The following is a 127,032-nucleotide window of genomic DNA, read 5'->3' on the forward strand; positions in this document are numbered from 1 at the left end:
GCTAGCTAAATCTCCCAATTGTATGACAGTTAAAAGATCTATATAAACTGTAATGCATCTTAGTTCTCCTCGAAGACATTTAACGGTTTTTCATATAATGTCGCACTATAAAGGATGTGGGTGAAAACGTTGGCTGGTTTTGTCTAAGCTGCAACCATTAAAATTAATATATTACGGGAATCAAATTTTTCAATATAAAAATGGAAAAAAAAACAATACTTTTTTTAATGTGAAATTAACACAGACGTTCACAAAAAATGAATAACATATAACCCTCCTACATATAAAATGAAAAACCTATGTTCACATTAGTTCAAAAGTAGAAGTATACCTGTTCCGTCAAGTTTGGCAAAATATTTCCAGAAATTGTTATTTCAGGTAGCGAATTCCGTCGCCGAAAAGCGTAACAAAAACCAGATTTCAGAATTGCAAGGGAAACACGCAAAATTTCTAAAGTTGCCTCCATTTAACAACATAGAATTCTAAACTAATATGAAATATTAACTATCTAAATCTATCACTGTTTCGTTCGTCCATATAGATAATTCATACAATATTTAAAAAAAAAAATAAAAGTGTTAAGAAGAAATGGATAAAATCGCAAAAAGAAACTTAATTAACTACCAAAAAAGAGTGAAAAATGTATTTGCACACCACATAAACAGGTAACTATCGCTGATACAGATCAGGGAAAACAATTGCTGTCCGACGAACCGGACCATTTGAAATTATACTAGACCATTCTTGGTCCTGCGATGGTGAACTTCTTGTAAAATCTAATAAAATAAACAGTACTGTCATTTTAGCAGATACAGGCGAAGTGGCACACCAGATTAATTTAGTAGTTGCTTAATTTAAGGAATTAGATAGTCTTTTGAATAATCAGTTAGCCTGTAGTTGCAAGTATCTAAAGGAAAAGTATTGACCAAAATCTGATTGTCTTGAAAATCTACTGAATATGCACTTACATTTGTAAAAATGTGTCTAAATTTAGGCGACAGTAGTTTACCAATGTTAAAATTCCATAAATCGATTAGCTAGAGACAAATCGATTAGCTAGAGATAAATCGATTAGACAGAGAAAAATCGATTAGCTAGAGACAAATCGATTAGCTAGAGATAAATCGATTAGCTAGAGACAAATCAAGGTAGCAAACAGAAACAACTGAGGTAAACGTATCAACAGGAGCGACCGGATGTGTCGACAAGGTAAGCGTCTCCTGCTATGCATCCATCACCCGCCATGCGCATCCACAAACAGTTAAAATATCGAAATCGGGATTGGTACACAATCGGTAAAATAACAGATAAAGACTACTACACTGGTATCTGAAAATCTAAGACCTCCCAAACATGTCGCTAGATATTTGATGCACAGACACATCGTACCGGTCAAACGATTTGTGACGGTGCCGTAAGCTTATGTAGAGTCGATTTCAGTCGTACTTCGTGACATAACACTGTTTGAGCAGTGTCTGTGTTAGGAGCACAACCCTGTTAATGAAGTCCGTAAAGTGTGATCATGCATGAGATATGTAAACGCCATACGATGGAGGGTATGTTTGTAGACGAACCGCGCGTCTGGTGTACAAAGTTTTTAACCTGATATCTATGATGAGTGTATTTACTGCTGAAAATCGGAAGTTGCACTGGAAAGTTGAAATCGTCACGTTTGTCATAGATTCCAGTTTTAGTCGTCCATCTGATTCAATATCGAGGAAAGGATCAAGATATGACGCAGACTTTTTACTTTCGGTTGTATCCTTAATCTCAAGTTCACTAAAATATATCAGATGTAAGCACTCGTTAAAATGTGGGTTATTTGTAACACAATTTGGACAGAAACAATATTTTTTTACATACAGAAAAATGTGTACTTTATGTTGTTATACAATCTTTTTTTGACAATCGCACATGTAACCGTAGAACAAATTGTCGTATGATGAAGTGACCATTGGCAATTATTAAAATGGCTATTACTTCAATTAAGCTGATGCATATATCTTGCGGACAATTATAGATGACCATAACATTTGTACAGAACAATGAATAAAAAAGTTTTAAAAGACTAGCAAAGAAGAAGAAATAATACCCTTCCCCATACTCTTCGGATGCATGAGTAGTAGAAACAGTGCATTGCTATCAGAGTTCGGTACGACCAGAAACACCAGTTCGACCACTGTGAACATTTGAACACTTGGACAATCTACAAAACACTACAATAAAACTAAACACTGAGCAACACGAACCGTGTCAAAATTTAGGAGACATCTCAGGTGCTCCGGAATGGTAGACAGATCCTGATACACATGACTTTGTGGTATCCTTCGTATTGTTTAGGACAAGTACGAATTCTATGATGTCTCATTCGCGGATGTTACAATCGGGGAAAGAAGACGGGATTGTGGCTACGGTAATTGAAACATATTCATGGTCATCTGTGAGGCAGATATTCCAATACGATCAACCAAATTATGATTGCGTCCGTAAAGCGTTCGAAATGATGATTTCTACTTTACCACATTGGAATCCTTGCTTCAATAGCTTCGCTGGAATGGTTACAGGAAACTATCGGCAATCTTGAACGATTTGGATTGATGTTATTATTGAGAAAGGAATGTTACTTGGAGCACTAATCATTGAAAACACACTCTAAAATCTATAAGATCTGTTAAAACAATTACTGGTGGAAACTAATAAGATAGCATATTTTCGCAAAATAAAGAGTTTAATTAAAAAAAAAAAACGGAAGAAAAAACCAGAAAAATTTTACGGACGCCAGGATGAGTTGGTTGACCGTTATGTAATAAATGTCAGATAACCATATGTATGTTCATATTATCGTAACCGCAATCCCATGATCTTTTCCTAGATTGTAATATTGTGATCCCAATAATGTTATGTTTTGTTTTGTTTTTACTTTAATTGAGCTAATTGTGATGTCAATGTGTATTCTTGGACGAAATATGCCAGGTGGTATTATAAAGATCCTTTTGTAAAAGCTCACACGACAGAGGGATTTTAAACAGCAAGTCATGTTGGCTAAGGTAAGCCGAGTGAAATATACAAGACCATTACATTTTTAAGGATAGATTTATTTGGTACCAGAATTATTTGCACGACGACCAGACACATGCACTTAAGATGGCAGACAAAGGTCTATTATTTATACATCAAGGTTTGTTGCTACTACTATGGACATTGATTTAGAAACTGGGATAAAAATACTGATCCTTGGTATCTCAAAATTGTGAATATGTTTGCAAAAATTTTACATGGCCTCTCATTCTTGAATAATGTAATGAAAGAGAGAACAAATAGACAAGACAAATTATCCTGTATGAAAATAAATTAAGCTACTATAAACAATGAATTCAACATCAAATGTCTCACTTGCTAAATGATTTAACTGTACAATATCTTGATAATCTTATATTCTTTGAGATAAAGGTCTTACTACATGTTTCAAAAGTACTAAACAGTGATCAATGTCCAAGGCAAAGAGGTCAAGGTTGGGTGTCCCCAGCAGGGTGGAGATTTACAAATTGTTATTCCATCAACCAATTAGTAATCACTGATTCTGAATAGTAATAAACCTCAGCATAAAAATTTGAACATTAATCATTGAACCCTGAAAATGAGGTCAATGTCAGATGACCTATATCAAAGGTTGCCTATGATTGCTTACATCCACTTCATTTGAACTTTGGTGGGTAGTTGTCTCATTGGCAATCATACCACATCTCCTTTTTTTTATATGTATATCTTTAAGTAGTGATCCTTGAAACCAAACATATTCTTTATGTGCCTGTCCCAAAGTCAGAAGCCTGTAGTTCAGTAGTTTTCGTTGGTTCATGTCGGTTATATTTGTTTTTCGTAAATTGTTATGTTATAATTTTGGCCGTTAGTTTTCTCAATTGAATTGATTCATGTTTTTTTATGTGGGGGCCTTTTATAGCAGACTATATGGTATGGGTTTTTCTCATTGTTGAAGGACATACGGTTGCCTATAATTGATTACATCCACATCATTTGAACTCTGGTGGATAGTTGTCTCATTGGCAATCATACCTCATCTCCTAATTTTTATATACAATTGACTTCTTTTATTTACTAGCCTAGAAAATTACCAAAATATGAAAGCTAAATGTTGATCACTTGACATTAAAACGAGATAAAGGTCAGCACTCCCTGTCAAATGACATGTTCATCCTCAGTAATTCTTTAAAGAATATTAAGTTGATAGATTGTTCATAGTACTTTGAAATTTGGCCTAACAATCAAAAACTAAACATTCAAATTAATAATTCAGATGGTTAGGAAAATAAGGTCAGGGACATGAAATATGCAAGATGGAGCCTTTAGACCATAAGATATGTATATTACTATATCCTACACATTAAGCTTACTATCAATAACATCATGCAATTGTTCCTGTCATACTAAAATATCTATAGCTCGTATTCTGTGACTTGTTGTAGGTAAGCAAAAAAATAACAACCAATAAATGTGTGTCTCAATTCATTTATTTCTTTTCCTTTCAAAAAAAAAAGCAGTTGCAAAAATCTTTTTTTGCAAACCACCATAACAATTCAATATTTATTTTACAGTATATACATTATATATTACATATATTACAAGCTATTTACACACTATGGAAAGCTAACATTGTACTTCTTAAAAATAAATTACTAAAATCCTTCCATCTGAAGGGTTATGCATTGAAACTGAAATAAAAAATCATGTAAAATCATGCAAGCAATTCTGTCTATGCATTATAAATGTGAATTTCATAATCTGATGAGAAAGAAAATACAATGGTTTTATTTGCATTTATAACAATTCAAGATGAGCAATACAGAAATTGTAAGAAATACAATTTAAGTGACCTTTAATATGTTCTATTCAGCAAACTTCAAAATCAAGTAAGTTGATTACATTACAGTATAAGGTCAGAGTGGTATAAAGGCAGAGTAGTATAGTAGTATTAGGTCAGAGTAGTATCAGAGCAGAGTAAGAACAAAATTTATCAGAAATGCAACCCTAACAAGACTTTAATCAGTGCCTATCAGAAACAAATATTGATAACTTATTATAATATAGAGATAATCAAGGGAAAAAGAAAAACATTATTGCCTGTAGAAAATTTTAAGCAACATTAATCCTAAAATTTCAATTAGGGCTTGAACATCAAATATTTACTGCCTGCATTTAGTGGGGACAATATATATGAAAAATACTTATCCATTACCGAACCCAGACAGACCACATGAACAATAAAAACTTGTCAGAAATCTAATTAAAAGCCATTTATTACACACATAATAGGTACATTTGGAATTCATAAACAATGCACCAATATCCATTTAGAGTAGTAAGACCAGAGGTATTGAGTTTTCAAAAAATCCACATTTTTGCTCTATTTCAAGTGTCAATACAATATCTATATATAATGAACTCTCTGCATCTTAAGAATATGGAAGTCCTTTAATGAAGAAATTGACACCAAACAGACTTGATTTTTTATAAAAATACTTCTAAATGAGAAATGACTGGAGAATTATGTCAATTAAAATAATTTTTATTGATTGAAGAGTGTTTTTTTTTATCTGTTTATATAGCAAAAAATGTTAAAGTAGCTTAAGAAGTAATTTAAATGGGGTTGAATAGAGTCATAAGTTTGAAAATTTTCTTTTAACTGCCCATGTGATGTTTTCAAAGAATTCATCATATATGTATTTTAACAGGTACATCTAACTGAAACCCTCTTGTTTTTGTAACAATCATATAATATATTCTTAGTTGAATAATTTTTAAAACTAAAGTGGTTGTTACCTTTTAGTTCCTCAAATGAATATAATTGATTGTTGGTTGCTTAACGTTCAGCGGCAACAAAAATAAAATGCTCCGCTGGGGCGCAGCTTGATACGACCGCAGAGGTCGAACGCTGAACAGTTGGGGCAAGTATGGACACAACATTCAAGCTTGATACAGCACTGAATTTGGATTGTAATTAAATATTTGACACCGCATAGGTTTCTGACACAGAATGAAAGTGGTCTAAGAACTTAAAAAAATTTAATTTACCTATTCAAACCATATCATTATTATTTGCTTTTATATATAAATCAGAAATAACCAATTTAAAATGGTAAATTTTAAAGAAAAAAAAGGGAAAAAAAATCCCCCCCCCCCCCCCCCCCCCAAATTTTTTGAACCCCCTTATGATTCATCACCCCCAAACTTTTGGCCCCTTTTTGGCCCTAAATTCCTAAACGTTTAGGGCAATTACCCCCAAACTCAAACCCAGCTTTCCCTTTGTGATATGGAACCTTGCAGTACAATTTCATAAAGATCCATACACTTACACACAAGTTATTGTCCTGAAACTAGAAAAATGCTTTTTTTTTTTCCCTTTTATGGCCCCTTATTACTAAAATTTTGAGGGAATTACCCCCAAAATCAATCCCAGCCTTCCCTTTGTGGTATGGTACCTTGCAGTACAATTTCAGAGAGATCCATACACTTGAACACAAGTTATTGTCTGGAAACTAGAAAAATGCTTATTTTTGGCCCCTTTTTGGCCCCTAACTCCTAAACTTTTTGGGCAATTACCCCCAAACTCAATTCCAGCTTTCCCTGTGTGATATGGAACCTTGTAGTACAATTTCATAAAGATCCATACACTTACACACAAGTTATTGTCATGAAACTAGAAAAATGCTCGTTTCTTGCCCCTTTTGGCCCCTAATTCCTAAAATCTTGAGGCAATTACCCCCAAAATCAATCCCAGCATTCCCTTTGTGATATGAAACCTTGTGATACAATTTCAGAGAGATCCATAGACTTACACACAAGTTATTGTCATGAAACTAGAAAAATGCTTGTTTTTTGTCCCTTTTTGGCCCCTAATTCCTAAAATTTGGAGGCAATTACCCCCAAAATCAATCCCAGCATTCCCTTTGTGATATGGAACCTTGTGGTACAATGTCAGAGAGATCCATACACTTACACACAAGTTATGTCTGGAAGTTACAAAAATGCTTATTTTTGGCCCCTAATTCCTTAACTGTTGGTACCATAACCCCCAAAATCAATCCCCACCTTCCTTTTGTGGTATTGAACCTTATGGTAAAATTTCATTAAGATCCATTCACTTTAACTAAAGTTAGAGTGCGAAAACTAATGTGTCTTCGGACGACGACGACGACGACAACGACAACGACGCCAACGTCATACCAATATACGACCACAAAAATTTTTTTGCGGTCGTATAAAAAGCAGTAAACTATTACATTGGATAATTGATTTAACTTTTAATCTATTAATATTATATATACATCAAAGATACGAGACTAAGCTGATCCTGAGTACTCAGACTAAGGTTAAAAAATTTATGAAATTACTGCAAAGTGATATAAATAAAAGCTGCTTTATAAATTTTGTTTTTTAAACTAAAATAGTCCTTGGATTTATTAAAAAAAAGTATCAATTTCTATATTTCTATATGTAAAATTATGGTCTTAAATAAAAGCTCTTATGATATATGAATAAATTATAAAATTCGTGCATGAGTAACTTTGTTCCATATCAGCTTAATCTACTTTACAGTAGATTACGAGTACAACCTTTGAACTTTACCTGAATATGCCCAACATGGGTTGGTTTTCATCAACAATCATTTTTGCTTACCAATATATTGCATTTTTTGCATTCTTTAGATATATTTACTTTGCCTGTTATTTTGATGAAATTTAGTACAAATTAAAAGTCATGAATATCTTTTTTAAGATTCAACATTAAGGTTTTATTTTGAATGCTTGTAGTTTAAAATGAAACATATCAAAATGTATTTATATTATCTCACTGTCAAATATGAAATTTAATTCTCGTTATTGATATTTATTCTTTGTACTGGTTTCCTGTTTGTGGATCTAAACTATTTTAGATGACACAACAGAAAGGATGGCAACATGGTATCTTAATGTAGTAGGATATGAGACATGATGCTATATCGTCATTTACTCTGTAAGGCTTTTTCTAAGTAACCTGACTCATCAGCTATGTCCATTAATCTCTGGAATTCTCTATATAATGTTTTTAGTTCCGAATGCATTACAGCTGGAATTCTAGTAACGTTAGTATCACCTGGTGGTTCAAATAACTTTGATAATAAGTCTTGTAACATTTCAACTTTCTTGTCTGAAATTACAAAATATTTCAATATGAAATAGACTTAATTTACTTTTACTTTATAAATAAATACAATTGAACATCATATGAATGAGCTAATTCAGAACTGACATTACATTATAACGGTTGACTTCTTAAAATTCACAACTCTTTTCTTCTTAAAAGTCACTACATTAAATCTAACTTTTTATACGTTCTAAAACTATTTACTTTTTGCTCTTAGAATTCCAATTCAGAAAAACTGGACAAAGCTTATAGATTCATCCTGTCCCTCATTGAGTAAATATATGGCAAAGACTAAGACTTGCTATGGGAAACCCCATAAAGAATTTCTATAAAAATATTAAAAATATGCACAGTGCTATAGGTATTGTGCATTTTCATTTAAATGAATTAGCTGTTTAAGGAGGAGTTACTGATATTGAGTGAGAGAACAGAAAAAATAAAGAAACAAACATCATTTTTATATATTAGAGTTTTAAAAAGAAAAGCACTTTATATCAGATATGTCTTTAAGTTCTAAAAACAATTTAGTGAAATATTCTGACCTTTCAAAGGACACGTACCACCAATTTCTTGTCCAAGAAATGAGCACCATTTTTCTCTGATTTCCTCGGCAGCACTTTGGTCATCAGTGTAGCCAGACTGGAGTAAACATGGCAGGCATGGTACAATGTAGTTATTCATAATCCCCATCGTCTCAGTGATGTCTTCAAGACTCTCAAACTGATGGGTAAGCATGTCATTCATATGCTGCCAAAATACAACAGAGAAATTAAAAGAAAATGGACTTATATTTGCTTTTGAATCATTTCATATAAAAAATATATTATAGTCCAATATTTAATGGAAAATTGTTGGAAAGATCTGAAGATGTTTTTACACAGAAATCTTACAATGACAAAACAAATCTTTTAAGTCAAAAAAAATTCAGTATAATTCTATCTTACTGGTCAGATATTTTGTGTAAAAGTGCTACTGTAATTTTACTTGCAGATTTATCAAAGTTATATAATCCACCTAACAATAGCATATTATGACTGATGCCAACTAAAACATATCTTTGCTCCATAAAACTGACAATGACCACTAGTATTTTCATAGGGTAAATTATATTCCATTAATGTAAAACCCCTTCATCCTTTCACATTCCATTCAATTTGCTTTTAAATCAATAACATTCTCCCTGCTTTTCAGTGATGTAATTTTTTTCCTGCTCAATGCAAAACAACTAATAACAACATTTTTTGTAAAGAACATCAGGACTGCCAAATTTCATGAAAATGATCACAAAGCTTTGATGATGATGATGATGGATGGTTGCTTAACGTCCAGCGGAAAATTTATATGCACATACTGGACGAGGACATGTTAATGTAATATGAATATTAACCCTGCCTTGTACTTGACTGACTTGCTGAGTTTGATTTTTATCGTGCTAGTTCACAAGGTAACAGTCCGCAGGAAGACATGTCACCTTACCCAGACACATTATTCTGACTCAGAGCAGACCATTCTTTGCTCTTACTCCTTAATGCTGCGTGCTTAGCAGAGAAGCAGCAAATACCAATTTTAAAGTCTCTGGTTTGACCTGGCTGTGGTTCAAACCCACAACCTCTTGCACTTGAGGCGAACACACTACCACAAGACCAACGGGGTGGCCACAAAGCTTTGAAGTATATTCTATAAACTAAAATGAAAGAGTTAGAAGGGTCAAAATAAAACTTTCTGCTTCATCAAAATTTAAATGGAAGAAAAAAATATTAAGAATTAAAACACTGAAAATTTCGTTAACACTACTAGAGTTAGTTATGTTTTTAAATATTTCTTTAAGTCAACGTTCATTGAGAAAAGTAACATCACAAATAAAGATGAATATTGGAGTGCATACAATGACTGATTTTTTTACTGCTTAGGTTTAGTAGAAAATAAAAGTCTATTAATATTCATGGAGAACAAATTTAAAAATACTGTGGATTCATTTATATTCGTGGGATATCAATTTTCACGGATTTCAAGGATATACGTGGACCATGAATTTAAATGTTGAATGAAGTATAAACTTTTTATAGGCTTGTATGCGGACTTTGACAAAACCATGAAATCGAATATCCACAAATGTTTTTTACAAATTTTCCTCAATTCATGAAAATTGGTAGCCCAATGAATCCACAACATATATAACTTGTCATTGAACAGTTGGGATGGGACACAAATAAGAAACAGCTGACACTGCAATAAATAGATTTAGAGAGGGTAGGAAACTTCAGCTTTTTGTAGCACCAACATAATAAGGATTTTGTTTGAAAAAATCTACAATGTGCAGAGAGCAAGGCATTCTTCAAATCAACCAAATAGTGTAAATGCCTAGGGTTTTCTTTATTACAACATAAATATAACAACTAGAATAAAAGAGAATATCCCATTTACAGTAACACACCTTGGAATTGTCACTTCTTACAAATATTAAAAAATACTGCAAACAATTTTTGTGTTTTATATAATATTTTTAATGTTGTTTTGTGTATATTCTTTTCATTCACCTAATGCTAAAAGCATCTTTTACAAAGAAATGTTAACTGGCTGTTTAAAAAAAAGCACATAATATATGTTAAACTTACCAATAAACACTGTCTTCTATAAAATCCTAATAAACTAACAGATAAACATCCAGCATCTACTGTGACTTGATTTTTAAGTGCTGTATTAAGAGTATATGTATGAACCAAATAAGGAAGAGCTTTATCATATCTGAAAAACAGTCACACATTTAATAAAAAAAAAAAGCATTCTGAGAGTCTGAGGACCATATCTTTGCAAAAAATCATCCGACCTAAAAAATTCAAATTTGATCTGTACATTGTCATGGTTAAACCATATATACTAAAAGGCAAATAAATGTCTTTAAGCATTACAAAAAAAGTGCGGAAAACTGTCTATTTGAGTGAATTTTCCAGGGATAAGGACCATAACTCTGCAAAAAAAAAGACATCTGATCCGAACAAAATTCGAATTTGATCTGTAACTTATAATGGTTAAACTATATACCAAATATCAAATCAATATCTTCAAGCATGACGAAAAAAATTTGAAAACTGATTACTTGCGTGAATTTTCTAAGTTCAAGGGCAATAACTCAGCACAAATCATCAGACTAGAACAAAATTCAAACTTGATCTGTAACTTGTCATGATAAAACTATATACCATATATCAAATCAATATCTTCAAGGATGAAGAAAAAAAGGGCGGAAAACTTATTTACCAGACAGACAGACGGACAAATGCAAACCTAAAATCTTCTTCAGCTTTGCTGGTAGAGGACTAAAAAAACAACAAGCGATGTGAAATAAGAGAGCAATATTAATTAAACAACAAATGAAATACAATAAAATGCTCCGCAGGGCGCAGCTTGATACGACCGCAGAGGTCGAACCCTGAACAGTTGGGGCAAGTATGGACACAACATTCAAGCTTGATACAGCTTTGCATTTGGATTGTGATTAAATATTTGACACAGCATAGGTTTCTAACACAGAATGAATGTGGTCTAAGAACTTAAAAATTTTAAATTGGACATTCACCTATTATGGTCCAATATCCAAAATCTAAATACATGGTTAGATTCAGCATATCAAAGAACCCCAAGAATTCAATTTTTGATGAAATCAAACAAAGTTTAATTTTGGACCCTTTTGACCTCAATGTGGACAAAGTTGATAACGGGGCCCAAAAATCAAAAATCTAAATACATGGTTAGATTCAGCATATCAAAGAACCCCATATATTCAATTTTTGTTGAAATCAAACAAAGTTTAATTTTGGACCCCGATTTGGACCAACTTGAAAACTGGGCCCATAATCAAAAATCTAAATACATGTTTAGATTCAGCATATCAAAGAACCCTAAGAATTCAATTTTTGTTAAAATCAAACTAAGTTTAATTTTGGACCCTTTGGACCTTAATGTAGACCAATTTGAAAATGGAACCAAAAATTAAGAATCTAAATACACGGTTAGATTCGGCATATCAAAGAACCCCAATAATTCAATTTTTGATGAAATCAAACAGAGTTTAATTTTGGACCCTTTCGACCTCAATGTGGACCAATTTAAAAACGGGGCCCAAAATCCAAAAACTAAATACACGGTTAGATTCAGCATATTAAAGAACCCCAAGAATTCAAGAATAAAACCCCATTGAAATTGGTCAAGAAATAAGCAATTTATACGAAGTATCTTCTTTTGCACAATACTGTGCAATTAAATATTTCTTGCTATTGCGCAATACTGTACAATTGACAATTTCTTGCTATTGCGCAATATTGTGCTATTGGATATTTCTTGCTATTGCGCAATACTGTGCAATTGAAGATTTCTTGCTATTGTGCAATACTGTGCAATTGAAGATTTCTTGTTGTTGTGCAATACTGTGCAATTGAAAATTTCTTGCTATTGCACAATACTTATTATATAATAATTTACACTTCCTGTTTGGTGTGTATCTCCTACCATATCATTATTATTTGCTTTTAAATATAAATCAGAAATAACCAACTTAAAATGGAAAATTTTAAAAGAAAAAAAAAGGAAAAAAAGAAAAAAAAGGAAAAAAAAAAAATCCCCCCCCCCCCAATTTTTTGAACCCCCTTATGATTCATCACCCCCAAACTCAATCCCAGCCTTCCCTTTGTGGTATGGTACCTTGCAGTACAATTTCAGAGAGATCCATACACTTGTCCTTTTCATTGTCTGGAAACTAGAAAAATGCTTATTTTTGGCCCCTTTTTGGCCCCCAATTCCTTAACGTTTCGGCAATTACCCCCAAACTCAATTCCAGCTTTCCCTTTGTGATATGGAACCTTGTAGTACAATTTCAGAAAGATCCATACACTTACACACAAGTTATTGTCATGAAACTAGAAAAATGCTTGTTTTTTGCCCCTTTTTTTGCCCCTAATTCCTAAAATTTTGAGGCAATTACCCCCAAAATCAATCCCAGCATTCCTTTTGTAATATGGAACCTTGTGGTACAATGTCAGAGAGATCCATACACTAACACACAAGTTATATCTGGAAGTTACAAAAATGCTTATTTTTGGCCCCTTTTTGGCCCCTAATTCCTTTACTGTTGGTACCATAACCCCCAAAATCAATCCCAACCTTCCTTTTGTGGTATTGAACCTTGTGGTAAAATTTCATAGAGATCCATTCACTTAAACTAAAGTTAGAGTGCGAAAACCAATGTGTCTTCGGACGACGCCGACGACGTCATACCAATATACGACCACAAAAATTTTTTGGCGGTCGTATAAAAATGAACATTAATAGTAAATCTGACATTATAATTTTTAAACACATGGCAATCTTTTATACTGATTCCTTTTCATTATCTCATAATATATTAAGGATGTTCGCTACTCTGTTTCAAAATAACAAGCTTTTTAAAAGAATGTTAAAAATTGATAGTATATAAATAAAGGAACTAAAAAAGCAGAAAAAAATGAAGGGTCCGTGTGCTTGTTTTCGAGATATTAGCCATTGAAAATTTGGCGGGAAATAACTCTCTCTAGACTTTTCATACATTTAACATTGGCACCCTTTTTCTTTAAAAAAATTATGAAAAAATAACAAGGATTTTATAGCATTTTCAAATATGGCTATTTAAACTATATGTAATAAAATTATGAAAAGAAAAATAGGTGTTAGCGGGAAAATTTTTTATTGGAACTAACATGGATAAAACTACAGGATTCCGAATATCTGACAAAAAGTCAAAAACAAGAGTAGCGAACATCCTTAACTTGACTTGGTTGTGCATGGCATAAAATAATACTTATCCGAGAGATGTTCCTTGTAAGAAACAGTCAAATTCAAACTGATTTATAATAATCTATTTAATTTCCAATACAAATATATTACAAACAGTAACTGAACACTGGATAGCATTAACTCCCTGAGAACTTGGTATTCAACTCCCTCACCAGTTACATAGTTATGTAAACAACTGATCAAGTCAAATTTAGAAGTAATAATAATAATAATTTCTAAATTTCTGCAACCATAAGATTTGTTTAAACTAGATGAGTTCAGACGAAACAAATGCAAAAGCAAGTTTTAAGGGTCATTACCACTTAAAAAATATATCAGCTGGAACAAATTGTAATTACATTCTATAAATTACCATTTAACACAATTTACATCAAGTGAAAAGATAAAACAACTGCTGGATTTCAGGAGGTTAAAATGTTGTACATGGGTACAAATATATAAAGGTATTAAAATATGTGTTTCCCTTAATCCCATCTCTTCATACGTTGAAAGGAAATGACAATGTGTAATTTTTGCTTGCATTTATTATTGTAATTTTTGAAGAACGGACAAAAAATGCGAGATAAATTATTGTGATTTCTTATCATTGCAATATTCACACAATTGCATTACTCGCAAAAATAAAAACCTTGCAATAATTTCTGAATTTACAGTATCTGATTTGTGATTTTGACAACAAGGTAAAAAGGTGATCATATATTATAATAGCTTGTAAATATATGAAGAAATTTTTACAGTATTACACCATAGGTCAACTTAAGATCACTTGAAAAACAGTTAGAAATAGATAAATAGCAGACATTAATACTCACTTTTCATCGTTATATAATAATAATCCTTTAACAAAGAAATAAACTATTTTTCTAAACTGGTGAAATCTGTCATGCCACTGAAATAATACAATAAAATCAACCATCAAAAATCATGTAAAACAAATTCTAAGATCTTTCTTCATGAACACTAAACATACCTGGCTAGAAGAATTGTTATTGCACTCTTTTAAATCCATTTTCTGTTCTTCGAGATTTGTATAAGTTCTGAAGTTTATAGCTGTATTTATAGCTAATGAATGAATAAGATATGTTGGGAATATGTCAATGCCACAGCATGCAAACAATACTTTCAATTAAATTGTTTAGCTGTATGTGTTTTTATAGTCTGGGAATTAGTAAGAATACCATAAATATTCCTACTTATCAATAATAATTGATATATGCCAATGTAAATAATTGATATATGCCAATGTAAACAATTGATATATGCCAATGAAATGGTTGCCAATTACAATATCAGATACATTGTGACACTCAGAGACGTCTTTAACCCAGTCTTTGGAATGTTTATTGTGCTCAATAGGAATGAACAATAACAACAAAAGTATTGTTGTTTTTGCTTTACAATATCCATTGCATATTATATCTTGTTGTCCATTCTTACTTTCAAACTATAATTAATTGCACAATCTTTTCAAAGGGATGATTTTCCATACAATGCATTATTTTGATAAAAGAGGGAAAAAAAGCATTTACTTTGTACCTGCAGTTCACTGCTAGTTTAGGATATTGTAAACCAACTTATTTTCACAAGTGATTTTTTTCGTGACTTTCCAAATACTAACCATAATCATAAGATCATCTTTTTCTAAACCTTTCTGTCTTTGTTTAAGTTCTGCAGTAGCTGAAAGTAATAATCTTTTACATCTGAAAAGGGAAAGTAACTGTTGAAAATATTTTAACACCATAATAAAATTTAAATTTACAATAAAGACAATGTTACTGCTGCTCTGTAATAACTATGTCACATCACCAGCTATCAATCCTTCGTAAAAGGTAACAAAATATTATGATGAAATTCTATGTGAAACAAAATACACAAAAAACTTATTCTTTAAAAATATTGTTTATTGCAGTTTCATTAAAAGAACAGCTGAAATTGTTCTTCATGTTAAATCAAACTTACTTATCTTACACTTATGCACAGAAGTCCCCTATAGTCTTGTGGAATACACAATTCTAAAATACTATACTATAGATTAGTACCAATTACCATTAGAAATTCAGAGATTTTCTTAAAACATTGTCTAGCAGTAACAGGAAATATTGAATATGGTATCATATTAAGCGTTACTGAAGTCTGGTTCAGCACAATAGATTTGACTTAAATGCTTCTTATAAGCAACAAAAATCAGGTTACTAGTGTAGCAATTTTTGTATGATATTTTTTGATACAAAGACCAGTTACCGTCACTTATGAATATAGCCATTAATGTCATATATTGCTATTTGTAGCAAGAAGAGAAGATTATCTGTTAAACTAACAAAACAGCTATTAATTTGAAATATCTTCTTTCTTTTCTAAATCTGAACTTATAACAAATGTGTGTTGCTAGAAATCAATAAGTTACACTGTATTGAAGAGGTGCATAGAGCTTAATTTAAAATTTATAAACCTTAAATTCTTTTGAAAGAACTGTGTATTCTGAATCAAGCTTAGATATTGCTTTGTCTGAAATCAGAAAATTTTCCAAAATCAATAGGTGAACTTTTTTTTCAAGCAGTCACTGAACCTTGAAAATGAGTTCAATGACAATGGACATATGACAGACGGAAATTTTGTAACAAAAGGTATCTGCATATGGGGCATGAAACATCCAGGTCTTCTACCTTCTGAAATATAAAGCTTTATACAAATATTTTACACTACTTCTGCCTGATAGTAATCCCTATGTCTCACATACTATGTCTTTCGTTGCAGGCGAGACAAAAATGGCAGGTGACAATAACTGGTACTGACAGTAACTGGTCCTTGACCAGTAGCATCAAATTAATTTATAAGATAAGATATGGGGAAAATAAAAATGCCATTTTCTCAAACTTACTTATCATTTTGTGTTAAAAGTGTACAAAGGGAAAACTGTTCCAGCATAAATTTGTGTATCACGTCCCTCGGGGCATGGCATGCTTTAAGATATATCACAGGATGCAATAATCGTTGATCATCTTTTGGTAACAATTTATGTAACTGTTTTACTATTTGATCTAGTCTTTGCAATTCACTTTCTATCACCTGTAAAATTAACAGAAGTTTTCAATAAAAAATAAATATGTGTGGTATGGTATAATGTTTCTCTAAATGCTCATGCACTTAAACCAATTCTAACTAGTTGTACAAATTTTATAAATCACATGTTCATTGAATTGCGCCATATATTTTAAGCCAAATCTACTCTGTATATTCTGAATATTGATACTAGTGAGTTTTTCATTAAATCATTAGAGAAACAGATACTACCACTTTACCCCATTCATTATGCTATACACCCATTCTTGATAGTGGAAATTTTCAAGCCATAAATGAATACAGACTTTTATTTGGAAGCAACATTACTGCAGGTATTTGCCATAATTCAAATACAGTTATGTGTATGCATGTGGTCACATCTACAGTAAATCTTTCACCACCTATAAATATAGCTTAACAAATTCTTGATATGCAATTTTTTGCATCTCTGCTTGGAACAGGATTGTCAACATAAGCTTACATTTTTAATTGTGTTTTATTAATTCACCATTTGGTGGAAAAATAAATGAAAAATATGGTGCAACTAAATTAGATCAATTGAAAAGAAATGCTTGTAACCTCAATATGATTTACTACTGAAAACAATAGCTTATTCCTTCACTACCAGAATTTTCTTGATATACTCAAAGATAAAACAGATCAGTGTTATCCCCATGATTTTTTTTGGTAGTGCTGTGGTAAGCACACAATATCAGACTGATTCTATTCTATTTCACACAGGGATATGTAAAATTCATGAAAATACCCCCCTGGGCCGCAATTAAAAATATCTTTGTTTCCCCTTACCCTACCCACCATTTTGGAAGTGGGTAGGTAGGTAGGGTTTTTTTTTTTTTTTTTTAGAGAAAATCCCTGAAATATATCTAACACACAGGAAAACACAGAAAAACAACAAATTGAACTTTATTGATACTAAAACAACATCCTGTTTAACGTAATATGCATGACTAGAAGACCTTACAATTTCAGACTAGAAAATGTTTGTAAATATCAATGTCTTTGTGACTTAGAGTAGACCACATATAAATTGAGACACGGTTCTATATTTTTCTTATAGTTTTATTAATTCAATTGAAAATATAAAACCCCAACGAGACTGCTACCTAGTAACATTCCATGCAAAAAATATGTACACTTGTTTTTCATTTAAGGAAATACTAGAAGCCACAAACCGTGATCCAAGCGAGTATGACTACGCCTATTAAGGCTTATTCTAGAAAACTATGAATTTATTTTTAACAATAAACTTTACCATGAAACCTTGGGCGTGTCTATGTGCAGATCAGTATTCGCTGAGTTAGCAGACCTTACAATGTTTGTTAATTCTTGAACATTTTACAACGCTTTCAACACAGAGAAACAAAATGATAATGATAGTTGAAGTTCACCTACGAATTTTCCTGTAATGAAACAATATTCTTGGACACTGTCATAATTATACAAAGGAGAAAGATTCTTTAACGAAGGCATAGTATGATACAAGACATTAAAACCAATATCAAACCAACTGAAACATATCAATAACAGCACAGACACTGCTCACACCCGAAAAGTGTTTTCATTGAAAGGATTTATCAAGGGTGAAGTATTGAGGTATCTCAGAAACACAAGCAGCAAAACTGATCTTAAAAAACAGTAAGAAGCTCAAACGAGGATATCAAATATCTGAAATCAACGATTTTTTTTATCAAACACAAATTACAGAAAGGGAAAACTTGCTAACACATCGCCCAGCGAAATGGGAGCAACCACTAGTAATGTTAACAAAATTCAACCCATCTATACAGAAACTAAAAATATAATAAACACTGGCATCTTATTTCACAAAACCCTGAATGTGTGACCATATTTAATCATCAGCCGAGCCCATTATAGCTTATAAAAGACATAAGAACTTACAAGAACTTTTATCAAAGCATTAGCTGGTATAGTCATCTCGACTTTTCACAACACAATATGATACTGAGCTCGAAAAAAATCAACTACTATTTTATCCAAAGACAACTAGTGTATGGTCCAATATCACATACGAAATGAAACAAAATAGCACGCCAATATACAACTTATTGAGTCAACCACTGATAAAGGCGAACTCAGGGATTTACCACAAACACGGCAGAAACACCAGGCCTAACATTTAAGCTCAAGGGTGAGCTCGGATGCGCAATCGTAACTACTCGGCCATTCTCGCTACGCATTTTGTTATTGGAGGCGTAGCTAGAATGGAAGAGTAGTTAAGATTGCTCGGATGCATTTATTTAAAACATTATTCCATTCCAATTTCAGTATCCTTGCATACGTTGTTTACCCTTTGCTGCAAACACACGGGCGACAATGATTTTGCGGAATGTTGAAAATACGGACCATTCAAGGAAACGAAATTAAAAAAACGAACTTTTGAGCAAAACGCAAAAAAAAAAACAACAACGTGATTTTTGAAAAAAATTATTTCAGTCGGCGGATTTTTAGAGGGTCGGTCGGGTAAGGGGAAACAAACTTAATTTTAATTTTGGCCCTGTGGGAATGGATGGTAAAATGCAATTATATTGATATTGAGTGGGAAGTTATTGCTGATGTGAGAATTTAACCCTTGCATAAAAGTTTAGGATTTGGAATAACAAAAATAACAACACTAAAAATAAACCAACCATTACTGGATATTTAAAGGGAGACAATCAGAATTTCTCCCTTGGTCATTGAAGGCCTTGAACAGACTATTTCTTCTTCTGACACAAAAAGAGTAAATTAATAAGATTCATAACATACTAGGAATAGGTTATATCAAACTTACAATTGTAAGAATAGCTGGACCATCAAACTGAATCGGTTCTTGACCTAAGGCTGTGTTTGCAGCCTGGTATGTTTCTGCGGCTGATAAAAAAGCATGAGTAACAGCTAACGTCACTTCCTGGTTAAAATTTTTATTGCTAGGAACCTGTGTCTGTGTGGCCACTGAACTTGTACTGGGACCTGAAAGGAATAAAAAAAAAATCATTTTCATTCTTAAATGTTAACAAAATGCACAAAATGTTTGTTTCAAAAGATATTTGGCCAATTCAACCAACAAAATCTTATTTAAACAATATACTTATCTTTTCTTTGACATAATTTTCTGGTCTTCCCCGACATCTATATATTCTATTACAATTAGAATCCCCTGTTTAGGGACTTCTTAACCTGTTTTTGTACAACTGTGGTTTTATTTTCTGAAGACACTTACCTACTTTGTTTACCTGATTACAAAACAATTCCAGAGCTTTTCTTTTTTGTTCCCATTAACTGTTCTGGATTCTAATCAGATTTTGTTTCTCCTGCTTTTGTTCCATTAGCATCTCCAGCTTGAAGAGCTATACCTAGTTTGTTCCTGACAATCAATGTTCCCCATATGTTATCATAAACTGTGTTCATTGTTCCAACAGCATCTCTGTCTGCTCCCTTAACTAGTTATAGTGTAATAAGCATCCCAAACATCCACAGCTTTTCTAGCCTGGCCCCTATACTTACCAGGTTTTGTTTCTCTGGTTAAAGAACAATTAGCACCTACCACAACCAAAACTGATCTGACAGGCCCCAGATATCTACCAGATTGTTTCCCTAGTTGAAGTACATCCAGCACCCACCACATCAAGAGGTCCCCGATACCTACCAGGTTTTTGTTTCCCCAGTTCTAGTAAAATCACTATCACCAGGGCCCAGAGCTTATCTAGCCTGTCCCTGATACCAACCAGGTTTTGTTTCCCCAGTTATAGTATCCCCATCACCATCACCAGCGCCCAGAGCTTATCTAGCCTGTCCCTGATACCTACCAGGTTTTGTTTCCCCAGTTATAGTATCCCCATCACCAGGGCCCAGAGCTTATCTAGCCTGTCCCTGATACCTACCAGGTTTTGTTTCAACAGGTATAGTACAATGACCATCACCAGTCCGTAGGGCTTATCTAGCCTGTCCCTGATACCAACCAGGTTTTGTTTCCCCAGTTATAGTATCCCCATCACCATCACCAGCGCCCAGAGCTTATCTAGCCTGTCCCTGATACCTACCAGGTTTTGTTTCCCCAGTTATAGTATCCCCATCACCAGGGCCCAGAGCTTATCTAGCCTGTCCCTGATACCTACCAGGTTTTGTTTCAACAGGTATAGTACAATGACCATCACCAGTCCGTAGGGCTTTTCTAGGCTGTCCCTGATACCTACCAGGTTTAGTTTCTCCAGTTATAGTACAATCACCATCACCAGCACCTAGAGCTTTTCTGGCCTGTTCTTTGTCCCAGTCGTCTATTTCCTGGTCAAACTTATTATTGTCCTCTAATACCTGTTCCTTTAAGTCATCAGGTAGAACATCATTATCACAGCTTTCTTCTGTACAAATATTAACAATATGAGCATTAACCGTTTGGTTAGGTCTGTGTTGTATAGTCTTATAACTTTCAGGTACAAAATAAGTTGTATAACAGCTTTTTATGGTCATCCTCATTTAAACTTTTGTAGTTTTGATATTCAGGTATAAGTTTTTTTAAGACATGATGATTCTTTTTTAAACTATATAACAGCATTAATAAAATACTTTTAAAACATTAGTTTCAATGAAATATCCTGATTTCCCAGTAATATTAAAATCAATAATTTTACTCCTCTGACGTCGTACCACATTGGGAGTTGTCATGATATTGTCAAAATGAATTGAGAATGTGTAGATAAAGATTTAGTTCCCTCACATTTTTTTCTTCATTTCCATTAAAAAGTACATGTTCAATGTAATAAAAAGAATCATAAATCAAAGAATTTAAATATGGAAAAATATTCAATTTGTGACCAAACAAAAATGATAATTACCTCATGCATTATGGGCATTCTTAAATTAATGTGTTGTACGGGTCACTGATAATTGCTTATATCTACACCAATTGAAATTTGGTGGATAGTCGTCTCATTGACAATCATACCACATCTCTTTATTTTTACATTGGTTCTTAAAACACATCAATTTTTATTTTTTTTATCCTTATTTCATTTTAAAGCTTTATTATCATTTTATATATGCTCTCTGTAAGAATTTGCCATGTTTATAACCTGTCAACAGGTAACATATAATGTCTTACTAATTATATATAAATTTACTACATATAAGTATCCTACCTTCTGCCTCTAATTTTGATTTATCCACATACATTAAACAATAAGCACTAGCATTATGAAATCCACCCACACTTTCTTTTACTAAATCTTCCCATGATGCATCAGTCACTGATATGTCATTAAATTTTAACCATTTAGTTAATGACCAAATATATGCCCAATAATGTCCCGAAGCAGCCTGTCCTTCATGCACAAGTACAGCGTGTAGATGATAAGGACACTGAAAAATAAAATGTACAGTCTAATAAAGTAGAGCTAAAATTGCTGATGTAATTCATGGACAAGTACAGCATGTAATGATCATGACGATGAAAAAAAAAATAAACAGCTGCGCCATGAGCGCATGATATGCCCGTCGTCTTGTGTGTGAATTTTTATGCAATAATCATAAATAGTTTCTGACCTACGGCGCGACATGCAAACCCCCCCCCCTTTTTTACAAAAAACTCAATATCTCTAGAATAAAATTTTGAATCAAAACCAAAAAGTATGCAGATCTTTAGATTAATATAACTAAAAAGTGTGTAAAATTTTAAGTAATAATCATAAATCGTTTTTGAGATACGTCTCGACATGTGAAAACCCCCCTTTTAAAAAAAAAAAAAATCAATATCTCTAAAATAAAATTTTGAATCAAAACCAAAAAGCATACAGATCTTTAGATTAGTATAACTAAGAAGTATGTAAAATTTTAAGCAATAATCATAAATCGATTTTGAGATACGGCGCGACATGTGAAAAACCCCTCCCCCTTATTTTACAAAATACTCAATAACTCAAAAATAAAATTTTGAATCATCACCAAAAAGTATACAGATCTTAAGATTAATATAACTAAGAAGTGTGTAAAGTTTTAAGCAATAATCATAAATTGTTTTTGAGATACGGCGCGACATGTGAAAAAAAACACACACCTGTTTTAGTTACTTGGTCCTGTAACTCAAAAAGTTTTAATCTTATTTTCACCAAAAAAGTATACAGATAGTTTGACCATCATAAGAAACAACTATGTTAAGTTTCATGAAATTTGGATAAGTCATTCTCAAGTTACGGTGTGACATGTTTACGCCGGACGGACAGACGACATTTGTATACTATTATGTCACCGTCGTATTTATGTGTATAATTAAATGTTGATTTGTCATTCATCAGTTCATTTATTTCATTCATTCCATTTTCTGTTTCATCATACTCATTATGACGTTTGACTGAGACTGACGACATTTCTAATACACGTCACTGCACAATTTCATATACACGTCACTACACACCTGAACGATTTAAATAGAATAAAATATAGTTGCACGCACGCGGGAAAATAAATGTACGCCTTATATATATAGATATTTAGTATTTCATTAACTGAATAACTGCCTTTCTGTGTGGATGCTTAAATGCTAAAGCAATATTTGCAGGTTAGTTAATTTTGTTATTTGAAAAGTTTTATTTACAGTTTCTCGATAGAATTTCATTCATTAAAAGTTATATGGAAATATTATGATAGTTTTATCATAAAAATCTACAATAAGATACTATACGGCTTTTCCGTACTTTTTACATAGTTTTATAGTAAGTTCAAAATTACTGAATTGCAGCTATAAATTGTCTTATTTGCAGTATTAATTCATGGCGTAATTTTGAAGTGTTTTGTTGAATTCATTTGTCCGTCAGTTCTTGTCTCTATTTAGTTTGTGGTTTTATATTTAGGTTATGAATGAATGTAATTGTTTTCCGAATTTGTTGAAAGATTTGTATATGTTGAAATAAATATGTATTTGCAGTTAATAAACGTGGTATCAAAGTCACTGTCTGATATTAGCCATCACGATAATTTGGTGTATGTCCGGTTGACTGTGACAAATGGAGCCTTCAGAGAGAGAGATGACCTAGTTTTGGTGCCACGGTTTTTATTAGTTTAGAGTTGTCGGAGAATCTGTCCGTACTTGAATTTATTTGGATAACAGTTCATCTAGATATCTACTCGGCGGCACGATAATCCAAAAGTATACAGCGCTGTTGAGGTATATAGTGAAAAAGTTGTAAACAATTCCCGGAGTTGGATTGAAAACATGTAAAGGCATATTGGTAATGAATGTTTAGAAAATATTCATATTTTGCGCAAACCAACGAAGTGTATTAATTTGGTGAATGTTTAATTTTACACCGATAACAAAAGGAAATAGATTCATTCATTTATTTATTGTGTTGTGTCGATAACGTTCCAGTTGAGTAGCTACATAGTACATATTTTCGTTGTGTGTTTATAATCATCACAGATGTCAATTTCATTACACATTCCGCGGTGGATTCGACTGGTTTTGATATCAACGAAGTAAACAATAGTGTATTTTATGAAATTGGAATTGATATTTAGATAGTTTAGTTTAAAAATAACAATCATAATAGTTAACATTAATTACTAGAAATATTTGATTACAAGTATTATATATTCTTTATCTTGTTGAGTATTACATATATATATTTTTAAGATGTCATAGTTTATCTTATTACTTATATTTTTCAGTTTGCATTTTTGTGTGCATTGTTGCATGAACACCTGGTCCTTGCACTATCAGATTTCACATGCACGTTAGATCATTTGACGGTAAGTTGACATTTTCATCATCATCATTTTCATTATTTGTCTTGTCTATCATATGTGTCTGTTTACGTTTTGTATTGTGTTCCGTTTTATACATTGAGTATTCTGCTTTGATTATGGCTGATGGAAACACATCTGTTACCGAAGCCGAGGGTAACATTAAAGGTCATGAACCTAATATGACAGAGACTGATATTGCAAAAATGATAGCGTTTTTGTCTAAACATGGTAAATATAAAGTGCTTACTAATGAGGAGTATGACTTAATATCTTATGGTAAACCGTTGATTAAGAAAGAAGGAAGCATACCGACAGGGTATACTACTAGTACTCCGAAGCCACCTACTGATAAGCTTCTGTCTAGACCACCACCCCCTCCCCCTTTCAGAAAATACTATCACGATTTTTCAGGTCTAAATGATCAGGTGAAACCGAAAGTTAGTTTTAATTTGGGAAATCACACCCATGACGTTACTGGTAATACACCAACGTACCAAAGACCACGGTTACCGATTTTCTCTGGGGATGCAAAGAGTGAAGCTTCATTTGACGTGTGGAAATTTGAAGTTAAATGTTTGCTCCGAGAAAACTTGTACCCTGAGTTAATCATAGTACAGTGTATGAGAAATTCTTTGAAAAATCAAGCCCGTAATACCCTGCTTACTCTTCCCGAGTCTGCTACTCCACATAATATTCTAGAAAAATTAGAAGGTATTTACGGAAATGTCTATTCAAATGAGACACTTTTACAGTCATTTTATACTGAGAAGCAGGAAGAGGGTCAATCAGTGGCCGATTACGGTATGAAATTAGAGGGTATATTACAGAAAGCATATGACAAAGGTAAATTAACTTCAGAAGTTAGAGATGATATGTTGAGAACAAAGTTTTGGTCAGGTATCAGGGATTCTGCATTGAAAAATGCTACTAGATACAAATATGACACTATCAAGAACTTTGATGAATTAAGAAAAGAGGTAAGAGCAATTGAACTAGAGCTTCAAATTTCGGTTGCTTCTAAGCCTACAGCTACTGTCACACATCAACCAGTTACTGCTGCATCAGATATGAATGTACTTATACAGAAATTAGATGCATTTAATAAAAGGCTAGATAATTTCGAAGGTGAGTTGAAGAAAGTTAAAGATTCTCAAGGTGATGATCAACAGAATAGACAAAACAATAAACCACAAGGTTCAGGTAATTATTGGAATAATAGAGGTACACAGAGAGGTAGATATAATAATAATTATAGAGGTAATGGAAGGGGCCGTAATAATTATAGAGGAGGTAACAGAGGACAGTCAGGAACAGATAACAAATTTCAGAATCAAAATCAGAATTTAAACTTCGGCTAGTCTCTGTCGCAGGGCAGACTAGAAAGTAAGTATAGCCCTATTTTTAAATCAGACTTAAGTAAGACTAAATCTTTGTTGGATAGAATGGTAGGTATTGAGAATCATTCAATTATACAGGTTAATTCGATGAAATGTAAAGCTTTGATAGATAGTGGTTCGATGATTTCAACAGTTTCTGATCATGTTTTGAAGTTGATGAAACCTGTCCCCGTAGTTAAAGATTTGGATGAATTTGAGTTATCAGTCAGTGTTGCTGGTGGTTCGAAACTGCCGTATATTGGTTATGTTGAGGTCGAGGTCCAGATACCTTTTCTTCAAGGCGAGTCTTTCTATGTTCCTATGTTGGTTGTACCTAGGTCTGATTATACAGATAAAGTTCCGGTTATAGTTGGTACAAACATTTTACGGTTAGGTATGGAGTTAGTACACTGTCTTGATGATGATATTTCGATACCAAAACAGTGGGATGTTGCCTTTTCGTCTATACAGGATAACAGTTCAGGAGTGGTGCGTTCTTCCAATAAACGCCCGTTTAAACTGTTTCCTTCATCAGTAATGACCATATCTGGAATAGTGAAGCTAAAAAGTGACGCAAATACTGAAACTTTAGTAACCGAGAACCGCTCTTTTTTGAGTGAGTTGTCAGATCAGGTGGTTGTCTGTCCCAGAGTAGTATCAGTCAAAGGTAGCGGTAAACAGAGGGTACCTGTTAGGATTTGTAATATAACAGCAAAGCCTGTTGTTATCAAACCTAAAACAGTCCTTTGTGAGTTAAGTGGAGTTACTGTTGTACGTGATGGTTTTGATGAACATACATTGTCAGATAGTGAGACAATGAATGGAGGTAAGGAGAGTCTTGAAGAACTTGGTATTAACGTCAGCGAGGACTTGCCTGACAGTACAAAAGTACAATTAAAAGGTTTGTTAACTAAGTGGAAGTCGATCTTTTCTACAGGACCAACGGATCTAGGGTTCACTACATTAGTGGAACATGAGATTAAATTAACAGACAACATTCCTTTTAAGGAACCATATCGACGCATACCACTGTCATTGTACGAAGAGGTCCGTGAACATTTGAAGGAAATGTTGGAAGCAGGGGCCATAAGAGAATCTTCTAGTCCCTACTCTTCCAATGTTGTACTTGTGAGGAAACCAGATGGAAGTCTTCGATTCTGTCTTGATTTTAGGAAATTGAACAAAAAGACTATTCGTGATGCCCAAAGTCTTCCACGCATAGATGAGACACTAGATTGTCTGACCGGAAGTAAGTATTTTAGTAAAATTGACCTTAGGTCGGCCTATTGGCAGTGTAACCTTAAAGAGTCTGATCGTTATAAGACTGCATTTAGTCTCGGTCCTCTAGGTTTTTATGAGTGTAACAGGCTAGCTTTTGGGTTAACCAATGCTTGTGCAACATTTCAGCGTCTCATGGAGAGATGCATGGGTGAGTTACACCTGAGAGAATGCCTAATATATCTGGATGATATAATGATTTTTTCTAAGACAGCTGAAGAGCATATGAAAAGACTAGAGTCTGTATTCAGTAGATTAAAGAAGCATGGCCTAAAACTAAAAGGAAGTAAGTGCGAGTTCTTTAGGAGAGAAATTAAATACCTAGGATTTATTGTCTCTGAAAAGGGAATTAAAACAGACCAAGAAAAGGTAAAAGCGGTACGAAACTGGCCAGAAATAAAGAATGTCAGAGGTCTCAGACGATTTTTAGGATTCACATCCTATTACAGGAAGTTCGTACTAGATTATGCTAAAATAGTAAGACCACTAAATGATCTTCTGGTAGGACACCAAACAAACAAGAAACAGAAATCTAAGAAGAAGAATAAACCCAAGCCAACGAAGTGGAAATGGGGCGATGAACAGCAAGCTGCCAGAGAAAAGCTGATAGAGGTATTGACTAGTCCACCTATTCTGGCTTTTGCCGATTATAGTCTACCATTCATTTTGAATATAGACGCCAGTGGTGATGGATTAGGCGCCATACTTTATCAATGCCAGAATGGTATCGAAAGGGTAATAGCATATGCTAGTAGAGCGCTACGTGCTGCGGAGAAGTTGTATCCGGCCCATAAACGAGAGTTTCTCACTTTGAAATGGGCGGTTACTGATAAATTTCGAGACTATCTTTATGGAAATAAGTTTGAAGTCCGCACGGATAATAATCCGCTTACTTATGTCTTGGGTAAAGCCAAATTAGACGCTACATCACAGAGATGGATAGCAGAGTTAGCAGATTATGATTTTAGTTTGGTATATAGGAGTGGTAAGTCGAACGTTGACGCCGACAGTTTGTCAAGGATTGATTATGACCATCAGGAATTATTTAGCGATGCTGTTAAAGCTATATGCGAGGCTATTTTAGTTTCGTCCAGCTGTCCACCCGCTGAGAGCATTTGTATGTCTCAAACTCTAGAAGGTATAGTCGATAAGGATGACCCCAAGCTAGATACCTTTTCAGACATTTCTTGGATTGTAGAGCAGAAGAAAGACGAAGATATAGCGAGGGCACTTGAATTAAAAAGAGCAGGACATAAACCTACGAAGAGAGAAATTGGTAAGCAACCTTTAGGTACACGCAAGTTACTTTACGACTGGGATAAATTAGTAATTAAAAAAGAAGTCCTCTATAGGGTAAGTAAACTTAACAATGAGACTATATATCAGCTTATTTTACCAGCTGCTTACAGGGATATTGCTTTGAGAGGTTTACATGACGATGCTGGTCACCAAGGCAGAGATCGTACTCTATATCTTGTCAATTCCAGATTTTATTGGCCTGGAATGAATAAGGACGTAGAAGGTAAGGTGGCGACTTGTCCCAACTGCATACTAAGGAAAACAAAGAGTAGTAGATTTGCTGAACTAGTAAGTATAGAGACAAGTCAACCATTGGAGATGATTTGTATAGATTTTCTCTGTTTAGAACAATCAAAGGGAGGTTATGAAAATATACTCGTGATAACTGATCATTTTACAAGGTATGCCCAGGCAATTCCTACACGGAATCAGACAGCCCAGACTACGGCTAGATGCCTTTGGGAGTTCTTCATTCAACATTATTCCTTTCCCGCACGTATACATAGCGACCAAGGCAGAAACTTTGAGTCCAGAGTCATTAGTGAGCTATGTAAAATTGCCGGTATAAAGAAATCAAGGACAACCCCAGCTCACCCAAGTGGAAACGGTCAGTGCGAAAGGTTTAACTCCACACTTTTAAGCATGCTTGGAACCTTGAACGACGAACAAAAGTCAGATTGGAAGAGTTACGTCCCGCCTTTAGTACATGCCTATAATGCTACAAAGCACGAGAGTACGGGATACAGCCCTCATTTTTTAATGTTTGGGTGGCATCCTCGTCTCCCGATCGACGCTTTCCTAGGCGTTGATAGAGACGTATCTCAAGGTAAGAGTCATGAATCGTATGCTAGTCAGTTAGAAAAGAGATTGCAGTATGCTTACAAGACAGCGGCAAAAGTTGCAGAGAAAGCTAGCAGGAGACATAAAACCAGGTATGATTTAAAGGTGAGAAATTCAGTTTTGAAGAAGGGAGATAGAGTTCTTCTCAAGAACATACATATAAAAGGTAGACAAAAGCTAGCAAACCGTTGGAATAGAGAGCCTTTCATTGTAGTATCTCAACCTGATACAAATATCCCCGTTTATGTGATAAAACCTGAGTATGGAAAAAGTAAGTCGAAGACTAAGACAGTGCATAGGAATCTACTGTTACCCATTTATTCTTTGCCAACCGAAGAGTTGGTACATCATAGTAAGAAAGAAAGAAATAGTAAGTGCACAAGTGAATCCAATAGAGTCGACGATGAGTCACAGATTGTAGATTCTGTAAAAGATACGGAATGTACAGGAAGTATTCATGAGTATTCAGATGAGTCCGATTCTGATTATGCTTTAATGCCTTTTGTACAACCAGGTCAGTACAAGGCCATACAAAGTAATTCTCTAAATCCCTCGGCTGAAGAGTTTAGTCCATTGAGTCCAATAGCTTCGGGATCCCAAAGGAATCAAACTCATGACTCAGATATTCAAAATTTGAGTAATGGAACAGGTAATGCAAGTTCTACATATGGAACACATACGGGTCTCTCGAGTCGACATATTGATGAGACACTTAATACTAGTAGTAGATTAACGCATGAGCAATCCTCATTTATTACTCCGAATTCAGATATTTCCAACGAGGTAAGTAGCGTTCCAGAAAGTACACATGTACCTGTGGAACAGTTCAATGAACCGGTTTTACGTCGCACATCTAGACAGTCTAGGAAGCCAGATCGCTATGGTGATTATTTGTATTTTTAGGGAAATTCAAAGTACTTATTTTTGTTTATTTTTGTTTTTACATTTCCTTGTATATTGCTGTTTTCTTTGAAATTTTTTGCTCGATAATCTTGGTTTGCACAGAGAGGCGGTGGCCACCTGAGCATATTGAGAGGTCGATCGGAAAGTTTGATATTTTAACAGTGTTAGTACATAGTATTGTTTTACATTCCAGGTATGTATAGTAGTTCTTACATTTTTGCGTCAAGTCGTGGTAGTAGCATGAGTCAGGTAGATTGTAAGCAGGTTAACATTATTCCTGGTGGTACTTATGATAGGTTGTGTAGTCTGGCTGAAAAGCGACTTCATAATATCGTTCATCCTAAGATAGTATATTTTGTTGCCGGGATTCCAGATATATGTTCTTTGGTGCGTATCAAGAACGAAAAATATGAAGAATCATATCTTTATTTAGAGAAGGATCATGTTGCACTTATACAAGAAGCTATGTCAGATGTTGAGAAACGTATGAAAAATATAGGATGTAAAGTTGTTTTCGCAACTATAACAACAATGAGTTTCCAGAAATGGAACACTCACAGGAAATTCATTGGTAAAACTGTCCGCCTGAAATATGAGTCTGATTACGAGAGAATGCAGGAACAATTAAATATAATTTTACACTCAGTGAATACATATATTGTACAGAAGAACTTAGAAAATGGTGTTGTAACCCCTTTCTTACACGCTTTTGTTCATAAGAGGTGTAAAAGTAAAATTCGTTATATCTATTCAATGTTAGTTGATGGAGTACATCCTACTCAGGCATTGAGATCCTCATGGGCACGTCATATGGAAGCCACGATGGATAAAAATGAGCGGAATTTATAAATATTTTGTATAGGGTATTTGCCGATATACATTCTGCGATAATTCAGGGATGAATTTTTTTTTTTTTGGTGGGGGAATATGTCACCGTCGTATTTATGTGTATAATTAAATGTTGATTTGTCATTCATCAGTTCATTTATTTCATTCATTCCATTTTCTGTTTCATCATACTCATTATGATGTTTGACTGAGACTGACGACATTTCTAATACACGTCACTGCACAATTTCATATACACGTCACTACACACCTGAACGATTTAAATAGAATAAAATATAGTTGCACGCACACGGGAAAATAAATGTACGCCTTATATATATAGATATTTAGTATTTCATTAACTGAATAACTGCCTTTCTGTGTGGATGCTTAAATGCTAAAGCAATATTTGCAGGTTAGTTAATTTTGTTATTTGAAAAGTTTTATTTACAGTTTCTCGATAGAATTTCATTCATTAAAAGTTATATGGAAATATTATGATAGTTTTATCATAAAAATCTACAATAAGATACTATACGGCTTTTCCGTACTTTTTACATAGTTTTATAGTAAGTTCAAAATTACTGAATTGCAGCTATAAATTGTCTTATTTGCAGTATTAATTCATGGCGTAATTTTGAAGTGTTTTGTTGAATTCATTTGTCCGTCAGTTCTTGTCTCTATTTAGTTTGTGGTTTTATATTTAGGTTATGAATGAATGTAATTGTTTTCCGAATTTGTTGAAAGATTTGTATATGTTGAAATAAATATGTATTTGCAGTTAATAAACGTGGTATCAAAGTCACTGTCTGATATTAGCCATCACGATAATTTGGTGTATGTCCGGTTCACTGTGACAATAATATGTCCCGTCAAAATTTTGACGGGTGTATAAAAACTATCTAAATTGGCAGATCAAAAATTGATACAGAAATAATGTAATATAAAGAAGAAGTTGTACATGGGGTTGTGCAAAACGTCTGTAGCTATGGATAATGTAAACGAGGAATTGCATAAGCGAATGTGCAAAGTAAACCCCCACTGGTATTGGACATTCACAAAAAATACCAGCTAGTACTATAAAAATTCAGTCTCATCAAACAGGAAATGACTGCCCAGCTAGTAGATCTAAAAATGGCTAACACTGTACAACTCAACAAGTTCATGATCAAAAGTCAAATCATTCAAATTCTTTAATAAAGAAGCTGAGATATATATATAGAAATGGAAATTATGTACAGTCAAATTGATACCTGGTATGAGTCCATATGAGAAATAATGTATGAATTTTAACTGACTTTTATATCCTAAATAAGATATAAAAAAATTCATGGAGGGATAAATGGACAGATGAACCCATCAGTGTTCCAGCTTGAATCTCAGGGCAGAAGGGTGCTAGTTGACCCAAAGGGCACTTTAGCGCTATCATTCAGATTTTTAGGGCACTTGTGTATCAAATAAAATAAATGCCAAAAATACCAATTCTTATAAATCCCTTCCTATGGAAATGTACCTATATAATTAGGCAGTATAAAGTATTTTAACAAATTTAACATTAGTGAGCTGTTAGCACATCCTCTGAAAACAAATTTCAATATTTCTAAGATAAACTTGAGGCCATATTTTTAGCATATTTCTTGATGTTATTTCCATGTTTTATCATAATTATTTTATAAAATGAAGCAAGACACATAATAATAAGCAACCAACAATCAATCAATCATAATAATGATGGTGAAAAAAAACCAAAAAAACACATCAGAATTTTCAATGTTTTGGTACTAATATACCAGTCTATATAAATGAACAGACAACTTCAAATGCTTAACAAATAATATTATTTACAGTTAAATTGTTTGTGAATACTATATAAATAACACATAGCTGAGAGGGTGATAGAGCAGATTGTTACCCCGAGAAAACATTGTCAACCGCGGCGAAGCCAAGGTTGACAATGCTTTTTCGAGGGGTACCAATCTGCTCTATCACCCTCTCAGCTATGTGTTATTTAATTTATTATACTGAAAGTCCTATCATGATTGTCTTTTACAGATTAATTTTATTTTAAAAGTATTTTCTATGACGTCACGTACATAACAACGTTACAGGTATTAGAAAAAACAACAAAACAGAGGCAAGATGTTTTATTTTTTTATTTTGACAGTCATATAATAAAATCTGAGCCAAAACGTAGAACTTAAGCATTGTATTTAATTACTTGATGTGAATTCAATTCATTGTCCTTTAAATTATCGATTTTTGATTGGTCTGGACTAGAGGGTGACATTCAAAAAAATTGTCACCCGCTCAGCCATGTCATAGAGTAAATTAACACTCTCGTATTAGCCAATCAAAATATGGCATTTTAACGTGAAGTATAATAAATGCAAATATTGTACTACATTTTGATGGAATAGCCCTAAACAAACTTATATAAACTTTTTTCAAGTGTATATGCTGTACATAAACAAATTTATAAAATGGAGCACATGTCATTTCATTTTGCATTAAAAATATCTAGTATTTGTTCAATTATCTTCAATCACCTAATTAGCAGAAGCCAATCATCAACAGAGGTGATAAATCTGCCAAAGGTTTATTGTATCTGAATATATGTCATTGTCAATTAATTTGTTGTTTAAACAAGCAGGTAATAATTTTACTGAAAATGCTGATAGACATGTAATTTGATTACGTTTATTGTTGAAACGGCAGAAGGGCGGGGGTAAGGGCACCAAGGGCAGCCCGCCCTTCTATTTGAGGCAGGCGGGAACACTGCCTATGTTTAAAGTCATTGCAGTATACCACACCATCTTTAAATTCTTCTGTTTAGACTATACTTCGATAGAAACTAAGAATTAAGTAGAAGTCCATATGAGAATCATGCATAATCAAAATTTTCTGATACACCTCACAAAAGACTATAAATAATAATTTTTGTCAAAGCCCTGCAATTTTGATGTACATGAAAGGATTAAGTAATATTTTCCATACTTACCATATAACAGATATTAGGCATGCATTTTACAATAGACTGCATGGAATATTATGGGAGTTATCTCCGTCAGCATGAGTTTTATAGTGCATTCTATAGAATTTTTGTCTCACCTGGTTAGAGTCCATATGAGAAACTATATATGAATTTCAACATTTCTTTATGTCTAAACAAGATATAAAAAAACTCATTTGTAGGCTTATAACCAATGCATTGGATTTTGCATAATTTTTAAATGGACTGGTACTTAAATGTTTATCAATAATCCAAACTAAAAAACTAAGTGACAATGATTAAAGCTTGATATCATTTCAGTGGTCTTGTATGCCCAATTTGGAAGGGTGCTGCACCCTTGATGCATTAAAACCTTAATTCTAGAATGCCCTTGCATGGGTTTTACAGTAAAGTGACCTTTGTTATGATCAATATCATATCTGTATAAAGTTGATACATGCAGTTTTGACATCTTTTGTGTGTCCAAAGATTTAATCATGTTATTATAATAAATTACTGCAAGGTTTTAATTACTGGGTAATAACATTACAATCTACCAGGATTATTATCCATATTAAACATCACAACTGGATTAATAGACTGCTTCGCTGAGCGCAGCTGGATACGCCCGCAAAGGTCCAACCCTTAACAGTTGGGGCAAAAATGGACACAATATGCAAGCTTGATACAGGTCTGGATTTTGATTGTAATTAAATATTTGACATATTATAGGTTTCTGAATAAAAGTAGTCAAAGAACATGAAATTGGTTATATGAATTGAATTTATATTCAATTAAAGATTTCTTTCTGTTGTGCAATACACTGTGCTGTTGCGCAATACTTAGTAAATCTATTGTCAGACTATAAACAAATAAAAATCTAAAGGGAGCTTACATCAATAGATATTAACAATTGACCAAAGTTTCATGAGAACTGCTGAAAGCATTTTTGTGTTATTGTCTGAAAACTGGAAAATCTCCCCTTTTTTAATGAATGAAACCCCATAACTCGGAAATGTAACATCTAAAACATATAAAAATCAAAAGGGAGCTTACGTCAATAGATATTAACTATTCACCAAAGATTCATGAGACCTGCTGAAAGCATTTTTGAGTTATTGTCCAAAAAAATGGAAAATCCCCCTTTTTTTAATGAATAAAACCCAGCAACTCAGAAACGTAAAATCTAAAATTTATAAAAATCAAAAGGGAGCTCATGTCTATAGATATAAACAATTCACCAAAATTTCTTGCAAATTGGAGAAAGCATTTTTGAGTTATTGTCCAAAATATTGAAAATCCCCCTTTTTTTAATGAATAAAACCCCATAACTCGGAAACGTAAAATCGAAAATTTATAAAAATTGAAAGGGAGCTCATGTCTATAGATATAAACAATTCACCAAAAATTTCTTGCAAATTGGAGAAAGCATTTTTGAGTTATTGTCCAAAAACTCTAAAATCCCCCATTTTTAAATGTATAAAACCCCATAACTCGGAAACGTAAAATCGAAATTTTATAAAAAAGGAAAGGTAGCTCATGTCAATAGATATAAACAATTCACCAAAGTTTTATGCAAATTGGTTAAAGCATTTTTGAGTTATTGTCCGACATGTTGACGACGGACGGACAACGGTATACCATAATACGTCCCGTAAACAGGCGTGTAAAAATTGATCAGTCAGTACCACGTGTCCAGCTTGAGGCTATGAGTTTGATCTCACAACAAGGACTCAAAGCTGACCAATCAGTATTCTACCATGATATGAAGCTAGGGGTCTGCAGTGCCTTTAGCCCAAATAGGGATTCAGAGGATGAATTTTTTTGTTATATTAAATAGCACGTGTTCTGCAGATGAACAGATCAAAATTGATAACACTGAATGATTGATTGACCTTGGAAAGTCAATTTCTATAACAATTTTTTCATTGGTCAAGACTTAGATCTATTTTGAAAACAAACCAGTGATTTTTCTTGTTTAAATTGATTCAAAATTTGTAAGGTACTTTTATAGTCGACTATACAGTATGAGTTTTGCATATTGTAGAATGTCCTAAAGTGACCTTAGTTGCTTACATCCATGTTATTTGGACTCTGGTTGATAAATCATACCACATCTCCATTTTTTTATAATTATTACAATATAAGATTTTGTCTTTAAAAAAGGATATAGTAAACTTGACTTTAAAATTAACTACAATCACAGTTGGTTTCAGTTTTTTCTTATTTTAGTTTTTATAAAAATTTCATTCCAAATATTTTTATATCAATATGATCTAGTACTAATAGATAGATGTATTAATCCCAAATAGGATGCACACAAAAATGTGGACAGAATAAAATATAAACAAGACCCTAAAGTTGACATGTCCTATTCTCCATTGGTGCCCTACTCTCCATTGGTGACCTTCTCCTTTCAATTTCTAGCTTGAGCACTGTTATCTGACTTAATATTAGAATTCTTTGTGTATTTTTACCTTTCTCATGGCCTCATCACCATACATTATATTTATAGCTTTTTCCAAGGAATTTATGTTTTCTTGTAATCCTACAAATATACAAAATAAATGAATCATACGAAATTTATACCATTAAACGAATATTTTACAGAGATAGAGAGGGTAAGATTTAAGGAAAAATATACACAACATTTACAGTTTTGGTGAGTAGGAATTTATTTTATTATGCCAAAATAAATCTTTATCAATGTGTCTTTTCATCAAATTTTGTTCTAATTATATTATCAACTTCATAGCAAAGCACTCCAGAACAATTTCTGATTGACTGTGGAAGTACCTGCATCTACAATGAATGTACATATTTTCAAACATTACAAGTTTCTTATGCAACTACATTGTTATTGGTTGTTTACTAATTTTTGTAAATTTCATTTTCTACATTTGTATGGAAGGGATACTGATTTACATGAATTTCATTGGCTACATTATTATTAGTGGATACTAGTTTTCTTGAATTTCATGGGCACAGGTGAACAAAGAAATCAATTATCAATGAAAAGACAATTTTTTTCAATCCACGAAACTGTTACTCAAATAAAATAATTATTTCAAATTTTATCCATATTTATTGACTACATTTTTTTGTTTTTCATGTAATAGTCTCTTTGCAATACAGTTAAAAGGCATACCTCTAACATCCTGTTCTACTTCAGTTCGCCATCTCCGCAAACATTCTTGTAAAACTTTTAATTCTGAATCTTCTACATGTTTAGGTGAAGGGTTACTAATTAAGACATTTGTCCGATGAGGTTTGATGGGCGTAGCTATTTTTTTGGCGGGTGATGATGAAGGTGGTGATGTTGATGTCATTGGAACATCTGCTGATGTTTCCGTTACCATACTGGAAATAAACAAAGAATTGTAGTCAAAACAATATCTATTGGACTTTCTTTGTGATGTTTACCAACAAAAAAAGACATTTAAGAGGTCTAATAAAGGTTCTTTTCCATAATTTATCATTCAACAAATATCTTAAAATCAAAATCATTCATGTTGGTTTTGAAGAATTATTTTTAAATAAAATTATTATCACGAAAGTACAGAAATAAAAATTTGCACTGAGATGACCCATTCTTGAGGAATATTTCATAATTAAACATAAACATAAATAAGAGATAAATTTCTTCATTCTCAATCATGATTTAAAGTAGATGATTTCTTAAATACAGTCTAATATCATATATATTTTTGTGTTTTTGTCTTTAATTTTATATTTACTCTGTGTCGGCTTTTTCAATTTCAAATAAAGAAGAGTAAAGTTAATAATACCAAGAAAGAGGTTTAGGAGATTCCATTTCTAGAGTAGAGTAAAGTTTATATTACCTAGAATGAGGTGTAGGAGATTCCATTTCTACAGAGTTGAAAGTTTATATTACCTAGTATGAGGTTTAGATTCCATTTCTACAGAGTAGAAAGTATATTACCTAGAATGAGGTTTAGATGATTCCATTTCTACAGCGCAGAGTAAAGTTTATATAACCAAGAATGAGGTTTAGGATATTCCATTTCTACAGAGTAGACTAAAGTTTATATTACCTAGTATGAGGTTGAGGAGATTCAATTTCTACAGAGTAGAGTAAAGTTTATATTACCTAGAATGAGGTTTAGGAGATTCTATTTCTACAGAGTAGAGTAAAGTTTATATAACCTGGAATGAGGTTTAGGAGATTCCATTTCTACAGAGTACAGTAAAGTTTATATTACCTAGAATGAGGTTTAGGAGATTCCATTTCTACAGAGTAGAGTAAAGTTTATATTACCTAGAACGAGCTTTAGGAGATTCCATTTCTACAGAGTAGAGTAAAGTTTATATTACCTAGTATGAGGTGTAGAAGATTCCATTTCTACAGAGTAGAGTAAAGTTTATATAACCTGGAATGAGGTTTAGGAGATTCCATTTCTAAACAGTAAAGTTTATAATACCCAGTATGAGGTTGAGGAAATTCCATTTCTAAGCAGTAGAGTAAACTTAATATTGCTTAGAATGAGGTTTGGGAGATTCCATTTCTAAACAGTAGAGTAAACTTAATATTGCTTAGAATGAGGTTTGGGAGATTCCATTTCTAAACAGTAGAGTAAACTTAATATTACCTAGAATGAGGTTTAGGAGATTCCATTTCTAAACAGTAGAGTAAACTTAATATTACCTAGAATGAGGTTTAGGAGATTCCTTTTCTACAGAGTAGAGTTAAGTTTATAATACCTAGAATGAGGTTGAGGAGATTCCATTTCTAAACATTAAACTTAATATTACCTAGAATGAGGTTTAGGAGATTCCATTTCTACATCTAATGAAAGACACTGGGTTTCTGGTTTACTTTCGGCAAACTCTAAAGCATACGATAACACATCTTGTAGAGGAACTTTCTTACTACCACTACCATAATGGTTAAATCTGAAATAATCAAATCAAGTTTCTTAAAGGAGCATTAGCTACAAGATATAAAAAAAAATTAAAATATGATTTTTTTTCTGTTCAATCATTAATGAAAGTGAAATAATAATTTTATTAGCAGCCAGTTTGGTTCAATTTTATCAAAATAAGCTAAGAAACATCGCTGATGGACCTCACTGAATCCTAATTCATGTGACCTTCAATTTAACCCCTAAGCTGGAGATGGGTTACGCATGTACTCAGCTATTAACATACCATTTAACATACAATATGAAATCAAACAGACCAAGAAAAATCTAATTGCATGTGGTCGATATCTATTTATTTTTATATTCATGTTTGTATCGGGTTATATGACCATTGATAGTCTTCAGAGGTCATCTCGACAGTTTGACTGATTAAATGTTTAGTTACATATTTTTTTAATTCAAAATAATAGCCTGTACTGTATTGAACAGTATATAAATTCTTGTAACATTGATATTCAGTCCAAAATTACCAAACTTTTTATAAGCATTTTATTTCAAAGCTTACATCTATAGTTTTGTGTGGTCTGTAAAATGAGTGTTTAAATGCATTTGAAGATTATTCTCAAGTCTAGTTCCTGCTCAGTAGTTTCAAACAAGTAATAAAGATACAAGTAAAGTGTGATGTCAACATATAGGAAATTAATGATTGTGTTTGATACTAATCTCTATGCATTGACTCTACTATTCAAGTGACACAAAAACTTACTTATCTAATTTGGAATACAACACAGATAATTCTTCTCTTAATTTTTTCACTTGTTCTCTTCTTTGCCTGGTTTCTATTTTATTACCAATCATATACCTGTAATGAGAATATGTAAAATTATAAATTTTCCTTAATCATTTTACAACAGAATCTACTTCCACTGAAACATCATTTTATTATTCAATATCAATCTTCTTAACTTTGAAAACATTTGTCCCAATGGATGAAAGTTACTTCTGTGCAAGTGTAAAAAAAAGACTGATTTCTAATGTAAACAAGAATATTTCCTGAAATTAAATTTACATGTAGTCACTGACTATTTTGGCCTTGAAAGACAAATGTATTTACAACCTTGTATTGCTAGCATATTGGAAATGATCATCATGTGAAAAAATTAATTCACGTTATTACGACATCTAAATCAAATTTTCTTGGCTTACCTATCCATATATATAACTTGAGGAAATTCTATTTTGTTGTGAATTTTTTCAGGACGTCCAAGTTGTTGGTTAAACTGAAACCTGGAAAGTTCATAGGTCAACACTGGTGGAAGTTTAGTAAACCACAACTGAAATACAGAAATAAATTCAATCTAATAATGCTTTGTAATAAAATATATACATATACGTCTATATGAGACAACTTTACAACAGACTAACACCATAATTAATATATACTTTGTCTCAAATTTATCCCAACAAAGTTAAATCTGCAAATTTGTGTTAGCAAATTTTTGTTCTTCCCTCAGTGGGATTCAAACCCCTGCTTCTGTGACATTGTGGCAATGCAGCCTGGACTGTGTCCAGTGCACTAGACCACTCAACCAACTAGGCTATAAAAATAGCTTCATTATTCAAGTAATGCCTTTCCTCTTAGGCTTTATCTAGATGTAACACAGTACATGATGCACTCAGGCTTCCTCTACCAATAAAAACTGGCCGCCATGAAATAGCCAATAGTGCTGAAAGTGGCGTTAAACACCAACAATCAACCAATCAAGTTGAATTGAAAATCAAATTCTTCTCTTGTATAAGATTGATTTACTTTTTAACTTGATCTGGATATGCATGTGGCATCATATTTGCCATGGGGCATAAAATAACCATTAGCACATCAAAACTCAAACTAAAGGCTTCAAGGAGCATACATAGCTGACTGTGAAAGTACTTTAATTTATGAGTATCAATTTTTTTCGTTTGAGCAAAAGTTACATGTTTGTGGGTTCTTAAATTTGTGGATTTTAGTTTTCTGAGAGAAAAAAAATCGAGTGAAGAATTTAAAGCATTCAGAAACAAAAATTCATAAAAATAGTCATATATTGTTTTATAATGATCTGTGAGACATTACAAAATAAGGTGTTCATTTTCCTTTGCTAATATTCGATGTATTCTCTAGATTATATGGATGTATCCATGGAGTCAAACCTACATGGGTATCTTTCTATGTCTTGATTTGGACAACAGTTGTTATATTTCATTGGATACTTAAATTCCTGGATAAAGCCATCCATGAAAACCATGAAAATTGGTACCGGATGAATAAAAGTACTTTCACAGTATTTGGCTCATGTATTACACCCTTTTAAGGGATCTTCCATATAAACATTATTCCTGCCAAATTTAGTTCAAAATGTTCCATTAGTTTACAAATTAAATGTGAAATAAAGGATGATCACAGACGTCAAAGCAACATGTCACATAGTTTAGTTCTCAGATAGTCTGTTTTTCTGTTGCCAATTTCATTTTACACACAAGAGTCATGTGAAAACTTCAGAAATTTATGCAGTGTTGAAACCAATACAATGTTGTCTACATTTAAGCGTCAACTTATGTGTGATGCCACCTTATAGTATATTTTATTAGGTTGAGAAGTTCAAAAAGTGGAAATCTTTCTAAATAATTCCAATTGCTTAATTCTCCTGTGTGAAAAACTAGGCGGATGCATAGAAAAATGCCACACACTTTTTAGACCTCTACATTGATGTTTCAACAACTAGTCCCAGAACTCTCTTATTGGTAATATAGGGCGGCAGGTGAAATGAGGTACAAATGCTTGAATGACAGAACACTAACCTCTTGACCTGATTGCTGTGTAGTATCCCTACTGACTGTTTCTATAGCTCCATGTGCTGTAGCAGCTTCCAAACTCTCATGGATGTCTCGAAAACCATTTACTTGTAATGGAAACTGACCAAAATTTTCATCATTGCTAAAACCTTTACCTAGGATAAGAAACAAATCACCAATGAAAAAAGATACAAAATTGCATATGTCTTACAATGATGGGTTTTTGTGTCATTGGATTTCTATCTCATCACTGTTTATCCATCATCTCCTTCCAATGTATGCATATTTATAATGGATTTTCCAAAAATATGATATACTGAGAAAAATTTTCTATAGAATAAACTATTCCTCAGAATTATGCTTGCAAAACCAACCTGGCAAGTCTGGTAGAACCTTACCTGAACCTAAACCTTAATTCTCTCCGCGCCAGAAGTCGCACAAGGCCTCCACACAGCATTTCTGGTGTCTGTAACAAGATCTTTTTTACTGCGTTAGGTTGTTAGCCCAACTTCAAACCACCTCCACTCTGGTGGGCCAGGTTTTCTCTCTGGGCAGTCCTTCCCGAAGATGATTGCATTATCATGCTAAAGGATTGCATCTGTCCGGATTTCTTTCTGGGTTGACTTTCCAGGGTCACACACAAGGCAGTGGCGCTATTTACCCATAGCTGGGGGTAGAACATACTTTATTTATTAGTTGTAATTGACTTGTAATTGTTACTATGGGTACTCTTAAATTGGTAATATGTCTGTTTTGTCTTCATATTAGTTGTTTATGTGCTTAGTACCAATCTGATAAGTCAAGCCATTTCCTACTGATTGTTACAGTTTATTCTTAAGTTACGATGTTACAACAGTCACAGGTTAGGGGAAGATTGAGCCCTCACAAATATGTTTAACCCCCACAACATTCTTTATGTGCCTGTCCAAAGTCAGGGTAATTTAGTGGTTGTCGTTGTTTGCTGTGTGAAATATTTTTTTTACATTTACTTTTTTTGTCATAAATCAGACTGTTTTCTCATTTGAATTGTTTCCCCTTTGTCATGTCAGCCTTTTAAAGCTGACTATATGGTATGGGTTTTTCTCTTTGTTTAACGCTACATGGTGATCTATAGCTTCTTACATCCACTTCATATGGACTCTGGTGGATAATTAATTGTCTCTTTGGTAATCATACCACAAACCTTATTTTTATTTTGGAAGATAACTGTAGTTAAAATTGGAACGTTATACATACCTTCATTGACACCTTCAGCTCTATATTGACCATAAAATAACTCTACCATTGGATTTTTTGTTTCGTCAGATTCTCCAGCCCTTTACAATAAAAAATGATGGATGATTAAAAGCAATAAATGAAAAGATAATACATTTTATGTAAATGAGTAACATCATTTTATTCATAAGGACCATTCAACAAAATATTGATATTCTATGTCTAAATGTTAGTTCTTGGAAATGAATTTCATTTTTTTCAGAGATGCAAATAACTACAATAAGATATAAGGATTTACCTTTTAGAGGGAAACTTTGCATATACCATGGACCAGTAAATATTCTTGATCTTGCAAAAGTATTTCATAAAAAGGATAAAATGAATAAAACTGTATCAATTTCTCTTTTTTCTTTTTTTATGATATAATAATTATCCTCATATAATGGTTCCGCATATTAATACTTCCCATAGTCAGATTTTACGGATATTACATATGATCAATTGTCAGACTTACCCTGTTTCTGGGGATGGAGGTCTAAATGTTGTTTTAAATGCATCTTCTAACCACTCTAATAACTTGTGTTGGAATTCACTGACATCCTATATAACATGAGGAACGATAACAATATAAAGCAAAAAAAACAAATTATACAACACCTTCTTTGAGAAAATTTCAATTCTTCTGTGTGTACATAAATGCATGAAAAATAATTTTTCATCAAAACGTCTATACAAACAGGAGAACCAATTAGAACTAAACTATTATTACATTCCACAAGTTGAAAACATTGGTCTACTTTATCAGTATAAAACTGTCTAAAAGTATTACATGTATGACCGACCGTGCAAGACCCTCATGGGAAGTCAAGGTCGTAAAAAAAAAACCTTGTCGTATAAGGTTGTTAATTTGTTGGTTTTGTAGAAACAAATGACTTCAGCACAAACTTGATGACATCACTGTAAAAGTCTGTGCTGTTGTTTTATAATTCTGGTGGTTTGTGCTTCTTTTATTGAGTCATAGATACAATTTAATCTGAAATCCAGCATATCTTATTTATACTGTTCAGACAGAAAAACCTTTTTTTGTTGGTATTTGAGCCACACAGTATATGTCAATTGGGGTTATCAGATGTTTTTGGCTTGCTGTCTAAGTAACATATACCTAACATCTCCTTTCATTCATAATAATTGACTGTTACCTGTTGACTGTCTCCTACACCAGTAGCTGCTGTAGCAGCAAAGGCTTCTTTAAGAATATCTACAGCTTTAGAAGGATCTACATATTTTCTCTTGGAACCAACCATTAATGCAAACAAATGTCGAAGTTCACACATAAATCTCACATTTCTTGTCTCCTGCTGTTAAATGGAGAAAAAATTATTCATAGTAACTAAAGATTCTATGTTCTGTACAAGGACAAAAACATTCTATCATTTATCTTGAAACAACTAAAGAATGAATAACATGTGCACTTTATTTCAGGTTGGTCAACAAAATGGTATGCACGATATGCCAATAAATGCCTATAAAAAGGGGACATATGACTATCCTTATCCAAAACCTTCTACATTCTTTCTGTATCAGTTGTAAAATAAATTTATGATAAAAGAAGAATGTGTCCATGGGACACAGATGACCCTGCTTGTAAATAAACAGCATTTTTCAGCAATTTTTCCAATTAAAAAGGGACATAACTCAACAACTGTGAAAGTGACATCATCCAAATTAGATCTTGATCCGTGTTTGGAGGTATAAAGCTTTTTGTATAAGTTTTAAAAGATTTGGTTGAGGCAAAATAAAGTTAGAGAACAAAAACCAATTTCGGGACATACATACCAACGTTCAGACGGGCAAGGGTAAAACTAAATGCCACCCTTGCCCAGCGCAAGGGTGTAATTATTTTAACCCACCATTTTGATAGGACTGATTCACATTAACACATCTTATACATGACATAATCAATTGTCTCACCTGTGCTGGATCTTTAGGTAGTTTGAAGTTAAGCACCAAATGTCTAAATCTTCTTAGGTTAAATAAAGACTGAAATGATATAATAATATATTTCCATTGCTTTATTCCAACCCAAATCAAATATGAAATTAAATCGGGTAGCTTTTGAGCGTACAAACCGTTTCTGTACGGTGGATTTTGCTTCCACAGTTGGATCTGCCTAATGTGGATGTTGAATACCACCTTGTTGATGTTACCAGATTTTAACCTTCACTTATACAAGTTGTAAAAGTGACACATTTATTTCTTCTGGTTTAAGTTTACTCAAAATCAACACATTAATGTATATATATATACTTATCTAAACTCAGATTTTAAAAATTCAAAATTTTGGCAATTTAAGTGAAAGGTTGTAGCAGGGATGATTCCAAGTGTTTTCAAATGGGTCCCTTGACCATCAAATTGGGAATTTTCATCCCAATTGGGAATTTTTGTATGCATAAAATATTAGATGAAATGACATTATTTTCCTGTAAAAACGGAAAATGTATTAAGTTTTACCTGTACACTGCTGTACAAAGTTGTAACATTTGGAATAATCCTGGACGGGCTATTGATTATGATATATATATGATTACCAGATCGCTTGACATTTAGTGGATTGAGACCAGGGAAAGTTGTTACATGAAAATCATTGCACATGATGCACTATCTTTCGTAGGCTTGCATTTTAGCTTGATGTATTTAAAATGGATTTCAAATTGAAATGGCCAACTGTTGAATTCAGAAAAGCAATTACAAAAGTTTGAGTACTTAATTGATAAGATATTTTTTGTGATTTTTGCTTGCTGTTTAATATGTAGAAGGTTGCCATAGTTTTACTCTGGGTTTATTATACTAATGTCCAGTTTTACTTTAGGTGTAACTCGAAGAAACAGGAAATATAAGCATTGAACCATTGTATTATGTTATTATTTGGATCATCTTCACAACTTTTGAAACAGTCCCATAATGTTTCAACATCCTATTTCATGAATGATCTATAAATATGTATTTTAAAAAATGCTCCGACAGTCAGACTTTTGTCTTGAGGAAATAGAGCGAGACAAAATATAAAATATTTTTTTTTTATAAAACAAGTTTCCTGCTCATATTATATAACCGGCTCTGCTGGGCCATCTACTTTTACGAGATCGGCACTCCATTAAATGCATCAATGTTATATCAAAATTTGAATTTTTTTCTCTCCCTAGGTCTTGTTTTACGAGACCCATTTTGACAAAAGGCATCTTTTTTTATTGACCTGCTGGGTGAACTGCTTTTACCATAGTCCAAATAATTATGACGTCTTGAAAGGCTTTTTATTTTTTTTTGCTGTCGTAGGAAGGCGTCACAGCAAAAAATTAAAATTAGCCTTTAAGACATCATAATTATTTGGATTACTTTTACGACATCAAATACTCCCATAGTATTTTTGGCAATTATATATGAAGGGTTTGATTCCGTTGCTAAAATCGATGTTAAAATAAAATATGATCGTTGACAGCATTCTTATCCAGATTTTAAAACGCTTTGACAACAAAACTATGAAAAATTATAGTTGCCCACATCAGCGATGGAAACATTTTACAAAAATATCAATTTTTATTTTTTTTTTCTGAACTGGGAATTTATGTTTGCTCAGCGGCCCTTAATTATATAGTAGAATCATCCCTGTGTAGGTATCAATCTATCTTTTCAAAATAATGTCTGAAATGTTTTCTTTACTTTTCAAGTGCTTTCTTGGATAAATGTTCATCATAGTGGTCAGAGCTGAAAGCCTGGAAAGTCAGAGAAATTTTAAGTAAACAAGATCTGAAGATCTTTACAAAACAGTAAAAAACAATATTAGGTCATTTTGATCGAGGTAAAAAAGACTATAAAGTTTTCACATTGAACAAGCATTTTTCAACCTGTGCGTTGATTACCTGTATTACAGCACTAAACCAACAAGCATTTCCAACATTCTTTAAATTTTTAACCTGTATACTCTGATTACCTGTATTACAGCACTAAACCAACACGTATTTCCAACATTCTTTAAACCAACAGGGCACTCTTCTTGTCTCTTCCTTTCATGTGGATTAAGTGGATCTACAAACCATATATCACCTCTCTTCCGTTTAGTCCCAGCTTTACTTTCTATCAAACTTTGTTCTAACACTCTGAAAAGTAAAAATATTCATATTAAAGGTAAAATATTAAAATACACTGGTTTCTTCAATCAAATACACAACATGTAAATACATCATTAAATGAGAACATTTTATAATCATTGAAATTGAGATTTTTTTTATTGAGAACAAAACAACATTAAATTACAAGCAACAAAATACATCTGATTCATATCATTTCCATCACCAGAAAACTCTTTTATTATACACTGATTTCTAACATCATTTAAATGTTTTATGAGCAAATTGGATCCCTGCATCTTTGAACAGACAAAGTCATTAAGCCTACTTGACATTTTTCAAACCCCTGTCTTTATTCTTATGTACATCATGTACATAATTCATTCCTGCCTAAAGAAATATTTCAATTAAATCATTAAACATTTATCTAAGCAGTCATTAGGAAATTATCCCCATTAGAATATTGATCCCTATGCTCAAGGTACTGACATAGATTTTATGCCCAACAAACGCACAAATCAAACAAAGTCACCTATACCAAACACTTTGATGGATAGATAACGATTGGAATAAAGTGTTTTGAATCATATAGACTTCTGTAGTTCATCAATTATGAATAAATAGAGATTTGAGTTTTATTTCAATGAGACAGAAAACCAACAAACAATTCAACTTATAGATTTCTGTTGTTCATAAATAACCTGCTAATATCCTGTTCTTCCTTTGACACCTGACCTCCCAGAATTCCCTGTGTATCTTGAAGACTGGCAGCAATTGCTTTCTGTAGTTCGTCACTTTCATTTGTTTCTGTTGTCAAGTCTATGACACCTGCTGTTTATATAAAAAGAGTTTTGAATACAAAGCATGTATCCATTTATATTTAGCATTTTTATGGCTACTTTGTTTTATAAGTTTAATATTTTTCCTAGATATACAACCTACCAAAAATCTTTAAAAATAACAAAACCTTAGCTAGTAAGATCACATAGCCAAGTTAACATCCCCAATTCTGGAAACTTCCAAAGTTTTGATAGTTTTATAATTTTTTAAGAAATGTTATCTTGTCAAATATTCTAGGGGACAGTCAGTTTTGTATCTTTGTAACTAACAGTTCTGCAGACAAAAATATTCGCTCTGAGATTACCACAGTGACAGAAATGGCTAAGACATGTTTAGCCATAAGTGATGGCTGTACTGGTCGAAGGACTTTTTAAAATATCATTCCCTTTACCATTTTATTGCATGGTGTTTATTCCTTAGTTTGTCTTCAGTTACACAGACTAGAATTATAATTAGATGTGTATCTTACATATCTTCCTTTTTGGTTCTGATTAAAATAAATAAAATTGGAATATAAACAACTAATACGGCTAATTTTACCTTGACTTTTATTTGTACTGGTTGACTGGGTTTCTGTCGATTGGGTAGCTGTGGAATCAGTGCCTGGTTTCCCTTTAGCATCTAATGTATCTCCAGCTGTTGTCCTTGGAGGTAATGGATTCACAGCTGACTGCAATTAAAGTAAATAGAATGTATGTAACTGGTTATAATGGTTAAAATTTAATGATAGTAATCATGTGCTACAAAATCATTTTGTGCAGTTTAAGCAGCAATTGTATTTCACAAATTTTTATGGTCAAGAATAAATTCTAAACAAGTTCAGTTCTGTTGTAAAAAGTTTGCATGAACATACATGACATATGAAAAACATGTAATTTTTTTTTCAAATATTTACCTTTTTTGGAGGACTGTTAGTTACTTGGCTGTCTTCAGCCACCAACATTGCCACCACATTTTCTACATTAAATTGTCCATTTTCATCTTGACAAGCATCAATGGCTCTCTTTATCACTTTTTCATCATGTATTCCTGTAATTTCCTTTATCTGGTTACAAACTGTCAAAAGTTCATCCTGCTTTCTTCCCTGAAATGCATTTACAAAAATTGGTATTTCCCATGATACATGTACATACAGTACATTTATATGGCTGTTATTGTGAAAATCACTAAACCAGATGATCTTTTCTAATATACAATCACTGTGTACATGGTATAGTAGCTTTTAATAAACATGATGGTCAAAATAGAAAAAAAACATTCCCTGATGAACGTTCATTTAACTTTGATCCATTAACCAATGTTTCTAATTTTTTATATGCACATGATACAGGACAAATGCTGTTTCATATCTCATTTTTTACATTCTTACAACTGGTTCATTTGACAGTGTTTCTGGTATTAATGTACAGTGCAAATGTTGTTTCAAATTCCTTTTTTTTAACATTCATTTAACACTTATCCATTAGCCTGTATTTCTGATTGAAAAACTGACTTTGACTTCCTATTTGTCAATAAAACAAAAGTGGAAATCTTAATAAAAATTGAGATATACTGTAAATCAATTCAGCAATTATTATCACAGCCATTCCTTAACTTGCAAACTGATAATTGAAAAAGAGTTTTTTTCAAAGTTTTGTACAAACAATGTTGACTCATGGTTATAATCAAAACAAACAGGCTCCTAGCACATCTGACATCTACCATGAAAATACAGGCCTGTTTTAACCTGCACCTATAAATATGCTTTTAAAGTGCACCACTTAATGATGCCACGACAAATGTACTGTTTATACATGTATACATACATTTTGTACTTGGACCATTGGGCAACAACCTTTTACAAAATAACAAGTAGATGTACTCATCCAAGTAGATTTAGATGGGGAAAATTATTCTTAAATTTTTGGTAAGAACACCATCATGGTACATTTGTACTACTTATTCAGTAAGAATTGCTTCCCCTTAGTAGTAGATACTTAGCGAGCCTAATCAGTTGAGGTAGGGAGATACTTTTTTTAGCGATGTCAGTAAGAACCAACAGTCCTAGGCATGTTGGGTTTGATTCCCAGAGGGGACAATGTGATTTTCTAGTGATGTCAGTAAGAAGTAAGACTTTGAAAACAGAGGTCCTGGGCATGTTGGGTTTGATTCCCAGAGGGGACAATGTGATTTTCTAGTGATGTCAGTAAGAAGTAAGACTTTGAAAACAGAGGTCCTGGGCATGTTGGGTTTGATTCCAAGAGGTGACAATGTGATTTTCTAGTGAGAATCATGCTCTACTTTATATTTAGTACCCAAATAAAAAAAAACCTTTTGATTAGAGATGATAGATGATATCTATCCAGTGTTTGTGTTGTGAAGAGTCATAATGGTACATGATAATGAATGAGGACTCTTGAAGTGGGGAAATGTTACCAGATTTCTCCCCTCGTGATACAGATACTTAGCCAGCCGTAATCAGTTCAGCTACTGAAGAGTTAGAGGGTGGACTATAAATGTATTGGATCCGTTCGATCCAAATGCTCGTTCGCAAACCCACACATTAACCACCTGGCTCCGTTCGCTCCCTATTTTTATTCAAATACCGATTGAATTATTAGATGTTTTTAGATGTATAAATCAAAATATGTGTATATTCTTATTAATAAAATTTGGGAATTTCAAAATGAAATATTTTTTAGGGGGATTTGATAGACTGTATGGACCATCAGACAAACCAATAATGTTTTTCTGCCACAGTAGACTTTGAACTAAATTGATTACAATTGTGACTGTTATTTGAATTTAATACATTAATTCTTAAACTATTTACATTAGTGCATATTAGAAAGTATTGGTGTGTGAATGGTGTAAAATGTGATGTGATGTTTCAGGTTTTTTTTTTATACATGTATTTTAGTGCTCTTTTAAATTTTATAAAGTAGTTACTCTAAACATTTTAGGGCTGTTTTTTCAATGAAATATTTCATGATTTTAATGATTGTGTACGGTTAAAGTGTATGAAGTAGGAAACCTGTTTACGTTTTTAGAATGTCACTTTATTTTTGAAACAATAAAAATGCTTATTTATAGCAATACACTAACTAAAACATGATTAAACAAATATTCAACACAAAACCAATAAAAAGGGTGCGAACGTGTGGGGTGCAAACGTGGTATCGGGTCCGTTTGCGCCCAATACACGTTCGCACCCTACATGTTTGCACCCCACACGTTCGCCCCCTAGGTCCGTTCGCACCCTACACGTTCGCACCCTTTTTTTTTTAGGATGTTTTTAGGATGTTTATATCAAAATATTTTTATTTTCACAAATAAAAATTCGGGAATTTTTAAATGAAATATTGTTTTAATTGATTTGATTATTAATTATTAAATGTTAATTATGTATGTTTAAGTACTGCTAATTGGTATTTATACACATACGATATAAGGATGAATAAAAATAAATGAAATATATATAAACTTATGTTTTTTTTAACCTCATAGATAGTGTACCTCCAAACCAAGGGTCCGGAAACGGTCATATATGCCAGACATGACCGATTTGGAAACTGAAAAGACCGAAATGATTTATTGGGATTTAGGTCTTTTTTTTTTTTTTTACAGAAATAATTTCGGTCATTTCATTGAGATCAGGGTTTTATCGGTCGCCATTTTGAATTTATTTTTGTTTTCAGGTCATCAAGAAAAATAGATTTGTTTGAGACAAAATCAATGTCCAGGAAGTTTGAATTCGGCTTGGGTGTCGTTATTGTCTTGATTAAAGCCATAAAGGCCATGTACACAAATCTCACCTGTAAACACCTGTTAAGCAATAAAAACAATATGGCGATTTGCTGTGCATCAAATTTAACGTTTTAACCATTCTGACCTAGATTTTCCCAAAAAGATATTATTTTATTCATTAAAGAAGTCAAATAACACTGTTGACTCGAGAATCTGTCCATTTTTATCCAAATAAAACATATAATCCATTTATAATCGATCAGCTGATTTGGTCACCGTTTGTTAAAAATAGATTTATGTTTACTGAGTTTGCGCATGGAAAATGGGGATCAACATGGGTTAATTGATGATCTTATTTGAAAGATCGATTTTACTGTTAACTTTTCGGTAGGAAATGGCAGATAAAGATCTTAATAGATTTACAAAAGTGGTAAAGCGTATAATTTATAGGAATGCAGAATTGAAAAAAAAATGTTTAAAAAAGGATTTAAAACTAAATAACGTAATTTATATTTGAAGCCATACAGCCTATTTAAGAAATATACTCAGCGAATGAACAATCTCGATTTCTTTTTGTTTTTTTTTTTGCACTTCCGATTTTTTGAAACCATCTTACTCACAGAATGTAATGGGCGTTATCCTTTCTTTTGTTTTCCTGGCTAAACTTCCGATTTTTACCCAAGTGAAGCCATACATTCTCTCTGGACTGTATTACAATGCAATTGTTTTTCATTGAACTGTTGTAATTGTGTACAAACTTCTGTTCAGATAAATTATTTATTTATTTAAAATCATGAATTTTATTATTAAAATTCAATTGTTATCACTATACCAGACTTGAGTTATTTATTCAAAGAAAAGTTGAATCATAGTTTCCCCTTTTTGATCCTCTTATCGTAAACCAGGTGAATACACATTATCTTGTTGTGTATTAGGTAATCACTTACACTCATCCAAACAGCAGCAATTTGAACAATACAAACGATATCTTGTACATGCAATAAGAAACTCAACACAGTTTATTAATTGGTTTACATAACTTTTTTTCAAAATGATGAAACATGCCGTAATTATTCCTCTTTTAATTTATGCAAATTTAAAGGGTTATGCATACGACCTCAGTGATGCAATACACAACAACAAAACGTCTCCTCCGTGTAGTTTCTAACTCAGAGACACTGTTACTGTTAGATCAGGGTACAGTTACACTTGTTTGACCCAATACTTCACAAAAAAGGACTTTACTTGTCCATGTGCAAGACTTGTCACCCTCAGAAAAATGCATTATTGTGCATCACGATATTATTACATCACAAAAAAAAAATGACCGAAATGACTTGGGAAAATTTCCGGATCCTTGCTCCAAACTTCTTTTAATATGGAAATAAATGCCCTGGATCGAAACTGCTATAAGATGTATTCAACACACACACAAAAAAAAAAAGTTGTCAGAATCTCACTTTATTCATAAACAATGAAAAAAAAATATTTATAGCAATACACTATCCAAAACATGATTACGAATTATTCAACACATAAAAAAAAACGTTGTCAGAATCCCAATTCCTTTTGAAACAATAAAAAAGAAATATTTATAGCAATACACTAACCAAAACATGATTAAAAATTATTCAACACAAAAATAAAATACTGGTTGTCAGAATCTCACTTTATCTAAAAACAATGAAAAAAAAAATGTTTATAGCAATACATTTACCATGACACAAAAAAAACCCTTGTCAGAATCTCACTTTATTTAGAAACAATGAAAAAAATATATTTATAGCAATACACTTACCAAAACTCGCTTACAAATTATTAAACACAAAACCAATAAAAATTGGGCGCGAACGTGTAGGGTGCGATCAGACTTTGGGTGCGAACGTGTAGGGTGCGAAAGTGAAAGGGGGCGAACGTGAATGGGGGCGAACGTGATTGGGCGCGAACGGACCCGGATTCTGCAAACGTGAAAGGGGGCGAACGTGAATTGGAGAGAACGTGAATGGGAGAGAACATGATTTTGGGCGAATGGACCCAGATTCGACTATAAATACAAAGGTTCAGGTTGATTTCCTGCAGAGACCAGGTGACAATGTGATAGTGAGAATCATGCTCTACTGTTACAATTCAATCAAAAGGCAAAATTTCCTGATAAAATTATGACCTGTGAATGACATGGCTGAGGCAATGGTGGTTGTTTCACTGTCATAGTTCACACGTGCGTGCGTCTCAAGTTTGCCTCTGATGGACAAGAATTTGTCTCTATAGTTTTCAGCCACAGCAAAACATGCAGTTAATTCCCCATGAATGTTACGGAAATATCTCTTATACAATAAGACAACAGTAGTGAATAAATCTCTTTCAAATGAAATATTTAGTTTTGGCTCATAAAACATGTATGCGTTAAATAATGTCCAATGTTGACAGTCGCAAGTTTCCCATCGTGATTATCATGGCTGCTGTAGGGGCTTCCCCAAATTGATGCTTATATTCTTTTGCAAGAGATATTTTCATTGGACAATATACTTAAGGCGAAACAAAGAAAGTTCTGGATTTTATTAAGTTTTAAGAGCCTAATTATTAATATTTTAATCTTTATCTGAAACAAAAATAATTTAATTGTAAACGATCACAAATTCTTCCTTAGACGACGATTTTAATTTCAGTACAACACGAAAAGGATGATGATAAGACGGTCGCTCATTATCCAATCATAATGTGCGTTATTCCCTTCCCTTTGGGATGATTGTGCCGTTCGGAAACTTTCTCGTGTCACCATTGCCAGACACGTGTTTATGTTGACGTTGAAACAGAGGGGAGATCCCAAGTCTACAGCAACAGTATCATGTCATTTTTAGTTGATTCTTGTTTGATGTTCTTTTCACAGGTTTCAAGTATATTTATGACAACGTTTTACACACTTGTTGATTGAATATAGATTTATTGATTATCTCAATCATGTCAATATTGGACTAGGAGTCCATAATACTTATAAATTATGTACTTCTGGTTGTACATGTACAAGAATTTAGAAAGAGTCATATCTGTATCTGTATGAATACGTTGTGGATACCAATACTGGCTTTAATACAATGGTAGAGAGAGTGTAAGCGTACTTTCATTCGACCGTGTATAAATTTATTCCGGGTAACAGTGTTTTTCACTAGAGAATATTGGATGTAAATAGTGTGAAAGCGTCGATCTTGATATCGTTGTTTTGTTTATATTAGACCGGTTTATTGTTTACATAAATAAATGGGTTCAAATTAAAATGATTTTCAAGGAACCAGTTTAATTAATCTGAATCAATCTAGTAAATAATATTGATGATGATGATGTGGAGGATATTTTTATAACTCAAAATACTTTATCAATGATCAGGACATTGAACTTAGTTTCAATTACAGAAGCATCCTTTGATATTGACATAGAAGATATGATTTAAAATCCAAGTCGACCGAAAAGCAAATACATAGAAAAACTTCGGCAATCCAATAAAAATAAATATTACAATTAGTGACAATTTAAAAGCATATGATTTTATAGATTTGCATAGAAAAATTATTTAAATCTCATTCGTTAATAAGCATTATTGTGTTATTGTGTGTTCAAAATGAGTACTAATCACTTCATCAGTGAATGGATCTAAAGCACTAGTGTAATTAATCCTGCTGGGTATAAAATAACTAGTGCAATCATTCCGGTACAAAATCACTAGTGTAATCATTCCTGGTTCAAAAACACTAGTGTGAACATTCCTTGGATGAAAACTCTCCACTTTTTACATAAATCAACTATGCAATTTTCAAATACACTAAAAACTATTAAGCCACATTTTATATATATTTCCCCTTCAAAAAAACCTTTTTAGAACCTTGAAATGACTGGTGGATGTTTTACACTGGACCCGGATAGAAAACCCTAGTGATTTTTTGTTGGTGAATAAAAATCACTGGGGATTTTCTTCCTCCGGATAAAGTACACTGATGGAATCAAACCACTGTTACAAGAGCGCTGTCGATTTATGAGGGTAGGAATGCCCTGAATTATAGTTATCTCGTACCATTGTAAACTCGTACCAATGTCAACTCGTACCACTAAAAAAAAACTCGTACCAATGCAAACTCGTACCACTGCTAACTCGTACCACGGTAAATTCATACCATTGTAAACTCGTACCAACTTATTTAAATGCATTCAAATGGTGTTTAATGATGAATATATACTTTAATTTCACTCAATACCTCTTAAATCTGTAAAATGTATATAATTTGAAATTACAATGACCAATTTGTAGCTAATTTTCCTTGTCTAATTGGATAGAGAAAACCGTGGCAGATTGGCTTTGTTGTCTCCCTTGAATAGACTCTTTTTACTGACAACTATTTGATTAAATTTTTAATCATTCCAAATCAGTAACATGGAATAGATTTGGGTATTTTTCTATTGTTTCTAAAAGGAATTTTATTTAATGAAAGAATTTATTTATTGTGTTTTAAAGGTTTAAAATTGTTTATGACCAACAGTTAGAAGTATGAAATTTATTTTTATACAATGTTCAGCACTTTGTTGTAGATTATGACCATGTTTTTAATTCATATAATTGATAGGTCATTATCATTCTTATCATTTATATATATCACCTATAGTGGAAGATATGCATCGCTCTTTCTAGAAAAGTAGCTGAAAGATGAAATGGCACCTGAGATCACCCTCGGTTTTAAGTGGGATTCGTGTTGCTTAGTCCTTCGTTTTCTTTGTTGTGTCTTGTGTACTATTATATGTCGGTTTGTCTTTTTTATGAGTTTGACTGTCCCTCTGGTATCTTTTGCCCCTCTTTTTTAATGATGTGTCTAATGGTATTGTGAATGACCAGTAGGCGTAATGGTAGTGTTGGCAGAATAACAAAGAATATGTTTCATTTTGATGCTTTATTTACCACAATTCAAGAACATTCATGTATAAAAAATTAACAAAACATCAAATATTACTATTTTTTTCTCTCAATAAATACACCTTATGTTTTATTCACATATATATCATACACAAAGTATTACATAGATATAAACATGTCTTTCACATGGCATTAAAATAAATTATATGTTTTCCAACAGATAACTGGCACTATTGTTACATAAGAATTGGCACTATTGTTACATAAAATATAAACATATATGAAGCACTAATAATCATTGTTTGAGCACTGTCTATGTTCATTTCTCTATTCACTGGTTGGTGTCTTCTGTTGATGGTACAGGGCCTTTCAAACGCATGGTCTGTTTAAGTAGTTCTGCTGTGGTTATGGTCTGGGTGGTGTACTTTTCCCACAAGGAGAATATCTGTCCCTGAACAGCTCTGACCTTCTTACCTTGACACCTTTTTAGCTTGCCCTCACCAATCAGCTTCTGTGTGAAGCAACTCAAGAAGTTCATAGAAGGGTTTATTGGACTCTACTGCCTTGTCGTTGATGCGTCTGTGCCAGCCCTCAACGTCGTTGTTTGTCCTGACTGGTCTCATGAAGATGCTCCAGGATGGTACAAGCCAAACGGTTGATGACAGCCAAGTGTTTTTCAAAAAATTCAAGTAATTCAACTTTTTTTTATTAAGTTTACAAAAAAAAAATCATAAAACATTCGTATTTTTGTCTAAGTTTTCATTAAAATCTAGTATAAAATTCAAGTAATTCAACTTTTTTTTATTATGGTACGAGTTCTGATTGGTACGACTTCCCAGTGGTACGAGTTTACTTTGGTACGAGTTAACTTTTTTGGTACGAGTTTACGTGGTACGAGTTTACAATGGTACGAGTTAACTTGCTTCCGAATGCCCTTTACCGTCAGGCGTCAAACGGACATGTTCGGCTACCGTTAGCGTCAAATTGGTTAAAATTTTATCGTGATTCGTCAGAATATCCTTATCGTGATTCGTCAGAGGTCTCAATAAATTATCCGTTACCGTTATTTTTGAGAAAAAATTAACATGATTCGTCAAAATCAGTCGATTATTTTATCGTCATAAAGGAAATGTACATTTTATCGTCATGCACCAAAAATTACCGTTAACGTCATTTGGCAAGATTTTTTACCGTTATTCGTCATGAAGGTACCCCCATTACGACCCTCATTTATTGACATGCGCGAGAGCAGTTATGAAGCTCTCAACTCTCCTTGGGCGCACTACAGTGTCTTCAAAGTGGTTCCACTCGATCAATGTTTTATGAAAAATGAGTTAGAATCTTGTGATGTTTTGCTCGTTCGAATCTCAAAACACTTTGTGTTGTTCTTGACTTGTTTTTTCCACAATATTTATTGTCTGGTAATTGTCAAATTTCTTGGCAGTAATTTTTCTTTTTGGACGTGCTTTTTTTAAATATTCGTCTGGTTCTATAGCAGGAACCAGCCCCTCAACCACCTTGAACAGAATACCATATGTCATTATAGTAACATTTATACATCATATGTCATTATAGTAACATTTAAACATCATATGTTAAATTACAGTAACATTTTTACATCATATGTCATTATGATAACATTTAAACATCATATGTTAAATTATAGTAACATTTAAACATCATATGTTAAATTACAGTAACATTTTTACATCATATATGTCATTGTGATAACATTTGTACATCACATGTATTATTACAAATGAATACATAATTGAATAGACCAATGGAGTTGACCAATAAACTCATCATACATGTCATGCATGTAGATACCACGCTTAAATTTTTTTACACCAGACAGATATTCTTCTTCATAACTCTAATCAGTGGCCCTTGAATCAAAATAGTTAAGGAGGCCAGATAAAGTATATATCTATTATAGGAACCATAAGAGAATATATTCTATTACAAAATGCACTTTCTAGCATTGAAAGAACTTTAGTTTGTTGTCCAAAAAATAGTCTTTCAAGTAAATTTTTTGTTAAAACTTATGGTTATTTTTTTATTGTCATACATAATTCCTGCATTTATCATGTTTATGTGTAAAAGAAGATGTGACTAGGGTTTTTTTGTCAATGAGGCAGTAAAAGCTCTCCCAAAGTTGCGCATCTGGTGCAAGAAGCATCAATTTTGATGATTTTCCCTCCTATATCATTATCTTGACCAGGAAGACCAAAGAACAATGAAGAATGCTTATAGATGTATCAAATTGTATTCTGCATGAAGAGTGGATCCCATTGAACACATTACCTCAAAAAGCCCTTAGGTCAGAGTGAAACTGATCTAGGTACTGATCAGTCTATAGAAGGTCATTTCAACGAAAAATCCTGAGTTTAAAATTTTTTCCTGATTTTTGGCTTCAACTGGACCTGCAACTGGAAATAGTTGTTCCCTTAGCGTATTTCAATAATTAGCATGATCAGTAGTTATATGCCCATGGGTTTACACTATTTTTTGAAGTTTTAGGCCTCTGTTCTGTGTATACCAGACACAAAAGGGAAGCCCACCCCTCCAGAATAACTCTTTTATCAGATTCTAATTTTCAAAGTTTGTATTTGGACTCAAACTCCACCTGAGAAACATGACAATAAATAGTCTTAGGTTGAGGGAACATGCATCAATTTCAAAATACATATCATACAGTTCACCTTTATAAGTATGGAGAGCCAGTGGAGCCAAAAACAGTATTTTGGGTAGGGGCGGTAATATTATGTCCACAGCACAATAAAGGTTACTAAATCAAGAAAATTAAATGAAGAATATACGGTTATATGTATTAAGCTAAAATTTTGATTATAATGTGTTTTTTCTTTAGGTTTTATTTTTTGGTGGAGGATGGGTTTTCTTCCTGAAGCAATTGTTCAAGGATTATGAGGTAAGAATAATACATGATTGAATGCAACCTAATTCCTGAAACAATGGATATAGGATTATTTTTTATTCCCCCCATTTTTGTCATGTCAGAGGTGTTGAACCTTTTTGATTGCATAAATATATCACCAATCATTTTAAAGCACGAAATTTCATTCTCAACATGGGTATTTTTGTTATATATGTGAAAACAGATAACTGCAAAACAACTGCAGATGTTGAAAATACAAACATTGATATAAGTGCTGATATTGTCACCACAAACATTAACCTAAGTACAGGTGTTGTCACCCAAAACATTGACATATGTACAGGTGTTCTCACCATTTACATTGACATAAGTAAAGATGTCACCACAAACATTGACATAAGTACTGACACCGTCACCACAAACATTGATATGAGTGCAAATGTTGTCACCACAAACATTGACATAAGTACAGGTGTTGTCACTACATACATTGACATAAGTACAAGTGTTATCACCATAAACATTGACATAAGTGCAGATGTTGTCACCACAAACATTGACATAAGTACTGACGTTGTCACCACAAATATTGACATAAGTGCAAATAATACCACAAACATTGACATAAGAACTGACGTTGTCACCACAAATATTGACATAAGTGCAGGTGTTGTTAGCACAAACATTGACTTAAGTACAGGTGTTGTCACCATAAATAAAGGCAACAGTAGTATACCACTGTTCAATAGTCATAAATCGATTAAGTGAAAACAAATCCAGGCTACCAACTTAAACCAAGGGAAACACACCAACTATAAGAGGAAAACAACGGAACAACAGAAACATAAGCATTGACATAAGTACAGATGTTGTCACCACAAACATTGACAAAAGTACAGGTGTTGTCACTTCAAACATTTACATAAGTGCAGGTGTTTTCAGCATAAACATTGACATAAGAGCAGATGTCACCACAAACATTGACATAAGTACTGACGTTGTCACCAAAAATGGAAGTGCAAATGTTACCACAAACATTAACATAAGTGCAGGTGTAATCACCATAAACATTGACATAAGTACAGGTGTTATCACCATACACATTGACATAAGTGCTGATGTTGTCACCACAAACATTGACATAAGTACAGGTGTTGTCACTTCAAACATTTACATAAGTACAGGTTTCTCACGACAAACAATGACATAATTGCAGATGTCACCACAAACATTGACATAAGTGCAGATGTCACCACAAACATTTACATAAGTGCAGATGTCACCACAAACATTTACATAAGTGCAGATGTCTCCATACACATTGACATAAGTTGCTTCATTTTGGTTTATGCACTATTTGAATTACCCAAATATTTCTATACACTACATATTTATCTTTCATTAAAAATCTTTCTGACAATATGGCATAGGATCTATCCATCAGTTGGGTTGTTATTATCAGAAATAAGTAGATGATAGATTGATAGATTGTTTGTGTTTAACACCACTTTCAGCACGCAAACTGACAACCTAAGTGTTGACAGGCATTTTATACTGACAGTGATACTGTAGATATGAGACAATTATCCACGAAACAGGAAGTACTAAATGTGATCCTATTATTGTTTGTTTCAGGTCCACCACTCTGTTGTACTGTTAGTGTCTGTTTCAGGTCCACCACTCTGTTGTACTGTTAGTGTCTGTTTCAGGTCCACCACTCCGTTGTACTGTTAGTGTCTGTTTCAGGTCCACCACTCCGTTGTACTGTTAGTGTCTGTTTCAGGTCCACCACTCCGTTGTACTGTTAGTGTCTGTTTCAGGTCCACCACTCCGTTGTACTGTTAGTGTCTGTTTCAGGTCCACCACTCCGTTGTACTGTTAGTGTCTGTTTCAGGTCCACCACTCCGTTGTACTGTTATTGTCTGTTTCAGGTCCACCACTCCGTTGTACTGTTAGTGTCTGTTTCAGGTCCACCACTCCGTTGTACTGTTATTGTCTGTTTCAGGTCCACCAGTCTGTTGTACTGTTATTGTCTGTTTCAGGTCCACCACTCCGTTGTACTGTTAGTATTTTCAGTGACATTTTCGTTATCCTGCACCATGTTTGAACTGATCATATTTGAAATCCTTGGAGTACTTGATGCAAAGTAAGTTTTAAAAAAAAATGCAATCTATCGTTTTTTGGTGGGTTTTTTTCTGTTTGTAAAAATGTTGTAAATAATATGTGCCATGGAAAGTTTATAATATAATCAGACTTAATGTAAGGTCAGATTTGTGAAAAATAAATCCAAGAAATGTGTTGTGTACATATATAACCATTTGTACAGCTAATTTTCAAACTTTACCTAATAAAATCTTGATTTTTAAACTTTGAATTATCAGTAGTAATTGATAATGAGGGGGTTGATACAGATTCAGGGGAGATAACTATGTGCGCATTGGTAATCATTTGATTTTCCATTATCACAATTTACTGCTTTTATTAGCTCACCTGGCCGGAAGGGCCAAGTGAGCTTTTCTCATCACTTGTTTTCCATCGTTGTCGTTAACTTTTTACATTTTGAACTTCTTTTAGAGAACCACTGAATGGAATGAAACCAGACATGGCATGAATGTTCCTTATGAGGTGCTGACCAAGTGTTGTTACTTTGTAGCGGATCCATCATCCAAGATGGCCGCCAGCGGGGGACTTAGTTTAACATAGGACCCTATGGGAAATACATACAAATGTCTTCTTTTAGAGAACCACTGAATGGAATGAAACCAAACATGGCATGAATGTTCCTTATGAGGTGCTGACCAAGTGTTGCTACTTTGAAGCTGATCCATTATCCAAGATGGTCGCCAGCGGGGGGACTTAGTTTAACATAGGACCCTATGGGAAATACATACAAATGTCTTCTTTTAGAGAACCACTGAATAGAATGAAACCAAACATAGTATGAATGTTCCTTATGAGGTGCTGACCGAGTGTTGTTACTTTGAAGCCGATCCATAATCCAAGATGGCCGCCAGCAGGGGACTTAGTTTAACATGGGACCCTATGGGAAATACATACAAATGTCTTCTTTTAGAGAACCACTGAATGGAATGAAACCAAACATGGCATGAATGTTCCTTATGAGGTGCTGACCAAGTGTTGTTACTATGAAGCCGATCCATAATCCAAGATGGCCACCAGCAGGGGACTTAGTTTAACATTGGACCCTATGGGAAATACATACAAATGTCTTCTTTTAGAGAACCACTGAATAGAATGAAACCAAACATGGCATGAATGTTTCTTATGAGGTGCTGACCGAGTGTTGTTACTTTGAAGCCGATCCATAATCCAAGATGGCCGCCAGCAGGGGACTTAGTTTAACATGGGACCATGATGAGAAATACATACAAATGTCTTCTTTTAGAGAACCACTGAATGGAATGAAACCAAACATGGCATGAATGTTCCTTATGAGGTGCTGACCAAGTGTTGTTACTTTGAAGCTGATCCATCATCAAAGATGGCCGCCAGCGGGGGACTTAGTTTAACATAGGAGCCTATGGGAAATACATACAAATGTCTTCTTTTAGAGAACCACTGAATGCAATGAAACAAACATGGCATGAATGTTCCTTATGAGGTGCTGACCAAGTGTTGTTACTATGAAGCTGATCCATAATCTAAGATGGCCGCTAGCGGAGGACTTAGTTTTACATAGGACCCTATGGACAATACATACAAATGTTTTCTTTTAGAGAACCATTGAATCGAATGAAACCAAACATGGCATGAATGTTCCTTATGAGGTGCTGACTAAGTTTTGTTACTTTGAAGCTGATCCTTCATCCATGATGGCCGCCAATTGGGGGACTTCCTTTAACATAAGACCCTATGGAAAATACATACAAATGCTTCTTCTAGAGGTGCACTGAATGGAATGAAACCAAAACATGGCATAAATGTTTCTTATGAGGTGCTGATGAAGTGTTGCTACTTTGTTGCCAATTTACTGTTCAAGATGGCCACAAGGATTTTTTATTAAATTACAGGACCAATATTAAACCAAATTTGGCCTCACTCATTATTAGGGTATCTGTTATGATTTTAATCTATTTTACATGATTTCCAAAACCAAAGTGTATCAGGTGAGCGTTACAGGCTCTTGAGAGTTTATCATAACATCACAATAAAGAATCTTGGTTCAGAATTACCCATCAAATAGGTTTAAAAAGAAATATTTTTGAAACACTTTGCAATAATGCTGCAAATATCAGATTTCTTCAATCTTAGAAATTTTAGGAGTCATCATTTTGAGAAGTAAGTTGAGTGGCGACAGAAGCTCCGTCTTTGCATCATAATTTTTTGTCTCATAAATTTCAATTTTCTATTTTGTCAAAGATTAAGTTCTTTTCCTTGTTATATGAAGGCGTGCTCAGAAACTGCTATGAATGGCAAATTGCTACTATTTTGCATTAAAATTTATATCAATATATTTCCTGTTTTAATAGAAAAATTCAGAATTGATTGTTTTTTTATTTCAGCTCCAGATATTTCCATTGGAAACTAGGACTGTATGCCATATTATCAGTGTTGATTGTAGTGCTACCGTTCTATATTGCTTATTTCATCATTTGTAATTTGCGATTAGGTAAGTAAAAGTGCTTATACATTTGATTGATGGAATGGTTGAAAAAAGCATGGGTGTCTTTTAGATAATTATTTTGAAACTGATAACATGTGCTCTTTAAAAAATCTACTTGTAAAATGTATTTAGTAATACTGAAATGGATATAAGTAGTGTCCATCTGTTTTGGGTTGATCTACATATAGGTTCATTCCTCAGAAGATGCACATGTATTACACATGTAATGATAGTTTTCTTCTTTTTTATTACACCCATGTTTACTACATTTAGATTTTGACATACTTTTTTTACCCTATCTAGAAGTGGGGGATACATGAACATGTATATTGCATTCACCTTGTCCTTTAGTTCATCCTTTTGTCCATTGGTCCAAGAAATAATTCCATCACACTTTTCAAATTTGGTCAGAAGGTTGACACTGATGAGTGAAATTTTTAGATCTATTAGAAACCTTCAATGGTTCAATAATGTGGATTCATTGAGATTTGTGTGATACCAATTTTCGAGAATTTCTTGTGTACCGGTAAACAATGAATTGAAATGTTCAACAAATTACAAATTTCTTATATGTTTTTATGCAGACTTTTGCATAACCACTAAATCAAATATCCACCAAAATATAAGTTTTCCTCAATCCAAGGAAATTGGTATCAACAAAAAATAAATGAATCCAGAATGACCAGAAAGACTTCATATTTAGTGAGCAGCTTGTCAGTTATGAGTTGTAACTTTCTGTTAAACACGTATAGCATGTAACAGTATACCATGCTGTATACAAATTTATTTCAACCATTACCCCATTATTATACCTTTTTTCAGTACCTCAGAAACAACATGTGAGAGTATTATTGACATTTGCTGTTTGGTGTATATCGACTTATTCCTTTTGGAAGATTGGGGATCCATTTCCTATTCTCAGTCCTAAACATGGTAAGTCTGCTTAGACAGAAGAATGATGTATGAAATCTTATTATCAAATGAACAGATGTATTATAAGTACTTCTGCATTATAAGATAAGATAAGATATTTTATTTCCAATTATGGGCCCCAAAGGGCATAAACATTACAACATCAATAATTTTTTCATAATACAATACAAACAATGAGATAAAAAAAAAAAAAAGTTAAACGAGAACTATTTAAGTTCTTAAAGAATACGTAGATAAAGAATCTATAGTATGTTGTTTTTTTTAATACTAATGCATTTTATTGCAAGTGTGGTTGATATAGATAACAAACAAGCAGCCCAAAAAGAAAAAAAGAAAAATAGATATCCACATATGTATAGTACACAAAAAGTTGGATCAATTAAATATATAATAATTAGCCAAAAAGAAAGTAGAAATTAAACATGTCCATGACTCATCCTGTGTCAGCAGCAAATAGGAAAGCATTATGGTTTCCTAAAGGCAGATGACACCAGGGGGCGATACCTTATGGGCCATAGGCATGTAAAATGTGTGTAAATGTCTCTTTCCTACCTGTATCAAAAGCAAACAAGGAAGCATCATAGGTAACTTGAATGCAGTTGATACCAGGGGACGATGCCTCAAGGATATAAGAGAACATTTGAATAAATAATATATCTTAACAATTATTTTTTTTTTTTAATCGGCTAGTATGTTTGTGATATTCAGATGAATATAATTTTCTATGTCCAATCAAATGTATATACACACATAGATTTCCTTTAACTAATCTTCACTAAGGAAGATGTTTGTATATAAAATTACATATTATTTTAAGTAACTCAACATTTTCTACACTAAATAACCAGATAATTTTGCTTTGACTGTTCATATGATTAAAATAAGAATTATATTGTGCAATACTAGCTAACATACAATTTCTATCATCCTCAAATTTGTTACAATCAAATAGAAAATGAGCCTCATCTTCGACAGTATTGGAAGAACATTTATTACATATTCTGTTAATTCGGGGAATACCCTGATATCTACCTAATTCTATTTGTAATCTATGAGAAGATACACGTAATTTAGTAAAACTTCTTCTAAGTTCAAAATTCTTGATCAATGTTAGATATTTTTCAAAACCAAAATTTGTTTTATATAAAAGGTAGGTTTTCAGTTTACTGTCTGAAAATTTATCTATTTGTTTTTTCCAACAGCTAATAAACAATATTGATAGCTTGGTTTGTATATATTTCTTAAATTTGTATAAGGATTCACAAAATGGAGCATTTATGGCATTTGTATAGTCAATACCAAGTATTTTAAAAACAACATTTATTGAACCATACCATGATGTTATATTCATGTGATGTAGTGTCTTTGATTGTGTATATGCCTCTTTTAATAGAGGAAAATTATTACCTAAATTCTCTAATCTATACCAGTACAATAACATTCCTTTTATAATATTAAAATATATTGGAAATCTTCCAAGTTCAGATAACACTGCAGCATTTGTTGTTTTCTTGTGTACCCCAAGTATAAATTTACAAAATTTTATATGAAGTTTCTCACAGGGTAAACCTGAATATAATTTTTCAAAAGATATATCTTCCTTCTTACATTTAGAGGAAAGAGAATTAAACATCCCCCATATTTCGCTACCATATAATAAAATAGGTTTTACAGTGTGGTCAAAAACATGAATACTTGTTTTTACATCAGGATTAAGTGATAAAAGATCTTTCCTTAATTTGAAATGAGCTTTCAGGGATTTTTTGTATAGTTCATTTTGAGCATAACTGAATGAACCAGATGAGCTTAAATATAAATCTAGGTATTTGTATTTTGAAACACATTCCAGATTTATATTCTGAAATGTGAATATCTGTTTTACATGTCTGCCTGCCTTGTTGAAAATCAGCACCTTTGTCTTATTAGTATTCACATTGAGACACCAATCTTTGCAAAATTTATCAAGCATTCCCAGCTTTTCTCGTAGTCCTTCAGCTGATGTAGATAATAAAACAATATCATCAGCATACATTAAACAATGTAGATCTTTGTCATTGACATTAACTGGGTCTCTAGTATCTGACAAATATCTGGGCAAATCATTTATGAATATCTTGAATAAATTCGGACTGAGGTTGTCACCTTGTTTGACTCCAATATCTAATGGGAAAAAATCACTTACTTGATTTTGAATTTTGACACATGATTTGCTAATTTCATACATACTTTTAATAATGTTATAAAAATAAGACCCAGCCCCAATATCTAGTAGTTTAATCTTGATCCCTGTATGTATAACAGTATCAAAAGCCTTCTGAAAATCAACAAAACAGGCAAACAGTCTACCTTCTTTTGAATTACAGTATTTGTTAATAAGACAGTTTAAAATAAACATATGATCTGCAGTTCTGGCTTTCCTTGTGAATCCAATTTGACTATCATGTATAATATTATGTTCCTGAAGAAATTTGTCCAGTCTTAGACTTAATATTCTATTAAAAAGCTTTCCAATTGCACTTGTTATTGTTATTCCTCTATAATTGTTAGGGTCACTTGTATCGTTGCTTTTAAAAATTGGTGTAATATAACCTTCAGCCCAAGATGTTGGGTATATACCTGAAGACAGACAAGTATTAAACATCTGTTGAAAACTTTTTAAAAGGAAAGTCTGTCCATTCTTTATCATATTATTACTAATGTTATCCAAGCCTGATGATTTATTGCATTTTAAGTGTGAAATGGCTTTGGATATTTCAGACTCAGTGATAACGGAGTCCAACTCGTTGAAACATTTTGAGTTTTCTAACTGTTTCAGTTTTTCACATAGCTCTGTATATCTACTTTGAAATTCACCTTTCAGTTGTGACAACTTTTGGAAATGTGATATCAAAGTTGATGGTTGTACTCCACATTTTTTTTTAGTTTCATTTTTTTCCTGTAGTTCATTAATTAAGTTCCAATACAGTTTTGGATTCTCTTCGTGCAAGGAGTCCAGCTGACTAATCAATGATTGTTTGTATTGTTTGTATTTATATTTCCTTAGTTTGGAGTATTCACGATTCAGTTTATAAAAGTGATTTTTGATAATTGGATCATATGGAAATCTTGAATAAATTTTTCCATAATTAAGCAAGTTAGTTCGAGCTTGTTGTAAACTTGCGTCAAACCACTTTTTGTTTTTTTGTTTGTTTGTGTGTTTTTTTAAAGGTCGTTTAAGTGATAGATTTGCTGCTGATAAAAAGATGTTTGAAAGTTTTGATGATGCTTCATCTACTGATGTCTGAGTAAATTGAATTGTGCTGTTGTTGAATTCTAGTATGTAGTTTTGTAGTGTATCTGAAGAAAGTGTTTCTTGAAATTTTATTGCTGAACAGTCAGTCCAGATATAATTAGGTGTCATATTTTTCAACTGGATTGGAATATCATTTTCTCCAGGAACACAATATTTTGCAGATAATTCCCACTCAAGTTTACAATGACAATCAGATAATGTGGGAATAAATCTGGATACTTTAAAATACAGTACATTTTCAAGAATTTCTTCCGACACAGCAACATAATCAACCACACTTGCACCATTGGGGGTATAGCAAGTAAAATTACCAAATGTATCACCAAGAACTCTGCCATTTAAAATTCTTATTTGTTTACTAATGCAAAAATCCAAAACTTCTTTGCCTCTTTGATCAATTTTTTGGTCTCGACTTTTTCTTGTCATAATGTTTTTGTCAGTAGGGTATGTATCAAAAATTTTGAATCATCGTTTTCTATAAAGTCATTTTCAGAGCCTATTCTGGCATTAAAATCTCCACATAACAAAATTTCACCCATTTTTTTATACTGAAAGATATCTTTTTCTATGCATTCAAAAACATCAGAAGAGAGTTCTTGGGTATATTTAGACGTAACAGGGGGGTTGTACAGTACACAAATAAATAGGTCACTTTTAAATCCAAAAAAGGATTTTTCTAATTTAATCCATTGATAATCTGGATTACTGTTAATCAATATTTTGACATGAGGTTTAACGTGACTTTTCTGTAGAATTGCTATACCCCCAAAATGACGGTTATTATTTGATAATTTTCTATATATTGGATGATAATGAAATTTACCAATATTGTGTATTTGGGAATTATATCCCACATGAGTTTCGACTAAAAAAACAATGTCGTAATTCTCTATATGTTTCAGAAAAAGGGGATCCTCTGCTTTATTCATGCCCTTTGAAAATAAGCCACCTATATTCCAATAACCAAATTTTACAGATGATTGGTTTGATTTTGGCATTTTGGTTGATACAATTAAATCTGGTATAAATAATAGAATAGATTTTCTATCTATAAAAAAAAAATAATAAAAATTTGTCTCTAAATAAAAGGAAGAGACAACAAGGAAAATATTCAGAAATGTAAATATTTGAAATAAGTAGATTTATTTAGAGGATAGTTTTTACAATGGTTTTCTAAATACAAATAGTCTATGATATAATGACAGATAATTTCTTTTCTATGTATCCTCTTTTAACTGAATAACTATTAAACTGATTTGGGTTGAATAACCTGATATCCTGGGTTAATTCAAGATCAAAAGTATGATTCAAATGTGAAAACTAAAAATAAAAATGAATAAAATAAAATAAAAAAGGCGAACTTTTATACCTAGCAGAGGTTACATATATATGACCATGTAATAGTGTGACTTCTTCACATAATGGCTGTTTCATTTGAAAAATCTATTCAAATTTGAATATGAATTTATCAGCCCAAAAAAAAGAAGAAATATATAAAGTTGTACATGTATATATAAATTATATGTAAATGACTTTAAACATGTTAAAGGAAGTCAACATAATGATATGGTAATATGTATAATATTAAAAAGCAAGTTATTCATGATGACCTCTGCCACGTCCACGTCCACGTCCTCTTGTGTTGCGCGATTTGGATCTACCTCTTGAATTTGGCATGGGAATGTTTAAGGCAGTGTGTATTCCACGCTTTAAGTTTGCCGATAGCTGAGACACGCCAGAGTCAGAGAGATGAAATTTATCTTCACTTAGTAGCTCTGCAATTGGGTTTCCATTTCGCAACATATTGCCATGATCAACAAGTAGAACATCTTTATTGTCATCATATATTTGTTTCAACAAGGCATTTATGATTTGTCCATTTGTGTTGAAAATTACACTGTCGAGTCGAGGAGTAGTAAGAGAGATGATGCAACCACTATTTTGCCATTTTTGAAGTGCAAGCTTGACAATATCTTGTATTTCTTCTATACATTGCTGTGGTGATTTTATTTTCAAATCATTCGTCAGGGAATGAAACACTACTAGATTTGGAATTATATCCGATATCTCCAAAATAGCTTGTTTAGTTTCTTCTAAATTGAAAGCAGTAACCTTATTGGTTGTAAATGATGGCGATAGCTTCTCTGCATTGATACGTTTGGTATTGGATGTACCAATTAAAATAATTGTTGGTTTGTTATCAATGTCAAGTTTAGATTTGTCAGTATATTTCGTGTCTGCATTAACAAGATGAAAATCTTCAAATCGAGAAATCATTTGGGAGCGGAGAGAGATATTTTCTTCTTGTAATTTCTCCAAGTGTTGAGTATGTCGTTTTAGAGTATCAGTTAGTTTGTCAATTTCTTCATTTTTGGTTTGTAGGCTTACCGATAGAAAGTCGATCTCAGAGTTTGAAGTAGTTAATACCTTTTTCATTTCTGCTCTAGTCTCCTCCAGTATTTGATTGTGACATTTCATTTGATCTTCATGTTGAGCTTTAATTAACATAATATTGCTTTGCTCGTGTTTTAATTTAACTTCCAAAGTCTGTTTTTCTGTTTGTACGGTTTTATATTTTAATTGTAATGTTGATATCTCATTGTCGTCTTTTCTACCTTTTCCCAAGACTAGAACATCATCATTGCATTGTTTAACAGCAGTTAATACTTTGCTGAAGTTTTCATTGTGACTGTGTTCTATTTTAGCCAGCGTGTCAACTAAATTTAATTCAAGCCTTTGAAAATCATCTTTTTGAGGTAGATCTTCTTGTACTAGTACTGATTTTAACCCAGTCTGGGAGTCAGGTAATACACAAGTGACCTTGTCAACAGGGCATAATTCATTAATGTGTGTATTGTTATTGTCATCATGACATTCGTGTGAAATACATGTATTAGTAGGACTGGTTTGTGATATGTTTGTAAGAACTTTATCAAGAATATCTTTCAGAATTGGAAAATGAATATCCACAAACTCATAATAATGACTGCCTTGTACTCTTATTGTTCCTGTTGTGACAAAAAATGTAATATTAAATTGAAGTTCCCCCTTTTTTAATACTTCAATCATCACAGAATTTCCACTGTTGTTTCGGTTTTCCCATGTTTTGGGTTCGTCATACCATTCAATATCATAATCAGGTTCCTTTCCAAGATTGTCATAATAGTAAATATCTAGTGTTTTTATCCATGGTTGGATTCTGTCAAGGTTTGTGTAGAATGTGATAATTTTAGCATGTTCATCATACAAGTTTGGGTCAATTTGCTCGAAAAGGCTTAATTTTGCTTTACCAGTCCTCTTGTTTTGCTTTGATGGGAGAGATGAAAGAGGATAGTCATTAATGGTTTTGTCCATCGATAGGTCAATTTTCAATTTGACTAAATCTACCATGATGACCGGCTTGTAGTCAACACGTGTTTATATAGTTATATGTGCACACACGTAAATCAGCGTAAATAAATGTTTGTAAATATAATTGATCGATCGGAAGTTATCTTAGTGTTTCTTCCTCTCTGATATAAATATTTGGTGTATTTTAAATGATGGAAACTGTTAAAAAACCCAGGATTCTCAGAATATTTTACCAGTGAATTTTTCCACCAACCGCCATTAATCAGGGGCGATAAGCATATATATAATGGTCAAAGGAATATCCAACAAAACCAGATCTTACTTATTAACCGGATTTTCGAAGGAAAAATTGGTTATTGATTTGTATAAATACTTATTTATATTTTTATAACGACAAACTAACATTTCTTAGTTACTATCGATGTAAAAATATTTTCCTTCCCAGAAGATTGAAAAACATGAAAGTACTTGTGAAAATAATTATAAGTAATAGTTTTAGTGGATAAGTAATTTAGTATGACATATAATTTATTTCCAGGAATATTTTCAATAGAGCAGTGTATAGGAAGAATAGGTGTGATTGGTGTGACCATCATGGCTCTGTTATCGGGTTTTGGTGCTGTTAATTATCCATATACATCTATGTTTGTCTTTATAAGGTAAAACATAACAGATTACAGGTAAATATGAATGAGACAACAATCCAACAACACATTCCAACCAAAGATAAAGAACTAATTGTTGCCACACAACCTCCAAAGGCATTCAATCTATATAGTCAACTATATGGCCCTTAGAAATGATTAGTTTCAAAAAAAAGTTAAAATACATAGTGAAAATATAAATACAGTAAAACCTGTATTTTTGGAACCCTGTCTGAACTGAAGATTTTGTATCAATTAGACAAATGTTTTGTTTACATAAATTGCCTAAGAATATTCTTTGTATGTATGCAAGAGTTTCAGTTCAGACATGTTTCTTGTATAAACTTGTATCACTGTATTAACACATAACAGAGAGAAGTTATCAAAATCTCACCATTTCATTGGCTTAAAGTAATCAAATTTAAGTTATGGAATATCCGTTTCACAGATGACAGCAGATATGTTCCTAATGTCGTAACTACAATCCTGTTCCCTTTTCACGAATGTGACCTACCGAATTAGACTATTTACTGGGTTTGTACTAACATGAACAACACGACGGGTGCCACATGTGGAGCAGGATTTGCTTACCCTTCCTGAGCACCTGAGATCACTCCCAGTTTTTGGTGGGGTTCATGTTGCTTAGGCTTTAGTTTTCTATGTTGTGTTTTGTGTACTATTGTTTGTCTGTTCATCTTTAGCCATGGCGTTGTCAGTTTATTTTCGATTTATGAGTTTGAATGTCCCTATGGTATCTTTTGCCCCTCTTTTAAGGCTGTATTATGCTACCTATTATTATATGAGCCATATACCGTGAAGTCATAAATTCACAATGTCTTGTTATTTTAACGTCATGTAAAAGGTTTTTGATGTTAAACAACAAAAATTTGAATATATCAGCTATTATGTTTTGCATAAAAACCAATTCAATGAAGTGTTCAATTCAATTTTTTCATTGCCCCAAGGCCAAATATTAAACAGCAAAATCCTGTATACCCATGGTAATTCACTTCATACCCAATAATATCAGTTGCTTTGACAAAAAAGCTTCAGTGATAGATTCATTATCCCTAGTTACAACTTAGCTAAACTGTAAGATTTTCTGATGACTAAAGCTGGGAAAACATTATTCTGAAATATTTCTTGTGATCTTATTCATTTGTTTCTAAAATTTGACAAAAGTCTTTAGTAAAAAAATTCTGTATAAAAAAACAATTGTTATCATTGATTAGAATAAACATTCTTTGTTAATTGGCTATTAGAATCTCGTTTGATATATACATACAGTACAGTGCTGCAATATTTTTCTATTGTCAGGGATGTTAAGGACAGTGATATACAAAGTATAGAGAAAAGACTGATGCAGACCATGGATATGATTCTGATGAAGAAGAAAAGGTAGGAAATATCTGATGTCATATAATCTCGAGAGATAATTGTATCCGTTTTAATTAGTAATATGTTGTATGTTTAAAGAAAAATCTTATTGGTCTCATTAATTTACAAAGTTAGAATGAGACTAACGTGCGCATAATTTGTATACATTTGTAAAGAACATAATATATATAAAAATATAAAATGAGGTGGATTGATTGCCATCGAGACAACTATCCACCAGAGTCTAAGGAGATGTGGATTGATTGCCAATGAGACAACTATCCACCAGAGACCAAATGAGAGAGATGCAAGCAACTGTGTTTACTAAACAGAAAAGATTTCTACTGGATCATTTTAATAGTTATTTGTAGAATACATTCTTAAGATTACCCTAGCTTTAAATAGACAATGTCAGAAGAAGAAATTGCAAAGGGACAATACTACATAGAAACAACTGACAACAAAGGGGGCGGGGGTTGGAACCCCCCTTTTATTTTGCGATCAATGCATTTGAATGGGGACATATAGTTGGAACCCCCCTTTATCCTGAGTTGGGAACCCCCTTTTAAAAATGGCTAGATCCGCCCCTGATGTGGTTAATAAATAAATACAAAATATTTTACTCCTTCAAACATGGACATTCATTGTAACAAATTTACACAAATGAACAAGTTCTGAAATGCTTCATGCAGATAATTAACTCACAATTTCAATCGAAATTCTGATAAATAGAATAAGAATCTTGACCATGTTGACACAGTTTATGGAAAAACAACAAAAAATGAAAAAAAATTGAATTTACAGTATTTTGTATTTTGTTACATAGAAGCAATTATATTTTATAGAATTGCCATAGCCAAGAGAGAAAGTTTAAAACAGGCCAGTTTAACCAAGAATCAAGGAGGCTTCTGGGGAATGTTGAGAAACGTTGGATCAAGTTCAGGATCAACAGAAAGTATCCTTAAACTCTATACATTTTTATAGCTGAATTCAGCAGCTTCACGTAGGTCTTCTAAATAATGTTTTTATTTCTGTTCCACATCTTGTCTTGTCACTGAATCATTTAAGTTTAAATATCTCTTATTGTGTCCATGTCTGTCATTTAAATTGATAGTCACAGCGTTTTTTGGTTGAAAACAAAAGACAGTCTGAGAAAAGTATAATTTGGCAATATTGCTTGAATTAACATTTTTGTTTCTAAATTAGGCAAGTTGTTTTTATTCCTTAAACTTTACACTGTTTCAAGCATTATAATATTTAAGTGACCTTTTCTACCAATTTATAAATTGTGCATTCAGGCTCATTTTCAGTCTTTCAATAGACTAATGAAATTACAAATATATTGCAGTTTCATTATAAACATTAGATTTTCATGGACTATGAATATTGATTTAAGGACTTTCCTAAGTAAACTTATTTTACTTTCTTCTAGTGTGTTCTTTTATACTGTAGATTGTTTCTACAATTGAACATCTTACAATTGAAATATGAATATTCATTTAAAATAACATTGCTGATTGACAAATAAATTCCTTAATCGTTGACAAGATGTTGGTCAATTAAAACAGGAGGTAGAGGCCTATGAAGAGTTAAGTAGACAACTGTTTCTGGAATCAGTAGATTTACATAATATGCAGGTAATTTTTTGTTGTTCAGTTTACTTGGAATTTTTTATGTTGATTTCTATAAATGTTCACTACTAAGAAGTCAAATACAAGAATTCTTGTTAAAGAAAATATATATATAAATGTTCTAAAGCCAGCTTTAACATTACTTCACCTGAAAACCATAAGTTTTTACAAAAATTGATGATGATTATCGATGGCTGCTTAATGTCCAGTGGCAAAATGATATGCATATTCAGGACGAGAACGTTAATCTAAAAGGGATATTTACCCTGCTTTGTACTAGACCGACACGCTAAGGCAGATATTTAACGTGCTAGCTCACAAGGTAACAGTCAGCAGGAAGACATGTCACCTTACCCAGAAACATTTTTCTGACTCCAGGCCAACCAGTCTTTGCTCTTACTATTTAATGCCACGTGCTTGGCGGAGAAGCAGCAAATACCAATTTTAAAGTCTTAGTTTGACCCGGCTGAGGTTCGAACCTTCGACCTCCAACACTTGAGGCGAACACACTACCACGAGACCACCGAGGCGGTTTCGAAAATAGAGGATGTCTTAAAATGATGATATCATGTCCATGCAATTTTATCTTCCCAAGACTGGTAAAAAAACATGAAACCTGGCATATCCTGGTCTTAATGGGATAAAAAAAAAAAAAATTTGATAATAAAATAAACATATTTGTCTGAAGATAGTAGCAGTATGCCATATTTAGCAGAATATTTGTTATTGCATAAAATGCCAAGTGATAGAACATGTATCTGATAACTGAAGATGTCTGGTCCTAGACCAATTTGAAGGCATTATTATTTTTCAGTCATAGAAAAAAAAGCCAAAGAGAGAGAAATAAGAAGAACAGTTGTCATTTACAATCCTTGGTTTTAATGTACATAATGACTGTAATAGTAGTATATATATCATTTGGATACAGTTGAAAAGATATGCTGTTAATTTTAAATTGAAATAAAAATTGTTGTTGACATTTTCAGTATTATGATTTGTTTTTCTGTTATAGATTAAGGATAGCTTTTTCTGTTATAGATTAAGGATAGCTTTTTCTGTTTTAGATTAAGGATAGCTTTTTCTGTTTTAGATTAAGGCTAGCTTTTTCTGTTTTAGATTAAGGCTAGCTTTTTCTGGTTTAGATTAAGGATAGCTTTTTCTGTTTTAGATTAATGATAGCTTTTTCTGTTATAGATTAAGGATAGCTTTTTCTGTTTTAGATTAAGGATAGCTTTTTCTGTTTTAGATTAATGATATTTTTCTGTTTTAGATTAAGGATAGCTTTTTCTGTTATAGATTAAGGATAGCTTTTTCTGTCCCATTTAAATGTTTGTCCGTTTACTAGTCGTAGGAAAGTGTCACAGCAAAAAAATAAAAAGATAGCCTTACAAGACGTCATAATTATTTGAACTATCTGTTTACAGGAAAGAATAGCCTATGCAGCAACATTTAAAGGAAAATATTTTAACTTTTTGGGATACTTCTTTTCTGGATACTGTGTCTGGAAAATATTTATTGTAAGTATTATTCTTTCATTATGTTATTTGGAGAATTAGGGTGCATGGACTTGAGTGTGTATTTAATGGTAATATCTTTGGTTAGCTTGCTTGCTAATTCATGAAATCATTATTAGCCAAGGTCCTACCTTCCTTTGGGTAGAGTCAGTAGTTAAGCAGGGAACCAATCAAAAGTAGGGACAGTATATAAACATAGTGAAACCAGTTTTATAAGTCAGTTAAAAGAAATATGTTTTTAATCTAAATTTAAAATCTAGTTTCAATTATTAGCTAATTCACAAGCATGTTGTAGGTGTGTCTGATTTTTCAATTACATTTCAATCAACTACCTCTGTTCATTTATAACTAGATTACTAACATGTGTAATTCTATACTGTAAGCAGTAGTTTACAATGATTTAATCAATTTAAAAAAAAATCATATCCTTATTTCATATGTCTCTGTGATCAGTTTCATATAAAATCTTATGACTAAAGTTGATTGTAAGTTATGAACAATTAAGTATACTTACGATCAACATTTTGTGAAACTGATCACTGTCAGGTTTATATACATTGTAAATAAGGATATCAATATCTTTGATTTTGATTTGTATTTTGGGGGGGAGTGCTACAGAAGAAGTAAGAAATAAACTAAGTTGGGTAAAATCTTTGAGATCTGTTCACCGTGCTCATGAATCAATAGTATTATATTGTTTTGATTGATATGAACAATAGCAGGACAATAGATAATGCATGAAAATAAGTGTATCTTAGTGGAAAGAATCAATTAAAATTCAGATTTTCATTTTATTATCTTCAGCTGTGAAGAAAAAAATGCACAATCTGGGAATGTGTTTTTTGTAATCAAAATGCATGTTACTTTAATAATTGAAATGAAATTGACAAATCAAACACACCTACAAATTGCTTGTAAATTAGCTTATAATTGACACTAGATTTTAGATATTCATTGAAAACATATTTTCTAAACTGACTAGAAAAAAAATAGTTTCACAATACCCCTACTTTTGATTGGTTCTCTGCTTAACTGTTGACTCCACCCAAAGGAAGGTAGGACCTTGGCCAATAATGATTTAATGGTTCATCTAGCAAGCAAGCTAACCAAAGATACTACCTTGACATACAAACTCAGGTCCATGTGCTATAGGTTTTAATGACATATTATATAGATACATATCAAATTATATCACAAATGCCAATGGTAGCATTGAGTACATTTATTGGTCAATTACCTTTATTTACAAATGTAGCAAATTACAATTGCACTAAACTCAGTGGACATTTCAAAATTTGAAAGTACCACTCCACTGGCAAAAACATGTAAAATAAAAGATCTCATGACAGAACAATAGAATGATCACATCTCGTCATGGCTTTATACCAACACAATGAAAATGGTAGATTAGATTGGGTTTTACACCAAAATACTAAAATGATTGTAGGAATTCATCTAGGGGCATTGAAAGATATAAGTTACACAGTTAATCATACAATTGATTTTTTTTTAAATTCTGTAAAATCATACATTGTATAAATATGTCGACATACTGGAATAGGTACAAGTACTTGACATACAAAACTATTAACACAGAGATATGTCTATGTCTATGTCCTATTTGTTATCTTGATAATGCAAATGTTGAAATTAAAATAGCAATACTTTAACATGTAAGTTATGCAAATATTCAAAGTCAATGAACCATGACTGAAGGTACAGGGCTAAACAATCTCCATGGAAATGAGATGTGCCAATGCTAATACAACTGCAAACCAAATACCATTGACTTTTCATATGTTGTTCCCTTTAAACAAACCTAAACACAAACATTAACTTGTAAACTATGTAAAAGTTTCAAAGTCAATGAACCATAATTAGGGGGTGGGGTTATACATGTATAATCTCCATGGAAATGAAACTTGCAAATGCCAATACATTTGCATACTGAATATCTTTGACTTAACATTAGTGGTTCATCTTGAACTGAACTTATCACAAACTAATACATGTAAACTAAGCAAAAGTTTCAAAGTCAATAGACCATGACTGAGGGGGTAGGGACCAAATATTCTCCATGGAAATGAGATGTGCTAATGCTTATACAACTGCATACCAATTATCACTGACCTACCACTAACGGTTCCCCTTAAACTGACCTAATCACAAACTAATACATGAAAACTAAGCAAAAGTTTCAGAGTCAATAGACCATGTATGAGAGGGCGGGGCCAAATAATCTCCATGGAAATGAGATATGCCAATGCTTATACAACTGCATACCAAATATCATTGACCTACCACTAGTGGTTCCCCATAAACTGACCTAATCACAAAATAATACATGTAAACTTAGCAAAGTTTCAAAGTCAATAGACCTTGACTGAGGGGGCGGGGCCAAATAATGTCCATGGTAATGAGATGTGCCAATGCTAATACAACTGCATACCAGATATCATTGACCTACCACTAGTGGTTCACCATGAACTAGATCTAATCACAAACTAATACATTGCTGACGCTGCCACTGTTGTCGTCGCCAACGCCGGAAACAGCATACCTATGTCTCGCTTTTTGACTCTGTCAAGGCGAGACAAAAAGGAATGGAATTTAATGGACTTTGTAACTTTAAAATAATCATTAATACTTACTCATCTATATTGTCAGCGCTTGAAATGAAGGTAAAGTTTTACCAAAATATATGGACCTTGTAACCTTAGGATAATTCTTATTGATACTCACTTGTCTCTTTTGTCAGTGGCTGTACCACAATAGAAAATGAAGATCAAGATTTATAAAAATTTATTCTGTATATATTTCCATTTCAGTCAACAGTTAACATTGTTTTTGACAGAGTAGGAAAAGTGGATCCTATTACTAGAGGAATAGACATAGTCGTCAATTATTTTGGATTTCATTTCGATGTAAGTAATAAATAGAAATGAAATTTTCAATTAATTATACAAAGTTTAGGTCACATTTCACAAAATGGAAATTTGTAGCAGTCATCAAGTCACATATAAGGTTTATTTTAGATGTTTGAACTTGGAACTATAACAATTCAACTGCTAAGACAAATATTTTTTTTATTTATTTTCAGATAAAATTTTGGTCCCAACAGATATCTTTCATTCTAATTGGTATTATCATTATTACATCTATCAGAGGATTACTGCTGACTCTAACTAGGGTAAGTTTATATTGTCATTTGAAAGATTCATTTAGTAGAACTTAAGATGCAGTTAAACAACAGTTTCATTTGTATCTGTGCACATATATCTTATTTTATTATCAGATTGAGTTGTACATTCTTCAGTAATAACTTTAAATAATTATTTCATGTTGAGATTATTTTTTTGGATTTCTGTTGCAATGTAAAAATTTAGCTTTTTTACTTCTTGGGAAATTGCAATGAATAGGTTTGAATGGAGGGAAATTTATATTTATTTATAAGATTTTTGTAGTGGTTTTTATCTTGGACAGGAGCATAGGGGGATAGTTACATTTGGTAAAAGCTTTCTGAATTTTAGGTTCTCCATGCTCTTCAACTTCGTACTTTATTTGGCCTTTTTAACTTTTTTGATTTGATCATCACTGATGAGTCTTTTGTAGATGAAACATGTGTCTGGAATTCAAAATTATAAGCCTGCTATCTTTTTACATGTTTGTGTCAAAACAAACCATGTCCATTCTTCTCATGTCTTGTGTTTGTCTACCTGCACTTTGTGTTTCCTTATCCTCCTTTACTATTAACTGTGTTTCAATAAATTTTTCTGTACCTTGTGGCATCATTAACCTTTGTCTGCTTCTTTTTAACACTGCACAGGTTTTTAACTCATTCTTTTGCTTCCATATAATTCAAAAATATATTATTATTCAGTTTTTCTATGCCATAGCCAGTAGCAAATCATCAAATATTATTGTACTTGCTATAGCTGAAATCATGGTAAGTAAAAAGTATATATCTAATAATATTCATTATTTAGATTCAACAAATTAACTTTCATGGTACAGGGGGAAGGCTATGTTAAGAATGTAATTAAGGTTATTTTGAAAGAGTTTACAAAGATGTGTAAACTTGGATGACCCACAAACTTTGGGACTTTGAAGTTTGAGAATGAAAGGCAGAGTTTACTCTTATGTAAAAATAACCTTTATTACTTATAGTTCCAATAGAATACACTCAAATTTTCCTGAGACTACTGGCCCAATCAGACCAAACTTAGCTGCATCATCCTAAGTTGGTCTACCTAAAATATTTGTTGATTGACCTAGGTGATAGTCCATGGTGGGCCACTATTATTTAAAGTAGAACTTAAGGATGAAATCATCAATAATTTCAATTACGAATTTCTGAAAAATCTTAAAAGAGCTTTCGTCGAATTGAATAAAATTTGAAGATATGTTTTACTTATTTACTAATAACATGTTGGTTTCACTTTTGTCTCTGTACTTTTGACCTAATGATAACCCTTTGAGTTAAAATGACAACATTTTTACTGATGTCAGCAATTTTTAAAGCTACTGAGCTGATATTTGGTAAATAATTGTGTATTTGTAAAAAAGATCACAAATATTTTATGCAAATTTCCAAGGACTGATATTTGAAAAATATAAATCAGATAAATATAGAACAAGAACAGACCCATGAAGCATTGCCAGGTAAAAAGAAAAGGCAGTAATAATATGAAATAAGAGGTACACATGCCTGTGTAGGAACAAATTAAACAACTTTAGTTATGTATTTGTTTTTTGCAATAAAACAAGAAAACTAGACGCTCTAAAGAGCATGTGTCGCTCACCTTGGTCTATATGCATATTCAACAAAGGACACTCTCCAACATTGTAGACGAGAATAGAATTCATGACAAAAATCTCTGTTTTGTTGATCTTGTATTCTGATCATTTAGGCTGTTTAGTTTCTCTCTATCTTCTTTAGTTTTTGCTCAAAACACAAAAGAGGGCAAAATAAATCCTATAAGGAGTGACAGTCTACTAACTATATTGGCAAAATTTGACTTGTTAGTAGATCTTGCCCGATCATTTTTGTGATTTAATGTGTCTATTTATCTATTATAATTTTTATTATACAAGGCAAAACGCAAAATAATGGTAAAGATCGTCATTAAAGGGCAATAACTCCAATATGGAGTCTGCGGACAAATTCCTCTTCATTGTCTTAATTGTAGATCTTGTCTTGCTGATCATTTTTGCTTATTTAAGCTAAAAAGGTAAAGTGACAAAATTTGTGAACACTAATGATAAAACTTATAATAATTTCATTCATCAGTATAATCTAGTTTTTGATAATTATTAGGTTTTAGGTAATTATCATTAACTTCAAAATTTGAAATTTATGACAAAAGTGAAAGTATACATTTATTTACAGGGAATGTATTTTGTGTCATCAGTTTTGCTAATAAGAATGAATATGCCAATAGAGTACAGGTACGATTATGATTTTCTTATTTAAAAAAAACATAAATATTAACTATGATCTTGCTGTCAAAAATAAGAGTAATATGTCACATGTTGTATCTCTGTGTTTTAAGGCTTGAAGGTAAAAACTGTTCCAAAAAATAAGATTAAACTCTTACTACACATCAACAAATCATGTGAGGAAATCATAGATCTTCAGAATAAAAAATGAACAATACATTTATATGATAGCAATGTATATATATTTAGATATTTGTTAACTTTGACTTGAAATAATAATTGCTTATTAAAAATGAATTTACAAAATTTCTCAATGGAACTTAAAATGATAAGCAATAATAATTAATGTATGAAGAAATATTTTTTTTCTTAAATTTAACCTTAGCTTTGAACTCTTTTCAGTCTGAAATTTGTAACTGCCAAAACCATATTTTGAAAGTATCCTGCAATACCCTTGTCCCTCCTACTGTACTTGAGGATTCATCAGATTTATCACCTTTTCCAGCCTTTTACCTGTCAAGTTATCCTGTCAAGTTTATCCGGCAGTGATCAGCGACTCTTTTCACAAAAAAACTTACGATTAAAATTGATCGTAAGTTATACTGAAATGTGTATGACTTACAAGTATTTTTACTCTGAAGATTTTTTGTGAAAAGAGCCACTGGAACATAAAGAGGCTGTACTTTTTTATTACCAATTTACTAGCCAATTCAAAAGTACACTAAGACTTGCTGTTTTACTTATTGTAAAACATAATTCCACCACTTTATAACATTTAAAGCACTGTAAAGCATCATTGTATTTATAATTTTATTAATGGCTGGCCATGTAGTGTTTATACATGTTTAAAATTTTTAATTAACCCTTAAAGATTGAAAATAAAAAAATAATTGTTATTTAAATTTTATTACAGAACAATTATAACAGAGGTATTAGGAGATCTACAGTTCAATTTTTATCACCGATGGTTTGATGTCATATTTCTGGTCAGTGCATTGTCCAGTATAGGATTTCTATATATAGCACATAAACAATCTCCAGAGAAGAACATGATATAATGAGAACCAACAGACAATATTTATTTTTATTTGAGATTTATTATGTACTTTTGTTTTAAATTGTTGATGAATATATAAAAACAAGTAACAATATTTGTTCAAACATTTTGATCTTACTTCTTAACACATTGCAAAAGATAGTAATTGAGGGTAGTCAGTATGTTCTTTATGGTTCAATGTTATGAAACCAGATTTAATAGTGCATTTTTTATTCAAAGAGTAAATGTACATTACATATTAGTATTTTAGAACTGAGTTCTGGGAGACCACTTGTTATGTAATGTATGGTAGGGATGAGCTGCTGTTATAGGTCACTTTTTTTAGTTCATGATATATGATAAGGTTGAGAAATTAAGGTGAAATCTATGAAAAAGTTGCTCATTGAATCATGATTACTGAATCTGATCGTATGTCGATTTTTGGAGTAAAGATTGCATTCATGCAACCCTTATGTGGCTGGCTTGATAGTTATCAATTTTCCAAACTTTATCACTGCTTTTGAGATACACAAAATATAGTGCATTGATCATAACATTCTATACATCCTATCCATGAACATTTCCTGAAATTTATCAATGAAATATATGCTCAGATATTCAAGTTACAAAATGATGGTATACTTGTCAATAAAATTACATAACTTGTACAAGGTGCAGGAATCTAATATCTGTTCTAAAAATACCAATGAAGTAATCTTTAAAATTGGAGTTATCTTCCTTTGTCCATAATTGTAGTTGAATCAATTGCTTTATACAATGCCAAAAAAAAATGTTTAATTTTACTTCCCACTGAAAAAGTAAAGCAATCTTTATCATTCAGTGCTTACAAGCACTTTGATTTCACAGATGAGTTTAAAACTACATTCTTAATTGCATCAGATATTTGTCAAATCTATTTATCTAACCATGAAATAATGTAAGCATGATAGCTTTAGGTATATATTTAGTCAAAAAATATATGATAGGGTATGTAATTTTGTTATTCAAAATTGAAAAGGGTTTGGTACCCAATGTTTCAGCTGCTCACCCCTACCACAAAAAGGTCAAAGTACTCCACCCCTCTTCTGACGAATTGAGGCTTATGAAATTGTATGGTGTTGTTTCATGATAATGATCTAGTGCTTCTTTAAAGGAAATATTAGGCTTATGTACAAAATGGAGATTATTTCCATAATGTTCTCTTCTTACCTATGGTTTGTTGGAGAAGATAACATCTCATTACTATTTAAGAAATAAATCATGGTGCTATATTGGAGATTGTTACAAGACCGTGTAGAACACCACATGCAGGGTGTTGGCTATGTTTGACAAGGGGTGGCTGTTTTAAAGCCATCAAGGAAAGTAAAAGTATAAAAATTTCTTTTTTGAGAATTGTAGCACCAATTAATGTATTGCACAGAAGGAACTGAACCATAATATATTTACAGCAAGCAGAAGCAGATGTTTCCAGTGCTCCGTTTTCTCTGTTTTTTGTTGAAACCTCACAGTTTAATATTGTAAGCAAGCTCAAAGTATTTTATTTGACAATGTTGAAATGAACTCATACTATCCTACATTCTAATATCGATACTCCAACATGTCCAAAGGAGATTTCATATAGCTATGTCATAAACAGCACAGGATGACATGATCTTGTCCAATCAATGCCCAGAATAAACCTCTTCACATTTTCAATGCAGAAAAGTAAATGGAAATAAGTAAGAATAATTTATTGCAATAAAAGTAAAATAATTATCAAAAATGGCAGATTTTTACCATGTGAGTGATTCAGGCTCTTTGGGGCCACTTTTTTAAACTATATGAATCCATATGAATCCCCAAAAAAATACCGGACACATTGAATGGGCAACAACAGTATGATTATAAGCTTTACATATATCAATAAGTTTATTCAGTGAAAAAAGAAAGATAAAAAACAATCCCTGAATTTGTAACTACATTCTCCCCGATAGTGCTTAAACATTGCTTGGTTACATCCAAACTTATATCTGGTGTTGATTTATTTTATTGCAATTACTAGTCATGTCAATCAGAATTGAGTAATTTTAAAAACAATGTTCAAGTGAAACAGGTTTTCTTGAGGTCAACCTGAGTAACTTTAGGGTCAGCACCTGATATTTCCTGAAGTGTTGAAACCAAAATAGCTGAAGTGGAATCCAGGTAACCCTTAAGGTAAAATTAGTTGAACCATGCCATGTTTTGAAGACAGACATTTTCAATATTTTGTTTGATATATCAATAATTTGCTTGAAAGGGTTGTTACTGCTACTCAGATTGATCATTCAAGGCTATAATAGAACTGGAGCTGGACATATTTTTTGAACTCTCTCAGGGTTTGAACCCAAGTCATACTTTGAACAATTGTTCCACGACTCAGCTATGTTCAAGAACTTATGTCAGCCATGTCAGAATCATCTGGAACTACCATTAGAGACCATTACCCACTGTTGAAGTAAAATAAATTATTTGTTAGATTTAACTATGATGTACCATGTGTGCTAGTTTAAATATGAACAATATGTGTGGGTATACATTATTGAGAAAACGACCCAAATAGAAATAAGACATCTACTATATATATATAATTATAGAGCAGTGTTCTTTTTCAACAATATAGACAAGTATCTAAACAATATCATAAAACTCTTAAATTACCGGCAGTCTAGAAGTGTTTCGAATAGCTTGATTCTAATTTTGGCACACTCAAAGATTTGACAAATATCCTGTAACATATTTCTCTTTAGGAACAAATCGGATTTCTTCTAATGAGATCTTATGAGTAATAACAAAAAAAGGTTTGTACATCTTATCATTTTTTATAAACCGATTTTACAACAAATGATATTTTACCACTAAAAATTCACCTAGAGGTTTTACTGGTATTACTGTAATATTACCTAAAGTTTAATATCGACAAAAACTTCATAATCTCAGCACAATTATGAAATCACCAATTAGCTATTCTTTTCTTTTTACCCTATATGCTTTATTATATTACGTTTGTTGTAAAGCACAGCTCCACAAACTTCAGCTAATCTTTATGCATTTGATACCAAAATGATTTTCTTTAAGGTTGGGGCATCAAATTACAAATCTGTATAACTTTTTAACGCTTGACCTTTGTTGGGAGAATGTCGCGCTCTTTGCACATTCAAAAGTAGTTTGGCAATAACTTATTTTCTGCGTTGGATTTGCTTAATAGATTTAATCATATTGGCAATAACTCTTAGGAGCACTTATTTCGATAAGGCAAAATATCTGCTCCTTTCCAGTGTAAGTCCATTGATTTGCAGAGCATGGAATATTTGTCATCAAACTTTAAAAAATGAAATCAATTAATCAATCGTATTGAAAACATTTTCACGAAGGATATTTTAACGGAATCCTTTATTCGTCAAACGGCCGAAAAAAAATTCCAGGTTCCTTTTTAATTCTTTGACGAAGTATTGTCGCTGACCTATCAGAAATTGTGTCAGTACTTCTGACAACAAATTTTAACACGAGCTCAACATTGTTTTTTTGTGTGTTGTTCTAACGTTTTCACAGGCACCTGCAGTCATAGATATTACATTATACGGAAATAAAAATATAAGTTTTTGGTTGCTTCGGCAAATCAAAATTACTGTACTGAATTGTATGAAGCTTCTGTCATCTTGGTACAGTGGTTCTATTATCTGGAAGGTATTATAGCAACCTTAATGTTAAAAGTTAAACGTGAAAATAATGACCTAGGACTTATCAAAAGATGTTAATGGTTCGTGTGCTGAACAAGGTCAGTTTAGTAAGTCTTGATACCTGATTTACAATACATTTATTATTAGACACTTGCTTGTGTACTTAACCGGTGTAACATGTGCAAGTAAGTTATAAATGATCGCCTAATTTTTGTTGCATAACTGACTGACTTTTTAAAGAACAAATAGTTCATTGCCCCATTGATTTACATCTATTACAGGTAAAGATTCAGATGATATATGATAACAGAAGGTGATGAAGGTAAGACTACATGTTTCTACTTTACATATCCAAGTATCAGCTAGGGCACGATCATTTGTTTTTCGCGGGGGGTGGGGGGGGGGGGGGGGGGGGGGTATATGAAATATTCATTTTCATCTGGAATCTGTAGCTAATGTGGGCTTGTGTACACATCTTATTCCTGCATTTTCATGGGAAATTTATTTTTAGTTATAAGGTCAAATTCATTAAGTAAATGGTGTAAGAGGAACATGAGGAAGTAAATTAAAGTAAATGTCATAGATAAAAGTTTACTGTGCTTGTAAAACATAATACTTTTAAAATGTACTTTTCGTTGTTAAAATGTTTAAAATTGAGAGAACACATAAAACGGCCGGCACCGCAAAAAATCAATCTCTCCCCCAAAAGATGAATTAAAGGTAAACACATATTAGTAAATATATTTGACACGTGGTATTTGTTCCTCAGCAGCTTACTATATGCTCCGTGCAAACATGTCTTTGCACATGAAACTCCCTTTAGTACTCTGTTGTTCTCAATTAATGATATGGTTTCGTGAAATATGTTGTGCAAGGTCATCCTCAGAGGCCGTCTTAAGTTTGATGTCGGGAACTTGTTCTTTGTGTTTTTTATTATGTCTAGATGAACTAGTTTGTGGATAACATTTCTTCGTCTTGAAAAGAACAGCTTATCTATATTCATTTTTTTTTCGGATCATTTTAAATTATTTACCTTTTGTTTCAGATTGAACTTAATCAATGAAAATCAATTTTATTTAACGTTCTTATTGCGGATCCCCTAAGATGATCTGCTGGGGTCGAACAAGAACATTTATTTAATTTTTCAATTTTCAGGATAGGGTCATGGAAGTTTTTTTAACTTTAATTTTTAGCCGAAAGAGTGGCAAACAATTAATTTACTTCCATGCATACAGATGTTTGATTACTTTTACAAGTTTCCTTTGTTATCGACCGACAAACACATTTATTTACTTTTGATATTTACTTGTAGAAGTTATTGATTGTCAGAAGTATTGACTTGACATTTGATCTGAGATTTTATAACGTTTACATATCCACGCTCTGTAATACTTATTTCAAAAGTTGAGAAAGAAGGGTGTCAAACAGAGGTTAATTACTTTACACGTGTTACAGGGGATAATACTGATTCACTTTTTCGTCTGTTGCACACACGAATGAGAAGAGATAGTTACGTGAAAGAAGGTGAGCTATTTAGTAAAGTACTTCTGAAAACAAAACTTCATTTGCACATTTGTTTCTTACGGTAAATAAAATATATCACAGAGGAAGTATACATTTAAGTTACAAACTGTAAGGCCGTTTGACTACCGACAACAAGTGAAATGTCACTGTAAAGATTATTGGTTGACCTCGTAAATAGGATTATCATGATTTGGTCATTCGTTAACGGAAGCGATTAGGAAACCTGTGTGTTATATAAAAATAATGTGGAAGAATAAAAACATAACTGAATCAGTTGTGATATATGATACTTAAGTACGTATAGATCTCGAGGTAGTCAGTTAACATATTTACAGGCAAACTAATTGAAAGGAAACGTCATTTGGCATGTGCTGTTTTTTAAGCTACTCTAATATAGTAGATGTCCACTTTTTAGTGAGGAAACAGAGGACGTAATCATGGAAAATAGTCTCGCTATCGATATTTTATTTTCATGTTTACGTTTTTTGTTAGTTGGAAATAATGTTCAATTACATGATATATTAGAACATTATACTTATATAATTAGCATTTACTTATCGTCTATCCAATTTAATTCAAGGTACCCTGAAGTAAGAATGCAGCAAGGCCAGAAGACAGTTTTATAACACTTGGAACATTCCATAACGTGACCTTGTGAAGTCATACAAAGGTAAGAGTACAATGTTATCCTGTGAATGATGTTTCTTTGCTTGAAATTGTAAGCAAATTCTACACAGCAATTCATATGCACCAGAGATTGTGTTAAGAGTTTTGTCACAACAAAAGGGAGGGGTTAAAAGACCCTAAACATTTAATTCACTTACATTAAATATATCATGTTACCAACCGAAATAATGTTTGATATTAAATTTTGTGGGTTTGTTTTTATACGACCGCAAAAATTAAAAATTTTTTGGTCGTATATTGGTATGACGTCGTCGTCGTCGTCTGGCGTCGTCCGGCGTCGTCCGAAGACACATTGGTTTTCGCACTCTAACTTTAGTTTAAGTGAATGGATCTCCATGAAATTTTACCATAAGGTTAAATACCACGAAAGGAAGGTTGGGATTGATTTTGGGGGTAATGGTAACAACAGTTAAGGAATTAGGGGCCAAAAAGGGGTCAAAAATAAGCATTTTTGTAACTTCCAGACAATAACTTGTGTGTAAGTGTATGGATCTCTCTGACATTGTACCACAAGGTTCCATATCACAAAGGGAAGGCTGTAATTGATTTTGGGGGTAATTGCCTCAAAATTTTAGGAATTAGGGGCCAAAAAAGGGGCAAAAAACAAGCATTTTTCTAGTTTAATGACAATAACTTGTGTGTAAGTGTTTGGATATTTCTGAAAATGTACTACAAGGTTCCATATCACAAAGGGAAAGCTGGAATTGAGTTTGGGGGTAATTGCCCGAAACGTTTAGGAATTGGGGGCCAAAAAGGGGCCAAAAATAAGCATTTTTCTAGTTTCCAGACAATAACTTGTGTTCAAGTGTATGGATCTTTCTGAAATTGTACTGCAAGGTACCATACCACAAAGGGAAGGCTGGGATTGAGTTTGGGGGGTGATGAATCATAAGGGGGTTCAAAAAATTTGGGGGGGGGATTTTTTTTTTTTCTTTTTTTCCTTTTTTTTTTCTTTTAAAATTTTCCATTTTGAGTTGGTTATTTCTGATTAATATTTAAAAGCAAATAATAAGTATATGGTAGGAGATACACACCAAACAGGATGTGTAAATTATTATATAATAAGTATTGTGCAATAGCAAGAAATTTTCAATTGCACAGTATTGCACAATAGCAAGAAATCTTCAATTGCACAGTATTGCGCAATAGCAAGAAATCTTCAATTGCACAGTATTGCGCAATAGCAAGAAATATCCAATAGCACAATATTGCGCAATAGCAAGAAATTGTCAATTGTACAGCATTGCGCAATAGCAAGAAATATTCAATTGCACAGTATTGTGCAAAAGAAGATACTTCGTATAAATTGCTTATTTCTTGATCAATTTCAATGGGGTTTTATTCTTGAATTCTTGGGGTTCTTTAATATGCTGAATCTAACAGTGTATTAAGTTTTTGGATTTTGGGCCCCGTTTTTAAATTGGTCCACATTGAGGTCCAAAGGGTCCAAAATTTAACTTTGTTTGATTTCATCAAAAATTGAATTATTGGGGTTCTTTGATATGCCGAATCTAACCGTGTATTTAGATTCTTAATTTTTGGTTCCGTTTTCAAATTGGTCTACATTAAGGTCCAAAGGGTCCAAAATTAAACTTAGTTTGATTTTAACAAAAATTGAATTTTTAGGGTTCTTTGATATGCTGAATCTAAACATGTATTTAGATTTTTTATTATGGGCCCAGTTTTTAAGTTGGTCCAAATCGGGGTACAAAATTAAACTTTGTTTGATTTCAACAAAAATTGAATATATGGGGTTCTTTGATATGCTGAATCTAACCATGTATTTAGATTTTTAATTTTTGGGCCCCGTTATCGACTTTGTCCACATTGAGGTCAAAAGGGTCCAAAATTAAACTTAGTTTGATTTTAACAAAAATTGAATTTTTAGGGTTCTTTGATATGCTGAATCTAAACATGTATTTAGATTTTTGATTATGGGCCCAGTTTTCAAGTTGGTCCAAATCGGGGTCCAAAATTAAACTTTGTTTGATTTCAACAAAAATTGAATATATGGGGTTCTTTGATATGCTGAATCTAACCATGTATTTAGATTTTTGATTTTTGGGCCCCGTTATCGATTTTGTCCACATTGAGGTCAAAAGGGTCCAAAATTAAACTTTGTTTGATTTCATCAAAAATTGAATTCTTGGGGTTCTTTGATATGCTGAATCTAACCATGTATTTAGATTTTTGATTTTTGGGCCCCGTTATCAACTTTGTCCACATTGAGGTCAAAAGGGTCCAAAATTAAACTTTGTTTGATTTCATCAAAAATTGAATTCTTGGGGTTCTTTGATATGCTGAATCTAACCATGTATTTAGATTTTGGATATTGGACCATAATAGGTGAATGTCCAATTTAAAATTTTTAAGTTCTTAGACCACATTCATTCTGTGTCAGAAACCTATGCTGTGTCAAATATTTAATCACAATCCAAATTCAGAGCTGTATCAAGCTTGAATGTTGTGTCCATACTTGCCCCAACTGTTCAGGGTTCGACCTCTGCGGTCGTATCAAGCTGCGCCCTGCGGAGCATTTTATTTTATATTAATATCTTCAGTAACTGTTGTTGGCAAAATAACGGAATGGCTGAGCGCATTAGTGCAAATGAGTATGCTAGCCGATTAGTTCGTTACATATCGTTACATAACTGAATACAAACGCAAAATTACATAGTAAGTAGTATAAAGGTTATTTTTCAGGTCTTATTCGATTTTGTTTATATTTACAGAGTCCAGTTTCTTGCACTTATCTCGTGAAATTTTATTACAAACTTCCGAATAATTTAAGCTATTTAAGGACTGACTGTATATATTATAAAACTATATTTTTTCTGTCTATGAAGAAATATTTAAAAGTGTGCACCACTTTTTTTAGGTTATTTCGAATAGACAGAAAAAATTACAGTCATTCCTTATAATTAAATTCTAAATTCCATTTTAAGGAGTAAATCAGGAAAAACCGTTGATGACGTCACGGTCACATGACAAAATTATGTCTATGAGCTGATAGACAAAACACTTTCAGACAATCCGAAGACGTGTTACATCCATAATTAAATTATATTCATTTCAATTCTGTAATATTGCTTTGTATACATAGATATTGGACTTTCATGGTGGAAATAACGGCGTAGGCTAGCATGTTCATAGTGTTGCTTGTCTTTCGACTTTTGATTTTTATATCAGCTGGCTCAAAGGGCCAAGTGAGTTTTTCTCCTCACCAGGCGTCCGTCGTCGACGTTAACTTTTACAAAAATCTTCTCCTCTGAAACTACTGTGCCAAATTTAACCAAACTTTACCAAAATCATCATTGGGGTATTAGTTTAAAAATGTGTCCGATGACCCGCCTTCCAACCAACATGGCCGACTTGGCTAAAAATAGAACATAGTGGTAAAACAGAAGTTTTGTCTATTATCTCGAAACCCGCTATAAGTAGAGAAAATCTGACAGAGAAAGAATGTTCAGAATGAAGAGATCTAACTAAATGTTTGTCTTAACTAAATGTAATTTCTAAAAATATCAATGTCATTATTCAAGTAATTTTTAAAATTGAAGTTATCTTCCTTTGTCCATGATTGTAGTTGAATCAACTACAATCAATGCTTTATACAATGCAATGTTTAATTTTGCCTTCCACTGATAAAACACAGATCAAGTTGAATTTGGGTAGTGTCACTTTAACCATTATTGAGTTATGCCCCGTTATAAATCGAAAGATTGCAAACTTTTTAGCTTCCATTCTGTAACTTAAGTTTGCCGCAACCAAACATTATGAAACCTATACACAATATTCATTACCTCAAAACTAAGATAATGTACATTTTTTTTGGAATTGTTGTCCTTTAATGAAGATTTTTATGCCCCCGCCGTAGCGGAGGGGGCATTAAACCCTTGTCCGTCTGTACGTCTGTCCGTTCGTCAGTACGTACGTCCCAAAGTTGGTTTCCGTTCTCTAACTTTAGTTTGCCTCAACCAAATGTTATGAAACTTATACACAATGCTTACAGATTGAGTACGAAATTTGGTGGCGTCACTTTTACCATTATTGAGTTATGTCCCTTTATAAACATAAAAATTGCTGAATTTTTCGTTTCCGTTCACTTTAGTTTGTCTCTACCAAATGTTATAAAACTTATACACATCCGTTCTAGAGTTATGCGTGTTTACAAATAGAAAAATTGCTGAATTTTTAGTTTCTGTTCTCTACTTAAGTTAGCCTCAACCAAATGTTATGAGACTTACACACTATGCTTATTACCACAAAACTCAGATCAAGTTCAAATTTGGGTAGCGTCACTTTTATCGTTCTTCAGTTATGTCCCTTTATAACTATATGATATTCAAGTGGGGGCATCATCTGTGTCCACATGTGGACACAATCCACATTTATAATCAATATTTTGCGTGTTTGCCTAATATCTGAAAAACTAAAATAGATAGATAGAAACTTAAATTAGCAAAAATGTTCAGCTGGACAAGGCCTAAAAATAAGTGTACAATTTTTGAAATTGTCTGACGACCCCTTATTTGAGTTATTGCCCTTTAATGACGATTTTCACCATTTTTTGCGTTTTTTGCATAATATCTGAAAAACTATAATAGATAGATATAAACTTAAATTGGCAAAAATGATCAGCAGGACAGGATCTAAGAATAAGTCAACATGGTTGAAATTTGTCTAACGACACCCTATTGAAGTTGTTACCCTTTAATGAAGATGTTTACCAATTTTTTGCATTTTTGCCTAATATCTTAAAAACTATTTAAATAGATAGATAGAAACTTTAAACAGCAAACATGATCAGCAAAGACCAGATCGACAATAAGTTGACAAGTTTCCATTCTCAATTTTATATAGTCATAATTGTCAGATGACTCCTTATTGGAGTTACTGCTCTTTAGTGACGACTTTTATCAATTTTTTGCGTTTTTGCCTAATACCTCAAACACTATAATAGATAGAGAGAAGCTTTTATTTTCAAAAATGAGCAACAAGACAAGATCTACAAATACAACAACATTTTTAAAGTCGTCTGACGAATCCCTTAATGAATTATTGCCGTTTAATAACGATTTTTACCATTTGTTTTACTTTTTGCCTAATATCTGAAAAACTTTAATATATAGATAGAAATTTAAATAAGCAAAAATGATCAGCAAGACAAGATCTACGAATAAGACTAATGGTCGAAATCGTTAGTTCACTCCTTATCGGAGTTATTTCTCTTAATGACGATTTTTACCAGTATCTTGCGTTTTTGTTTATTATATTGAAGACTTTAAAAGATAGACACTTTAAATGACAAAAATGATCAGCAAGACACGATCTACAAATAAGTCAAATTTTGCCGAAATCTAAGAAAGATTCTTTATAGGAGTGATTGCCCTTAAATGACATTTTTTAAACCCTTTTTTGTGTTTTGAGCAAAAACTTAAGAAGATTGAGATAAACTGTAAGCAGAAAAAAAGGATCAGTAATACAAGATCAACAAAAAAAGAAAAAGATTTTTGTCATGAATTCTATTCTATAGTCAACAATGTTGGAGAGTGTCCATTATTAAAGATGCACATAGACCTAGGTGCGCAACACAGACTCTGCCTCTTCATATCCTCTGGTTTTTATTACTCTCTTGGCATCTTCTTGAATTTTATTCCATAATCAAGACCGTCCAGTCACAGGAACAGGCACACACTGTGTATACGTTGAATTGTCGTTCATCACAAATTAAGATGGGAGTATAAATAAACCGCATGTAGTTTGAAATCCGCCCTAAAGTGATACTAGAATTCTTCATTGCGGTAATTAGACATGTATCAAATTTAAAAAGACGATGTTACACTTGAATGTATATATACGTAATTATTAACGACCGTCACTTTTTAAATATCATTATTTTCAGATCGAATAAAATGGAAAGTAAATGTGATGAGCATCATCTGTACAGAAGGGAATTTTATGTATTATGGTGTGCTGGAATAAAAGAAGAGCCCCCAGTGGAAAGTGTTATAGTATGTTCGACAACAGTTGATGAGGGAAGTACCACGATTATAAGAATATTCCACTCTCTGGAAGGAGATGCCCTCAGGGCAGATGAAAAATTTCTGGAGTGGATTACCAACGATCCTTATGTATCAGAGAGTTCCACACTTGAATTAGAAGTAATAGCTAACGAATCTCCTCCTTTCTCTTTTTCAAATGCCTTTTGTGATCTTATTGCATCATTCAAAGAGGCAGAAAAAACGGTAGAAGTTCAACTTAAGATTGTTCGTTTGACAAACATTGAAGAATGGGAGGAAGAGTACGAGGATAATAGAGATGGTCTGAGATACCTCCACAGTACGGGGATACTGTTATCACCTGTCAGTGGGAAAGACTGGGGTTACCTTAGACAGATATTACGTGAGAATAAGGGAAACCTTTATCAAGAAAACAATTATCTCAAAGTCAGAAAGAGGTTGTCAAAAATAATTAAAAACCCAAAAGACGTTTCTACATGGCCTGAAGTTAAATCTACTATTGAGACTGAAACGAGTACAATTGATTCAGAGACGATCGATGTTGAAACAATGACAGATATACCTGAAAAAGGTCCGGAGCAGGAGAGCAGTAGTGAATCTAGTTCTGATGATGAATAGCAGATTGGTATAACATAAAATCATATACATGAGAACGCGAGGATTATAATGCTTGATTTGCGACAGTTGAATGAGGTTATTTTGTTACTGTATGGTACAATGGTAGAAAGCCTCCAAAACTATGCTGACCATTTTGTTTTTGTTTCTTGTTAATGAAACAGTTGTATTCCCTATATATGAAAGTTAATAAAAGGAAAAGACGAACATTCCTAATAAAAAGGTAAAAGTTGATTTGTTATAGTACAAACTGGAGAATTAAACAGAAGAAAAAATCAAAATGCCTGAATAAATACTCCCTGATAACGTCAAGTGGCAAGTTGAATGCATATTCAGCTAGGACGAGAACATCTTAATGTGATTTGAATATGAACCCTGCTTTTGTACTAGGCCGACATGCGGAGTCAATCTACCCTGACACATTATTCTGACTGGGTCGACCAGTCTTTGCTCTTACTCCTTGTCTGATTCGAGCGTCACTGATGAGTCTTTTGTTGACGAAACGTGCGTCTGGCGTACTAAATTTTAATCCTGGTATCTATGATGAGTTTATTTACACCTTAATGTAGCAATTACCAATTTTTACTTTTACTCCTTAATGTGTGACACTTACCAAAGAGGAAATCCTGGATAATCATAGGTCTGTTCTATGTTCCTTTGGAATTTCAACCAAAGATGAAGAACTGGATCTTCCATCACTGTATTGGATACCTAAACTACATAAGTGTCCTTACAAACAACGGTATATTGCTGGGTCTTCCAAGTGCTCCACGAAATCTCTTTCTAGATTATTAACATCTATTTTATCAGCAATGAAAGCCGGGCTCCAAAGTTATTGTGAAACTGCCTATTCTAGAGGTGGCGTGAATCAGATGTGGATACTAAAAAATTCCAAAGATCTTTTAGAGTACATACAATCTAAGACTCTCTCATCTTGCAATAGTATTAAAACATTTGACTTTTCTACACTTTACACAAGTATTCCCCATTCCAAACTAAAAGACAAATTGAAAGAGTTGGTATTACTTTGTTTCATTAAAAAGAATGGCGAACGTAGATACAAGTATCTTGTCTTGGGGAGGGATAAATCCTACTTTGTAAAGAATCACTCTGATTCCAACAAAAAATTCTCTGAAACTGACATTATCAAGATGCTTGATTTCTTGATTGACAACATATTTGTTACGTTTGGAGGACGTGTTTTTCAACAGACTGTCGGAATTCCAATGGGAACCAATTGTGCCCCTCTTCTTGCCGACTTATTTCTTTATTATTATGAGGCTGACTTCATACAGGAACTTCTTAGGAAGAAAGATAAGAAGTTAGCAATATCCTTTAACTCTACGTTCCGCTATATAGATGATGTTCTCTCACTAAATAATACAAAATTTGGTGACTATGTTGAACGAATTTATCCCATCGAACTAGAGATAAAGGATACTACAGATACAGTTAAGTCTGCCTCATATCTTGACTTACATCTAGAAATTGACAATGAGGGTCGGTTGAAAACAAAACTTTACGACAAAAGAGATGATTTCAGCTTCCCAATTGTGAACTTTCCATTTCTATGTAGCAACATTCCAGCAGCGCCTGCATACGGAGTATATATCTCCCAATTGATACGATATTCCCGGGCTTGTGTTTCCTATCATGATTTCCTTGATAGAGGATTGCTGCTCACAAGGAAGCTATTAAACCAAGAGTTCCAAATGGGGAAGTTGAAATCATCCCTTCGTAAATTTTACGGACGCCATCACGAGTTGGTTGACCGTTATGGAATAACCGTTTCACAGATGATATCGGATATGTTCCTTATGTCGTAACTTCAATACCCTCCCTTTTCACGAATATAACTTACCGAATTATACAATTTACCAGATTTGTAATAACATAAGCAACACGACGGGTGACACATGTGGAACAGGATCTGCCTACCCTTCCGGAGCACCTGAGATCACCCCCAGTTTTTAGTGGGGTTCGTGTTGCTTAGTCTTTGGTTTTCTATGTTGTGTCATCTGTACTATTATTTGTCTGTTTGTCTTTTATTTTTGGCCATGGCGTTGTCAGTTTGTTTTCGATCTATGAGTTTGACTGTCCCTCTGGCATCTTTCGTCCCTCTTTTGTAAAAAGCAATTTTTGCTCTTATTCCTTAATGTAGCAAATACCATTTTTTTAGTCTTTGGTTGACATGGCCGGGAATCGAACTCTTGACCTCGAGACGAGCGCGTAACCACGACACAACCTAGGCGATTATATATACGCCCCGAAGTACGTTTGTTATAGAACAGACTATTGAACTTGAAGTAATAAGTTACAAGTGTATATATAAGAAAAAATATAAACAAGTCTAAATTGAAAACAACGTTCAAACCTATGATTGCGTTGGATAAAAACCTCAATTTTTATACGCGTGCATGCAAAACAAAGTTCTTGTTAGAGGGGTCTAAATACAGCACAAACAACATTTTCCAAAAGACCAAAAAAGTGAAAAAGTATATTTAACAAAACGCATTTGACTAACAGGTCGAACAACAATATAAATCCGCTGACGACATGATTTCTATAATAACTGGTTGAGTATTGTGAGCTTGCTTTCAGTAACTGCGAGCTTTATTTGACATTGTATTATTTATTATCGTTTTATTTGGACCTGTGTTTTGTTGTCTATTATGTGAGTATAATAAAATTAAGTGCTTTTTTCTAAACTTGATTTTTATTGTATATTAGAATAAAGAGATGTGATATGATGATCAAAGAACGAGAATGCAAACATCTATAGGTCACTGTGCGGCTTTCCACAATAAACAAAATACAGAGTATAAATAAAATGCCTCAGCGTGAAAAAATATGAAATAATTCAAAAGTGAAAACCAACGGCTTGGCCGATTTATGTTAAGAGAATAAACGAAAAAGAAATTTGGTACACAACAACCAACGTCAGCCACTCAATTACAGACTCCTGGATGTTATTATATCGTGCGTCTCTTGTAATTCCACTTATCTAGACCTATAATTTATATTGCATGTGCATGTGCCTGCCCAAGTCAGAACCTCGTCAGTGTTTTTTTATTCAAATGTCTTAATGTTTTTGCCCTTTAAGAAATTAGGTGCTGATGGCAGATCTTTGATGGTCTCCTTTCTAGAATTTGGGCTTTTTTAGTTTGCAGTTAGGTATGAGCTTTTCCTCTGTGTTGAGGGTCTGACTAACTTTTAAGTAAAGAACAGCAACAACAGTAATGTTCCTTTGTTTCTGTGTTTTGTCTAGTGTTTGTATGAATAGTGTGTAATGAATTAATACACCACATCCACTTTCTTGTCATTCTAGTATAGCCGGGTTAAATGGCGTTCCGGCTAAATGGAAATCAAGAAGGATTATTTCGCTCCTTAAACTTTTATTTTTGCAGTCCGGCAAGACCGAGCAACAAACTCCAAACCAAATGTAATGTAACATACAAACAATAACAATATATATAAGCACAAGCAATTAAAGGATTAAGAAGATTAACATATGCCAAATAGAAATAACAATAGACTAGAAGAGTAATTGATGTCCGACACGTATAAGTAAATTATTGTCTAAACTGTTACAGAGAATAAGTAATTAAATGAATAGGGTAAATGAATTTAAGTCCTTTGTCCAAGATTATGACATATAATCCGTGTAAAACACTTATGCCTAAATTTACGACAAAGTTCAGAATAATAAAATAAATGCAAAACAAGAATATACATTAAAACAATTGAATTCATAAAATGTTGTTTAAAAACTAATTTCATTGCACAGTCCAAATTGTCCGGTCATATATTCCCGCGGCCCTTGAAGACACGACCCGGGTCTTACTGTTCATCTGAAATTGTTCCGAAAGTTTCTTCTGTGGTTGTGGCGTCCTCTGTAACGATAGTTTTGGTTTGAATAGTTATCTTCTCTTGTATTTTTCCGAAAATTGTCCAATTCGTCTTCTAGTTTGGTGATTCGATCCCGCATATGTTCTTTGTCGCGTTGTAATTGGTATTGCTGGTCAATTGCTTCACATCTTTGATCGTAAATCCGAAAGTTAGCTTCTTCAAGATCAGTAATGCGTTCCCGTAATTTTTCCATATCTTTTTTATCATCTGCATCTTGTTTTTGAAGTTTTTCTAGATTGCTAACAACACTGGTATGCTTTTGATTTAATTCTTTAAATTTCTTTTCATAGTGTACACTTTTAATTTTGAATTTAACTCTCTCGGAATTCACTCGGTCGTGCCTGAGTCTTACGTTATCTATGCATTCCTTGTTATATTCTAAGGTTGGAAAGAAGTCCATCAGTTCTATAGTATTGAGTTCCGAACAAGGAAAAATTGACATAGCTTTCTGTTCTTTGAATTTTATCATTCTTTCTGCGTCACGACGTAACTTGGATTTCGATTTAACCTTAACAACTTTCACGTCCGGTTGTCTGTGAAAATTACACATTCTGGCGTAATGTCCAAAACTTCTGCACTTATAACAAAATGACGTTTTTGCTATACATTGTCTAAAATGAAATTGATTGTTCACAGTCTTTCCACAAAACTTACATAGGTAGTTGTCCATATGTTGAACATTTCTTGTCTGAAAGGTAGTTCCATGATCAGACATCTGGTATCTCCAGTCTCGGCCTAAATTTCTGGTTCTCCGCGTATCCATTTTTCTGTTTGCTGGGGGATCAGCGTCACAGGTAGAACAAGGTATCCACAAAATGCGTTGCCCGGGTCCTCCACCAGATATAGCCGGGTTAAATGGCGTTCCGGCTAAATGGAAATCAAGAAGGAATATTTCGCTCCTTAAAACTTTTATTTTTGCAGTCCGGCAAGACCGAACAACAAACTCCAAACCAAATGTAATGTAACATACAAACAATAACAATATATATAAGCACAAGCAATTAAAGGATTAAGAAGATTAACATATGCCAAATAGAAATAACAATAGACTAGAAGAGTAATTGATGTCCGACACGTATAAGTAAATTATTGTCTAAACTGTTACAGAGAATAAGTAATTAAATGAATAGAGTAAATGAATTTAAGTCCTTTGTCCAAGATTATGACATATAATCCGTGTAAAACACTTATGCCTAAATTTACGACAAAGTTCAGAATAATAAAATAAATGCAAAACAAGAATATACATTAAAACAATTGAATTCATAAAATGTTGTTTAAAAACTAATTTCATTGCACAGTCCAAATTGTCCGGTCATACTAGCATCATATGTCCTTGAATGGTTGGGAAAAACGAACAGGCATGAATTCATGATACGTTATCAGACGACATCAATATATGTGCATGGTGTTGGACATAATTTGATCAGAACTTATGCTCTGAACATAAGGATAAATGTATACATTAGGTTATATGTTGTCTGTATCTGTGTCCTCAGATCATATATATTCTACAGTTGAACTTTCCAACTTTTAGATGTTTGCATAAACATTTAAGATGTACACCTCACTTTGTTGACACATTTAGATATTTTCAGCATGATGAAAGGTGCCGATTTGTGTAATCAACGCAACCAACAGTTTTAAATCGGGGCTTTCCCACACTGCACGATGCAATCTACTTACCCTTCCGGAGCACATGCCATCCCCAATAGTTTTGTTTTAAAGGAGTGAGTGTTGCTTTTGCTTTAGGTTTCAGTGTTGTATTATGTCCTATTTTATTTTAAATGTCTGCGTTGTTTTCTTCGGTGTCAGTCTGGCCGTCTTTATCCTTTGTCCTGGAAACGTTGTTTTCATTTCACAACTTTAAATTCGGTTAAGTTATAGAATTTTCTTGTGCCGATTGTTTATGAACGGGTTAGGTCTTAGGTTTAAACAACGGACATTCACCAATCTGCTATTATATGATGCATAATCACCTAATCGCATTCATAAACGTATTTTAACAAGAGTAACATAGGGGTGTCACGATTTGAGCAGGATCTGACGATCTTTCCGGAGCACCTGGGATTACCTCGGTTTTTGTTCTAGTTCATGTTGCTCAGTCTTTAGTTTTTTGTGTAGTGCTTTGTTTTTGTATGTCTTATCTTATCGTTGTTTTTTTTACGTTTTGGCCATGGTATTTCAGTTTTCATTCGACTTCTGATCGTTGTTGTCTCCTTGGTATCTATCATTGTCCGTATCAAACCAAAGACTTTACAATTGGTAAAACTCCTTTTCCGCTAAGCACCCAACATTTAGGAGTAAGAGCAAAGACGTTTCTTCCTGAGGACTTAACTTATACTACAGCGTGTCGAATTAGTGCAAATCAAGGATTTTATACATATCATATTAACAAGCAATCTAATTAAAATATCGATCAATCGTAACTCCCTCGTATGAGTATAACGAAATCAGAGATATATACTTTAATTAGATTGATTAACAAGTTCTCGACCTGAGTATGCCTTTAAATTGCCACTGGACGTTAAACAGACGTCCATCACCATCATCATCATCATCATCCAATTTATGTAAACAGCCTTCGCTTTTTAAGAGCCTTCAGACGTTGCATGTTGTGCGTATGTACATTGAAGATGTGCTACTCATATTGATATTTTTTGTAGATTTTCACAAATAGTGAAATTTAGTTGATGGTAAGAATTGTTCGATGGAGTGTTCTCGTTTTTTACGCATTTGTCTGTTGAAGTCGGTAAATTTTGAGAGGATGGATTTTTCCTTATTTTTTTAATTTATAGAACTTGTCATTAATAGATTTCAAACAGATGCAATTCTAGCGTCATTACCATTTATATAGCCTTTCAAATTAAAAACCATGGGTATTGTAACGCCACCATTTATGTCTTTGGACAATTTTTTGTTGGATTTGAAAATGAAGATGGTAAGTGATTGTACTGATTTTATCTAACCCAAACCGACCGGAATCAGAAAAAAGAGTTTCATGTTGTTAATTATTTATTTAACAAATATAACAATGATATACAAATCAAAAAATATGTTCCTATGATTATTCAAAAGAAGTCTAAAAACACCTTTGCACATAAAATTAAATTATAGGCTTAACTCGCACCAGTGGTAGAAATTTGTCATTGAATCTGTGTGTCTGTATCTGTGGTGCACCACCATCAAAGGCTAAAAATACATGCATAATTTATGGAATGTCAAATAAAAAAATATCTGTTTTGAATAAAAATCAGGGTTATATCAGCATTTATGAAAAACTCCATTTTTAAACAATTTAGGCTTTCAATTGTTTTCCTGTTCTTGTGACAAATGAAATCCATACGGAGTTTTATTATTCTGAAATTTTGAGCTGATGGAAATCCTGATACTAGATAAACCTTCTATTCTCTAAAAACAAGACGGTTGAGAAAATCTATTCAGGACTGTTCATGCTTTGTTTGCTTTTGTAGCTCCCAAATCATATATACCGCGGTACACCTTTAATTAAAAAAAATATGGCTGAGTGGTCTAATTTAAGGTTTAGTAGTATTCAAAAAAGCGCTTCGAATGCACCTAATACAAATTATGTATTGACGAAAGCAGTGTTCGCCATTGATCAAGTCTGAATAAAGACGATCTGAATAAATATTGTGAGGCCAGCTGAGGACCACCTCCGGGTGCGGGATTTTCTCGCTGCGTTAAAGACCCATTGGTGGCCTTCGGCTGTTGTGTGCTCTTTGGTCGGGTTGTTGTCTCTTTCACATATTCCCCATTTCCATTCTCAATTTTATTTACGTGTTGTCGATTCCTCAGGCCAAAGTTAGAAACCGTAAATTATAAAGCGATGAAGCATACATTTTTTCCTTATCTTGAATGGAAACAAACAACTGTTTTGACCTCCCTTGTGAAACAAAATTTTTCTTTTCTCAAGAAACTCTATATCATTTTATTTAAAAGAAAACCCATACCCCTCCACACAAAAGATGAATGGTCGGTGTCGTAACTCTCACCAGTGGTAGATATTATGTAATCTAATCTGTAGGTTTTATTGAAATTTTCTGTTATAAAAAGTTTGAAATCATGTTTAATTGAACAATGTATCTCCCTCATGCAAAGCAAAGCTCTAATACCTTGACAGAGTTTGTGTACACTTTTTAGTAACTACTTTTGGTCCTTTTTAGTTTCATCAGCTGTTCAACGTTTATACTAGGTTTTGAATATTCAAATATTTAGGCCTCGACATCGATGGTGATGTTATAACATAAATAACTTGTAATATAAACTGATTTTTAAGTTTAATAAACGTACGATACTGAACTTTGTGCGCATGACATGTATCTGTTTAACTTGCGAATCTCATTTAGATGAGGGTAGGAATGGGGTACTCCACATGACGAATGATGGTAAATTTGACGCAAACGGTAGCTACAAAATGAGATTTGACGAATGACGATCAAAAATTAAGGCTCATTTGACCCTAACGATAGCGAAAAACGGACATATGACGCTTGACGATAAAGGGCATTCCTTCCCTCTTAGATATTTCAAATGGTCTGGTTATTGATAAATATATTAAAATGGTTGCAATTTGGACATTTTATAAATAAGTTGTGTCCAAGCGCTTTTCTGGACTTACCTCCATCAGGAGTACTTAAAAGCTAAGGATGTGCAAACACTTGAGGAGCTACAACCAGCACACAAACCAGTAGCATACGTATTTTAAACATTAAAATCATTTATCAATTTGTACTTTATAAGTCATGTGTTGCATCGTTGATGAACAGAACAAGATACCAATAGCTGTCGTTACATTAGCTTGTTTCATGTAGTAGCGAGCTCATTTTAACCCTGCTTTTAAGATAATGTGTCGTCTATTATTTTCTTAATCAAGTTAATGGTCATCCTGTTGATAGCTGCACTGTACAGGTTTTTTTATGCCCCCGCCGTAGCGGTGGGGGCATTAAGTTTTACCCTTGTCCGTCTGTACGTACGTACGTCGTTTCCGTTCTCTAACTTGAGTTTGCCTCAACCAAATGTTATGAAACTTATACACAATGCTTATTACCACAAAACACAGATCAAGTTTGAATTTTGGTGGCGTCACTTTAACCGTTCTAGAGTTATGCCCCTTAATAAATGGAAAAATTGAAGAAAAAAAATATTTTCTTCTAAATATCAAGTAATTTTTAAAATTGGAGTTATCTTCCTTTGTCCATGATTATAGTTGAATCAACTACAATCAATGCTTTATACAATGCAATGTTTAATTTTGACTTCCACTGATAAAACACAGATCAAGTTGAATTTGAGTAGTGTCAATTTAACCATTATTGAGTTATGCCCCTTTATAAATCGAAAGATTGCAAAATTTTCAGTTTTCAATCTGTAACTTAAGTTTGCCCCAACCAAACATTATGAAACCTATAAACAATATTCATTACCACAAAATTAAGATCAAGTACAATTTTTTTGTTTCCGTTTTCTAACTTAAGTTTGCCTCAACCAAATGTTATGAAACTTATACACAATGCTTATTACTACATAATACAGATTGAGTACGAAATTTGGTGGCGTCACTTTTACCATTCTTGATTTATGTCCCTTTATAAACATAAAAATTGCTGAATTTTTCGTTTCCGTTCTCTAACTTTAGTTTGTCTCAACCTAATGTTATAAAATTTATACACAACCGTTCTAGAGTTATGCGTGTTTACAAATAGAAAAATTGCTGAATTTTTAGTTTCTGTTCTCTACTTAAGTTAGCCCCAACCAAATGTTATGAGACTTACACACAATGCTTATTACCACAAAACTCAGATCAAGTTCAAATTTGGGTAGCGTCACTTTTACCGTTGGGTGCGCATGTAAAACTGACTCTGTTTTACTAGTAACTCCACCACATTTTCTGCCTGTTCTAAGTCAGGCTATCTGGACCATGTGGTTTTCATTGTTGTGCGTCTATTTTTAAGGAGTTGCGTGCTGGTGTCTGGTGTGGAATGTTGTAAGGTCACTATTTTTGGTATTTTCTGTTATCCTGTTATGATAAACTGTTTGTCACTATTGTTCCTATCACTTCAAGTACTAATACTGTGTTATACCACTTACCTCCTGGCTCAAAATTTCCCCTTGGCTGTGGAATATATTTCTTTCTAGTAAATTCCTGACCACATAGCGTGGAGATGCTGACTTTGTCACATTGTGTTTTTGGTCTTTCGGGTGGTAGATCTGGCTGTGGACTCTCGGGATAAAATATTCCCATGGCTGCAAAGTATGCAGTATTAATGAAATGTTTTAAAATAAAAACAGGTTATCAAACCGTTACTTAGTGAGCAGTTTTGTAGCATTAGCAGTAACAAGTTAACTTATATTTGCAAAATAACGTATCATGCATTTATTTTGAAAATAGGCCTCGGATGACATTTTTCAACGAATATAGTACCATAACTCATCAATGTCATGTCAGAAATTTATAAAAAAAAAACTAAAGGGAGGGTATTTTCATAGATATAAACCAGTCATCAAAGTTTCATGAAAACTGCTCAAAGCACGTTTGAGTTATTGTCCGAAAACTGGAAGATCCCCCTTTTTTAATGAATAAAACCCCATAACTCGGAAACATAAAATCTAAAATTTATAAAAATCCAAAGGGAGCTTGAGTCAAAAGATATAAACAATTCACCAAAGTTTCATGAAAACTGCTCAAAGCCTTTTTGAGTTATTGTCCGAAAACTGGAAAATTTCTCTTTTTTTAATGAAAAAAAACCCATAACTCTGAAAATTAAATTCTAAAATTTATAAAAATCGAAAGGGAGCTTACGTCAATAGATATAAACAATTCAAGCAAACTGGTTAAAGCGTTTTTGGGTTATTGTCCGACAAGTTGAAGTCAGACGGACAGACGGACGAACAACGGTATACCATAATACGTCCCCTAAACAGACGAAAACAGTCAGTACCCAGTAATAACTTGGAGTTTATTTAGACGCTCCAGAAAGATTGGTGAATTAAAATAGAGGAAAACGTGTTTTTATTTTATTTGGTAACGTTGAAATCGTGTAATTGGATGACTGTTGAACCAAGATATTTGTGCCACGAATGGCATTTGTGTACGGTTGAGAACTTTATAAGCCCACTTCAACTCGTATTACTTTTGCTTTCTTTCTGTGAAAATGAAAGAATATACCAAGGGTAGTCAAAACTATAAACATCAAAACAGGACGAATAATACCATGTCGAGAAGAATAAATAGACGACAACAGAACACTAAACAGAAAAAGAAAGATTATGCAACAGGAACCCAACAAAAACCCGTGGTGGGGATAGGAAGTCCCTCCGATGAAGTCAGGTGTTTCAGAAAAATTAGAAAAGATACCAAGGAGGCAATCAAAAACCAAAAATCGAAGAAAGACAAACAACACAATGGACAAAACTGTTTATAACATAAAATACTAAACAGAAAACTGAAAATAAACGCCCAACAGTTCATGCTCCACTATAGGGCCACCCATCGTGTTCCTCATTATAAGTAAGAATCCAGTGACAAGTCGCATTCGGTGATGTCATAAATGAGGAAAAGAGGGGATTAAGTCTACGACAAGTGGAACATATCCCTTGCCATTGGTACAGAGGGAGAAACATTGACAGTCATGTTCCAGGTCATATGCTATCATGTCCCTTGCCATCGGAGGGAGAAATTACTGACACAAGCATGTTCCAGGTCACATGCTATCATGTCACTTGCCATCGGAGGGAGAAATTACTGACACAAGCATGCTCCAGGTCACATGCTATCATGTCCCTTGCCATCGGAGGGAGAAATTACTGACACAAGCATGTTCCAGGTCACATGCTATCATGTCCCTTGCCATCGGAGGGAGAAATTACTGACTCAAGCATGTTCTAGGTCACATGCTATCATGTCCCTTGCCATCGGAGGGAGAAATTACTGACACAAGCATGTTCCAGGTCACATGCTATCATGTCCCTTGCCATCGGAGGGAGAAATTACTAACACAAGCATGTTCCAGGTCACATGCTATCATATATTAACTATTTCACTTACGCTGATGTGGAGCTGGTATCCTTTTCTTCCTTAACAAATATCTGTGAGGATTCGGCGCTGATGGTATTCTTGTCTACGAATAAAATATAAAGTTCAATAACAACAGTTCTTAACATTATCAATCAAAACATTCAACAACATATGATATGTGTCAGATTAAGTTTATTTTATTCATGAACGTCTATGGCCTATATCTATAAAATTCTAAGAGAGTTACATGTTTTGTTCAACTTTTTGTCAGTTGTTCAAGGTTTTTCATCTGAAAGACCTTTTTAGAGATATAACATATCTCATTCATTGGCAATATTTTTTGTATTGAGCAGTACGTACCTTTGCGACTTTTAATGTCTGCAAACTTTTTGTAATGTTGAGCATTGAGCGCTTCTTTTAATTTTCGGGATTATTTATTTGTAATTTTTATAATGTTTCTAGAGATAACCTATTCCAAGTAAAAAGGTCAAATTTATATCAAATTAGTCGTTTTCATTTTGTGATAATGAAACTATACAAGATGTAAAAGAAAATTCTTCGAACTTTCAATATTTACTGGAATTCGGGATCAATGAAAACAAGCTTCCGAGTTTCTTGTAATTTTCATAATTGATTATATACATTTTAATTAATATCCAGCTGATATAAGAATGCGTCCATGGACACATACGCAACTGCTAAACTAGTTCTTTAGGAGTAAAATATATGCCATAATTGATGATTTCAGTTTTCGCATAGTGACTTTCCCATTTTTAGAGATATAACATATCTCCTGCATTGGCATATTGCGTTGACGTATCTCAGAGAATACAACAAACCAGAACATGTATCCATTTTGTCAGCTTCACAATAAACCAAACAAATTCTTTAACAGGTTCTCTCGGAAGAAGGACTGAAATCATCACTTCACAAGTTCTACGGTAGCAATCACGAATCGTTTTATCGTTTCAGAGCCTCAACTTACCAAGACAAACTTAACTCTGTCATGGTTCCAACATGTCACCTCAAATCTAATTGACATTATTATTTGTTTAACTATGTTATTAGGTTCGGATCCATGATTTTGAAAAGGGGGACTGGCAAGCCAACGTTTGGAGTGATACTTGTAAAAAGTTTATGCATTTATCATATATATTGCTCCATAAGGGGGGCCCTAAATCCGCCTCTGGGTCTTGACCGTGACATTTGTTCTATGTGATATGAATTTAGACTCGCATAATATACACCATGCATAGCCCCTGTCGACATTTATCACTCTCAGTCTGTTTGGAGTTCACGTTATTTTGACTGTTTTCATTCCAATAATTATCCTTTTCGTGCATTATTATGACACATATTTAAATTCCTATTGTGTTTGTGGTTCCAAATATTAATTAAAATTTTCAAAGAATTTGGTCGAAGCATGCTGAAGTCGGAACCGATCCTTTAATTAAGGGCCATTATATGTGATAAATGTATAATATGCAAAGTTTACCAATGTTAAGTGCCCTTTAGGCATTGTGATGAATTATTTAGTAAATTCAAAATATTGGTCTGAAACCTTATATTAAGTTTCTGCTTTTTTTAAAGACGTAACTCTGAAAAATATACGTCAAATGCACACAATTAAATCTCGACCTACCTGTGTTTAGTGCATGGTTTCTAATTGGTTTTACTGAAACTTACTCGGGAGTAATAAATCAATTGGCAATTACAAAATGATAAAAAAAAATAGAATTAACAATAATATTAAAAATGCAATTTACAATTATAATAATAATGAGATATAAACGGCCCCGAAGTAAGACGTTGATTGATTCGATTGATTGGTGTTTCAGTGACGCCACTTTCAGCACTATTGGCTATTTCGTGGTGGTCTGTTCTTATGGTTGCGGAAGTTGGACTGCCCGGATAGTCGAACGTACCTGCCACGTGCGGGGCTCAAACATGATCACACCCTCAGTATTGTCAAACTTGTGATACGGAAATTGAACTACTTAGACCACCGAGGCCCCCTTGAAGAGATTGAAACAGTTCTTATTTTGTAATACATACGGTATCACAGATAGGTAGAAACATTTCCTCCTTCACGTCGCACGTGTTTTCAGGTTGGTCAAAGGGAACTACAATAGAAAGCGACATTAAACTTAAAAACAGAGTGAACAAAAATTATTATTTAAAATAATTGATCGAGAGAAAGGGATGAACGAATATTCCTGCAGTATAAACAGGAATTAAGTTCGAAAAGTTTCATTAATTAGAAGAGTTCCTGGAAATCAATTCGTTAAGTTGGTATAGCTTGAAAAGGACAAACGCACAGACGAAAACCTTCGTGAAGCGTTTTGAAAAAAAACCAATTAATTTAACAAAATCAATTTACTTTGAATGTTATTTGAACAACATAACCATACAATATGTGAACAGCAATATAATATTTGCACAAATTAATTTGATCATAGCAACATAGCTCACGGTTTGCATGACACAAAAAATTAATTTAAGATATTGATACAAAATGACACAAGACATTGTTGTTTCAATCAATAGAAAAAATATATTAACATCTAAAATCACTTAACACATGCTATACTTTTAAAATATGGTAGATATCACTATCCATAAAACTGATAACTAGTAAGGATGTGTCATAAAATTAATAAAATGATAAAAACCAGATTAACTGACATGTATACGTGACTCAACTTTCTCATATACTTTCGCTTGGATAGATGGAATGTCCAAATACCGGTAAATACGGTACTACAGAACATTTAACCCACAGTTATGATAAACATGTATCAATTACTATCCAAATAAGAGGATGTTAAAGCCATCACACGTATTGGAGATTGCCGACTTGTACAGAGAGCAAATTTTCTGACCTAGCAAAATTTTCAATGGGAATCTTAACTATCAACTCCTTTTTTTTTGTCCTGTCCACCAACTTCTCATCCAATATTTTGATTTTCTTTGATTATTTTCCTTTTTTGGAATATTTTCAAATGTACTTTAAGCAATCAACAGAAAAAGAAAAAATATCCAAGAAATTCTAGAATCGAGGAAGATCAGAGCTAACTTCAGAGAATTAAACTTTGTACATGTTTCATATCATTTAGACTCAAAATGCTTCAAATTTGTGGATCGCGGATTACCTGCAATGTAAAATGTTTTAAAAGTACAGTGTGTCTGCTAGCTTACCGATTCCTTGTGCTAAAACATGTTTATCTTGGTTTTTGATCAAAACTCTGACATCCGGAGTTCGATGTTCAAAAGATGATGAATAAATAGTTTTATTCTGTGTCTTCTTTTCCATTTCATTTGGATAGTTCTTCCATGTATTAACGCTGCAGACGGGCTGAAAAAGATAAAGCATGATTATTTATAACGACTACGTGATTCTTACCATAGTTGAACATGGACTACACGGTAATTTTCTTACAAGACCGGAAGTGCTGAGAACAACCGATTACGTACATCAATAAGTTCCTGGTAATCGACTTTTATTTTTTTTATCAATTAAATATCAAGAAAAAAAGAAAAACTTACTTAAAGTAGGAATCGTTTTTCTGTGCTTTTTCACATACAATAAACGATTTCACATACAAATAACAATTTTACAAAAAGGTCACTTCATAGTTATGCCGTCCCGTCGCACTTATATTTAACCCCGTTACTCATACTTGCAATTGGTATGGGGTTCAATTGTACAATCGTCTATACATTCTGACACCATTCTATCTTAATTTGAAAGCTTTACAGAATCACTATCTTCTAAATGAAGACACCAAAATAACAATTCATTCGAAAAGGGAACCCTGCAAGAAAAATGCAGTTAATCAATAAATTCAACTAGCTTACCCAGTTACCCTGTATTTGTTCCCCCAAAAGAAATGGACTGATATACGATTAAACTACCACTTTTATCTGAAGGTGTTCAATCATATAACTTTTCAATACTAAGAACTCCATGTAAAGAATAACTCGCTCTTGACATATTTTAATTTTCATATCAAATTTCTTCTGACGTAATTTATATTTAATCTTCGTTCTGTCAATTAGTATTATGTCTTGTAAAAGGAGGTCCTTCAGAAATTCATGCGATTGTGAGATAACAGTAAGAAACTAGCATAAAAATGTATATTTCTGTATTGTATATATAAAGATATGACAATAACAGAGATCATCCACTTCGCTATTTGAAAGAATTTTCAAATAATACCAAAGAATGGACAAAGATTACATCAAATTCGGAAATTTTTGGGTGGATTTATTATTGAGATTGTTGAAGAACGGACAAAAATTAATAATTGCAATTTCAGATAATGATAAAATTGAGAATGGAAATGGGGAATGTGTCAAAGAGACAACAACCCGACCAAAGAGCAGAAAACAGCCAAGGCCACTAATGGGTCTTCAACACAGCGATAAAATCCCGCACCCGGAAACGTGCTTCAGCTGGCCCTAAACAAAAATGTGTACTAGTTCAGTGATAATGCATGGCATACAAATAATGCTATCAAAATTCAAAATTCGAGTTTTTATTTTTGTGAAACATATTCCGTCTCAGTTCTTGTAACAATAAAACCATGACAAATATTTCTGAATTTACAGTAATCTGAAGAAGAACAAAAAAGATATGGATTAAACGTCCATGAACAAAATATGCAGCACCAATATAGCAAAAAGGTCATTATGCATATCTATATTGATATTCTTCAAACGTGAGTCCACGACGGTGCAGTAATGGAAGTATTAAAACAGACTGATACCAAGGGCAACCGAAGATCTGAATATTGACACATTATCTGAATACACAGTATATTGAAGGATTTTTGTAGGAAATGGATGGACCCAGCAGTTATTATTTACAACCATTTTTAAGAAAAGATCGTGTTTCTGTGATATGAAACCTGCTAACCTATTGTCGTTAGCTTCTATGTCATTCGGTCTATGATGGAGAATTGTCTCATTGGCAATTATACCACATCTTCTTATTTTCATATGTACTAGACATACACGCCAAGTCGGAATGATAGCGTAGACTGTAGTAATAGATTGTAGGAAGAAATGTCAACACACACGTATTCTTTTTCAAACTCCTAAATGACGTGTGCTTTACAAAGAAGTGTACAATACCAATTTCAAAGAAATGTGTTAGACCTGAAAGAAGAACATACTTCTTGTTCTGTGTTTCAACCCTAAATGAAGCCGATGAGAAAAGGCATCGCCACACTAACGATTTTTTGTTATAAAGCTGAGTTGTTCGAGTGGTCTTAAGCATTGTACTCATTATAGAGGGGTTGTCACGATGTCTCATGCGCATAGGTTCAATCCAGCTCGGAAAAAGGGCAACGATTTACTACTGCACATTTAAAGTCCTATTGTTGGACTTCATGTGTTGTAGATCTTCACAAAGAGCGTGGACAGCTCCAGGTATTTCATTGATTGGATTTTGATTTTGTTAACGTTAAGTACATTAACTGCTGTGTAGATGATAACCTCCACAAGTTAGGGTATCGAGCTATGTATATGTTGAATGATATGAATTGTTTAAGAAGGAATCATAGTATTTATAAAATCTTAATATGAGCATTCTGCACTATTTACTTTGTTAAATTTGATTTCCTAAAATTTGATAAGGACAATAAACTTTATTTGAACTGTGATTTTTGTGTTTATCTAACATTTGATAACCACAATAAACTACATCGGCACTCTGATTTTGTGTTTATCTTAGTTGAACTGAATGATCTTTTAGAGATTGTTCAAAATTCAATTGTACAATTCCATTAAAAGGCCACGTACTTGAGTAAAACAAACATTATTTTCTGGATTAAACCACTTCAAAGGGCGATTTTCACTTTAATAAGGTATTTGAGAAATCAAAATCTTTACACACTTATATTAAAAGTTATTAATGTGTTATTAAAGTGGGTTTCCTTTCAAATCAGCAACAATGTGCTGACAATTGTTCTTAAGTATATACAATGTATAAGGAAAAACGGATATGCAAAGTTCCTGTCTAAATCATTATCTTAATTGTATAGTTTTTGTATTGATGCCGCCATAATGTTTGCAATTGTGGAACAATTCAGCATTGACGATGTATTCATAAAGTTTCGAATGGTATAATATTCTAACTTATTGTCAATAGACAAGTCTTTCTGACACAAACGTTTAGGTAAAAGTGTTTTTAAAAACCATTCAACATCAATATTGTATTGAAATAAGGGCTTTGTTCATTGTTGAAGGCCGTACGGTGACCTATATTTGTTAACTTCTATGTCAATTTGGTTTCTGGTGGATATTTGTCTATTTGGCAATCATACCACATCTTCTTATTTTTATATTCAAAGTTTATAACAAATTATTTGGTTGAACTTCGAATTTTACTCCGCAGAACTCAGTATCACTTAGCAACTGCCCATAATTTCATTGTTTGTTTTCTAGTCCATTGCTGACAATATCGGAGTGAGAGGCGATGTGATGATTATGTTTTCTCATTTATATAGATTGTGACAATAAAATCGTGTTTGGTATCGTGTAGAACTATTTAGTGTCCAACTCGATAACAAAGAGTCGTTGGGTACTAATATATCAATTTATCCCTGATAGTAAGGGATTCACACCCAACTTCACGTACAGTTTTCAAGGTAGAAAATTCTAATTTTCAAACTCAAATAATTATTGGATACAGTATAGTCAGTATTAATTTAAGTACATTCATAAAATTGACATATATATGTATACAATACATAACAAATGACCTACCTACCTATAATTACCTTTATGTTTTCAACAAACTGAAGGTGTGCTGGTTTATCAGGATTTTGATTTTAGTTAGTAAATCGTGCTTTTTTCAATTTTAAATATATAATGTTTGAAATAGTAAAAGGAGATGTGGGGTATACGTCTTTAAAATTGCAGACTAACGACAAAAATAACCACAATACGTCCATACGGCTTATATATGGTTAAATTTTATTGAATTTTGAATCTGCGGTGTATCTATTCCTCCTGCAGATTTCAGCCAGAAGTTTATTATCTAATCTAAAAAATTTACGTTTTCTATGTGTGTGCATGTTTTCAGAATTTTGAAATCGGGTAAATGAAATTTTATATGTTTTTAAACTACATTTTCGTGCACGGTTTGTATGGTCAACTCCTCCCACTTAGGTACACATACTTATGATGTATAATAATAAATTGTCATAAGTTAGATTTTTAATGAAAAATTTTACAGATGGAAAAGTAATATTTGATCTGAATTTTTATATACATGGTGCATACAAAATACTACTCAACTTCTACACTCGAACTTAGTTCAGAATCAACCTCTTCCGTGTACAATGTATACTATGACACACCGTCTTACTTATAGAATGAATACTTGCAGGATAACAACAAACACATGTCTATCGATTTAGTATTCAGTGCCCGGAGACTTTGCGGGCATACTTTTGTATAGCTTTATTACATTTTTTTAAAGGCTTAAACATATTTGTCACTGGTATTTAGGAGAATCTCTTACAACGGGTTTACAATAAGACAAACAAGCTTAAAGCTTTATCAAAGTTGGTTTTTTTCAAAGCACACATGCAAGACTACACTGTACGTAAATTTATTGACGTATGCACATGCATAAATGCCTTTGATTCGTGTTTTGAAACGGCACTACTATACGTTATGCATGGTGTCGTTTCGAACACGGACGGATCTCTCACCTTATTGTTAATTCTTTTGATGTGGAATATCTGTTTTGAATGTGGATTATGATATCTGTCATCTAAAGTGGTGACAAGGAACGGCGGACTGTCACGAGGGGTACGGGAGAAGTCGATTACTTTGTATCGAATCTGGTTTTCGGTTTGCCACTTCGAACTTGGATATCTGTTCCTGAAACCATACAATATTAATTAACATATATCTATATTACAAGTTAATTTAGAAACCTTTCAAATTTCTTAATAACATTTAGGTTACGACCCTAGAAACTACTTGTGGTGAAATTAGAAATCAATTAAAAATGCATTTTCAAATTCTTGTTTCAATGCTCTGATTTTGTCCAAATCTATTCGATGAAAACAGCATTTTCCTTATAGTTTTTGTTTGAATTTGTAGGAAAGTACAAATCAATACAAAACGAAAATCGTTTGGTATTTCTTTCAGTTGTCTTTGAACTATAGTTATTTTTGTGCCTCAAAGATTTCGAATTTTGATGTCACACGAGAATAAAATCCCATACGGAATTATGTACAGTCCTATGTATATGTAGTACAAATATTTCTGCGCAAATTATGGTTTATTTAGTAACTTTGACCTAGACCTTTGAAATATCAACCTCAACGTCAATAGGGGTCATCGTTTTATTATACATATAAAATGGGAGATGTGGTATGATTGCCAATGAACTAGAGTTAAAATGAAGTGGTAGTAAGCAAAAATAGGCCATTTTACGACCTTCAATAATGAGGAAAAATCCATACCGTACAGTCGGATATAAAACGCCCTGACATGAAAAATGTTAAAACAATTTAAACAAGAAAACTAACCACCTAATTTATAACGAAACAATGTGCGAAAAACAAATATGACGTACAGACATGAACAAACGACGACCGCTGTTCTACAAAATTCTGACTTGGGATAGGCACATAGAGAATGTGACGGGGTTAATCATGTTTGTGAGCGTTCAATCCTCCTCTAACCTTGGACATGCAGTAGTGTAACAGCTCAACATAAGAACAAACTAAAAATCAGTTGCAATTGGCTTTACTCAAAAGATTGGTACGAGACGCAAAAACAAATAATATAAAAACAATAGACATAAAGCACCGAAATAAGAGTACTCGCAGTTACTGGAAAGATAGTTCAAAGCCAATAACAACTGATGAATAAATCATGTTCTCCCAGACTAAAATATCGATCAGTACACATCCAACGGATTTACTGCGGTGTAAAGACGTCATGCATAAACAGTCTAAGAAACGCATGAAATTTAAGTACATTTTTAGTAACTGCATGATCTTTGACATGCTGACCTTAAAATCAACAGGAATCTTCCTCGCATCGTATGTGAGCATATATCCAAGTAAGGTTACTATCAGATATTAATTAGTTGAGTTAGCGTCCAAAAACAAAAATGACCAAAGGACTGACTGACTGACAGACAGGTCAAAAACTATATACCCCAAACTTTGTAGTTTATGGTATAACTAAAGGCTTTCAGAACCATGAATCACTCGCCCGGTATGTCTATTTTTAACGCTAATAGCCAAAATGGCGTAAATATGACTTATCAAGGACACTAACTCCAAAATGGGTTCGCAAGGATAATAGTACAAAATCAAACACTTTTTAGACAAAAAACAAGATACAAAACACAAATGATGTGAACATATATAAAGTTAGATATCCTCTCTATATATGTTAATGTGTAAGAATATGAATGGTATATAGAAATTGAACTGCTGACCCGTTAATAATTTTTACCGATGTACGTTTGATTGTTGGTTGCTTGACGTCCAGTGGCCAATATTTCATGCATGTTCAGGACGACCGATGTACGTTTGCTTTAGTTTTATAATCCTGTTTACACTTCCTATTAGGAGTTTACAATCCCGTATTTGTATGTTAAATTTGAGCAACGCTGGTCATGTTTGTTGGCGAATAAAAATCTCAGATATTACTTATAAACTAAAACCATAAGGAACAATCTTAGGAACCAAAATTAGGTTCAAATTCGTTTAGTGGTTTCAGAGGAGAAGACTTTTTTTTTTAATTTATACCGACGACGACAGACAACGGACGCCAAATGATGGCAATTGCTCACCCGATGAACTAGAAAAGGGTATCAATTACTTATCATATTGTGTTAATGCATTACTTTTATGTTTGAAAGCTCAGTTCAAACCGAAATTACAACAACAGAACACAATAAAATAATTTAAAAAAATGTTGAAAGGAAAGAGAAAACATTTAAGACAAGCAAAACAAACAAGTATAAAACTAAAATGAAAAAGATAACCGAGTTATTAATTAAAAAAAATCTACACACATTTCAGTGTACAAAAGCAAAATTAAGTATTTTTTAATATGTTCCTTACCAGTCTTGACCAATTGTTGTACTACTCCTTCTAAACACTGGAATGGCATGGATCTTATTCCTCCTCAGGGGAGGGTGAACACACGCCATTCTTTAATATTTATATCCCAACATTTTTCGTCCCGAGTGATCACAATATTTTCACTGCGTTCCTTGATACGTGATATCGTTTATTGATATGGAGCGAGTCTGGTTGTTACGTGTGGAATTAAAATAAAATTTTATCAACTAATTTATTGATTTAACTTATTGAACCGCTGCTTGTAATAAAATGCTGTCGAAATAATACATGATATTGTGTAGTTTTGTAAGTAAAACCACAATGGGGTTTGTATAAATATTGTTGCAACTCAAATTTCAATGCCCGCCTTTGACAAAGGCCACCTTTTGGCACTTTATTTTTGATATTCACTACATGGAGAAAGGAAGTTTAATTTAAAGAAACTATCAATTTAAAGACTTCTGTGAAATTGTGACCCGAACATAACTCTATTGTTAGATATTATTGATTTTTAAGTTAAGGTAAATTGCATTGTATTAGGGAAAGAATTACAAACCGATTTGACTTTGCTGTTATCTCGATAGGTTTGTTATACGTCTAAAGCTTATTACAAATCGTTATTGGTCAACAATGTTATATAATGTAAAAACGCATCTTGTAAATTTCAGCAAAGACTTTATAATATGATCTAATATGAACTGTCATAAAAGATTAAAAAAAAACACTCACTTGACTGTGTGTTCTCCAAAGATGAATGGCAGTTTGTTTTTTCCGTCTTTTCGTCCTTCCTTGCATACTGCTTCGTTCCTTTTAGCTTGTACTTTCGCAATTAAATCAGATACCCTGTTTGATAAGTAAATTTGATTAAAACGTATTAAGCCAAAATATAAGCAAAAGTTCTCACTTGATTCTTTTAGCATCTTTAGTAAATATATTTTCCGATTCTTAATTGAACTTTTACATTTTTTTTAATTTTTTCCGGTTTTTTTCTTCTTGTCTTTTGAGTTCTTGTGTAAAAAGTAAATTAACAAAAATACCGAGCTCCAAGGAAAATTCAAAGCGGAAAGTCCCTTACCAAATGGCAAAATCAAAAGCACAAACACATCAAACGAATGGAAAACAACTGTCATATTCCTGGCTTGGTACAGGCATTTTCTTAGGTAGAAAATGGTGGATTAAACCTGATTTTATAGCTAGCTAAACCTCTCACTTGTATGACAGTCCCATAAAATAAAGTAAAATACTTACCATTTATGTCTTGCATAAGGAAATACATTTGGTCGCTTTAACTTCACTTGATGGTCGCGTTCTAGCATCCTATCTGGTAGACATTTTCTACATGGTATAGTACGACACTCGGCACATCACAGAAAATTAATCAAAAGTTCTTCTATTCTTGTCAATCATTATTGTAACCACTGACAAACGATGTGTTACGTCACAATGCTTAAGCTGTATTTCTGAAGACGTTTTCGTGCATCGCATAATACCCTACGCGTGATAATAAGAATCGTTTATCAATTCTTTGAACTATGCTGTCTATATTTAGGATTTCAAGGATTATTGTTTAATTATGACATAGGAAATTTATTTGATTTTGACATCCGTCATCCATATGTCGATATTTTCTTGAGAAAATTTCAATGCTTCAAAAGACAGTTCTTTAATATTGAATTTCTCGTTATCAATTGTCCAAGAATGGTCTTATTAAATACCATTTCAGTGGATTATATTCACATTGTAGTAGATTTTAAATTAAAAATCCAGTGGTAAATAAATGAGATGGCAGCTTCGAGTTTAGGAATTCGGGTTTGCGTGAGAATAATATATACTAAATTGTTGCCAAAGCATAATAATTCGAAAATGAAATAATCTGATTTAAACACAGATCTTGTGCCCATGATTCCAGTACAAAGTCTCGTAAGAAAGGCATAGATTTTAGCAGGATTAAAAAAGACATCGTTTTAGACAGAAATATTATATTGTTAAACTGTGTATGTCTGTTTTAGTCGAGCAGCACGTTTACCATAGCTTCACATTGGATGTATAGTCATATATGCAATGTACCATTTTCTGTAGGGAAAAGAAAACTAGAACTATCACACACCTCCAGTTTTATTTCAATATGAGACAAAACTCGTACGTGTTGAAAAATATATTTATTACCTTATTTGCACTGAATATTCAATTTTCTATTTTTATACCACATACTGAACACTACACAAGCATGCCTTACCTTGTTTTGGATGAATTTATCCACTCTGAAAATATTCCTTATTTTACGATCATCCATACTTAAAAACAAGGAGAGAAGATATAAAAGGAGCAATAAACAATCATAAGACGAAGAAAAACCGGCAACACCATGGCCAAAAAAGGGAAAAGATAAATAAGTCCAGAATTAAAATATATAGAAAACTTTAAATTGATCAACATGAACCCTACCAAAATCGAATAGGAATTCATATGTTCCTGAAGGGTTTAGGCAGTAAATGCTCCAGGAGGGGCACCAGGGGCGTGGCTACCCGGAGGCACGACAGCACGTGCATCCACGTCGTTTTCACAAAAAAAAACAAAAAAAAAACCCCAGAGAGATCGAGAAAGAGAGGAACAAAGTTACCATATAGGAATTGGTCTTTCTATGTATGTATTTTAAAAACTACCCAAAGAATGAAAGCAAAAGGAAATTTTTAATCCTATAAGACATGTATACTGCAACTGGTGTAAATTTAGCGGAACTTTTTATATTACGGGCATTGTTTAGAAAATACCAGCTATACATAGTTGTCGGTAGCACCACCATAACGTATACTCGCCTTGAGGGCAAAACAAAGCAGAATCCCTTTAGGGTTAACAAAAAAACTTGAACATTACTATGATTATTTTCCGCTTCGCCCCAAAGCACACATCTTACTAGAACGAAGACTCTTCAACTCGTATCAATCCGGGAATAATGACTGTTACCTTGTGAACTAATTCAAAATTTACTAAGTATGTAGGTCTTGACAACACGAATAGTTAAAAAAAAGTACACATTTTCAAGTAGATGTATTACGTACTTATTTATTTTACACAAAAATCATCTTGTATATAGATTCGATAATAATAATAATAATAATAATAATATCTTTATTTAGAGAGAGTAACTCATTTGGATTACACCAATTTTCAATAAGGCTCTCTTAATACAATAATAATTACATTAAAAATAAACAATACATATTCAATAATAATGATAAATAAAGATGTAATACAATTTAAATACAATAAACATTTATTATATATGGCATTACAGTACAAATATCATGGTAATGTTAAAAGTACATAGATTTGTAGTTATGTTTAAATTCTAATACTGTGTATGATTTTTTAATTGAATCAGGAAGAGCATTCCATACTTTTGTTCCATTGTACGAGAAACTAGACTTATACAACTCTGTATTTGGTTTTGGAATTATAAAATTATCTGAGGACGAAAATCTCGTATTGTATTTTTGGTTTGCAGAAGCTGATACAATAAGACTGGACATATATTCTGGAGCTAAGCCATGTTTTGCCTTATACATTAGTAATGATTTATGATAATGTATTCTTTGTGTAATCGGCACAATGTTACATTCGTGAAATAATTCGCTTGAAGGTTTGGTGTAATCATGTTCGTCTAAAATTATTCTTGCTGCCCTCTTTTGCAGTTTTAGTAAACTATCTAATAGAAAGTTATTACAGTTTCCCCATATTGAACAACAATAATCTAAGTGAGGTAAAACGTAAGCGTTATAGAACATTTGTCTAGCTTTGTGATTTAAATATTTCTTTATCCTTTTTAGTAAAGCTAAAGAAGAGTTAACCCTTTTTACGATATAATCAATATGAGAAGACCAAGATAGAGATGCATCAACAAAAATACCTAGAACCTTTTCACATGTACTTTCTTTAATTTGTTGTCCATTCATAGCAATATTAATGTTTTCATTTGAAGTAGCTGAAAGCTTCTGTTTAGAGCCAATACATATAGCCTTCGTTTTAGATACATTTACAGCCATTTTATTGTCATCACACCAGCTAAAAATATCTTGTAAAACCGTATTAAGTTTATGACTGATACAACTTTTGTTTTGTCCAATGACTGATATGGTGCTATCATCAGCAAATAAATCGGTGTTATGATTAGGATTAGACAAAGGAAGATCATTTATAAAAATTAAAAAGTCGTTTCTATATGGGCCGATAATACGAATGGTTGATTGTAAAAGCATTTAAATAAATTGTTAATTCTAACCCGTTTTACTGGACTATTTGGTCATTCGACTTTATAATGAATTCTCTTTCCGAGTCGGTCACTAAACTGCTGATTTTTGTTCGAAAGATACACCAAACTTTTAATACACGTATCTTCACTGTTATCGTCTAGATATTGCCTTAGAACTGGTCGAATGCATAAGTATTTACTAATTAACAAACGCAGATCATGAAAAAGATCGTGATCAATTTAAAGTACCTTTCCCTCTGAAAAAGTTCATTAATTTCAACTTCGAGAATTCCTAACTGCGTAAAATTAGAAATTCCTGTCTTTCTCTTGTAGAGTTTACCCACAAATGTTTTAAACATCTAAATACATATGTTAAGCAAAATATTGGAGAATGTGTCCACCAAGTATTTGGTATCCATGATGTTTATGCTAACAGAAACTCCACATATAGTATTGTGTTTATGTTTATTGTTTATTTTTTATACATCTACTTTGCTCAATACAAATACTAGCATATGGAACAAATCTCCGTGATTTTAAAAGCTCTCACGGCGTATAAAAAACGCAAACGACAATGTTTAGTCTTCATTCGACTCGAAGTTAAACAAATAGATGACCAAAAATCCACAACAATAATGTACAAGTTTTATTACGGTTGTGATCGTTTAGAAACGCTATATATGCGGAACTTCCGGGGGGCTTCGCCCCTCTGGCCCCCCTACCAGGGCTTTGCTCTGGACCTACTGGGGGCCTTAGGTGGCCCCAGACCCTCGCCCTTTAGTTTGTGACTCCACTTCATTAAGAAGGTAGCTACGCCCCTGGGCACCGTTGTGTGGCTCATAGCAAGTATAATCCGACTAGGAGTCACAGTCGAGGAAAGAGGACAGGTTTGTGGCTACAACGACGAAGTCGAATTTACATCTTCGATGTCATCTGTAACACAGATGTTCCAAGACGGCCAAATAAATCATGATGGATGGCGTCAATAAACTCTGAAAGATAATTTCAACTTAAAACACGGGAACCCGTTGTTTAATAGCTTGCCTGTCATGGTAGTGAATATGACATTTTAATATTTTTTTGTGCTTTTGTGTTTTGACATTAGAATACATCATTTTAATATCTGATAGTGTAAATGAGTAAAAAATAGATTAATATTTTGTCGATTAATTTGGCATTGATTTTTTTTCTTTCGTTGAATTGGATGAAATTCTAGTGCCATACAAAATGATCTATACTTCGGCGCAAAAACTTCTCATTTTCACTAAAATGTCCAATCGGCAGTTGTTCATAATCTTTTAATTTTTCGAACTGCAGTTTGCTTTTGTTTCCGTCATGTGGATACTGTTATTTTTGTACTACCAATGATTTTTAAACTCGAACAGTGGCGTAAACCTAGGTTCTGTTGGAGGGGGTCTGTTGCTGCGTTCTGGTAGAAAAAAGTAAAATAACAAAAATACGGAACTCCAAGGGAAATTCAAAACGGAAAGTCCTTTATAAAATGACAAAATCAAAAGCTCAAACACATCTAACGAATGGAAAACAACTGTCATATTCCTGACCTGGTACAGGCATTTCCTTATATAGGGGACATGAAGGAGAAACCCCCTGATGCTTTGAAGAGTTTAGCAAATACAAAGAACAATTTTCATTTATTGACATTCTCCTATGTTTGACTGTTGTTTCGTCCTTGATTCATCCACTGACTAAGGTTTTAAAGGCATGTAAAGCAAGCAAACTTTTACGTTAGAATTGAAATATAAATGTCTGTTTCATTGACTGCAACGTTCAACTTGGCTTCGTTTTGAAACTCATATATTGATCGAGTTGATTTTAAATTTTTTCACAGAACTTGAACTGTTGTTGAATCTGATGAAATAGCTATATAGTTTCTTTAGAATAATTGCTATTAGACTCTGACTCCATATACTGGGGGAATCAAACTGTTCAGTTTTTGCTTCTGATGCATGTATTTTTTTCGATTGTCATCTCCGAAAAAAGATTTTTTTTTACACCGGATGACATTTTTGAACATCTTTCTTATTTTATTCTTTCAATTTTCCCCGGCTTTTATTTATGCATGCATGTGCGGTTGTTGCGTCAATGGTAGCTGAGCGACTGTCACACGCACCCTTCAGTCTATATTCTGCCGGCATAAATTTATCAATCCTCGAAATATTTTTTTGATTACAACCAGTTGAATAAAACACTATGATTAGATTGCAAGATGTTTATGGTCAATATTTCATTTGTTTCATATGGATAAGTTGGAGAAGACCACTGACGATCGGAGCATCGTGGATGTCTATGGCCATATAATGAGATATATCTATGGCTCATCTACGGGGCTTGGACCCCTCTTAATGTTTTCTTTTTCTTTTCTTTTTTCAGCGTTAAAGCAATTAATTTGCTTTTATATTTGAACTTATTGTCCGTTATATAATATGTATGCATGGTGCTGTCACTATCGTCAAGAAAAAAGATAAAACTGACTCGGCCTACTGGTCCAGTACCAGTTATACCGTCAGAAATTCGAAGTTTTTCTCAAATAACTTTTAACAGGAAATTTCTGATTATTTCTGGTAAGTTTTCTTTATATTTCTTTTGCTAATTAATATTTTTATTTGCTATTTTTTGTTTTTACTATCAATGTGCCACCATTAGAAAAATGAAAATATCAGCATAAACCGTGAACATTAAAAAATTGAATAAAAATGTGTTATAGGACATATAGTGGTCCGAGTTGTCTGAAACTGAAAAAGTATAAACAAATGAAAGATACTAGGTCCATATTTCGCCTACATCATTAAATTGGTCTGGCCACTGTTTCAAACAGGTCAGACTTTTCTTTCAGTTGTCTTTAAGTTGGTCCGAGTTGTCGTGGTCCGAGTTGTCTTTGGTCCGCGTTGTTCAATAACAAGTAACCAGTAATTTTTCTGTACAGAAACCAGTCAAATGACTTCAAAACTTACCTCCCTTATAAAAGCCTCTTTTTCGATACCATAAATTCGGTGAGCACGTTGTACTCGACAAGTAGAATATTTTCATTAAAATATAACATTCTGGTAGTAAGATCATTTGAAATCAAGTTCATAATTACAAATATACACAACTCAATAGAAAAACAAACCCAAATTCTTTTCATGTTGCTCCAATATTTGCGAATTCAAGAAGGAAGTGGGCCTCCCCCTTTTTCTTGGGAACAATAAATTGACAATTATTACATTTGCTTTTATACTCAACGTTTGAGAAAGACGATCCAAAATTTATATTTGTTCCAAACTAGGTGATTTTCACCGATTTTTTATTGTTTTGACCAGTTATAATGATCGACACCATGTGGAAATTTTGGCCGCCGCCTCGTGGACAAGTTTCCACAAATGATTAACTATCTCTCTAAGCAGTCTTCATGATGAACTTCTGAATCTACAGACCAGAAGCTGAATTTTACGAAAATTTAAGTTAAATTCTATTGGCCTGTAGAGTTGAGATTTACAGGCCCGACAGCATTTTTATAAGCCTGGGCTGGTGGCTCTGTGGTTGAGTATGAAGACTGTCTCTTATGGGAAATTTTAAAGTGTAACTCAATCTTTCTTGTAATGGCACTTTATCTTTGGAACAACTAAGTCTTGAAAATGTGCAGTGACTCTTCCAAGAGATGGATAAACCTTACAGCATCACTTTTCAGGGTAGCTGTAGAACCGTAGCTCATAGGTCCTTATGATATTTCTACAAATTGTCAAAAGATATAAGGAGCTATGAGCTACGGTTCTGCAGCTATTTTGAGGGGTACGCCACTTTAAAGATTTTTGACACTTAAACCTGTTGACATCAGCCAAAAACAACCTTTGTTCTATTGTCAGTAATTTTATCTTGTAATGTCAAATTTACTGGAAGGTCTGTGAATCCTCTAAAATGGTTGACAAATAGTGATAGGTGTACATAATGGTCAGGACTAGTTGCTATCACTTTGCATTGTATGCAATAACCGATGTATTACTTAAATACAACGTAACTGCTACTATCTTCATACAGTCACAGATACTTGTATTTTATTATTATAAAAACTTAGTTTTGTCAGACCTAATCAAGCCGTGGCAATCAGTGGGACATGACTATCACTTAATGATGTCCTCCATTTTAGAAAACTCACCATTTTCAGATAATATAGTAAAGCTTATTTTGGATGAAAAGTTTTTCAAAAGAATATAATAGGTTTATTACTTTTAGAATCAATTTCTATGATCTTCTTCAATGCAGTTTAAATTGTTGATGAGATTAGTTCAAGAGATTCAGAAGTTATGGATGGAATGACAATGCTGTTGGTTCATTTTGACAAACCTCCTCTTTTTGCTATAAAATAGCAAAACATGACAATAATTTTCAAATTTATAGATATTTCTATAATTAAGGTTTGACAATTTGCAGACACTAGTAACCCGCTTTTGTTTGTTTGAAAGGAATTAATGTTTGAGTCTATGATCCTTAACCTAACTTTTGGTAACCCTTTTTATTCACCTAGCCCAAATGGCCAAGTGAGCTTTTCATATCACTGGAGTACCATCGTCGTCTTTTAACT

At 32.9% G+C, this 127,032-nt stretch overlaps 4 protein-coding genes and 1 long non-coding RNA gene across 13 annotated transcripts; 3 read left to right on the forward strand and 2 right to left on the reverse strand.

Annotated features, from left to right (window-relative positions):
* Positions 1–6,970: 6,970 nt before the first annotated feature.
* On the reverse strand, positions 6,971–54,443 carry LOC127700533 (ubiquitin carboxyl-terminal hydrolase 25-like). Of its 4 annotated transcripts, none has more exons than XM_052204068.1 (24): positions 54,141–54,443; positions 49,146–49,334; positions 48,791–48,920; positions 48,112–48,238; positions 47,275–47,440; positions 45,258–45,326; positions 44,486–44,644; positions 43,801–43,886; positions 43,308–43,387; positions 42,078–42,226; positions 40,446–40,573; positions 40,006–40,101; positions 39,130–39,270; positions 37,505–37,716; positions 36,834–36,904; positions 22,242–22,461; positions 21,300–21,464; positions 19,898–20,076; positions 16,904–17,091; positions 15,644–15,725; positions 14,838–14,914; positions 10,815–10,944; positions 8,742–8,946; positions 6,971–8,202 (listed from the first exon to the last, which is right to left on the reverse strand). In XM_052204068.1, the coding sequence occupies exons 1-24, from the start codon at positions 54,183–54,185 to the stop codon at positions 8,018–8,020; spliced, it is 3,279 nt and encodes a 1,092-aa protein (XP_052060028.1). In that variant the 5' UTR covers positions 54,186–54,443; the 3' UTR covers positions 6,971–8,017. The 4 variants fall into 4 exon arrangements, with proteins under 4 accessions (XP_052060028.1, XP_052060029.1, XP_052060027.1 ...); XM_052204069.1 differs by having other exon boundaries at positions 8,760–8,946; positions 48,112–48,241; XM_052204067.1 differs by having other exon boundaries at positions 48,112–48,241.
* Positions 23,346–31,691, forward strand: LOC127700549 (uncharacterized). 2 transcript variants are annotated; one of them, XR_007981634.1, is made up of 3 exons: positions 23,346–24,326; positions 24,766–24,846; positions 30,733–31,691. It is a non-coding gene; the product is annotated as an uncharacterized LOC127700549 (long non-coding RNA). The 2 variants fall into 2 exon arrangements; XR_007981633.1 differs by having other exon boundaries at positions 23,346–24,262.
* A 315-nt stretch (positions 54,444–54,758) lies between the features above and the next one.
* Positions 54,759–83,738, forward strand: LOC127700536 (Golgi pH regulator-like). Its single transcript, XM_052204074.1, has 15 exons — positions 54,759–54,863; positions 59,743–59,802; positions 61,812–61,915; positions 64,293–64,399; positions 65,216–65,326; positions 72,508–72,628; positions 73,931–74,011; positions 74,836–74,945; positions 75,539–75,627; positions 77,046–77,138; positions 79,964–80,059; positions 80,236–80,325; positions 81,016–81,081; positions 82,525–82,583; positions 83,488–83,738. The coding sequence occupies exons 1-15, from the start codon at positions 54,822–54,824 to the stop codon at positions 83,630–83,632; spliced, it is 1,374 nt and encodes a 457-aa protein (XP_052060034.1). The 5' UTR covers positions 54,759–54,821; the 3' UTR covers positions 83,633–83,738.
* Positions 83,739–87,484: 3,746 nt separating this feature from the next.
* Positions 87,485–96,388, forward strand: LOC127700543 (uncharacterized). 4 transcript variants are annotated; one of them, XR_007981627.1, is made up of 3 exons: positions 87,485–87,627; positions 88,618–88,829; positions 89,410–89,499. XR_007981627.1 is itself a non-coding variant. In XM_052204088.1 (3 exons), exon 3 carries the CDS (start codon positions 95,432–95,434, stop codon positions 96,155–96,157), a length of 726 nt encoding a protein of 241 aa, XP_052060048.1. In that variant the 5' UTR covers positions 87,581–87,627; positions 89,410–89,499; positions 95,422–95,431; the 3' UTR covers positions 96,158–96,388. The 4 variants fall into 4 exon arrangements, 2 of the variants coding, with proteins under 2 accessions (XP_052060048.1, XP_052060049.1); XR_007981628.1 differs by having other exon boundaries at positions 87,569–87,627; positions 88,761–88,829; XM_052204088.1 differs by lacking the exon at positions 88,618–88,829 and adding an exon at positions 95,422–96,388 and having other exon boundaries at positions 87,581–87,627.
* Positions 96,389–103,060: 6,672 nt separating this feature from the next.
* LOC127700541 (uncharacterized) lies at positions 103,061–119,622 on the reverse strand. Of its 2 annotated transcripts, XM_052204084.1 has the most exons (8): positions 119,453–119,622; positions 118,934–119,047; positions 115,823–115,994; positions 111,297–111,453; positions 110,154–110,221; positions 108,129–108,201; positions 106,172–106,327; positions 103,061–103,255 (listed from the first exon to the last, which is right to left on the reverse strand). In XM_052204084.1, the coding sequence occupies exons 1-8, from the start codon at positions 119,518–119,520 to the stop codon at positions 103,170–103,172; spliced, it is 894 nt and encodes a 297-aa protein (XP_052060044.1). In that variant the 5' UTR covers positions 119,521–119,622; the 3' UTR covers positions 103,061–103,169. The 2 variants fall into 2 exon arrangements, with proteins under 2 accessions (XP_052060044.1, XP_052060045.1); XM_052204085.1 differs by lacking the exons at positions 118,934–119,047; positions 119,453–119,622 and adding an exon at positions 118,205–118,610.
* Positions 119,623–127,032: the final 7,410 nt, after the last annotated feature.

This window comes from Mytilus californianus, unplaced genomic scaffold, assembly GCF_021869535.1.
Source record: "Mytilus californianus isolate M0D057914Y unplaced genomic scaffold, xbMytCali1.0.p SCAF_5, whole genome shotgun sequence".
Classification (NCBI taxonomy): domain Eukaryota; kingdom Metazoa; phylum Mollusca; class Bivalvia; order Mytilida; family Mytilidae; genus Mytilus; species Mytilus californianus.

Coding starts and splice junctions, on each gene's coding strand:
- LOC127700543 (XM_052204088.1), top strand. CDS start 95,432: ATGGAAAGTAAATGTGATGAGCATCATCTGTACAGAAGGGAATTTTAT.
- LOC127700533 (XM_052204067.1), bottom strand. CDS start 54,185: ATGACAGTGAAACAACCACCATTGCCTCAGCCATGTCATTCACAG. Junction 15,726..16,903: donor CTTTTAACACAAAATGATAA/GTAAGTTTGAGA, acceptor TTCCCTTTTCAG/ATGTAAAAGATTATTACTTT. Junction 10,945..14,837: donor TTATTATATAACGATGAAAA/GTGAGTATTAAT, acceptor ACTGTTTTTCAG/ATATGATAAAGCTCTTCCTT.
- LOC127700541 (XM_052204084.1), bottom strand. CDS start 119,520: ATGCTAGAACGCGACCATCAAGTGAAGTTAAAGCGACCAAATGTATTT. Junction 115,995..118,933: donor TTTGGAGAACACACAGTCAA/GTGAGTGTTTTT, acceptor GTATGGTTTCAG/GAACAGATATCCAAGTTCGA. Junction 103,256..106,171: donor GGGAAATTTTGAGCCAGGAG/GTAAGTGGTATA, acceptor ATGTATTTTTAG/CCTTTGATGGTGGTGCACCA.
- LOC127700536 (XM_052204074.1), top strand. CDS start 54,822: ATGTCATTTTTAGTTGATTCTTGTTTGATGTTCTTTTCACAG. Junction 59,803..61,811: donor AATTGTTCAAGGATTATGAG/GTAAGAATAATA, acceptor TGTCTGTTTCAG/GTCCACCACTCCGTTGTACT. Junction 61,916..64,292: donor CTTGGAGTACTTGATGCAAA/GTAAGTTTTAAA, acceptor TTTTTATTTCAG/CTCCAGATATTTCCATTGGA.